The sequence below is a fragment of the Plutella xylostella genome, chromosome 11 (genome assembly GCF_932276165.1).
Source record: "Plutella xylostella chromosome 11, ilPluXylo3.1, whole genome shotgun sequence".
Classification (NCBI taxonomy): domain Eukaryota; kingdom Metazoa; phylum Arthropoda; class Insecta; order Lepidoptera; family Plutellidae; genus Plutella; species Plutella xylostella.
Window position 1 is genome coordinate 2177443 of NC_063991.1, and position 119322 is coordinate 2296764.

The 119322-nt window shown below is 38.2% G+C and overlaps 9 protein-coding genes across 13 annotated transcripts in view; 4 read left to right on the plus strand and 5 right to left on the minus strand.

The window, feature by feature from the left end:
• Positions 1-6447, plus strand: part of LOC105393964 — a 9969-nt gene extending 3522 nt beyond the window's left edge. Inside the window, exons 5-7 of the mRNA XM_048624131.1 lie at positions 3892-4064; positions 4274-5483; positions 5909-6447. Of these exons, the coding sequence (XP_048480088.1) occupies positions 3892-4064; positions 4274-5483; positions 5909-6091 (1566 nt within the window). The 3' untranslated portion in view covers positions 6092-6447. The remainder of the gene's footprint in view (positions 1-3891; positions 4065-4273; positions 5484-5908) is intronic.
• A 1606-nt stretch (positions 6448-8053) lies between these two features.
• On the minus strand, positions 8054-10136 carry LOC105393963 (RNA pseudouridylate synthase domain-containing protein 1). Its single transcript, XM_038116388.2, has 5 exons — positions 10013-10136; positions 9507-9744; positions 9106-9273; positions 8764-8881; positions 8054-8479 (listed from the first exon to the last, which is right to left on the minus strand). The coding sequence occupies exons 1-5, from the start codon at positions 10103-10105 to the stop codon at positions 8269-8271; spliced, it is 828 nt and encodes a 275-aa protein (XP_037972316.2). The 5' UTR covers positions 10106-10136; the 3' UTR covers positions 8054-8268.
• LOC105393962 (titin) lies at positions 9908-15432 on the plus strand. 3 transcript variants are annotated; one of them, XM_048624043.1, is made up of 7 exons: positions 9908-10053; positions 10444-10678; positions 11045-11221; positions 11634-11790; positions 12172-12300; positions 12604-12792; positions 12962-15432. In XM_048624043.1, the coding sequence occupies exons 2-7, from the start codon at positions 10457-10459 to the stop codon at positions 15319-15321; spliced, it is 3234 nt and encodes a 1077-aa protein (XP_048480000.1). In that variant the 5' UTR covers positions 9908-10053; positions 10444-10456; the 3' UTR covers positions 15322-15432. The 3 variants fall into 3 exon arrangements, with proteins under 3 accessions (XP_048480000.1, XP_048480002.1, XP_048479999.1); XM_048624045.1 differs by lacking the exon at positions 9908-10053 and having other exon boundaries at positions 10312-10678; positions 12965-15432; XM_048624042.1 differs by lacking the exon at positions 9908-10053 and having other exon boundaries at positions 10313-10678.
• Positions 15433-15963: 531 nt separating this feature from the next.
• LOC105393961 lies at positions 15964-38709 on the plus strand. The gene is made up of 16 exons (XM_048624288.1): positions 15964-16225; positions 16524-16649; positions 16931-17440; positions 19070-19222; positions 19821-20029; positions 20595-20707; positions 20969-21077; positions 21613-22305; positions 23228-23402; positions 26638-26729; positions 31645-31741; positions 32161-32276; positions 35738-35849; positions 36372-36473; positions 37155-37286; positions 37949-38709. The coding sequence occupies exons 1-16, from the start codon at positions 16100-16102 to the stop codon at positions 38057-38059; spliced, it is 2976 nt and encodes a 991-aa protein (XP_048480245.1). The 5' UTR covers positions 15964-16099; the 3' UTR covers positions 38060-38709.
• Positions 38710-41284: 2575 nt separating this feature from the next.
• On the minus strand, positions 41285-52577 carry LOC105393956 (serine/threonine-protein kinase ULK3). Its single transcript, XM_048624046.1, has 12 exons — positions 52257-52577; positions 51717-51874; positions 51252-51336; positions 50917-51059; positions 50255-50379; positions 49736-49833; positions 48666-48818; positions 47322-47479; positions 46107-46252; positions 43008-43108; positions 42539-42655; positions 41285-41429 (listed from the first exon to the last, which is right to left on the minus strand). The coding sequence occupies exons 1-12, from the start codon at positions 52341-52343 to the stop codon at positions 41352-41354; spliced, it is 1449 nt and encodes a 482-aa protein (XP_048480003.1). The 5' UTR covers positions 52344-52577; the 3' UTR covers positions 41285-41351.
• Positions 52578-52636: 59 nt separating this feature from the next.
• On the plus strand, positions 52637-77148 carry LOC105393960 (GTP-binding protein 2). Its single transcript, XM_048624289.1, has 17 exons — positions 52637-53008; positions 56718-56839; positions 57151-57294; positions 57577-57893; positions 58390-58514; positions 58983-59109; positions 59633-59845; positions 60178-60271; positions 60767-60882; positions 61162-61326; positions 64723-64881; positions 65307-65416; positions 68533-68656; positions 69155-69269; positions 70144-70640; positions 75915-76013; positions 76950-77148. The coding sequence occupies exons 2-17, from the start codon at positions 56728-56730 to the stop codon at positions 77124-77126; spliced, it is 2694 nt and encodes an 897-aa protein (XP_048480246.1). The 5' UTR covers positions 52637-53008; positions 56718-56727; the 3' UTR covers positions 77127-77148.
• Positions 77149-79154: 2006 nt separating this feature from the next.
• LOC105393955 (zinc finger protein 423) lies at positions 79155-84459 on the minus strand. The gene is made up of 3 exons (XM_011565783.3): positions 84071-84459; positions 81977-82541; positions 79155-80566 (listed from the first exon to the last, which is right to left on the minus strand). The coding sequence occupies exons 1-3, from the start codon at positions 84323-84325 to the stop codon at positions 79986-79988; spliced, it is 1401 nt and encodes a 466-aa protein (XP_011564085.3). The 5' UTR covers positions 84326-84459; the 3' UTR covers positions 79155-79985.
• Positions 84460-84866: 407 nt separating this feature from the next.
• LOC105380733 (ras-related protein Rab-24) lies at positions 84867-89785 on the minus strand. Its single transcript, XM_038116680.2, has 5 exons — positions 89429-89785; positions 87987-88075; positions 86929-87055; positions 86105-86252; positions 84867-85696 (listed from the first exon to the last, which is right to left on the minus strand). Exons 1-5 carry the CDS (start codon positions 89540-89542, stop codon positions 85560-85562), a joined length of 615 nt encoding a protein of 204 aa, XP_037972608.2. The 5' UTR covers positions 89543-89785; the 3' UTR covers positions 84867-85559.
• Positions 89786-93383: 3598 nt separating this feature from the next.
• LOC105380732 (uncharacterized protein DDB_G0271670) lies at positions 93384-117038 on the minus strand. 3 transcript variants are annotated; one of them, XM_048623872.1, is made up of 19 exons: positions 116607-117038; positions 115203-115380; positions 114004-114105; positions 113282-113398; positions 112520-112636; positions 111141-111191; positions 109292-109489; positions 107604-107719; positions 106888-106987; positions 106257-106334; positions 105635-105790; positions 104832-104918; positions 100963-101083; positions 98808-99005; positions 98239-98367; positions 97457-97572; positions 96484-96592; positions 96035-96110; positions 93384-95629 (listed from the first exon to the last, which is right to left on the minus strand). In XM_048623872.1, exons 2-19 carry the CDS (start codon positions 115366-115368, stop codon positions 95552-95554), a joined length of 2115 nt encoding a protein of 704 aa, XP_048479829.1. In that variant the 5' UTR covers positions 115369-115380; positions 116607-117038; the 3' UTR covers positions 93384-95551. The 3 variants fall into 3 exon arrangements, with proteins under 3 accessions (XP_048479829.1, XP_048479831.1, XP_048479830.1); XM_048623874.1 differs by lacking the exon at positions 96484-96592 and having other exon boundaries at positions 96035-96219; XM_048623873.1 differs by lacking the exon at positions 109292-109489 and having other exon boundaries at positions 116607-117036.
• Positions 117039-119322: the final 2284 nt, after the last annotated feature.

Sequence of the window (119322 nt, forward strand, 5' to 3'; positions counted from 1 at the left end):
TACATGGCTTAAAAGCGAGATCGGTCTATAGTTCTTCAGAAGGGTTTTGTCACCCTTCTTAAAGAACAATACCACGACGCTCTCAGACCATGCTTCCGGTGTAATGCCATTGTGAAGAACCGAATTGAAGAGCCTCTGGAGCTGTTCGAGGATTGCAATACCTCCAGCTTTCAGAAGCTCTGTAGTAATTCCGTCTTCACCCGGAGCCTTGTTGTTTTTAAGCTGCTCAAGGGCTATCCTAATCTCACCTATGTCGACGTCAGGGATGTCGTCAGTGTAGTGGCGTATTAGTGGCGCTCTGGAATCGGTGAGCTGAGCCACAGGCTTCTGCGCGTGTGAAGCATAAAGTTGTCCGTAAAAACCTTCAATTTCGGCAAGAACCTCCGGCTTAGAGGCAACGATATTACCATCTGCAGACTTCAACTTCGTCAAGTGGCTTCTCCCAAGTTGCTGAACGAAGACTTTTGACCCCCGATTTTGCTCAATTGCTGCTTCTATGGCGCGTGTGTTGGAGCGACGGAGATCTCTTCGTATCAGCTTCTTTATACGCTTGTTGAGTACCCGTAGTTCTGACGAAGTGTCACCTGCCGACGGAAATTCGCGTCTCTGCCTCATAAGCTCGAGTGTCTCGCTTGAAAGTTAAGACTCCTTGCTTTTGCTTCTCATGCTAAAATGTCTGTGGCCCACCTCACGAAGAGCCTTCACTATTTGGATTGTAGTCGCGTCAATATCCGTAGTGGTTTCCAGCGATTCGAATCGGCTCTGTAGTTCTCTCTGGAAGCTGGTGTTGCCAGCTCTAATTTGGTGCAGTGTGGGACGAAGGGTCGACTTCACCAGACGTCTCCTCTCCAGCTTGAAGTTAATATTCAGAGTACCTCGGAGAAGTCGGTGATCACTCCCAGTTTTAAACCTATTGATCACTGAGACATCTCTGAATATGTGCCGCTTGTCAGTCATAATGAAGTCGATTTCGTTTTTCGTCCTACCATCGGGGCTTGCTTGCCCATGTCCACTTCCTCTGGGGCTGTTTCTCAAAGAAAGAATTCATCAAGTACAGCCCCTCCCTTTCGAGGAAGTCAACAAGCATTTGCCCTCTCTGGTTTCTGGTACCAAAGCCATGAGGTCCTACCCTCGATTCGTCGCATTCTTGTACTCCCACTTTGGCGTTGAAGTCCCCCATCACAACGGTGTATTGGGTCTTAGCAGTACACTTGATAGCTCTAGAGATATCTTCGTATACTGCTTCGACTTCTGTGTCAGAGTATGCCGAGGTTGGTGCATATACCTGTACGACCTTCAAGGAATACCTCTCGGTTAGTTTTAGTACTAGGTACGCTACCCGATTCGACACACTGCTGATCTCCACTACGTTGTTGACAAGGGTCTTGTTGACGAGGAATCCTACGCCACCTTGGGACAGTTGGTCGCCCTCGCGATGGTAGAGCATATGGCCGGACTCCAGGGTTATCGTGTCCTCGCCCTCTCTACGGACTTCTGATAGCCCTAAGATGTCCCATTTTATTTTGCTAAGCTCTACCTCGAGTTCTACCATCTTCTCGTCCTCTCTCAGTGTCCGTGCGTTGTATGTCGCCAGTTGTAGTCGTTGATGGCAGCCATTCGTAACCCGGGGATTCTTCGCACCCCCTGCCCTACCGTTACCTAGACCGCTGCCGTAGTCAGGAATAGTAGGGCTGCCGGGAACTGGGGGCCGGGGCTTTGGGTGTGACTCCATGGAGGATTTTGCCATAATCACCACGCTTGGCAATGCGGGTTGGTGATCGCAGGGCTACACTTTTTCGTGCCGGTGACGCTGCTGCCCATCGCCGGCCTATGGGATTTAGTGTAGCTGTTACTGTAAAAGCCCGAACAACGGTAAATCCTAAGATTTACGCGTAAAACCTAAGATTTAGCAACTCTTAATGGTAAAAGCCCGAAAGATTTTGCGATTCGCACTTTTACCACTATTCACTTGGTAAATCTTAGGATTTACATTAAGGCACGGTAAATGTTGAAAAAGCCAGGTTATAACTTACAACCTCCGTAGTCGAACAAAGTGTCCGTAGTCGAGCGAGCTTCAGTGATCGTAACTGATCTGAGGTTTAGCAACAACCAGCATGGTCAGCCATTGTATGGGTGACCGATTTTAAGTGGTTCTTTTCTGGATGCTTTCGTGCTTCGGACGGCACGTTAAGCCGTGGGTCCCGGTTGCTGCTTCGGCAGCAGTCGTTAAGCCTAGTCAGAGGCCTTCGGGCGGCTTGAAAACGTCTGACAGTCGGGTTGCCCACTTACCCGACAACTCGCTCAGCACAAGCTTGCTTGTGTTGGGGTCCACCAACCCGCACTAGGCCAGCGTGGTGGACTAGATCTAAACCCTTCCTTCATTGGAAGGAGACCCGTGCCCCAGCAGTGGGGACGTAACGAGTTGTGTTGATGATGATAACTTATAACTAACCGAACTTAAGAAATATTTATTATTGCTATCTACTTTACTCGACGTCAACAATAATAATACGTGAAAATTATTTTACTTCCGGTTTCCGTGTTTAAATTATCGTTCAGTGAATTAGTGAAAATAAAGTTATTTTCTAATAATCCAGCATTCAATGATAATTCGCATCTATTACTATACACATAAATATCATAATCCGGTGCATTACATCGCCCAAAAGTTGATGAATGACCTTGACCTCCAATTTCTTTTCGACAAGTGGTTATTGGGAAAAACCGTTATAGCCTGAGGTTATAGCCAAATCAAAACGCATAAAAAATAATATAAATTCTGAAAGAAAATAATTTAAGATTTTGATTGAAATTAATGAATAGGTAATAATTAATCTTTGTTTTATTCCCAAAACCAACTTTTACTAGGTGTCAGTGGTAAAACCTAGCATTTACCAAATTCTAATGGTAAAAGCCCGAAAAAAAAGACCCATTTTCAAAAATCCTTACATTTACCAACTCATGTTGGTAAATCCTAAGATTTACTGGTAAATCCTAGGATTTACCGTTGTTCGGGCTTTTACAGTAACATAGCTGTTTTTGGATGGTTATACCGCCATCATCCGGTCGCCAGAGCCTCGTCTGTTATTTAGCAGGGTGCACCACGGGCAGGTGAGGTTGGCAATTGGTTCATTTCGGATGTTTAGAACCCTTACACCCCTTACTTATTTTTATATGCATGCCTAAATAATTTTTATACAAAAATCTTTTATTTTGCGTCCTGCGTGACAAACTGTGTTTTTACGGCTTTTTTTGTGTAAGTTCGAACCTGATCTCTCACGATACAGGTGTTACCTAGTGTGAGGATCACAGTGTGTTGTGATTTAAGTTAAACTTTTAAATTTTAATAAAGATTTTTTCATTTTCATTTTTTCATTTTCAAATCGCCTGTACCTAGGTAGGTACTAAATTATCTAGTTTATGCATAAAAATATTTGATTTACTTTTTACAACCTGTAGTGACACATCACTGTAAGAAATGCTGTTTTTGGGGCCGTCCATTAATCACGTGACGCTCAAAGGGGGGGGGTGGGGGTACTGAAAACCTCACGAAACATCACGAGGGGGAGGGGGGGGGTTCTCGTTAGACATCACGTGTATAAATTTTTTGTCAAAAATTAGGTATTTCTGAATCGATATTTTGGACGGCGCAAAAATTTTAACGATTTGTAGTATGACCTATATTTTTTCTAGTCAAAAATTGCCTTTACATAGACTTCCAAAAAAATACACGTGATCCAGGGGGGGGAGGGGGGGTTGGTCCCAAACCTCACCAAATATCACCAGAGGGGAGGGGGGGGTCAAAAAATGAGAAAAACGACCTCACGTGATTAATGGACGGCCCCTTTGTAAAATAAAGTATTCTATTCTATTGTATTCAACTACCCGCAGACGACCTGGGACTCCCACAAGCAGTTTTCCCCGCCCCCCGCGCCCGCCCCCGCGGCCCCCGCGCCCCCCGCAGCCCCCGCGCCTGTAGCCAGCGAGTGCAACTACGTCATAGAAAACAATATACAGCTGAAAGACGGAAGCATTCAACTGAAGGAGGAGGATGATGATGTTATGTAAGTATATTCTATTCTGACAGGGGCGAAGACTTTTTTGTCCCTGTGCGAACCCAGAATTATTTTATGTCCTTGTACGAATCTAGACTTTAAATTCTATGTAAACCTACTGGGAATTGTCTAGCAATGGATTAAGGATGTATTTCATTTAGTTTACTGCATATTTTGCCGACTGAATATTTTAAAACTAACAACCACTCCGTCCACAGAATAAAACCCGAACCGGAACCGGATGTGTTCGTCATAGACGACGACGAGGAACCGGAAGCGCCGCCATCGCCGGTCCCGGCCGAGCTCTACTCCAGCCGGGACCTGAGCGAGAGACTACGAAACTACCTCTTAAAAAACCAAATCGACCCATCCATGATCACTAAAGAAACCCCCATAATTGACGACCCGCTAAAAACAAACGTTAAAACTGTATCCAATATGCCTAACCTCAAAAACGTGGCAGATTTACTCGTTAACACAACAAACCCTATAATTCTGCCTAGCGAAGTGACGGGCGGTAACCAGATGTTAGCGATCAAAACGCCAGACGGAACCGGGTTTGTGTTGCACCAAATAGTAACTGCTGCGTATGGTGAGCTTTATGTACCCACTGTTCCAGCGAAAATTGTTAACGGAGAGCTAATAATGCTGAACAAAATTATATGCTCGGGCCCTGTCGATCCACCTACTATTATGCCTATAATTATTAACTCACCTACTCCAGCCCAAGTTATACCGCCACCTACGGTAAAACCAACTCAGAGGCAAAAGAAAACTCTGTCAGACGAAGAATTGAAGAGTCTGAGATACAATTTGTACAAAATCGCACCGCCTGGGGATAACCCGTTACCGATATATAAAGGGATCCCCCCAATTAACACTACAAGTTCACCAAATGCTAACACAAGTGGTACAGTTAGACTTAGAGGTTATGTCCAAAGTCAAACTAGTACAGTCAAACAAATGAGTGTAAATACTGGTGGTAATTTTAGAGGTCCAGGGAATATTAGACCGAAAACTCAACCAGTGGGGCCAAGGTCTATAACTATAGCGAATGGAGTCGTAAGTGGCAAAGCTATACCTACAACGCATAGAGGGAAAAGTAATCAAAACCAAGAAAGTGATAAAGCTACCAGTACACAGAGGATACAAGTGAAACCTTCAAAACCGTTCGCCACTCAGAATAAGGTAGTCAGCCATAGAGGCACAGAAACGAGAGAATCTATGGAAATTCCTCAGAAAATTCAAGTTATTCCGTCGAATCCGTTTGCTACACAGAGTGGGAGCCAAGACGTCCATAGAGAAAAGGAAATGGCGTCGAAACGGAAGAATGAGGAGGCAACGCTAGGTGCGGAACCTGCTAAAATGAAAATGGACGATAGCATCGATTGGGAGGCCAAAATTCCCATGGACGTCATCACGTATATGGTAAAGATCTTAATGTACTTTTATTGCTTTCAGTCGGGTTACCATCACTGAACATTAGCAACATTCCAGCAGCGTTGCTCGTCTGTCAAATCTGACGTGACTTGTATGGATCTGACAACTTTTTTACAAGTCTAACGGTTTTAATTGCTTATGTTTGGTGGTGGTACGGTTGGTGAATTTCTTAGTGTTTCGGTGGCAACACTATGTAAAGTAGGCATGGCGAAACTATATCGATATTTTCAGTCGATGTATTATGTATCGATATAAATATTGAATTCATTCCCATGGCTTCATTAACTCATTCATTCATTCCTATTTCTTCATTCAACATTCGTTCTTTCATTCATCTATACTGTTCATTTCGATCAATCATTCCATCCTTTTGCTTCATTTAGTCATTCACTCGTGATTTCATTCATTCGCAGGATGCAACGGACCCGCTAGCTGAACTGCCACAGAATCAAATTTCGAACTCAGGCATCGGAGGCATTGCCAATGTTTATTCTGAGACCGAAGACCGAATAGCTGCAGCCTCCATAGAGAACGAACTAAGGAGGCCACATAACAGTGCGTTCGATATTGTTTCTAAAGTCATAAGCATTGATTGAACTTTTTTCGTTGTTTTTTAATGTGAAGATTTCGTGGTGTCATCTGCATGTTATTTGCATCTTTGACGACGGCAGGGTGTTGTGGTTAGTGTTACCCTGACTGCTATGCCTAAGGTCCCGGGCTCGATTCCAGGCCTGGGCAGATATTTGTACTGGGGTCTTGGATGTTAAACTGTATGCAGACATATCAGCTGTCAGCTAACCATATTACAGGCTCTGCCTAGATTAAGGTCGGATGGCCGTGTGTGAGTTGCCCCTACATATTATTATGTATATGGCTATGAGTGTAAAAAGTGTAAAAGTCAAAATAAATACATCATTATTGATACGCGCCGCGTATTTTGAAACTATACAAGGCCAGAGTCGTGAGCACAAGTTTCGATCCTCCGTTAACGTTGCGTATCGTCAACTGTCACTGTCAAAATGTAAGGCAAAGTTAGTTCCAAAAGTGACATTTGTTTTTTCCATATGTTAGGTGGAATTTCACCAAACGCTAAACGTATTTAGTAGCCTGTCATACGTCTGTCAGTTAGTACAAAATGTATTTAAAATTTGATTTAAATACGTTTAGCGTTTGGTAAAAGTGACCCTTCGTGTAGATTCGAAAATAGTATCGAATCCTATGCTCGCTGCACAGAACGCACCCATAGTTTGCTAGCACTGTATAGTTTCAAGAGAAAAAACTAAATATTTTACTTGAAAATATACGCGATTAGTGCGTAATGGCCTTGTATACTTTCAAGTAAATCATGGCTCCATTTTAATTTGAAACTATACGCGAGTAGTCCCAACCTCAACGTACTAGCCTTGTATACTTTCAAAACACGCATACGCGCCTAGTCCCACCGTGGTCAAAGGATTCGTCAGTTAGCAGGGTCTTATTTATACAGGGTGTACGGCACATAGGTATCAAAAAATTTCCAATAATAAAAAAGTTGCTTAGAATAACCAGTATAGGTATATGTACTACATCACGCGAAAAGATGTAGGTCCATGTGCTGAACACCCTGTATTAACAGGTTTTATAATTCCCAAATAATTTTCAATTTAATTTATGCAAAAATAACCGAAATTGCGTTTATTCCTCATCGCATTATTATGGTAGAAGTGATAGTGTAATGTAAAACATGTCAAAGTTAATTTGCGTAAGCATTGTTATTATACAAAATTATACATTTTATTTTAGTTACATTTATTAAAAATTATGTTATGAACTGCTTTTTAAAAGTCTAAAGCCTGTTTAATTTGTATCTTTATTATGTAACGACCGATGGGAGAATAACTGCAACAATAGTCAATTTTTTAAAGACGAGTACTGAAACGTTTTTACTGCGTTGCTATTGGTCCTGACAATGACCCATCTCACTCTGTCAATATCGAAAATGTGCGATAGACATACTTGTTTGTTATAGAATAGACTATAGGACCAAACATGATGAACCTAACTACCTATATTTGTTATGTAAAGTGCTCATAACGAAAATTCAACATTATTTATTTGTTTACAAGCGAATATTATGTCAGTAAGCACCTTTATGTTAAAGTAAAGTTAAAAACGTTTAGTTATTAACAAATTTGTTTACTTTTTGTGATGTGACCGCTGATTAGGTATCTACAACAAACAGATGTTACAAAAAGGGTCGCGAATTTTGAAATTTTTATTTCATTTTCGGGCTTAGATATACCATGCTGCACATGTAGGTTTCGGCTTAGTATACCCTTTTTGCAACACCCTGTATATTATTTAGCTTCCTGTAGGGACCTGCAGTACTGTTTAGTACAAAAGAGGATTATTTTATATTAATAAGAGGACATGTTTTGTTTTATTAAGTACTTATGAACCCACAAAGTATTGTAAATAGAGATAAATTTTATGAATTAAAACTTTTATTAATATTATTTTGAATTTTAACTTACACATCTTACCAAAGTTCTAACATACTTTGTTGCGTTTTGTTATTGCCACCCTATTAAGTTAGTAAAGTTCATAGTTGATTTTAGGGATGTACTACATTACTAAACTTGTATTGTGCGAAAGGCTAGTCGATCGCTATTATCAACCCACAATGATGTCGATTCGGAAGGCGAATAAATTTATTTTAGCAACGTAAAACTAATGACTTTTTTATTGTGGCTCAAAGGCATTATTTTCTAGAATAAAATAAAATACCAACAGATTACGAAGCTTTAGAATTATATTGGAATACCAAAATATCACTGTCTTCACTTAGTAAATCAATAACAGCACACGTCGATATAAACTCGTCACTTTCCCTGAATCCGTGAAATACAGTTTCTGTTTTCCATTTGTTATTAAAGCTGTCGTCTGAATAAAAAGGCTCTGCAGTTTGAATGTCCAAAGTTTCGTCTTGAAACGGAAGTACTAATCTGTAAAATAAAAATATACTTGGATGAATTTCCTCTGTTTAAATGCGAAAAAAAATGTAAAAACCATTAAGTACTATTTTTACATATCTACGCATTCTCTGCTAATAAAATTTGTGTGTTAAGAGGCGTTTACAATAAAAAAGACAAATGTAAAAAAATAAGATTTAGCAAGCATGTACCTACAATTTTTTTGTTTCATACACATAATGTTAACTAATCGACTTCTGCAATATTTATTGCTTGTGTAAAGATCGCTAAAGTATTTCATTTTACAGTACACTTACCTCATGGCATGTAGAAACATCCTATCGGTACTCGCGTCTTTCCCGTCACTGTACGTGTAATCGCCTAATATCGTGTGACCTATAGTCGAACAATGCACCCTCAGCTGATGCCTGCGACCTGTTACAAATAACAAACTTAAAATATTGTCGATCAGTCAGCAGATTCTCAAGGATAAAATATCCACATAGACTTTTAGTAATGCGAAAGTAAGTAAAAAGGACTATATCGGGCTAGATTACCAAATTACCAAAAGACTCACTGTAAAAAAAAGTTAAAAAAACAGCTCAGTAGGAAAAATGATGGATTTAGCTTTTAGCTCAGGTTTGTATCAAGAATCATACCAGTAGTGGGTTTCATCAGAACAACGGATGCAGGATCTCCCCCATAGAACCCTGTCTCCAGTAGCAGGAGAGTGGTGCGGGCGGAGCGACTGCGGCTGGCGCTTTGAGAAGCCGGATCGGTCACTGCTAGCATTTTGTGATTCGTATCCTGTGTGCTAGGATCGTCTCCTGTGGAAATTGTTTGGTTATACCTGAGTACTGTAGATGGCATTTTTTTTAATGATATGCTAGCACCTCACTTGGCTTTTCGTATTTGCATATTTTGCCTATTTGGTAAATAGGAAATAAGTTTGGCAAATACACTGTTACACATGGAAGTTTTGGCAAATACGCAAATACGAATACCCAAGTGGGGTACCAGCATTATAATTATCTACCCACAAAATAACAAACATAGTTACCAATTTCATACTCAATACGGCAATTAGGAAATTTCACATGTCCTCTTAAAACTGCAAGATAATATTTCTTCGCGAAACGCTTCTCTAAAAGTCTCCCAGCTTTGGCGGCGGCTCGTTTGTTCTTGGCAATACAGAGAACTCCGCTCGTGGCGTAGTCCAGCCGCTGTACAAAATGAAGAGGCTGAGATGATGATGACAAATGAGAGTCTTGACTGGCTATGTGGCATGCGACCGTGTTCTGTAAAATAAGGTTTTATGTTTTTAGCGCCTTGAATGGTTTTTCTGATTTTGTGTATGAAATATTAATCGTGAATAAGACGATGCCATGCCGATCTACTTCCATTATGCCGATGTGTCATTTGTTATCGACTCGATTGTGAAAACTTTCTACCTATGTCCCATCACTACAGTAAATATTTATAACCTCAAAAAGTTACTTATAGGAACAAGAAAACAAAAACAAGAAGTGAAATTGCTACATGGAAAAATGTTGTTGTAAAACGGACCTTTTCGTTTACATCGTCAGAGTTAATGTACATATCGTAAGGTTTGTTTACGATTATAAAATTATCATCGTTATGTAGTATTTTTACAGCCATTTCGATGTTTCACAACTTATTAAACTTATTCACTTAACCAAACTTTATAGAAGTTAGCTAAATTTAGTAGGTAATTCAAAAAATCTTCCTATTTTTTTAATTTTTGTTATTTGATTCGCGTAACCGCGTAAGTACAAAAAAGCGTTTTGTTTATCTTTAAAAACAAATCACAGCTGTCATTTTTGAATCCGTCAAAATGCCGGCCGATTATCCGGCCAAATTACATGGTCTTTCTTCCTTCGCTCTTTACTACAAATCTCCTACTATTCTAATTTAGCATCATATTCCCATCAATTTGCAAAATATTGTAAACAATTTCATTCCATGTTTTTGTGCAGAAAATAATACAAAATGCGTCGAAATAAGCGGCTAAGTATAAAAAAGGAGAAGGAGGACGCTAAAACTCGGGCATCTGCTAACAAGGAGCAAGATTTGGCTTACTACGTCCATGACAGAGTCGAGTTGATGAGACAAGTGTTTAGTACGTTGTCGGCTAAAGAAATCAAAGCTATGGCCCCCGAGTGCATCAGGAAACTCAGCAATGATGAGATAGAAGAGCTATGTTTGGATGAGGTGAGTATTAAAAAAAACAGTAAGAGTTTTCAGTAGGGGGTTTTCTTCCAAGATACTTTTCCTCATAGACCCATAGTTTCTTCCTACCCACTCTCATGGTTTTTCAGCACAATTAATGCACACCATTGCATAAGTAGGCAGGACTATTGATATCATAATAGCATGTCTCTGTACAACATTTCATATTAGTTATTTATCCATTAGCATTTTACCTATATCATTCATGTGACAAACTGAAGTAGTGCATTCAAACACTTGATACAATTTTCATTGATCATTGAAACTGAAATCAAACAGTTAGCCTAAAAATCTCAAAGATAAATCTATAACATATACTCTAAAACAAACTGTCTATTCCAATTCCAGTTACTAGGCATCAGCTCAAAGCGAGTGTGTGCCATCATCGACGGAGCGGAGCCCCCGTCCGACACCAGTTCCAGCGAGTCAGACTCAAGTAAGAGCAGCAAGACGGAGCCAGAGGTCCTGGAGACCATCTCCTTGGACAGTGAGACGGATGCCAGCAGCAGTCGGGCGTCTAAAAAGGTATGTTGGATGAGTACTCAATACCAAATGAAATGAAAGATGACTGTTTATGGTCAAGCAAACAGATTGACCAAATTGCATGTTGCCATAAAGTAAAACATTAGTCAATAAACTAGCAATAAACATTGAACATAGGGAATACCCCAAGAAGCATAACAACTCTTTTTTAACTAATAACAAAAAGAGGGGAGTTATAAGTTTAACGAGTCTGTGGCAGCATAGCTCCCAAAAGGCTGAACCAATTTTCGATTTGCTTTTTTTGGGTCATAGGACTCATAGGTTAAGTTATTCTGAGTGTTCTAAGCTGTTTTTTTTATCAAAATCAGCTGAGCTGTTCAAAAGTTAGTGTTGACAGTCAGGGGTTTTTTAATGCTCGTTACAAATAAAGAATACCCATCTCTTTCTCCTCCAGCGCCACAAGAAGAAACACCACAAGAAGGCCAAGTCCACAGCCCCCGCCCCCGCAGCCCCCGCGGCCCCCGCGCGCCCCGCGGACACCGTGCTAGAGTTACTGGAGCTGCAGGCGAGGGCGCGCGCACTGCGGGCTCATCTCAGTCATAGTGCTGAAGGTATGCTGGTAGAGAGATAGGCCGTGGACAAAAATGTTGCTATGAAGCTAACACTGCTCACAGCAGAGATTGTATCGTGAACATAATCTGCCATATTCTGATTAGTGTGTCTGGCAAACACAAGCAAAAGCGACAGGAGGGTTCGTCACCGCAGTGAAAGTATGTGCCAGTCACTTACTGCCCAGGATACTTGACTGGAGGAGGATTCTTTCGTACACTCCAACATATGATATTCTGGCCAACTACAGAACTTGCTATTATTCCAAAAAAGATTTTCCTCTACTTTAGACAAGTACCTATATCCCTGCCATATACCTTTAAATAAACAGAGTATAAAAATACTACCTTTAACACCCTGTATTGTATACAATTTGTCCTCAGCACCAGCAGCGTCTCCAGAGTCCTCGGACGAGGTGGTGGTGAAGGAGGAGGCGCCCCCCGTGCTGGAGATCAGCTCCGATGAGGACACCAAGCCGAAGGTGGAACAGGAGACGGTGGAGAAACCACCGGGTAAATAACAATAATATTCATTGCAATTTATTTTCGTACAAGCAATTGACTACGAGCTCAGCTGCTCCTTATAAAGTTTTCCCGTGGGAATCAGGATAATAAGTAGCCTATTAATACAACTTGCAGTTTACGACTTGCCAAATTTTATAAAAAAATGTCCATCCGTTTTTCTGTAAAAAAATTATGTTTTTTTTAAAGAAAATCCAAAACGTATTGTACCTTAGTTGATCTGAATGAACACTTCATGCTATCCCTATTGACTATTGTGGACATGCATAATGTTTAATTTCGCATGTTTCTCAGACCCTCCACCGCCGCCGCCACAGCCCGCCGCCGCTGTAGCTACCGGGCACAAGAAAAAAAAGAAAAAGAAACAAAAGACCAAAGAGGTTGAAGTTCCGCCTGCCGTAGAACCACAGACTAATACTGTGACCACAGATAATGATGATGTTGTTGTCATTGATGAAGATGATGCAGAAGAAACTGGTGCTGGTAAGTTTGTTTTAAGAGGATAAGTTAATATAGTGGCTATGCATAGAGTATTAGCTGATACAGATGGAATTATTAGCTAAAGATTTAGTGCCCATCGTGATTAAGGTTACTTCTACATAAATAGCGCCACAGATCTGTACAGTAGTAATGGTTTATTTTTTCATTCCAGTAGCTGAAAAACTACCAGAAAAACCCACAGAAGTAGAGAAAGAAAAACATACGGAAGTAGACACAGAAAGTGAACCAGATTATAGAATAACTGTTCCACAGAATATACCCGCTGCAAGAAAGATCAGTATGAACAAAAACAATGTCGTAATATCAGTACCTAATGTCAAAGGCAATGATGCTAGAGTCGCCAGTATCGTCAAGAATGTAAAGAAATTGAATTCGTCTGTTACTAAAGTCAAGAAGACTCCAAAACTACACTCTAAAGTCGTCATACCTGCAGATAAACATGAAGATAAGAATACTTCCAAATTAAATACAGATAATTTAAATGACAAAGCAGAAAAAATAAACAATGGAAGAGAAAAAGAGAATGCAGAAAAAACTACAAAGAAAACTAAGGACAAAAATAAAGACAAAACTCGGAAGGAATCTACGCAAAAGACTTCTTGCCAAGGCGGTAGTGGCGACCAAGAAGATAACTATGAAATAACACTTCAACTGTCCGATAGTGAGAAAATGGATCTTCTAGAAGATCTAGATCATAAAAATCTAGATAAAGTTTCGAGCTCCAGTGAAGATAGTAGTCCTGATAGTGATACTAGCGATAGCGAGGCGTCTAGCTCAGACACCAGTAAAGAAGATGTTCCAAATGAAGACGAAACTGTAGTTAATACACAGCCCTTCCGAAGTGAAGCTCCCAGCAAGGTAGTAATCCTTAATGTTGAGGTTATTAAACCACGTGATCCAGAGAAAGATCACGTATTGCCAATTGAATCCAATGGTGAAGAAATAAGAAGCGAGACTGTTGCTGAAACATGTGTTCCTGAGGTGCCAAAGGAAAGTACAATAAACAAATCGAGAACTGAATCTCAAATTACACCAGAATTACTGAAAGAATATTCAGATAAAGTGAAAGAGAATAATATAAGTTCAGATAAATCAATTGTGGTAGCATCTATAGATGATATACCAGTAGTTCATGAAGAATTTGGGCCAAAATCTTTTGAAGATACCGTAGCACCAGCCATAGTTGATAATAAAGCAAATAAAACTGAAATGGAAGATTCCGTCACAATGCCAACGGACAGAAATTTAGAAGAAATAAAAACAAACAGCACTAATAATGGGTTGTCAACAACAGCAGTGAGCATTGCTCAAGATGTAAATAATATTGAAAAGGTATCTGAAATAGAAGAACCAAGTGAAAAACACACTGAACTGAGAGACAATGACAGCAATTTTGAAGACAAAGAAAAACTGACGACGGAAGAAGGAGAATTACAAGACCAATCTGATTCGGAGGTAGAAGCTTTCGAGGTGCAAACAGAAATAGTTTGCATATCTGACGAAGACGAAGCACCAGTCAAAAACGTAAAACAGAAAAAGATTAAAAAGAACAAAAAAGAAAAGAAGGCTAAGAAACAGAAGAAAGAAAATTTTCGTGAAGTTGCCGACCAAAACTTTTACACCCAAAAAGACGATGAACCAGAAACAAATAAACCTCCCATGACAGATAATACGGACGATAAAAGCCCCACTATTTCTAAAGTTACTCAAGAACATATTGTTTTTAATCCTGAAAGCCCTGTCGATATCGACGCATATGATGACGATGATGTTTATGAAATTCTAGAACTATCCGACGATTCGTCGTGCTACGAAGTAGACGGTGTCTCGGTTCTATCTAAGGAGCCAACGTCTGAAGAAATAGAAGCGTTAAGTGCCAAAATAGACCAAATAGAAAGAGTGGACATAGTCAGTGGCGAGCGAATAGAAGAAGTTGAAACGTCAAAACCTGTAAATGAAGAAGAAACAAGAACAGAAACTATAGAAAATATTTCATGGAAAGACCGGTATTTAGACAGCACAAAGGTTAAAAAAGTGTTGACAACTGCGAATATTCTGAATGCCATGCGCAAGAAGAATAAGGAATTAAAAAAGAAACTGATTGAGTCAAAGAAGATAGAGGAAGAAGCTCCACAGGAAATAGTAGAAACTCCAGTCGAAGAACCTGTTCAGTTAAATGTTGAGGAAGGTTCCATAGAGCACTTTAACCTTCTAGAAGGTTCTACTAAATATGTAGACCCCGTGAAAGAGCCAGTAGTAGAAAAAGTCACTGAAACTGATCCAGAAACCACAACAGTTGAGGATAAACCACAAGAGGTTCTAACGAAAGAAATGAAAAAAGACGCTAAACAGTTGCTCAAAATGTACAAGCGGCTTCTTAAATATAACGATATGCATAAAGAAAAAGATCCGAATAAGAAAAAGAAAACTAAAAAACAAAAGAAGAAGAAAGATGGCGACCCTGTTACCAGTGTTGCTTCAATAGAAAATGTACCAATGGTCGAGAAATGAGTATTTATTTGTTTAAAAATACATAAGTATAATGTAGCATAAGTACTGTATAATTATTAATCACAAAGGTGGTTTGTCTGATGATTATGATAATAAAGAAATATAACAATGCTTGTTAACTTATTGTCTTACTACTAAAACTAAAACTACTTTTATATCCCTCGTTTATAAATGCATCAGGAGTAAAGTTTTACCTTTTAAAACAGGGGTCACATACAGAAGAACTTATTTTATTATTATTATGTTTGACGACCGAATGGCGTAGTGGTTAGTGACCCTGACTACTGAGCCGATGGTCCCGGGTTCGATTCCCGGCTGGGGCAGATATTTCTTTAAACACAGATATTTGTTCTCGGGTCTTGGATGTGCCCGTAAAATGGCAATAGGCCCGCCCCCTATTACATTGGGACTAACATAACAATCTGGCGAAAAGTGGGTGCAGCAATGCACCTCTCTGCCTACCCCGCAAGGGAGTACATTAGTACAAGGCGTGAGTGCGTGTTTTTTTTTCTTATTATGTTTCTTGAACAGAAGCATTGGTACCATCAGCTCTTGATTTGTAAAATAAAGATGAGTTCTCAGAATAATAACGACAGCATGATCACACAGACTCAAATGTCAATATGACACAATCCACAGACTATCCATTTTATTTACAAAATGCTGAAAGCTGCAAAAGACGCTTTCTGTTTCAAATTGAATTAATGTTTTTGATTATTCCCCCTGAAATTTGTGATTAATTTGCAAAACGTAGTAGATTCTTTACTTGTATTGTGAAATGAATGAAACAATGGCGGTCCAGGAGCTCTGCACGGGCTGTCTCAGCCGTGGACGGGATTTGTTGTGTCTTATTGATGAAACCGACGAATATTTGATTTACAAACAAATATTGTATGAAATCTCGGTAATTATCAATTGGGCATACGAAAACGCAGTTACTTCTACATTATTTATTACTAGACGTAGCCATTTCATTAACACACTTTCGAAATTAACTTGTTTCTAACCTATAAATGTTATTCCCTCTTAAAGAACGCAACCTGCTTGCCTATTTACAATGATATTTATCTACCTATCTACTTTGATGTAGCCGTTGTAGACCAACGCGTACAAAATAAGTTGCAAAGGGCATTGCAATAAATTACTCTAAGCAGTAAATCATATTTTTTTGTAAAAATTTATTTCATTTTCATTTTTTTTAGATCTATGATCCAACATTGATGGAACCAAATTTCTGTTGGGAATGTCGGGCGAGACTCAGGAGCTTTCAGGCTTTCAAGGAAAGGGTACAGAAAGCTTACATGAAGTTATCTGACTATGGTCCAGAGGTAACAAGTTATGCAGTTAGTTAGGTATATTAAGTTTAGAATAAGTCTTTTTTTGTAAATCTGTATTAGTTCTGCTTTTAATTTTAAATTCGGTTATAAATTACATAACTTATGTATATTTGCAACTAGCACTGGGGAACCTCCTACTGTATGAATGTTTACATTACTCTAGCAACACCAGTATTTTGGGTACAAATACAATATTTGTGCATGTATTCAAAATTCAAATCCATAATTAGAATATTTTTCTTAAAGTTTTAGTAACTTATCTTTGTCAACAGGCTATATTACAAGGCACACTGCAACCACCGCAACTGCAAAGCCATGCCGCCTTCAACTTCTCATATCCTGATACATGTGATACAGATGACTTGAAACTAGACGTAAAACGGGAAAACTCACAAGTGCCTTCCGCGGTGGAAACATGTATAGATATCAAACCCGAGCCTGTATGTCCCTTAGACACACATACGGAACCAGAATCATTCGCTTACAACCTGGAAATCACGAATAATGAAATAGAATCTGTGGTGAAAAAAGTAAAAGCTACGAAGAAAAAAGTCAAACCTGTAAAAGGGAAGAACGTAAAGAAAACACCAAAGAAAAAGGTTGTAAAAGTAAAGCAGTCCAAGAAAAAAGTTGATACAAAAGGCAAAGAGAAAAGTAAAATATCTGATGATGAGTCAGTTGTGTCTGCAGATTTTGTGCCTTCGGATGGGAACAGTGATGTGGAGGATCTAGATATGAAGGAAGCTGAAGCTGAGATTGCTAAGGAGACTAGCATTAAAGAGGTAAAAACAAAATCATCATCAATAAGATCAAAGAAAATTCAAAATATTTCTTTTCATGCTATACTTTGATTCCTATGATGTTTGATGGGCAGATCCTTATGCCTGGTAAATTTTTACCTTTTTAGGGTGTAGCAATAGCAATTAAGGACATGCACTTCAAAAACATAATTTAAGTATGTTACTAAAAAATTTAATTTACTTAATACTCTAATTCAATATTAAAATAAATAATTAGAGCGGTGGTAGCTCAGTCCGGTAAGCTCCGGCTTCTCACGCAAGAGATGCGGGTTCGAATCCCGGCGCTGACATGTACCAATGAGTTCTTTTAACTTAATTACAATGTATACCATCGCTCTTACGGTGAAGGAAAACATTGTGAGGAAACCTGCATATCTAGATTTAGCACATCTAGATATGTGAACCCACCAACCCGCAGTGGACCAGCGTGGTCGGAAATGGTCCAAGCTTAGGAAGGCAAATTCAAATTCAAATTCAAATCTTTATTGCATTCCATAATTAGTGTTACTTACATAAGGTGTTAAAATAATAAACAAGCGATCATTATGGACCCGGGAGGGCACAGCAATTTCCTATTAGGAGAAGGAAGGAGGAGGACTTAGCATTTGCATAAATAAATTTAGTTAGATTAAATAATTTTATCTTATTAATATTATTATTATTTTAATTAATTTACTCTTATTAAATTCATTCTATTCGTAAATGTCACTCTAATTTGCATTGGTAAATAGCGTGAAATACTTACATACATAAAATTTACAGCAAATCTTCACAATTTAGTTAAGATCATAATTCCTCATCGCCCAAATACTCGTTAATAGGATAGTAAGATTTCTGTAATAGTAATTTTTTAGTTTGTAAATGATTTTTTTTGTATTATTATTGCTTTTTAATGTTTCGGGTAATTTATTATATACTTTTACTGAAGAAATGTATACACTTGAAGAGTAGAGTTTCATTCGGCTAAGCGGTAAAATTAAATTATTTTTGTTGCGGCGCTGTTCATATTTTCTATTAAGATTGTCTCTTTTAGCATAGTATTCTGGGTAGTTCCGAACAAATTTGCATATTTCTAATATGTAAATACAAGGTAAGGTCAGTAATTCAAGTTTTTGGAAGTATGGTTTACAAGAGTCAGTTACTTTAATATTCATCATAATTCTTACGAGTTAATTTGGCAGTTTAGACATTGGGGATATGCACAAAGGTTCCACTCGAGAGAGCCAGGTGCAGGTACTTACACCGCCACAGAGAATAGAATAGAATAGAATAATACTCTAATTTATTGACTGTCCTTAGATATTTACTTACAAACACATTAAAGAGAAGATAAAACATAAAATTCTCTTTATTCCATACAAACAGGAACATTTTCACAAACATAAAACAGAAAATAAATAGCAAAATCGGTGGTCTAATTACTAAAAGTAATTTCTTCCAGACAACTACACTACTACAGAAAGGTAAAGATCGCATCCAGTGGCGTGCTTTGGGAGAGGCCTACGCGCAGCAGTGGACTGCTATAGGCTGACGATGATGATGATGATGAGACAACTGCATATAATTATAGGAAAAATAAAGGAAAATTAGATAATTAATTTCTTATTCCAGGTAATCCTGACGCCCGAAGAAGTGGCGAGGGAGAGAGAAGACGAGTTGAAGGGAGACAAGTTCCTTCGCAACCAGTTCAAATGTAGCTCTTGTATACTCGGCTTTAGGAGCTGGATTGCAGTGAAGAGCCATAATGAAACGTGCCATCATGAAGTAAGTAATTTGCATTTTCTTACTTTTTGTTTAGAACAGCTTGCACCACAAACAAAATATTACAAAATGACAACTTATAAATAAAATAGTACAAAAAAGCGGCCTTATTGCTTAAAGCAATCTCTCCCCAACCTTTCGATGGAAGAAGTTTAATTTGGTTCAGAAGTGGTTGCAGTTTATTTCACGAAAGAAGACCAAGATGGAGACCATAATGCTAGTGACCAATTGCGTCGCTCTGTCTTGCGTTTAGTTGTTTGCGCCTTAGAATTTAACTGAATCAGGGGCTCAAGAAATCATTCATCATATTAAAAAAAAAACACATTTCCACCAGAAAAATATAATTATAACATTGTGCAACATGTCAACTAAAGTAAAACTAACAGTCTTTTGTTGCAGTAACAGCAAAACTAAACAACCTCCTTCCATCCTTTTAAAGCCGCGTACAGACCGGCCCAACGAACGCCAACGAACGGTTTTCGTTGACCTTCGTTGCTGCAATCTGCGCTGTATTATTTTATGTATGATAAATATCCATCGTTGGGATAACCTTTGGCGTTCGTTGGCCCGGTCTGTACGCAGCTTTACTCCTACTTTACAGAAAGCCGGTTCATCAATATGCAACATATGCAACTGTAGATTTGCCTCGCCCGACGTGTTGCTCGCGCACTCCACATCTCACACGGTGCGGTATCAGTGCGCTAAGTGCGATCGTAGAGAGAAGAGCAGGGAGATACTGGAGGCGCATGTGCAGACACACGTGACCGAGGAGAGGACACACGAGTGCGATGTTTGCGGGCATGTTTCTAAGTGAGTTTGTTTTTATCACCTTCTATTCTTAGGGCTGATTTTTCAATGGTCAGATAAAAGATATGTGAGGAATAAGTGATGCTGTCGCGTCAGAATGTTTGTATAAGAGAGTGCTAGCAACATTTTATTCCTCAGATAACATTTATTTGACTATTGAAAAATTTGCGCTTAGCGTATTGATGACCAACACTCCCTAGTGTTTGCAACATGTTACTGATATTGTAGAACGTCGGTGATAGAAGGCAGTCTTAGGTGTGAACCGAGGTTTATACTAGTTTTAAATATTGCACAAATCGACTTCTGCAAGTGAACATTATAATAATATGTATGAAAAATTTGCAAAAGAATGCTTGTCATACCTGTTTACACCATTTCACATTAAACTGTATAAATATTTGTTCACCTTTCAGGTAGATTAAGGTCTTGTGCTTATATCAAACTTCAAAAACTTTTATGTACCCTTAATCATGCAAATAAATACTTTTCATTTCATTTTTTATGCACCGTATTTTGTATGTGTTTTAAACAAAAAAAAACTACAACTTCTTAACCTTCCCCTTTACAGTTCTCTCTCCCTACACCAGACCCACATGTCGCGCGCGCACGACGCCAAGCCACAGTGCGTGGAGTGCGGGAAGACCTTCAGCTCGCGCAAGACGTACCGGTACCATCTCAAGTGAGTCGGACTGTACCTAACATAGTTAATCAATACAAAGATGTAATAAATGAATATAAAGGGGCAAAATGAGCGAATTATCATACCAAAAGAAGTCAGTTACTACACAAATTTAACGAATTTTGAATAGATTTAGATTTTATCATATCGGGGTCACGAATTTGGCGATTTTGGTACAAATTCGCTTATTTTTAGCATATCGGATGTCATAGTCAGATGCTAGGACTAGACTAGTAAGTCATAGTGCTGACAGCATTGGTCAGTAAGGCTAGTGTCAGTCGCTGACAGACGCACATGTCGCGACGCCAAGCCGCAGTGCGTGGAGTGCGGGAAGACCTTCAGCTCGCGCAAGACGTACCGGTACCATCTCAAGTGAGTCGGACTGTACCATAGTTACACCTACATAGATGCAATAAATGAATATAAGGATGCATAATGAGCGAATTTTCATAGGAAGCAAAGTCAATTACTACAGCGTTTTTGTAAATTTTAAATAGATTTTGATATAATGTCGGGGTCACCACAAATCCGGTACCATCTCAAGTGAGTCGCACTGTATCATAGTTACACCTACATAGATGCAATAAATGAATATAATGATGCAAAATGAGCGAATTTTCATAGAAAGCGAAGTCAATTACTACACAAATTTCGATAGTTTTAAACAGATTCAGTCTACGCAGTGCCACGCACAGCAACGGTCGCGTTCATAACAGCGTTATTGACTCATTATCGCGAACACCTATAGTGGGCGAATGTGTGCTTAATACCACAGTGATAAAGTGTTTAGTTGCTTGCACGCTTATATATACCAGTTTATATTCTAAATGCATCGTACACCAACTAAGTTGTCTTCCTCGGAGTCGGACCTTAACCTAAGCATTTCATCTATGGATTCACGCAAGAGAAAACAACCAGAGCTGGATGACACCCTCGTGACCATGGTGAATAGGTTAGAATCCAACTTAAAACAATCGCTCAGTGATTGGAAGAAGGATTTCGACAGGAATATGTGCGATTTCAATAGCAGTGTTGTTGAAATGAAAAACGAGATCGGATCAATTCGCGCCGAATACACCGACATAAAAAACCAGATCTCAGAGTTGAGCGACAAACATGACGTCACCTCTGCCAAGGTTGTTGACTTAGAAGCGGCGGTCGGTATCATCGAAGAACAACACCGCACGACGGACCACAAAATCTCACACATCGAGCAAGAGCTGAAATCCCGTATCCTGGTCCTGGAAAAGAGGGACCATGACCGCGATCAGTACTCGAGAATGAATAATGTTGAGATAAGTGGCATTCCATCAAAGCCTGGCGAAAATCTTTTCAACATTTTAAAAGATTTGTGCGCCGTGATTGGTTTTAATTTCAACTCCAGTGACATCGACTATATTCATCGGGTCCGTACCTACGCGGCGACTAAGCAGAGCCCGGGAGCTGGTGCAGGCGGTAGCGCGGCGGGTGGTGCCGCCCCGGAGCCAGGGTTGCAGCAGCGCCACCCGCACATCGTGGTGCGCTGGGCGCGCCGCCGCTGCCGTGAGGAGATGGTAGCCGCGGCGCGCCTGCGCCGACACATCAACACGGCGCAGTTAGGGTATCCAGGACCGGCCTCCAATGTCTACGTTAATGAGCATCTTACTCCGGCTAATAAATTGCTACTTAAAGAGGCTCGCGATATTAAAAATAAGAATAACTATGATTATTTATGGGTAAAAAACGGTAAAATCATTATTAGAAAATCCGAAAGGCATCGTTCTATTGTGATCAATAGTGCCAGTGATTTAAATAAAATAAAGTGACTTATCATAACCGCTTTTGCCAGGTACTCTTTCGTAATATTGCTTTTGTTATACGGTATACTTTGTTATCGTCGCTCTAATAATGTACTAACACACGAAATAAATAGATTAGAAGATGTTATCATAAAATACGAATTGAACTTCTACTGCGCAACATTATTTACATTATTACATTGTAATAAATCTCTTAACATTGCTAGTTACTCATTATTAGAATACCTAAAATACTCTAAAATATATTTTGCATTTTTCATATAGCTAACTTTCTAAAACATGTGATAAACATAATGGTAAATAAATATGTATATTTATCAACCTGTTTACTGTTCGGCCTATTTGCTATTATCTGTAAGTTCATTAACGCATACCTGCCAAAACTGCCTAATTATAAGTATCTATTGCTACGCTTCATTGTCTTGCGCTTTCGCAGTTTATTTATTGTTGGACTTCAGTGGTTCTAGCACGGAAAATTACCATAAGTATTACATTATAGTGAGGATTTTGATATCACGCTTTTGCTTATTATGCAATGACTAGTAGGAATATACCGTTAAATGTTTATTTCCAGAATGTTCGGGGGCTAAGAACGAAGTCGCACGAGTTTCTTTACCGGGTACTTCATAGTAAAAACTATCAGCTGATTTGTATTTGTGAAACATGGTTAAATGAAAGTTTTTATAGCAAAGAATACTTTGACGATCGATATACAGTGTTTAGGAGTGATCGCAACGAGGAGGCGACGGGTGCGGAGCGCGGGGGTGGCGTGCTGGTGGCGGTGCGCAGCGAGCTGGGCGCGGAGCGGCGCGCGTGGCCGGGGCCGCGGGCTGCTGTTGCAGACTGTATCTGGGTCGCGATCCCGATGGCGCCGCCGCCGCCTCGCGCCACTTCCGCGGTCTGTGCCCGCGCCTCATATATAAACGTAGCTTGTATTTATGCACCACAGGGGCCAGGACACATGGAAGCATTAACAGATTTCTTTAATTCCAGCAGTGACCTAATTAATGACCATCCCGAAGACACTTTTCTTCTTGTAGGTGATTTCAATGCCAGTGTTGTTGAATGGATATATTTCAACCAAACACACTGTAATATAATAAAACCAGGGATAAATAATCCATACGTTAATCTTATATCAAATTTCATGGCTTTGACGGGTTTAAAACAATGTAATAATATCTTAAATAATAATAATAAACTGCTTGACTTAATATTCAGCAGTGTTCCATGTCAAACTAAATTATGTGATCTGCCTTTAATTTACGAAGATATCCAACATCACAGGGCTATAGAATTCACAATTTTTCTGAATCTTAAGTTATCTTTAAAGCGTAAAACTCAAACATTGACAAATTTTCACGCGGCCAATTACGATATTATAAACTCCGCCCTTGCTAATATTGACTGGAACACAGAATTATTAAATTGTAACACAGATACTGCTGTAGGTATTTTCTACAATAATCTCAACGAAGTAATACACCAATATGTACCTGTAAGGACATTATCATCACCAAATAGATATCCCCTGTAGTATTCTAAACCATTAATTACTGCTATGAAAGAAAAACGAAAAGTTCACAAAAAATATAAAACTTACAACAACCCGAATGACTATATTACATTTTCACTTCTCAGAAAAAGAGTTGAAAAATTGGAACGTGAGTGTTACAAAAACTACATAGAATATGCTGAAAATAAAATAAATTTATTTCCGAAATTTTTCTGGTCCTATGTGAACAATGTTTCGTCGAATCAGGATATACCTAATAACATGTTTCTAAACGACCGTGTAGCTAACAATGGCCAGCAAATATGTGATTTATTCAGTGAACATTTTAACTCGGTTTTCGAACCAAGTTCAACACAATTGCACAACGCTCTTAATCTTCCATCATCATCATCATCATCAGCAATTCTTGACATAAATACAATACATTTAGACGAAAACATTATTCTCACAGCTTTGAAATCCGTGGATACTAATAAAGGTGCAGGGCCAGATGGTATACATCCAGTCTTTATTCGTAAATGTGCCCCGGCTCTTAGCAAAGCACTTTTCTTAATATTTACTAAATCAATTCAAGAAGGAATTTTCCCTTCACTTTGGAAATATGCTCTTATCACACCAATACCGAAAAAAGGTGATGAACGGAACATTGCTGATTATCGGCCAATATCTAAATTAAATATTTTTGCCAAAATTTTTGAAAAAATTGTAACAAACCAGTTGTCAAAATTAACCTCCAATTTTATTTCCGACACTCAACATGGCTTTCGTGTGGGTAAAAGTGTGGACACAAATCTATTAACTTTTACTGAATCTGTTCTTGAGTCTATGGATAAAAACGCACAGGTGGACGCCGTGTATACTGATTTCTCCAAAGCTTTTGATAAAATTAGTCACTTTACGCTACTGTCGAAATTGTGGGAGATCGGTATACACGGCGACCTCTTCCGGTGGTTGCTCTCCTATTTGGAAAATCGCATGCAGGCTGTAGCTCTAAAAGGGTTTGTTTCAGATTACCAAATAGTAAGTTCTGGTGTCCCACAAGGGTCCCACCTGGGCCCCTTGCTTTTTATACTTTACATAAATGATATAGGATCATCCATTAAGTTTTCTAATCATCTATTGTACGCGGATGATGCCAAAATCTTCAAACAAATTAACTCTTCAAATGATTGTCAGCTACTCAAAGCGATTTGAATAGCGTTCAAAACTACTGTAATGAAAATAGCCTATACTTAAATCCAAAAAAATGCTTTTCTATAACATTCTCACGTAAAAGAAAACTTTATGAATTCGATTATTATCTCTTAGACGTCACGCTTGAAAAAGTAACAGAAATCCGTGATCTAGGCGTTACTATTGATTCAAAACTGACCTTTATTCCCCACATAAAATATTAAAAAAGGCGTTTCAAAGATTAGGTTTTATTTTGCGAATGGGTAAACCTTTTCATAACCCCAATACATATTAAACTTTATACTACAGCTTCGTAAGGAGCATCTTGGAATTTGGTAGCTCAGTTTGGTATCCTCTTTACGCTAAACATAACGATCGTATAGAAAACTTACAAAACAAATTCCTCAAGTGCCTAGACTATCGTAATCGAAACCAGTTTGACAATTACAAATCTTGCTTGAAAAGATACAATGTTCAATCTCTTTGCTCAAGACGTCAAGCAATTGACGCATCTGTACTTTTCAAAATAATACAGGGTCATCTTAACTCACCTCCGTTAGTAGAACGTATAAAATATCGAGTTCCTAGTCTCCGACTTCGAAATAAAAAACATGTTTTGTTTCATATCTCCCGTGCTAGAACAAACTACACCCGAAATTCATTTATTAGACGTGCCTGTAATTTATATAATACAAAACTATCGTGTGTCGAAATATTTGGCAATTCTTATGCTGCTTACAAAAGTAAAATCAAACAAATGTTATTTACCCAGGATAGTACATAATAAAAATTTGTTGTGAACATGTTACTTACCTACTATTATACCATGTTAGTATAGTTACCTGCTATAAACCTATAGGTATTTTTGTTGCATAAATTGACATAATAATATGATATGTTTTTTTATGTATTAATTCTCACCTATAACTCCATAAATAAATAAAATAAATAAGGCGTGTGTTCTACATTTACCTATTAATATAATATAAACGCAATTAAACTTAAATAATTATTCTTAAATTTAAATGTAAAGATAAGCACTTCAATTGCCTTTCTATATGTGTGTTCTCTCTTATTACTTATAGTTAAGTAAAATTACTTACGTTTATAATTAATAAGCTGTTCTGTTAACGCATAGTTTATAAATAATTAGTTAATCTATCTGAACTGTAGGCCTTATTATTTGTGTCAAATGTATTTAATCATTGTTTGTTTGGCTGTTTGTTCAGTTATTAAAATAAATAAATAAATAAATTTTGATGTTATCATGTCGGGGTCACCAATATGGCGATTTTGGTGCAAATTCGCTTTTTCTTAGCGTTTAAATAGCCAATAGAGCTAGACTAGTTTATAATGTAAGTGTTGTTGACAAGCCCTAGAGCTACACTAGTTAGTTACAGTGCTGACAGCATTGCCCAGTAAGGCTAGTGTCAGTCGCTGACAGACGCACGTGTCGCGCGCGTACGACGCCAAGCCGCAGTGCGTGGAGTGCGGGAAGACCTTCAGCTCGCGCAAGACGTACCGGTACCATCTCAAGTGAGTCTTACTACTCGTATACCGGTATATTACCTAACATAGGTAGTGGCAGTAAATTAATAAGAATATAATATGAAAATTAGGGAATTATCATACAACTGCGACGTTAGATTAAAGAGCGAAGTCAATAACAAATTCAAATTCAAATGGTTTAATCGACGTAAAATTTTACAATTATTTGTCGATAGTCATCTACCACCATTTCACAAAGGCCCCGTCATTGAGAAGGAAAGAAATGGCGAAAGAAACTCCTCGGGCATCTTTTCAACAATGTGTCTTACGAAAGGCTGACATCTTTAGTAGACCATGGATTACTCCTAATCTTATAAAATGTATAAGACGCAGAGACGCTTTCCATCGTAAGTCTACTAAAAAACCCGTCGACAATAATGTTGTAGCAATGTATAAAAAGTATAGGAACACCTGCAATAACATACTTCAAAACCTAAAAAATAAATATGAGAGTGATCTAATTACTAAAGCGAATGGAGATAGCAAGAAAACTTGGAAAGCCATTAAAACTATATGCAATCTTAACCCAAAAGCTAAGGAACACTCTCAGTTGTTAAATATGACAAATAATACAATTGAATCGCTTAATTTAGTAAATGCGTATTTTACCCAGGTCGGGGAAAATCTTGCCACCGATATTCTAACGAAACTAAATACAACGGAACAACAACTTGCAAATCTGGTCCAGGCAGTCAACCCGCCAACACAATCTTTCTACATGACACCAACAGATGATATAGAAATTGTCAATATAATAAGTCATTTCAAATCTAGCTCTGCATCTGGATGGGATAATATTAGTAATAATATTCTTAAACAAAACAAACAATCATTATCGTCTCCTATTGCTTTTCTGTGCAACTTAAATATATCTACAGCTATAATGCCAGATTCCCTAAAAATTGCCAATATAACTCCTGTACATAAATCCGGTGATCAACTAATGCCCGAAAATTATAGGCCAATATCACTGCTCAGCTGTCTATCAAAAGTAATTGAGAAAGTAGTAAATAAGAGACTTCTAGCATTTTTAGAAAATAACAAACTGCTTTCTGATAATCAATACGGTTTTCGTCACAGGAGATCGACAGAGGATGCCGTTGCTCATCTTGTGGATTTCGTATCCAGCACACTTGATAAAGGTGATAAGTGCATCGGTGTCTTCTTAGATCTTGCGAAGGCGTTTGATACCGTTTCTCGACCAATACTTTTTCGCAAATTAGAGTCAAAAGGCATAAGAGGTGAGCCCTTAAAATGGTTACAGTCCTACCTCTCTGGTCGTACGCAAAGAGTTAAGTCTGAAGAACACCTTAGTAGCTTAAATTCCATTGACTTCGGGGTACCACAAGGTAGTGTACTTGGGCCGACCTTGTTTTTAATTTATATTGACCAACTTTGCTCCCTTGAACTGCTGCAGGCAGAACTTTTTACTTTTGCGGATGACACAGCTGTAATATTCTATGGCAAATCTTGGGATTCAGTACAAATGGCTGCAAACTTAGGTATAAATGATATTGCTAAATGCCTTCAACAAAATTTATTAACTTTAAACGCCACCAAGACAAAATTTGTCAGCTTTAGTATATCCAAGCGTTCTGCTCCGATGAAACCTATTAACATTTGTATACATACATGCCCAAATAAAAATCGATGTTCTGATTGCCCCAGTCTACAAGAAGTAGACCACATTAAATATCTTGGAGTGTTTATCGACAGCAAATTGTCATGGAGAAAACAAATTAATGCACTCACCCAAAGAGTAAGAAAGTTGTTTTACGTATTCAAGAGACTTAGACATGTTAGTAATAACTCCACACTCAATTTGGTGTATTTAGCTCTCTGTCAATCTGTGCTCACTTACTGCATAGTTTCCTGGGGCACAGCATGTAAAACCCATCTGCTGAGCCTTGAGCGAGCACAACGTGCAGTTCTTAAAATTGCATTCTGCAAACCATACAGATATCCGACAGATAATCTGTACAGGGATGTAGAATGTCTCTCTGTAAGACAGCTGTTTATAACTTCCACTACATTAAGGTTTCACAAAAATGCCCTAGCTACAGCCATAATATCACGTGCGGCAAGACGTACCACGTGGCATACAGAGAGAAAGTATACTGTCTTTGGACAGAGGTCCTATTCTTTTCTCGGTCCCTTTATATATACAAAAATTAACAACTTGCTCAATATATTGTATATACCTCGTAAGCCATGCAGGGCAAAAATAAAAAGATGGTTGTTGTCACTCGATTACAATAAAACTGAACAATTTATAACCACATGCAAATAAATTTAATACCTAAATCATAATAATAATTTATCTTAATTAAAATAACTTAAATACTATACATGGGTTAGATACTTAAAATATAATTAATTGGTGTTGTTTGTATGTATTCTATATATTTTCATTGCATAGATGCTAAATGTTATAATTATGTATAACTTATTGAATTGTTAAATTGTTTAATTGTACAACTTAATTTAATTGTTTAATGGTTCAACAATGTAATAACTTCATATTTGCTGAGTTAATTAGTAATTCACGATTTTTAATGATTGTTGGATTTAGTTATAAGTAGTTATATTGCACAATATCGGAAGAGACTAGTACCCACAACACAGGGTATCCTAGTGTGGGGCTAGTGATATTTTTTGAATAACTTATCCTGTATACTTAAATAAATATTTCATATTATTTCATATTTCATTTCATTTCATTTCATTTCATTTCATTTCCTTATAATCTATTACAATTTTTACTTATATCTAGTACCTACAATTTTACTTAAGTACCTATATCCATTTCATTTTTTCAATAGCCTTAGCTGAGGTGGACAAGACCACGCGTTTTTGTCGTTTAAATAATCATTTATACTATAGTAAGCTTTACTACATAATGTAGCTTTAACATAATTCTTAAATTTTTGCTCAGTAAGGTTTATTGCTTCATTTGATAATTTATTATAAAAACGTATACAGTTCCCCATGAATGATGTGTTTGTTTTCGAAAGTCTGAGTGTGGGGAAAAGCAACCTATTTTTGTTTCTGGTCTCAATACCGTGAGTGGCTCCTACTTTACTAAATGAATTTAAGTTTTTACGAACATACATAATATTTTCATAGATATATTGGCATGGAACAGTTAGTATACCTATTTCCTTAAACGTATCTCTTAATGAAATTCTAGACCCTAATACATATATGGCTCGAATTGCTCGTTTTTGCAGAACAAAGATTTGATTAATGTCAGCCGCTCGTCCCCACAATAGAATTCCGTAAGACATAACACTATGAAAATAACTAAAATACACAAGCCTGGCTGTATCTACATCTGTTAACTGTCTAATGGTTCTAACCGCATAAGCTGCAGAACTCAATCTACCGGCTATCCTCTCAATATGGGGTCCCCATTGCAACTTTGAGTCAATTGTAATACCCAGGAATACCGTTTCATTTACTAACTCTAGCTTATCGTTATTCAATGTCAAATATGTCTCTACTTGTCTTACATTAGGCAAAGTGAATTTAATACATTTTGTTTTCTTGGAGTTAAGAGCTAAATTATTTACAGTGAACCAATTAGCAACTATGGAAAGAGTACTGTTTGCATTGTCAAAATTGACTTCTTGTCGCTTCAACTTAAATATAAGTGAAGTATCATCAGCAAACAGTACTATCTCACATAATTTATCTACCAAAAACGGTAAATCGTTAACATATACAAGAAACAAGAATGGTCCTAAAATCGAGCCTTGGGGAACACCCATACTGACAGGACAGCCAGCCGAACGCACTCCATTTATGTCAACTAGTTGAGTTCTGTTGCTCAAGTATGATTCCAATAATGTAAGAGCTTTGCCAGTTAGCCCATAATATTTAAGTTTCATAAGTAGAGTGGCATGATCCACACAATCAAATGCCTTCGATAGATCGCAAAATACACCCACAGCATCAAGACGCTCCTCCCATGCACTAAATATGTGTTTGACCAACGCGACACCAGCGTCAGTTGTAGATCGACCTTTGGTGAAACCGAACTGTTGGTTATGGAGAAGGCCGTGAATACTAAAGTGCGAAAGCATTTGATGTAGCATAATTTTTTCAAATATTTTACTCAGTACTGGCAAAACTGATACAGGCCTAAAATTATTGGGATCATTTTTCTCACCAGATTTAAAATTTAACTGCACAAATTTCGATAGTTTTTAATAGATTTAGATTTTAGACGTACCGGTACCATCTCAAGTGAGTCGCACTGTACCGATGTTACTTGACATAAGTAGGTAGTGCCAGTAAATGAATATGAACATAATATGCGAAATGAGCGAATTATAATATTATGTCGTTAGACTAAGGAGCAAAGACAATTACTGCACCGTTTTGAGAGTTTTGAATAGATTTTCATGTTATCACGTCGGGGTCACCATTATGGAAATGTTAAGATGGTAGTTTAATTTCACTCCAAAGTCAGGGTTCTAAATTAAGCTAAATCTAGGTGGTATGGTTCAACGTTAGAATTGAGAACTTATGATCATTAATGCAGCTATTGATGTCGATTCTGAAGCCAGAAATTCTAATTTTAACGCTGTCAAACTAAAAAAATTGCTAGCATAAAATGACATTTACGGAAACAATCAAAGAGTCGAATTTTAAACAAAGAAATTAAGGTTTTGACAGCTCTAAATTTAGAATTTTTGCCTTCAGAATCGACATCACTGTAGCCACTTCAGCTTGCACATTGTAATAGTTATGACATTTAATAATAATAGATTGTTTTATGCTTAAAAGGCCGCCTTTTTGTAATATTTTATTTTTATTTTATAAGTTATTTTTTGTATTATTTCCTTTGGTGCAAATAAAGAGTATTGTATTGTATTGTAATAGTGATTGTTATTCGCAGCGTGCTGCACAAGGGCCAGAACCGGTTCCCATGCCCGCACTGCGGGAAGGTGTACCAGTGGAAGTCCAACCTGTGGAGGCACATCAAGAACCACAAGGTATGTGTGAGACTCAAGCTTTGATAAACAATACTAATAAGATGGAGTGTCGGCGCAAAAGAAACGTCTCGGGCGAGTTTCCAAGAGAGCTCTTATTTTGAATTTAGTTCGGTTAGAAGATTAAGTGCATCTTGCACAACAAAGTTAATCAAAATTAAATTGTTTCAAGGTCATATATTTAATTTGATTATCTTTGTTGTGCCAACCACGCTTATAAACTTAAAACAATGAGATAGAGTCGCGGTCAGCACTGCCGATTTGCTGTTCCTACGTTTCGGAGCGCTACGCTAACTAAGTCTGTATCCCGTTGCTTGCGTGACATTTCTTGTTCGTTTATTTGTCGATTTAGAGAGTGACCCCTCATGTCATTTACACCCTGTATATTTCATAATTCACATCCTGTATATTGTTTACCCCAGGCGCGCGACAGTGGCGACCTCTTCTGCGCGCCGTGCAACAAGCGTTTCGCGTCCATCGCGACTTACAGACAGCACGTGAAGATATCGCGACGACACGTGTCCGAGAGCGAGTTCAAGTGAGAAAGAGATATGATATATGTAAATGTATATGAAAAAACACTTACCCCCTTATTTATAGACAGTGTATATCCCTCTTTGTCAACAAACAATTTGTTCTTTGACGGGGGATTAATCTATAGAGATTATTTGTACATATGTATCGATGAAATATTATTTGATTCATGCATCTAGAGTCCATGTCTCTTAGAAAGACGGAACGTTGGACGGAAGTTTGCGCGGGGGTGGTATTGTAATTTTGGTTTTATGTTACCTGGTATTAGTCAAAGAGTTTTACTCTTTGACTAATACCAGGTAACATAAAACCAAAATTACAGTTTCGGTTTCCCGTTGTACAAACATCCTACAGAGCCTTTTTATGTTATATTTTGTTCTATGAACTGGGGATTAATTTTGTCTTGCTTGTAGGTAAATCAGAACTGCCTTATCTTAACCCTGAAGTGATCATGTATCTTTGCCCCATATTGTAACCAACCCACCCTAACTGCCAGTATCGATAGTTAATATCATACGCAAATAAATGTCTGTTTGTCTTTGTCTTTACGATTTTGACATAATAAAAAGTTACATTCTATCAAAATCGTATGAAAGTAACTGTCAGCTATCGATAGATAGTTATTTAAGGGCCCGTACAGGGTGACGTGCCGCGCCAATTTTGGGTTTTCAATGCTCTTCACACAGCACACGCAGTGACACGCACACATGTAAGTTTGCACAGTGGGTCAATAAACTTTTACTCGCCAACTTTATTGACAATTATGTTCAAGTACATTTTGGGTGATTTTAGGGTAAGTAAGTATAATTCTTACTTACACTGGTAAGCACCAGGAAAGAGTAGAAATTAATAGGGGTGCCACTTTACTCTATACTCAGAACCCGATTAGCTTTCTCAAACAAATGTGGTATTTACTTGTAGAAAGGTAACTACAAGTATTAAAGTGTAGATAATAAGTTTCGGGCATCCTCCAGCCAACTGAACCCCGACGACAGAGCAAAGTAAATACATAGTGTCGCAAAAGGGCTATACTAAACCAAAAGGGGATGACTCAAGGGGTCATTCTGAACAACTTTTGTTCTACGAGATTTGCAAATTCGCGAAAAAATATATTCGTTTTCCATGGTAAAAAGTCACATGTCCAACAAAGTTTCTATGAAAAAGGTTTTTTTTTGTTAATTTCCAAAACTCGTAGAGCAAAAGTTCAGAATGACCCCCTATCTTACTCCTTTTTACCCGACTGCCGAAGGAGGAGGGTAATGTTTTTTGATTGTATGTATGTATGTTTGTTTGTTCCCTCCTGTAGCCTAAACGGCTTGATAGATTTTGATGTATGAGGTATTGTTAGAAGCGTATTGATGGCGCGATGGTTATAGGCTATGTGACGTTCCATTAAAATGTACATAGCGCCCTCTAGAGGACATAACGTGATGATCGAAAAAATAATAATTCAACTTTGCCGCGTAAGGTATCAAATGAAAGGGCTTGATTTTCACATTACAAAAATATGCATATTGAAGGTATTTAAATAACAACACCAAAATTATTGAAATAAAAAATGATCATGAACTACTGACGTAAAATTTCATAAAATAAAAACAACTAAAAAGTTACAAATAAAAAAATACAATTATAAACAAACGAAAAACCCGACTGTACGCTAAAAACATGAAAACAAGTCCCAATGTTAATGGAAAGTATCGCAGGCGGGGACCAACTTGACCGCCACTCAAGGCCGTTTTCTAAGTAACATTCAGCTAAATGGTGAACCCTCTGCTGGTCCCCGCCTACGATACTTTCCATTAACATTGGGACTTGTTTTCATCTTTTTAGCGTGCAGTCGGGTTTTTTGTTTGTTTATAATTTGTTTAGTACTATATACCGCTTTTTCAATACCTGTAAGTACATTTTTTGGTAGCAGCATAATATTTTTACTTAATTTTAGGGTTTCGAACGTCAAAAGAAAAAAAGCAACCGTTAGGTATAGGATCTCTTTGTTGTCCGTCTGTCTGACTGACTGTCTGTCACCGCCCTTTTTCTCAGAAACGGGTAAAGATATCAAGCTGATATTTCGCATAGATGGGGAGTACCCTAAAAAAAATATTATGGTACTCCCTGTCCCACACAAGTAAATTGGGGCTTATATTTTTTCCAGTTATTTTGATGTGTATCCTTTTTTTTCTTTGTTGTTTTGTATAAGTATGTGTTTCTTTTCTTTAAATCTGTATTTTTTTGTTGTTGCTGTCTATGTGTCGAATAAATGTATCTTTATCTTCAAATCACGCCATCTATCGTTTGTTTTTTTTTGTGGCTACTGTCTATAGAAGAAATTCCGTCATTGACAATTTTACGTTACGAATTTATTTTTATTTATTTTATTTTTATTTTTACATTTTCGTGGAGAACCAACAGCATTTTGTTAATAAATAATTATTACTTATGAACACATAACAACTTGATGCCATTAACAGAATGAACTTAGTAAACTCAGTAAACCTAACACATCCAGAGGAAAAATAAAATATCTTTCTCTCTCTCTGAAAAACATACTTAATAGCCTAAACTCGATGCTTTTAGCTATTAACATCTTTGAAATAAAATTGAGCCACCACCGTGTTATGCCCTCATCAGATCCTCACGAGACCATACCTCAACCAAGAGACTGTATTTTTGATCCCTTACCTAATGTTCGTGCGTATTGTCATCACTTAGATCCATTCGCTATATTCCTGCTCCTCATCAGACCTTTACGAGACTGTAATGTCACGAAAATATTGCACACTATCTAATTTAATTTAATGTATTGAATATACTGGAAGAATTATGCTTCCTCAATTTCAAATCAAATTATGTTAGTGTCATAAAAGTTGAAAAAGTGCAATGACAACCAATGTGCAGTGATTTTGTATCTGTACGCGATAAGATCGCGAGCTGTCAGTGCTGCCTAAACCGACGTGACCCTTCTTTGGAGGCCAGCGGCCAACTGAGTCAAACGTCACTTGTGTTTATGATTTTATAACACAGAAAGCCGCCATAGATATTTGTATGAAGATTTGAGGGAAAAAAATTGCTCAAGTTTGGGATTAATTTACACAAAATAAGTGTGTGTTTATTAAAAAACAAGGTATTTAGCGCCTAGTCCAAGCCTTTAACTTTATAATATGATAAAAATCATATGAAATTTCTTAATAATTACGACACAGTTGTTACAATACGGGAGTGTGATTTTCTGGTTATTCGTCATATTCTGAATTTTATTTACAGTTATCCATAATCATTTACTTGAATTCGAATCGTTCAGCACCTAGCTAGACTCTTCGGCTACCTGTGTGATTTTTTTCAAGGTTGTAGAGCATCGTTTACTACATAATTCTATGACAATCCCAACCCTCGATTCCCCCTTGCAGACCCTTAAACTGTCAGTCCATACCACAACACTCTCACTGATAACCCCCCACTCCACAGCTTCATGTGCACGGACTGCGGCAGCAAGTTCGTCTCCCGCGCCAAGCTGAAGGAGCACGTCGACTGGGAACACCTGCACAGGACCAACTACACGTGCGCGATGTGCGACAAGGTACTCATCTAATTTTCTATAGAGCACATGCTGAGTGAGAGCTATTTTGCTGGCACACAATACACGTCACAATTATTCGATATACAAACATTTGTATTGTAAATGATAAAGACTCAATACAGAATTTGTGGATAAACCAGTGCCGTGAAACTAATTCTATGGCATTAATTTAGTTATGAAAATTCAGCCTAAGGGTCTCAGCACATATTATTATAAGCTAAACGTAAACGGATCGCCTTTTTTTTCATCTGTCAACCATATGCTGGCGCTCGCGAACTCGCGTTCTACTGATTGACAGAAGAACAAGAGGCGATCCGTTTAGAAAGAAAGAAAGAAAGAAAATGTATTTATTTCTAATACACACAGAAACAACACATAGGTACATTTACAAGAAAAGGTTAAAAAGTAATAAAAAAAGTAAATAAAACAATAAGCAGTTTACGTTACTCTTATATTATTATGTGCGGTGACCATTAGGAAATTCAGTCTTGAATGTATCAAAATAAATGCATTCTTTTTCAGGCGTTCAAGAGCAGCACGTCCCTGTACGTGCACTTACAGAATGTACACAAGAACAAGGAGGAGAAGGACAACTTGTGTCACGTGTGCGGGAAGAGCTATCAGGTGAGCAAAATTATAATTGTCACTAGCTGAAAGTGGACCGGACAGAATGGTCTAAGAACCAATAACGATATGACACAAAAGGTCATTAGAAATAAAATAAATAAATAAATAAATATGTGGGGACATCTCACACACGGCCATCCGACCCCAAGCTAGGCAGAACCTGTGTTATGGGTGTCGAACAGCTGATATATCTACACAAATACATAGATAGATAGATACTAATTATAAATATCAACACCTAAGACCCGAGTACAAATATCTGTCTTTAAACAAATATCTGCCCCAGCCGGGAATCGAACCCGAGACCTTCGGCATAGCAGTCAGGGTCACTAACCACTGCGCCATTCGACCGTCGAAAGGTATTTTGTCCCGAATAAGTTTTTTTATATAGCTATAACTTTTTTCTCACAGGGATTTGAAATGAGCTTCCATAGTAACTATTGTAGTACCTACATTAAAATACCTTTCCTTTTAATGATATATTATTATGTCGTGTCGTTATTGGACCAGCCGCCATAGATATTTGCCGGTCTTCCTTTCCATGGGAAATCTTTTAAGCTGAAGCGAAGATCATGGGAAACAGCTGTATAATTTTAAAGGGTTTGACGGTCCTGAAATATATTTAATTTGAGCCTATTATTATTATATTAATTAACTATTCCACTCTTAACTCCACAGAGCACAGCCAAGCTGAAGTACCACATAGTGGCCATGCACACGGGGGCCACTCCCTACACGTGCGCGCAGTGCCCGGCCGCGTTCAGCTGGTACAGTAGTCTGTACCGACACACGCGCGAGGTGCACGGGAAGGTGCGTAGCGTGGGACACCCGCGTGTAGCGTGGGACACCCTCTGTATCTGTATATACACGTTCAGCTGGTACAGTAGTCTGTACCGACACACGCGCGAGGTGCACGGGAAGGTGCGTAGCGTGGGACACCCCGCGTGTAGCGTGGGACACCCTCTGTATCTGTATCTACACGTTCAGCTGGTACAGCTCCCTGTACCGACACACGCGCGAGGTGCACGGCAAGGTGCGTAGCGTGGGACACCCTCGTGTAGCGTGGGACACCCTCTGTATCTGTCGTATCTACACGTTCAGCTGGTACAGCTCCCTGTACCGACACACGCGCGAGGTGCACGGGAAGGTGGGTAGCGTGGGACACCCTCTGTATCTGCAGCTGTAGAGATGCGAAGACTGTAGCGAATACCAACGGCAAAGAAAGGAGAACCTACGTTTAGTTTTTGCAGTTTATTTTTATTGCATTTAGCTCTAAATTTGTTGACTGTCTGTCTACAGTAACTATTGTATTTTTGACTTGCTCAAGAATATGATTGCTTTTTTGTGTGAAATGTGCTGTAAAACTATTGAATCTATTTCTGTACATTTTTCACCACTACCAAGCCACTTCGGCTGCTGAACTTTTCCTCCCAGAATTACTTTTAAATTAACTAAACTTTTTTCTCCAACAGATAAAAGGTGCGAAGAAGTCCAAAAAGCCCAAGAAGCCTGCTCTAGCTCCGATCCTGGGCCCAGCCTCATCACTCGCCGCGTCTCTCGCGCAGCCGCCGCCCGGCCCTTGATACTGATGGCGGTGTAATATGTGATGATGTGGATTTTTGTTACATGTAATATGTGATGATTTGGATTTGATTCTTGCCAGAGTTTTGAGGATGTAGTGTAGACGATTCGCAAGGCACAAATTGAATTTTTTGCTATGTGAAACTTAAATTTTATCATGATGTAATTTTTGTATTTTAAACCTATTATTTTACCGATTTACATAAAAAAATTACTTCCCCTCCCCGGTTCATAGTTTTTCAAATGAAGAAAGTTCGTTATTTAGTCCCCTGAACATAGAGATACCTCTAACCTTTTTACGGGACTAAATACAAGTGGTTTAAAATTTACAATTGCGTTTTATACATTCGTGTTCTCATATTGAAAGAGTTGTATGAATCTCGGGTTTTACTTACATCACAATCTTGTATTCATTGATCTCACAATGTAACTGATTTTTTTTTACTTTTTTAAGCTTTATATATGACATTTTTTAAAGTAAGTTTTAAATGTGGTCTTTTTATGACACAAATTAATTTTAAAATTACTTTACCACGAATAATTGAACTAATAAGAATTCCAGTATTATTTTAAATCATTCAATAAAACTTGACTGATATGTAAATAGTTCACATTTTTTGTAACAAGTTTATGAAGTAGATTAATTAAGTATTTTAAGGAAATAAAAGTAAAGTTTACTACTAACTCGGTGCTTTTTCTTATGCCATTCAAAAATAGTATTCCGACCCATACAATTTTGCATTTTGGTGTCTGAATTTTGCGAGTGGCACTTTTTGTGAGTGTGTGCCCGTGAGTGTGGAATATCTGAGAAGTAAATAATAGGTATATCCAAAATTACACTTATATATTTTATTCAAAACATCACATCGAAGGCACGGGTGCTTATGGCTATAAAACGTCCTTAACATTTATAAAAAAAACATCACTGGCTTTTGAGCATTATAAAATAGTAAAGTTAAACAAAATCACTTATATAAAATAGAAACATAGTATTATAATAACAACAAAAATAAACATTATGTATTAAAATTATGCAAAGTATTAAGTAAGTATGTACTTACTATATTTTTCCAGCAACCATAGGCTGTATACTATACAATTAACGATGTATTTTAATGACACAGCCAAAAAAATAACAATTTACAGCGAAACTGAACGCACCATTTTTAAGTTTAGTTCTGTTAAAACGACAAATCATCAATGGGAGATTTTTTGCAAACTCATTTAAAAGTACTAAATTATAAATGGCGCTAGTAATTCCTTAATACGTCGACCACTCCAATAAGTAAAAAAATGTCGACATTTTCGTCAGAAAGTCTATCATCCATTGTTTAAAATTCAACCTTATGAACGCATAATTTACTATATCTCAAAGTTAAGCTAGTAAAGTGGTAAATTAAAATTTAGTGTCGTTTCAGTCCGCTTTAGTAATAATTAGCTTCAAAATTTCGGCCATCGCAATCTGAGATCAGCCAACAAAGTTAATAAGTTACAACATTTAATTGTAATTCAACTTCAACTCCTAAAGTTAAAAAGTATGGTGGCAATAATTTAGCCTCCTAGGCTGTGAGTGTAGGTAGGTGTAGACAAGTGTAGGTACAGCCATAGACTAATTAGTGTATTAGTCTTTAGTACAGCCAAAAAAGAGATAAATATAATATACTCTCACAGCGCTGACATTTTGATCCTAGAAGTGGCAGCAGATAGACGATAGATAAGTTGAAGAGCTTCTGTGTATCTTTCTTTGACTGTACCAATACAAGAGCAATTTGTCTCACCCACACTCTAAAATCATCAAACTCAAGTTTTCACAGAAATATCGTAGCTTAAATAGCAATATTTACAAACAACTACAACAAATAAAGCAAACATTTTATATTTTTATTGTACATTTTTATTGTACTTTCTGAAAACAGGTGTTTTTTTTTACATTGTAAAGAATTTTGGTTCAAATTATGTATTGTATAACCTAACCATAGGTCTATTTTGTACCAGTCTTTGTTATAAAGTTTATATCAATCAAATTGTCAGCACAATAATGCTGCCATAGCAATAGCAGCCATTTTTTTCTCTAGCTTACCTTAATTATATGAAAAAGGTGACATCTGCTATTTTATTTATCCAGGTATAGTGCCACAAACTTATCTGTTCCGGTGACAGCGAACTAAATTGATCCATATCTCATTACTCACTAATGAATTGTATATTTTAAAACATTAGATGGGTTTATTAACACCGCAAGAGCGAAATAACAATACGAGCAAACTTAAAATCTTATAGAATTAAGAAATATTAGAGATTTATTTGAGCTGTCACCGGAACAGATAAGTTTGTGGCACTATACCTGCTTTACGTAATTTTCTGGTAGACAAATCCAGAATTGACTTGCCATATTCCGAAAATCACACAAAAAATGGTAGGTAATTATGTAATATTGTAGTATAGTAGGTATTATGTTTTATGGTTTTAGCGTCAATTCACACGCACCACATCCACACCACGTCGCAGCGACAAAATGTGGTCAAGCTGTGGTTACGTGTGAATTGTGTGACAGCGGCTTTTTGCAGTTGCGTTGTGGCAGCGACAAAATGTCGATGTGGTTGCGTTGTCGCTGTCATTGCGATGTGGTAACCACGTCGTCGTGTGCAGTTAATATGGAAAACAGGTTGCCGCAGTGCCGCCGCCGCGTGGCGGCGTTGCCGTTGCGATGTGGTTGCGTTGTGGTTGCGATGTGGTTGCGATGTGGTCGTATTACACAGGTGGTCGATAACAACGGCAAAATGTGGCACGTGTGAATTGGATTATTCATTGTCAATACAAAATATACGCCCGACCACATCGCGTGGTTGTGGTGTGGTTGTGGCTGTGGTGTGGTTGTGGTACGTCTGAATTGACCCTTAACGACAAAAACTAGCATGTTATTTCCATGTAAGTGATGGGAGATTTTCAACCATAAACAAAAACCGCACTGCATTTTTTTTAGCCGGCATGGATTCCAGTCCTTTCAGCCAATAAAAAAACCCAATGAATGTGAATTCAACCATTATGCAATAACTAGCTGTATATGTAAACTATATTATGTATAATATTAAGTGTTAACTAATTTAAAACAGCTTTGTACCATTTATGACATCTTCCGTTCCCTCAGAAGAATGCAGCTCATAAAAAACGACAGGCCTGATGTCATATATTGGTCGATTTTGGAACTTTTAAACTAAAGAAAATCACACATTAAAATAAACTATAATAATTTCTAGAATATGGCAGTTTTCGAGGACGTATTGTCTGAAAGCTTCAGGTGATCTTGCAGCCTTCGTTGGCGGGCTCGCCGAGGGGGGTGCAGTCTGGTTTCGTAGCCTCGCCTGTCTCTTCCTGAAACATTAAGAAACCTTCGCAAACTTTTTTTCTTTTTTTTATAAGATTTTTATTTCCATAAGCTTAATCTATTACAGTCATGCAACAATCACAAAAACCCGCAGGCACACTTTATATTTATTTAATACAATGACAAAAGAATAAAGAGAGGACCTGGCATAAAAATCGGTACTTAAAAATATATCGTCGTCTCTTTTTAACTTATTGGTGTTATCGTACGTAAAAAAGGACAACAGTAGTTTTGTCTTTGCCTAAAATTACAACATTGCGACCGGTCGCCATGTTGATTGACATCCAAACACGAGGTACTTCATCTGTCAAACAATTTGTTTGTTTACATTTTTCAAGAAAACCGCCGCCATTTTAATTGAAACCAAAGTTTAGGTAAGCGCATTTTTTTCGTGGATATGCCATGTCCTCTCTTTATTCCTTTGTTATTGATTTAATATCATAATAATACCATAAACAACATGTCGCATAAGATCTTAAAATTGGTTTATGCATTTAAAGTACATTGTTATTTTACCCTTAGGGTGTAGTACAATTTTCACACTCCACTAGCAACTGAGCAGTGAGCACATTTGGGTAAAAATGTTAGCCGGTAAAACGATGCTTCAATAATGTAATGCACAATTATACCAGCTGCCCTTACGGTGAAGGAAAACATCGTAAGGAAACTTGCATGATGTCTCTTCTAGATGTGTACCTTACAAATTGTACTCATTCAAAAACAGCGATACGGCTCGCGACCTATCACGTGAGTGCAAATGTACAGCGAAAAGCACCTGCTTTTCGCTTGCGAGTCACCTCTGTCTACTCCTTCGGGGATTAATGTCGTGAGCATTACGTAGTTATGTACCTACACTCACGGGCAATGAAAAGGTTTCACTGAAAAAAACTCTAAATTATTCGTAAACGGAAAAAGCTAGCTTTATGACGCCTTTTGCAACATTGAAGTACATTTAACAAAGCATCAGGATATTTCCAACAAAAGACGGTAATATTTTGTTAAATTTTTTAGCAAATTGTTTGAAAAAATTGGGGTCGTTTGGTGTCGGCATTTTGTGAGTGGAATATTTTAATTGCCTGTGATTGTATCTACTTACAATAATATTCTCCGGTAAGTACGGCACATCCTTCTTCCTGAACCAGCGCGGCAGCTCGAACCGCTTCGGCTTCGGGGAGCCGCTGCTGTTTGATGAGCTCTTGTCTATTTTGTTTATCTGTGGACAACGTGTGTGTGTTTCTAAATAAATTCATCTATAAGTAGTCTTAAAAAAAAAACTACCGGTGAGCCGATCATAATATTCTAAGCGCTGTAAAAGTGATATATTGATGACGTTTGGATACGTATTCGTGAAAAAATATCTAATTCAGTAAAGGATCTTATGAAAAAAAAAACTATTTTTCCGTCTAAGAACAAAAGTTTTTCAGAAAACCCCCTGAGTCATCTCTTTTTTCGACTTTCCTTTTTAAACACCCTGTAGACTATTTTTACTGACAACTTAAAACTTTATAGGTAACTTATACGCGAATTTTAGTCATAAAAATAATAATAAAGCTGATATCACTTACTCCATTCTTATCCTTCACATTATCAGCCCCGCACTGGCAGGATCCCTCCGCCTCCCCTTGTGATCCACACGAGCACGTGTTGGGTGTTAGCGGTTGTTTGTCTGTAAATAAATATTGGGTAAATTACATAGCCAAAAAATCTTTTAAGGAGTTTAACATCTCTAAATTTAAATTTAGTAGCTTCAGAAGGGCTAGCACGGGGCGCATTTAAGACGTGACAAAAGTTTTGCATCGCGCTCACTCAAATCGCGCAGCCTCAAGAGCGAGCACGACGGAGAACTTTATCACGTCTTAATAGCGACCCGTGCTACAGACCCAGAAATACGTATAAAAATTGCTAATAAAGTAAAATACTTCGAATTGAATTTTGCTGCACAGTGAGCTTAGTGTAGGTTTTTCTTAACCGGTCGAGCAGTGAAAATCAACTCAAATTAAGCTAATTAGCTAGGTGGCGACTCTCCCGAGCCAATTAAATTTTGCGTTTACCTACTCATTACAAATCGAACGGAGTAAAAACTCACACTTGTCATGCTAAGCAGCTCTATTCGATGAATAAGGTATTAACTATATATTTTATCAAACAAAAAATAAGATACATTTTAAAATTGAGCACAGTTCTCCGAACTAGATCAAAATCTGTATTTCGGAAGACATTAGGTCAACTTTATAGCGAGTTCACCATAATAATACGCGTGGCTCTCCACGCCGGCACTACAGCAGCTGGGCACGAGGTCCCGCCGCAGGGGCAGCGGGGTCGACAGCGGCGGGGGCGCGGACTGCTGCTTCAGTAGCTTGGATAAACAATGCGAACTAGATGGAGTGTCGGTGCAAAAGAAACGTCTCGCCAAACACCGCACTATCCAAATGAGCTCTTTCGAAGATTTGTGACTTTGATCATTGGTACAATGGTTGTCATTAGGTTGAACTTAAAATGTATACTTATCTAGGTTTGACAGTTGACAAATCTCGGACAGTATTCAGCCTTGTGTGACATACCATCTTGTTTGTAATGTTTATCCAAGGCTGTTTTTACAACATACTATGCAACTTTTGCAACCCTCTTTATAATGAGTTTACCGTTATCTTATGCAACACCCTGTATATTCACCATAGTGGCAAGCGTGGCTCTCCACGCCGGCACTACAGCAGCTGGGCACGAGGTCCCGCCGCAGGGGTAGCGGGGTCGACAGCGGCGGGGGCGGCGCGGACTGCGCTTCAGTAGCTTTGATAATTGGTAGATTGATACCTACAAACAGCGCACTCATCTTACATTTTCATTTTGTACTTCTCCTTGCTAGCTACATCGATGCCTGCAAACAGCGCACAGGTTCCTTATCGTAGTTCTGCTAATGAATGTATTGTATGTTCCGGACGCGCCATAGTGCAAAAACAAATAGCATTACAGTTCTCCCATATTAATAATGCGCATGCAAATCTTCGCAAACTGTCGTATTCCCGGAAACACCCGAATCATTGAATCGTCGAGCCTTAAACAAAGCACTTGCATTTTGATTCTTGTTCGAAAGAAATAGTAGTCAATATCATGTGACACATAATCGAAAACAATTTGGGCGGTCGGTGGCTGTCACCGATCAGTCAAGGGTCTCAAGGTCAAGATCAATATTACTTTTGTGGAATTATAAAGAGCTGCAATTACACATCGTTCTTGTTATTTTTTTCAAATGTGAATTTAATTTCAACTTTAATTATTTTTGACGACGCCATATTATGAGGCACATTTAAGAATAAAATATACGTCACATTGATAGACTTCACTTTGCCAATAAAGCCACACCCAAAAGACTAACCCCCTTATTCATAGAAAAGTTACAATACGTTTTAACTAATAAACTGTTTTGTCCCTCTCTGTCAAAGAACAAATTGTACTTTGTCGGAGAGGGACAAAACAGTTTATTAGTTAAAACGTTCTGTAACTTCTCTATGAATAAGGGGGTATGTTTGTAATTGTAATATTATTGTGAATGATCAGCGCTGTAAATACTTTTGAACTGAGATTTTAATGTAAACATTTTTATTAATGTGAAATAATCAGTGCTGTAAATACTTTTGAACTGAGATTTAAAATTTTTAATGTAAACCTGTGTTTGAAATCCATTTCTCCTTATAATATAAACCTTGTGTTATCCAAACCTTCTTTCATCCATCTTTACATCAGCTTCAGTAAGACACTTGAAAAGTACCTACTGTAACATTTTCGAAGTAAATTTTAATATTATGGAATATTATGAATTATCGAATCAAATTTCGTTACTGATAAATCAATTATCTCTTTTAGCACCAATTACATAATTCTACTAAAATTTCATGAAGAAAATGCACTTAACCACTCTAAATACATAATAGTTTTCTAACGCACGGGAATACGACCGTTGCCGAACAATGACGAAGATTTCTATGTGCATTATCAATTTTGGGGAACTGTACTTAATATAATTTGTGTCTAGCGTTTCATTAATTCCGAAGGTAGATGTATGTCTGCAAACAGCGCACTCGCCTCACCTTGTCGTATTAACATACTGTAGGTAATGTGCGGAATTTATTGTATTATTATGTGTACTTCAAATTAAATTTCAGTACAACTATAAAATTTACCGTAATAGTAAGCGTGGCTCTCAACCCCAGCACTACAACAACTGGGCACGAGGTCCCGCCGCAGGGGCAGCGGGGTCGACAGCGGCGGGGGCGGTAAGGACTGCTGCTTCAGTAGCTTTGATAAATAATGCGAACTAGATGGAGTGTCAGCCCGACAAATAACACTTCACTTTCCAAGTTAGCTCTCTTATTTTGAATTAGATAGGTAAAAAGATTTGTGACTTTACACGAACTAGATGACGTGTCAGTCCCGATCAATAACACCTCACTTTCCAAGTTAGCTTTCTTATTTTGAATTAGACAGGTAAAAAGATTTTTGACTTTATTCATTGGTACGGTTTGACAGTAAATATAATGAGGACAGTATAGCTATTTAGCTTTGTTTTTGTAGGTTACACTATATTACATCTTGTTCGTAATGTTTATGAGAAGCTGTTTTTACAGCAAACTATGCAACTTTTGCAAAACCCTGTATAGTATATTTACCATAGTAGTAAGCGTGGCTCTCCACGCCGGCACTACAGCAGCTGGGCACGAGGTCCCGCCGCAGGGGTAGCGGGGTCGACAGTGGCGGGGTAGGGGTGGACTGCTGCTTCAGTATAGCCTTGATTTGTTCCGCTCGGTCCATGTAGCTGGGGGTGAAGAGGAAAATAGAGGGTATTTTTATATTACATACATAATGTAATCCCCGAAGCTATTTGCTGTACACTTAATATAATTCGAGGACGGCCTGACCGATTTCGAAAATTCTTATATTAATAGCAAACTACGGAAGTTTTGCGTAATTTAGGGTACTTTTCATCCGGGAAATCCCATGAGAACTCTGGAAATTCTAGGTTCTATAGCAAAAAGGTGAAATAGGGAACAAATTCCAGTAAAAACCCCTAAAAAATGCTAGGGCCTTACCACAATAATTTACACAGTATTTAACAGATGTTTAGCGCTGTCACATGCCTAATACAACTGTCAAATTTAATTTAAACACTTGCTAAACAATGTTTAAAGTTTTTTGTCGTAACACAACTAGTTTTTAAGACTCACGTATTTATTTTAGCAGTAAGAGCTTGCTGCGAGTCTGCTGACCGATATCTCGCCACCTCAGCCACTAGCAACTTCAGTCCCTCGCAGTAGTCTTCAAGCGCCGCTCTCAGACAACAAACTACGTAACTCGACAACGGATGGACCGATTTTGGAAATTCTTTTATTGATAGAAAGCCACGGAATTTGCGCGTGACATAGGGTACTTTTTATCCGGGAAATTCTCATGGGAATTCCGGGATTCTATACTGAAGTTATACGTGCCTTATAATGTAGGAATATCCATGGGACACCTGATAATTTTATATTAGTATATTATGTATATCTCTTACGTGTTTATCTTAGCAGTAAGAGCTTGCTGTGAGTCGGCGGAGCGGTACCTCGCCACCTCAGCCACTAGCAACTTCAGCCCCTCGCAGTAGTCTTCAAGCGCCGCGCTCAGACTACGAGCCACGTAGCGAGAGAACGGATCGACCGATTTTGGAAATTCTTTTATTTATAGAAAGCTGCTTTACTACTGTATAAAATAAGGTACTTTTTATCCAGGAAATCCCATGGGATCTCTGGGAATTCTGTGTTCTATAGCTCAAAGCTAGCTTTGTTCGTCAATTGCAAACTTTAAATGCGAAAATCCTCTAAGAACCTCTGTTTTGTAAGACTTACGTGTTTATCTTAGCAGTAAGAGCTTGCTGGGAATCTGCAGAACGATATCTCGCGACCTCAGCCACTAACAACTTCAGTCCTTCACAATAGTCCTCTAGCGCCGCGCTCAGCCGCCCCGCGCCGTCGTGGTCTACTGCGCGACGGATTAACTGGACCGCCTGGGGGTAAGAAGAAAATCATAGGTAATTGCGTGTAAATTTGAAGCTCTTGATACCTGCAAACAGTCCACGCATACTATTATACAAAACAGTTTCGTTTCAGTGTACCTATATGACACTAGTTTTCACCTTATCATAGTTCTCCTTACTAGGTGGATTTATAACAGCTAACTGCGCACTCTTCTTACTTTCACACAATACATTGTAATTTTGGTTTACCTACATCGAACTTTTAGCACAGTATTCGTTTGGTGTATGCTGCTTTTAGTCACCTTATCATAGTCCTCCTTGGTAGGTAGATCGAGTCAACAAACAGCACACTAATCTTACTCTTACACAATACATTTTCTTTTCTATTTTGTGCTCATCTTATAATATTTCTCGTTGTTATCCATGACTACAAAGAGCGCACTCATGTAACATTTTAATTTTATACTTCTCCTTGCTAGTAATAAGTAATAAGGCCGCCATTTGTACCGTCTATGTTGTACATTTCCTTGTGTAATTTATGTTTGTGTATGCAGTAAAGAATTATCTATCTATCTATCTAGCTACCTTGATGTCTGCAAACAGCGCACTCACCTCACCTTTTCGTAGTCCTGCTTGCTAGATAGATCAATCTAACTCAACGTTTTTAACCGACTTCGAAAAAAGGAGGAGGTTCTAATTTCGTCTGTATGTATGTCCATTGATATCTCCTCCATTTATGGACCGATTTCGATAATTCTTTTTTTAATGTATTGGGTTTACGTCTTTGCATTCTAAGCGCTATCAGAGTTTCACATGTCGGTAGATCTATCACTGCAAACAGCGCACTCACCTTCTCATAGTTCTGCTTGCTGGGCATGCGGTCCAAGTCCAAATAGGGGTGTGCGAACAGCTGCTCGTATGTGATGCGTTGTTGTATATGTTTTTTATTTACAAAATTGCGTGTTATTCCGCTCCGGTATAATTTACCATACTTTAGATAGAAAGATAAATTGTGTGTTTAATCATTGATATTGGAGGGACTTTTACGCTTTTTCCCCCATTTCTTCTTCGGTCCTTTGAGCCGGATATTCGCCTTATAAATCGGTTTATTTACATACCTTCTCATAGTTCTCCTTGTCTACGTAGACCTATGTCTACAAACAGCGCGTTTCACTCATTCCGATGGTAAATGTATGTTTGCAAACAGCACACTCACCTTCTCATAGTTCTGCTTGCTGGGCATCCTGTCCAAGTCCAGGTACGGGTGTGCAAACAGTTCCTCATACGTGATGCGTTGTTCCGGCGAGTGTTGCAACAAGCGCGTGAGCAGGTCCCGGCAGCCTGGTGAGATGGAGGCTTTTGGGGGTATCTGGTGAAGGAATAGTTGTAATTAAATCTGTTTTCTTTTAAATCTCCGATACTAAATTGGCACATTCTGAACGGTTCATCAACAGTCGAATGTCTCGCGATTAAGTGACGTATCGTTTTATTGGCGGGAGAATCGACTGTTGATGAACCGTTCAATCTCTCAATTTAGTATCTGAGATTAAGAAACAGACTTTATAGCTAGATTTAAGATAAGATAATTTTGTAAATGTTAAAAAATATACAGAGTGTTACAAAAAGGGTAAGCCTATCATCACGACCCATTACGTCCCCACTGCTGGGGCACGGGTCTCCTTCCAATGAAGGAAGGGTTTAGGCCTAGTCCACCACGCTGGCCAAGTGCGGGTTGGTGGACCCCAACACAAGCAAGCTTGTGCTGAGAGAGTTGTCAGGTAAGTGGGCAACCCGACTGTCAGATGTTTTCAAGCCGCCCGAAGGCCTCTGACTAGGCTTAACGACTGCTGCCGAAGCAGCAACCGGGACCCACGGCTTAACGTGCCGTCCGAAGCACGGAAGCGTCCAGAAAAGCACCACTTGAAATTGGTCACCCATCCAATGGCTGACCGTGTCAGTTGTTGCTTAACCTCAGCGATCAGTTACGATCACTGAGGCCCGCTCGACTACGGACGCTTCAGCCTAGAAGGTGACTTATTCTCAACAACTTTTGTTGTACGACTCCTATAAAATGGTATTTTTTGCATTTGAAATATCTGTGAGTTTTGACTTCACTGGTCACTGGCCACTGACCACTAAATATTGATGCACTTTATCAATGTAACGTGATTTAATTGAAATAAGAAAAAATACGTGTCTGCATTTTTTTTCTTTAGATTACGGACTAAATAGAACGTAGACGTTCATACAATTCAAACTATCCAATAAACATAAGTGTAAGCTTACCTCTATAGGTGCTTTGCTTTTAATCTTCTCCATGAGTTCTTTGAACGTGCCAGAAGAATATGGTGCCTTCCCGAACAGACACTCGTACATTATTACACCTGGAAATAACAATAAATTAACGTTATCGATATAATGTTGTACCCATATAGTGACAGATATTATAGTATACGACAGTACGACGGTACGACAGTATAGACCATACGACAGTACAGTCAAACTATAAAGTCATGACAATAAAGAGTGCGATTTTGCAAAGACTGTATCATTGCCAGTTATTTACTTACATTTTAAAAATAAAATACCGAATGATGATGGCTTTTTAACGGATTTGTGTTCGTACACATAAAATTGTAGCATAAAATGATTTTTTAGAGATCTTTTTGTATATCAGACGCTCGGCCCTACATTAGATATTTGGAAAACGTGACAAAACGCGTTAGATACGGTTTTTGATAGATAAAATTGTTATTTTAGTGCGCTAACACTCTATTTTCCCTCTATCTAGGTTATCTATAATACCTAGGCTCCACAAATCCACAGCGGCATCGTAGGTGGCGCCCTCCGCCAGCATCTCGGGCGCCATGTACAGCGGGGAGCCGCGGATGCCCGCCTGCAGCGTTTCCGATGCCATGTACTGGGCGAAACTGCGGACAGAATTGTAAATGAGTATGTGAATAGCTTTATCTTCGAGCTTTACTTGTAGCTTATGTGTTAACAAAAGGTGTAACCGTCCTAAATACTATCATAAAAAAATTGTTCAGGCTAGGGTATTTTATGTATAAGCTTCTTTTATTATGCATGTAGGACCGTATGGCTCGCTATTTGGTACACATTAGTACTAACATTGACGCGATTCTAAGCTTACTGACACCACACCTTTTTTTAAAATGTAATATTCTTGTAAGATCATATGCTCCAGCGATCGAATACGCGCCGAAAAATACGCTCGTCTGAAAATGACTCTTTCGCTTTTACCTAGCGCGGTATTTATGCACAATCACCCTACAGCACATGACCTGGGGTTATACAGGGTGTTGCAAAAAGGGTATACTAAGCCGAAACCTACATGTGCAGCATGTTATATTTTGCCCTGAAAATGAGATCAGAATGTCAAAATTTGTGAGAAAAATATCATTTTCCATAGAACTTTTTTTTACGATGAATGAATACAGGATGCTCACCCGAAGTCAGCGACCTTCAGCGTGACCCTCCCCGCGCTCCCCTCGTGCAGCAGCAGGTTGTGCGGCTTCAGGTCCATGTGGACCACGTTGTGGGACCTCAGGAACCTCAGCGCGGAGACGAGTTGTTGCAGGAAGTATAGCACCTAGGATGGTGTAGATGGTGTTATGTTTGAAAGAAAGAAAATACGTTTATTTCACACACACACAGAAACAATAGAAAAGTGTAGTGTTTATTTAATAAAACATAAAAAGGATTAGGTAAAGTTTTCTGTAGTCTGATATATGTGTATTGGGTTAGAATAAAGCAGTGTTACATAAATATTTATTAAAATCACCTGTCTTTCTGGTACTCTGCCATATTTGTGTATGTACTTTGATAAGTCTCCTCCACTGCAGTATTCTGTTATAATGTAGATATTCCTGAAAATTCAGTTCAATATATTAGAATTGTATAGCTATTATACATGGGTAGATATCTAGGTATGAAACTAAAGGTTTAGAGAATTCAAAATAAAACTGTATTTTAAAATCAGTTAGATCAAAAATACAAATCAAAAATTGGTCCAGCCATTTGGCAGCTATGTTACCACAGACACATTAAACTTATAATGCTCCTCTTTTCAGGCAGTTTAGACCTTGGGGATATGCACAAAGGTTCCACTCGAGAGAGCCAGGTGCAGGTACTTACACCCCCACAGAGAATAGAATAGAATAGAATAGCTCCTCTTTTACATGAGAGGTTAAAAACAAAATTTTTCCTTATTATTTAAGAAAAGTATAAGAAAAACAGTCTTTCAAACCTGTCATCCCAGCTGAACTCTTTCATCTGCACGATGTGTGGGTGTTGCAGTGTTTTCAGCAGTCGTATCTCCGTGATGAGGTTGTCCACAGCCGATGATGAGTGCTTCAGACGGGACTTGTCCACACATTTTATAGCCACCACTGATCTCGCACCCACCTGTAGATGATATAAGGGTAGGTTTGGTATTACATTAAAGGTATTGCTATAAATTTATAAATTTTGGCTACCATAAAAAAGTAGGACACAAAAAAAAAATGTATTGCCATTTAAAACAAAAAATCTAGACCCTTATTTTTGTTCCGGACCCTCTAATTCTTTTGTCATGCCCCTATAATAACTAGGGGATTGTGTTGTTTACCAAATAGGTCATGTTAAAAAATCCTTTTATCATGATTTTTGTAAGAGAATTTTGATGACATAACTAAACATTTTCTGAATCTTAGTAATCTTATTAAGTCTGTCTTGATACAAGACCTACAGAATAAATAGTTGTTTAATGTTTGTATAGTAATAAAGATATGAAGAACACTTTACTTACCTTTGTGTAGGCTTTATAAACTGTGGAGTAGCTTCCAGAGCCTAGTTTCTCCGTCACAACGTAGCCTTCAATTTTCGGAAAAGGCATATTGAATTAAAATTAGTTTATACAGGTTCCTGCACATTCATTTCTCGATTAATTTAAACAAATTTCCAAATTTCGTACACAAAAAACACAGCTGACTGAAGTTGACACTTTCTTTGTGTAACTATTCTGTGTATCTGACGTTTACTCGACTGCGAACTTGCGAAAGATTTTTTTGTGGCACTCCCACACTAAACCGAATGTTCATCAATGAATGGCTTATGAAAGGCAATCTAATCTGTGTGCAACCAACACAGAACAGAACCAAAAAAAACAAACATGTCAAATTATAAATAGATTTTCGCGATCTCGCGATAATAATTTACAGGTTTCCCTGCAATTTCTCATTGCAATAGCTACAAAATTTACCATGAGACCAAAGTGAATATGTGCTGCAGATCTGTATAAATAATTTTACCATTACGATAAAATCCCTACACTAATTGTTGTTGTGTAACGCTCAGTAGACGGCTAACATGAAAGTGTATTATTTCAGCTGAAAAAACAGTGTTATCTATTTATTTACGTCATTGTAAATAATTTGGCAGTGTTCTTGTGTTTGTTGTGCGCTTTGTTGACTCACAGACGCTTCGAATCTCGCGCTGGCAACAGGCAAGAGTGTACATTTCTGACCTTGAACTCCCGGGATTCAATCACCAGCTGTTACGGTAAATGTTACAATTTTACTCATTTATTCACTTAATATTCATATTAGATTACAGTTAGATCACTTTCAAGTGGTAAGAATGTGGATTTCACGCGAAAAGGCTCGTTTCCCGCGTTATTATTGTCTGTGGAATCTCAACCAGATTTCGTCATAATTTTACTGCCCTTTCTGTGTAAGTGAATGCCCAGTGTACTACATTTCATTTGTTTGCAATTTCGTTGTAACGGTGCGATATCTTAGCTTCGTTTTGTTATAAAATATCACTTATCTGAAAAAGTATTTTCCATTATAATAGTAAATTATTGGTTTATAATGTTGATTGAAATTATTTAACTGTAACATATGGTTGCATTGTTAATGTTATAATATGTTGTAATTTCGTTTTTTTCCAAGTGAAGTAGTTTTTAACCATAAATAAGTATAGCTATGGGAAATTTTAAGTATACCTTAAAAGTGAATTGATACCATACCATTATGATCATAATAGAATTGGGTGCTACTTACTTACAAATCTGAACTAAACTATTTTCATTATTTTATATAAACTAAACTATTTATTATGTTTGAAAAATATAAAAGAAAAGGTTGTTAGGAAGAGATTACTATAAGCAATAAGACTATCTTTTGTACCCTAAGTAAGTTGTCATATAAAATTGTTAATTATTTCTTGGTGTACAAATGAAGAGTACTCTACCTACCCATCTTTGTATAATTTTCCATTCAAGTTACAGTGTGTCCTTGAAAGCAAAAAGTCTGGCCACGAAACTGAGAAGAACAGTGAAAATTTCATAATCTTGGCACCATGTAAATCCAAATATATCTTATTTTTTGCATAAACATCGTAAGATCCGGCTCGCAGGGTAATGTTAGCCAAATCATGGCTGATGTTGGCAATGCTCTTTGTTGCCAAATAGTATGCATAATTGATGTTTACATGGAAACTTAGGGTATTTTTATTCCTATAAGACAGTTCACCATAGTTTATCCACTGTAATAAGTCCCTCATTTATCCTAATAGTGTAGGATTTGATTCAGAGAGTACCATTCCTTGAATAAAAAGAGAGGTTTTATTTTTTATATGAGATGTGTATCTGTCTGTCTGTCTATCAGACAGAATAGAAATCTTTACCATACAGTTTTAATGTTTGAAATCATTCATGAGGGCTGTTATAATTAATCAAAATCTTTTCACCTGTTAAAATTTTATAAGAATCATAAAATAATTTTAATTCAATTATTTATGGGACATTATCACCAACAAAGGTGTGTTTTTTCTCTGTAAAATTTATTTCAGTAAGTGTGAATGACCTTTATTTATTTTGTATTAATCTGGCTCAGTTCCAATCATAGTATGCAAGGTATATTTGGCTGAAACAAAAGTATTTCTTGCTAATATGGTGTGGATTCTGGAGGCACTTATAATTTAAGTGCTGTCAAAACCTTAAATTCTTTGTTTAAAATTCAATCATTTTCCTCCTGCATTTTTTTTTCTTTGACATTGTTAAAAAATTATTTTGTGAAATCACAATCAATGTCAAGAAATTAGTAAAATTATTATGCAATATATTTATTCCTCCACGTTTGAGAGTAAAGAACTATTAATTAACTGAGACAGCAATATATCTTCAGTAGTGTGTGAAAGAGAAGGAAAACTCATTCATTCAGAAGCAGTATGTTCACATTATTACTGAACACATGAAGATGACCCTTGTGTCATTGTAATAAAAGTCATGGTATTGCCTTGTTGTTTGGTTGCATCTGTATTCAAGTATTTACACAAATTGCATCATTCAAGAGTAATACCTAGGTGCAAGACTACGTTCAGTTAAAAAATAATTAAAAAAATATTTGTTTGAAAATATAATTTATAATATTGTTACAGGTAGAAATTTTATGATTACAGTGTTATTCAGTAATTTATTCTACATTTATTATTATAAAAGGTTTGTAGTTAGTGCTCATTTAGAGTTTTATTTAAAGGTTGTGACTGTTTTACAAAAATCTACTGTGGTGAGACACCTGTTAATGAGTAATTGATAATTAATAGGCCGTGAATATGTAGATTCAACCTATAATAGGGCAGTTACATGCTTGCCTGACTATGTCAACCTAATCAAGATATCAAAACACAAGTTGTTTTTGTGGAAAAAATTAAACAAAAGGGCATTGTACAGCTCTTTTTTATCTTATCTCTTTTAAGATATCAGTAACCATCAATTAATATAAAACAATTAAATTAAGCCTACAATGATTGCATGATAAATGTGTGGTAAAGATTACATCACAGACAATAAACATGCATTACTCACTGTTACTATTATTAACCCACATAGAACAACGCGGACTCGGGTGTACCCTCGGGAAGCGTCATAGGGATCTTTCTTGATACAAAAAAGTCTGCCAATTTTTGCGGGGGGAAATTTTACCGTTTACCTTGATTATGTCTCATGGGACATGTCATTATGAAATTTAATTCCTAGCAATAAGGGTTATGTCAAGAGACATTTAATTATGAACACAGTGTCGTCATTCTTTCTTGCCATTGATGTAACAATTATCGATAAGCGTTATCGATGAATTCGAGATCATGTGTTTGAAATAATAATTTTAAATAAATTAAATTATGAATGATTACCATATGAAGCATTTATTTCTATAACTTATCTTTTAAGTTTTTTCTTAAAATATAGAGTGTAGATAAAATGCTTCCAAAAAGTTAACCATATGTTTTACTTACTTGTCAAACTAAACAATTTTTTGTTAAACGACTAAAATGGTTTTTCTGCTCCATAGAAACTTGGTTGGATTTTTATATAGTGAATTTCCTGAAAGCGATGACCAAAAAAATGTTCAGATTGACCCCCTAGTCAACCCTGCTGTTGGCTTACGTTCACCACTTTTGTAATATCTCGTATATAATAGCAATTTTTGGAAAAATAAATTAAACTAACTAGGTATTTATGTGTAACCTCCTTCAACTGTGACCTTTTTGTCGATAAGCACATATTTACATACGGGTACGTCACTATTGCATTTTTCTGATATTGGTTGCTAGGCAACGGCTAATAACAATAAACCATGACCGAAGGCGATCAAATCGGAGAACAAATCCGGAAATCCGAATATTCTATGCAATGAAGCTGTCATTTAGTATGTAAACTTATCATTTTACACGAAACGAACGCTTTGCCAACTAGATTCAGTCTAGTGAAAATTGAGATTGCAACTAGTTTTTATAAATCGGTGGGCCTTTCTGGCCTACACCCCCGGCAGAGGGGAACGTCTGCCTATTTCGTCTCCAGACCATTCATACTCAATGATTAACCCATCATCATTGATTAATCTCAACAAAGCATATCACACTAATAAATGTTGTCTGGTAGAGATTACTTTAAACAATAAGGCCGCCTTTTTGTACTTTTTTATTTATAAACACTAACAAACTTTCGCTATTATAAAAAGTACTGTCAGTTTCACACCAGAGAACAAGAGTGAATTAATATGATCAGATGAATTCTTGTAGAGTAGGGTTTAATTCACATTTAGAAACTGAAGTAGGACATTTTTAACCTACTTTGGTAAAAGGAGTAGGTTCGCAATTCATCTGTATTATTTTTTTATATGTGGATATCTCAGCCATTTATGGACTGATTTTGATAATTCTTTTTTTGATGTATTAGGTTAGAAAATTGCATTTTCCTTTGTTACAGGGTGTCCGTAATGGATTCTTTCTTCAGCCTGTTCGACCCGTCCGAGGGGCAGGGCAAGAGCAAGAAGAAGCACAAGACAGAAGAGGAGCAGGAGACCGCCAAGGCACCTGATGCTCCTAAAGGTAATCCCTTTCATTAATTTATCGATAAGCAGGCCTATTGTACACAATATGTCCGTCTCTAGATATTTTTATAATGAGTAAAGTATCACATCACACACATTATATGAGGTGAATTCAGGTCTCATGAATACTGCTGAGAAAAATATCAATTGATACTTGTTTTTTTTTGTTCTGCTAAGATAGTTTTAACTCCCCATGATTTCTAGAAACATTCAAAAATAGTTTCTGATTACCACTAAAGAATATCCACCACAACACTTTTCTTCTCTTTTTTCTTTTCCCTTCTTTTCTTAACCCCTCCACTGCCCCAGGTCGCCGCCGCGGGCGCCGGTCGGACGTCAAACACGAGACTCTGCCGGAGGAATCCTCGTTCCTGTGCGAGCCGGTGCTGTCCGCCGACACGCACTGCGCCGACCAGAGCTACTTCGACAACCATTTTGAAGTGGCCACCGAAGGTTAGCCAATGATCAAGATAATTGTCACAGTTACAAAGATATAGTATGTTATATCTGATATCACGTTGGGGTCACCAATTGGCTGTATTTCAGGCAAGATATCTTGAAAAATATCAGTAATCAAGGCAACAGATTCAAATAAAGAAAGGTGTCCCACAAGGTAGCATGCTGAGACCACTTCTTTTTCTATTGCATCTAAACCAATTTAGTAAATCCTAATGTTTCAATGACCTAAACTTGCCAACCCATTTACCCATTAAAATATAACATCGTTCCTCTCAGAATCAAAATCCGAAGCTGACAAAAAGCCCAAACGCCGCACTTCAACCCGCAAAACCCGCCGGAAAAAGTACCGAGTGTCCCCAGCGAAGGAAACGCCATCTAGCGCGTGGACCGACGAACTAGAAGGCCCTCTACTAAACAACCGAACCAGCTTTGTGAAGCCAAAAACGTTTGATGTTGGGAAAAATGTGAATAATTTGAAGGAGGATATTGATATCGATAGCTTTGAGTATGTGAAGAAGAGTAAGAGGAAAGCTGAGCCGTTTGATGCTGATCAAGTTTATCATATGCCCGAGATGACGTTTGATGATGAACAGGTTAGTTAGTTAGGAATAACTATTCATATCTCTCTATCTATCATAGTACAACCCGCACTAGGCCAGCGTGGTGGACTAGGCCTACAACCCTTTCTTCATTGGAAGGATACCCTTGCCCAGAAGTGGGGACGTGTTGGCTTGTGATGGTGATTCATATCTATTGGATAGAATTTTATCAGTGACATAACCCATTTAGCAATGGGACCTAGCGGTCAATCTATCTGACATAGTACCCAAAAACCTTAATTTTGGATATACTCTGAAGCTTTCTACTTAATTATGTGTCCGTGTGTGCAAGTATAGCAAGGACTATGAATAAAAAACAATTATAAAAATGGCTGTCATTATCATTACCTACCTAATTGGACTATGTCGCAGTTTTTACTGACCTAGGAATAGACTCCAATGGAAGTCAATTTGCATAATATTGTTTCTTTATCCACGATATTACATCGTTGGGTATTATGTTAATACAAAATGACCCTTATCCCCTCAGCTATACGGCACTCCGGAGCTGGACAGTTTCGAAGATCTGCCCACTGATCTGGTGTCTGAGGAGTTGAATGACAATGAGGTTTTGTCGTGCAGTGATGATGAAGATGACATTAGTGATATCAGGTAAACCTAAGTATACAATTTTAATTCCTTAGAATGTGTTTCCAGTAGACTATCTAATTCCTTACCGCCACAATGAATAATCCATAATCCTCTACCGCTTATTATCGAACATCTGTCAGATGCTGTGGCTGTTTAATTATTATTGATTGATAATGTTCGGTGGAGGCCCGGTAGCTAACATATCGTTGCAAATAGCGTAGGGTGAGCGCAAAACTAGCAAACTGTGAACATTCGGCATACTAAAGCTGCTAACTTGTAAGCGAAAACCTATTTCCCTACTGGGAATGCAGACTTTATAAAATATGTCTACTTCTATTTCATTAATTTTCGCCCTAAATTCAATAAGATAACGTCAAAATGCGCGCTGTACATAAATATTTCTATTGCCCTATTAAAGGTTCACCCTCTTTCGGCTTGCATGCTCTTTTAGCAACACCCTTTATTTATTTTTAAAATCTTCCCACTCCACAGCGCATCTGAGCTAGAAGAGTGCTCCGCCTACGGCAGCCTCCCGCCCGAGCCGCGCTTTGGCAACGTCGAGTACAAGCTGCAACTCGTCTCCGTCACGGAGAAACGGTTCCAGCACCTCGTCACACAGGTGCGTGTGGGACCTTGTCACAGTTACATATAGTACTAGTACTGCGTGATCACGTAGGGTTTCCAATTTGCTGTATTTTAGGCAAGATATCTGCGATTTTTTTTGAATAATCATAGCAGTACATTAAAATAAACAAAGGTATCCTGCAGGGTAGCATAATATGCTACCCTGCAGGATACCTTTGTTTATTTTGGGTCCTAATAGGACCCATTATATTCTTTTATACATAAACCCTCACATACTTAGTTGCACTGCTACGCTTATTATTAATTAATCTCAAATAATCATGTCCACCAACCCGCACTAGGCCAGCGTGGTGGACCACCAACCCATTCCTTCATTGGAAGGAGACCCGTGCCCCAGCAGTGGGGACGTGATGGGTCGTGATGATGAATCATGTTTACCACAACCTACATAGTATAAGTAGTTTAGCTGTTTCTCTTTTTAAATAAATGTTTCCGTTTTGTGTCTAGTAACAGTAACATCATAATTAGGTATCTAACAATCCATTTTCCTTCAACAGTTAAAATGGCGTCTCCGTTCCGGCGGCGGCGTGGCCATCTACGTGGTCGGCGTCAGAGACAACGGCACGCTACTGGGGCTGAGAGCCCGGGCTCTCCGCGCGTCTCTGCACACTCTGCGCAAGATGGCGGCGGCTCTCCGCGCTTCTGTCACTCACGTTACGGCGAGACGGGTCACCAGTGATAGGGCCACTGTGGAGGTTTATATACGGAAGGTATGCGAGTTACTACAAAAACGAAGACACAAAGTATGGCTTCCAAAATATGTCAGATTATCAAATATCGTTTTTAACACCTCTTGAAAGTATTTTTGCGTTCGTTCTAAAACTCGAAAAATTTATCACTTTTATCTGTGTGATTTATGTTCGATAGATATCAATATTGCCATCTGTGAAATAAACATAATCATAAGTACATGTTTCATCAAAATTAAGTGGTATTAGTGAAATAAGTACCTGTGAACTCTTTGATTGAGAGCCTGGGCTCTCCATTTTACAGTCCGGACTAGTAATGTTTATATTTTATTTGTTCTTTAATTTGTCTTCAGTTGGCGGACACTCAACAGAGCGTGGAGCTAAGACTGGCCGTGATGGGAGCCAACGAGGCGGGCAAGTCCACGCTCATTGGAGTATTGACGCAAGGTGGGTTATTTAATATTTAAAGTATTTACGTATAAGGGATTCGGATACATTTTATTATACACACAATACAAAGGAGTGACTATTGCGCTGCTTGTCATAAAGTGTTATTTACTCCTTCATTAGTCGTTTATTATATTAGCCTTCGCAGACCGCGACGGCATGGAAAAAAAACAAACGTGTTAGCTGATGGATATTCAAAGTTATTGATATAGAAATACTATAAAATTTATTACGATTTACGACTTTGGCATCTAGATGGCTAGTGTACGCTGAGTGACGACAAAAATTGCGTCCCGGTCTGCGTTGGCCTTAGGGCCCATACACAAAACAGCGACGTCACGCTCTCTCCTATGGAACACCTGCGAGTTGAAGAGAGAGGTTTATGCGTGTCGACGCGAATTCGTGGTTATGTGTTCGAGCCCTTATTAGTGCCATGCTGGTCATCTTCCATGAATCTACCTGTACCTACACCAAACCTATTAATTACTATTCCAGGCGAGCTGGACAACGGGCGCGGCTCGGCCCGCCTCAACATGTTCCGGCACGTGCACGAGGTGCGCAGCGGCCGCACGTCGTCGCTCAGCCACGAGATACTCGGGTTCGATGCACAGGTAAGATATGTTTATACAAGGTATAGCTGAAATGGTCTAGTAAGGTAATTCGAAAGATGAAGAAGATCTGTACCGGTATGGTCGGGTTCGATGCTCAGGTGAGAGCTGTGTGTCAGTATATCGCAGGTATGTCCGGATCGGAGGACTAATTAATGAGTAAGTGGACTAAGTGAATAATTGAGGAGTGATTTATCAAAGGACTTATTGCCAAGTATTGTTTTTGGATCTTCGACTAAGGTATTAGGTGAAGCCACAACTAACCATTTTTATTTTTTCCAGGGCAACGTAGTGAACTACGGCTGCTCCCAGCTCATGACGGCCGAACGCATCGGCGAGAGGTCCTCCAAGCTGGTGTCTCTGCTGGACCTGGCGGGGCACAGCAAGTACCAGCGGACCACCGTGCGCGGCCTCACCGGGTACTGCCCGCACTACGCCGCGCTCATAGTGAGTACACAGAGCCTAGGGGGCACCGGTTCTTCGACTGCCTATAGCGAGTTGCTGGATGCGAGCTATAGTTATCCGCATCCAACGTCCTAAAATATATAGAAACGTCCGCATTGATACACTCTAAGCGCTCCTAATAAGTACGTAGGGCTCTCCCAAAACACGCCTTTGGATGCGATCTATAGCTTTCCACATCCAACGTCCTAAAATGTATAGAAACTTTGCATTAATACACTCAAAGCGCTCCTAGTAGTACATAAAGCTCTCTTAAAACACGTCTTTGGATGCGATCTATAGCTTTCCGCATCCAACGTCCTAAAATATCTAAGAATGTTCGCATTGATATACTCAAAGCGGTCCTAGTAAGTACGTAAAGCTCTCCCAAAACACGCCTTTGGATGCGATCTATAGCTTTCTGCATCCAGCCACCTTTCGCAAGTCGTTATCCTACAATAACGTAGGTAAGAGCAACAAGACACTATTCTCTGCGGCACCGGAGGTCGGTCCTCCAAGCTGGTGTCTCTGCTGGACCTGGCGGGGCACAGCAAGTACCAGCGGACCACCGTGCGCGGCCTCACCGGGTACTGCCCGCACTACGCCGCGCTCATAGTGAGTACACAGAGCCTAGGGGGCTCCGGTTCTTCGACTGCCTGTAGTAGGTTACTGGATGCGATCTATAGTTGTGCGCATCCAACATTCGCTTTGGAAGCTAAAAGCTAGTTACTGGATGCGATCTATAGCTTTCCGCATCCAACGTCCTAAAATACAGGATTGTTAATTTGGGAACGTTCGCACTGGAAGCCAAAAGTTACTGGATGCGATCTATAGTGATCCGCATCCAACGCTCTAAAATATTTAGGAACGTTCGCACTGGAAGCTAAAAGTTACTGGATGCGATCCATAGCTATCCGCATCCGCATAATTTGCCTACATTGATGTAGGTAAGATCAACAAGACACTATTCTCTGTGGCACCGGAGGTGGGTCCTCCAAGCTGGTGTCTCTGCTGGACCTGGCGGGGCACAGCAAGTACCAGCGGACCACCGTGCGCGGCCTCACCGGGTACTGCCCGCACTACGCCGCGCTCATAGTGAGTACACAGAGCCTAGGGGGCACCGGTTCTTCGACTGCCTATAGTGGTGGGTTGCTGGATGCGAGCTATGGTTATCCGCATCCAACGTTCGCACTGGAAGCTAAAAGCATGTTTCTGGATGCGATCTATAGTTATCCGCATCCAACGTTCGCACTGGAAGCTAAAAGCTAGTTACTGGATGCGATCTATAGTTATCTGCATCCAACGTTCGCATTTGAAGCTAAAAGTAAGTTGCTGGATGCGATCTATAGTTTTCCGCATCCAACGTCCTCAAATATATAGGAACGTTCGCAATGGAAGCTATAAACAAGTTACTGGATGCGATCTATAGTTATCAGCATCCAACGTTCTAAAAGCAAGTTATTGGATGCGATATATAGTTATCCGCATACAGCGTTCTAAAAGCAAGTTACTGGATGCGATCTATAGATTTCCGCATCCAACGTTCGCACTCGAAGCTAAAAGCAAGTTACTGTATGCGATCTATAGTTAACCGCATCCAATAACGTAGGTAAGAGCAACAAGACACTACTCTCTGTGGCAGCGGAGGTCGGTCCTCCAAGCTGGTGTCTCTGCTGGACCTGGCGGGGCACAGCAAGTACCAGCGGACCACCGTGCGCGGCCTCACCGGGTACTGCCCGCACTACGCCGCGCTCATAGTGAGTACACAGAGCCTAGGGGGCACCGGTTCTTCGACTGCCTGTAGTAGGTTACTGGATGCTAGCTATAGTTATCAGCATCCAACGTTCTAAAAGCAAGTTACTGGATGCGATCTATAGTTATCCGCATCCAACGTTCTAAAAGCAAGTTACTGGATGCGATCTATAGCTTTCCGCATTCAACTAAATAAGATACGTTCGCACTCGAAGCTAAAAGTTACTGGATGCGATCTATAGTTATCCGCATCCTTATAATCTCCCTATAAGGATGTAGGTAAGAGCAACAAGACACTACTCTCTGTGGCAGCGGAGGTCGGTCCTCCAAGCTGGTGTCTCTGCTGGACCTGGCGGGGCACAGCAAGTACCAGCGGACCACCGTGCGCGGCCTCACCGGGTACTGCCCGCACTACGCCGCGCTCATAGTGAGTACACAGAGCCTAGGGGGCACCGGTTCTTCGACTGCCTATAGTAGGTTACTGGATGCGAGCTATAGGTATCCGCATCCAACGCTCTAAAATATTTAGGAACGTTCGCACTGGACGCTAAAAGCAAGTTACTGGATGCGATCTATAGTTATCAGCATCCAACGTTCTTAAAGCAAGTTACTGGATGCGATCTATAGTTATCAGCATCCAACGTTCTAAAAGCAAGTTACTGGATGCTATCTAAAGCTTTCCGCATCCAACGTTCTAAAATTTAAGCAAGTTACTGGATGCGATCTATAGTTATCAGCATCCAACGTTCTAAAAGCAAGTTACTGGATGCGATCTATAGCTTTTCGCATCCAGCCACAGTCGTAATTCTACAACAATGTAGGTAAGAGCAACAAGTCACTATTCTCTGTGGCACCGGAGGTCGGTCCTCCAAGCTGGTGTCTCTGCTGGACCTGGCGGGGCACAGCAAGTACCAGCGGACCACCGTGCGCGGCCTCACCGGGTACTGCCCGCACTACGCCGCGCTCATAGTGAGTACACAGAGCCTAGGGGGCACCGGTTCTTCGACTGCCTATAGTAGGTTACTGGATGCGATCTATAGTTGTTCGCATCCAACGTTCGCATTTAAAGCTAAAAGCAAGTTACTGGATGCGATCTATAGTTAGACGCATCCAACGTTCGCTTTCGAAGCTAAACACAAGTAAGTGGATGCGATCTATAGTTATCAGCATCCAACGTTCTAAAAGCAAGTTACTGGATGCTATCTATAGTTATCAGCATCCAACGTTCTAAAAGCAAGTTACTGGATGCGATCTATAGTTAGCCGCATACAACGTTCGCACTCGAAGCTAAAAGCAAGTTACTGGATGCGATCTATAGCTCTCCGCATCCAATCATTACCGAGGTTTCGCAAGTCACCCCATCTAGGGTATCACCATTGCAACCATATTTGACATTTGGTTCTTTTCAAGGGAGAACCTACATATCTGACAGTTGACCTATGAATATCTAACGTGCGTAATGAAATGCCACTAAATTGACAGCTTCTGAAAGGTTCAGCAACAGTCGATTGTTCCGCGATTAAGTGACGTATAGTTCTGTTGGTGGGACAATCGACGTTGGGACAATCGTTGTTGAACCGTTCAGCATCTCTCAATTTAGTACCTGCCTGAGACAAAAAACAGACTTTAATCTTCCCCCTTTCTCCGCAGGTATCCGCCTCAGCCGGCATAACGCCCGTCACTGAAGAACACACAGCCTTGTTACTAGCGCTGGAGCTGCCGTTCTTCATAGTGGTGAACAAGTGCGACCAGCGGGACCCCGGCCGCCTGCTGCCCGCGCTCCGGGCCGGGCTGAAGCACGCGCACAAGGTAGCCATCATCATCATTCCCTTTTGTTGAGTATTCTCAACAAGTCAGTCAGGCCAGATCTGGCCTCCTCCGGTTTACCTGTACTTATACGTCGTTGGCGTACTTATATACCGTACGTTAGTGTGAACGAATGGAGTCTCCCAGCATACCTTGCACGGGGCGCAACGCAAGATGCGTACGACACGTGTGCCCCGCGCGAAGCATAAATCGTTGAAGTATCTATTACACCTTATACAATACAGGTTCTTGAAAAACTAGTACAGTAAAGCGAAATAGGGTACTCTGGTCACCGGTCCCTCTTACCTAGACCTTACATTTTATATGCTATGGTTTAAAAAAAAAACTATTTCTACTCCATATTTAATTTAAAAAAGGGCGAAATTTTCATGTGTTCCATATTAACAACAGTACTTATTTGTCCGCAGAAACCCCTGCTGATAACTGACGAGAGCATGGCTCGCAACTGCGCCGGGCCGCCGTCGCTCATACTGGATTCATTGGGTAAAGGGAATAATAACGGGGAGAGTGAGGAGGGGTGAGTTTAGTCACTGACTACATCGATTTTGTAACTTTAATTATAAATAAATAAAAAATTGAAGTTACAGGACCATAACTATTGTATGTCCATGAAGCTAATTCAAATTTTTCAGAATCTTTCCTTATATGTACCTAGATCCTAGAATGTAGAGGTCCTTTCCGGCGAAAATACCACTACTCTCTAATTTTTAATTGGAAAGAATTCTGACATTTTATAAGTGATGCTACTAAAAAGTTCTTTACCGAAAAAAGGAAAAATTGCGATCCATTTCTGGGCAATAATTTTTTCTTAATATTTTTATACAAAAAGATAAATCTAAATATTTACTTGCTCTAGTAAACTAATACAAAAATAACAAATATTTCAATATAATAGCTGTTCGCGCGAGCTTCGCTTCACCTTAATAAGTTTTCCCGTGGGAATTCCGCGATAAAAAGTAACATATGTGTTAATCCAGGGTGTCAGCTAACTCCATTCCAAATTTCATTAAAATCGGTTCAGCCGTTTTGACGTGAAGAAATAACAAACATACACACGTACATACATACATACATACACACATACACTTACAAACTTTCGCATTTATAATATGAAGTAGGATCACGACTCACGACCAATGTATCGAATTAATTTTAATTGCTTTATTTTATTCTTTAGCATGGCATCACTTCCTACTAAATTCAGGGATAATAAACCTTTTTAATCAATTTCAAAATAAGATTGTCTATTCGGTAAGTTCATATATGTTCGGTATGTATGTAAGATTATTGGAACTGCACCATATTGACATATGACAATATATTAGGGCTAATAAACAAATATTCAAAATTTTATAAATGTTTATGTACCTATGTATGTTTATATGCTTGTTGGTATGTATGTTTGTCCACGCATATCTCTGAAACGATTGATCCGATTGTCACTATTCTTTTTGAGGGTTCCGTACCTCAAAAGGAAAAAAAGGAACCCTTATAGGATCACACTTTGTTGTCACCACCTTTTTTCTCGGAAACGGGTAAAGATATCAAGCTGATATTTCGTTTAGATAATAATTATGATATATGATGAAATTAAAAGGAAAACTACCTCAGGTAATTAAGTAGACTTGTACGGAACACTCAGTGCGCGAGTCCAACTGGCTCAGTCGGGTAAGCGCCCGCTTCTCAAGCAAGAGATGCGGGTTCGAATCTCGGCGCTGACATGTAGGTAACAATGAGTTCTTTGAATTTAAGTACAATGTATACCATCGCTCTTACGGAGAAGGAAAACATCTAGATATGTGAACCCACCAACACCGCAGTGGACCAGCGTGGTGGGAACTGGTCCAAGCTTAGGAAGGCAGTATGGAGATGCTGGAGGCGCTTCCCCATGGCAAAGGGAGGATCCTCCGACCGTAGGAACCAAGTGTAGGTTTCATCAAAATCGGTTAGTGAGTTTTCAAGATATGGACGTGGAAGTGCTATGATGTGATACTTTATGGTGATAGCTATCACCAAAGAGGTTTATGAGATATATTTTTTCTGAGGTCAATGACTGTCACGATGCATCTGTCACATTGACTGATTTTCATTCGACTTCTTTGAATGCTCGAATGCGCTCATATGTTCTCAGTCTCAGTGTAATTTGCTTATATTTCTTGTCTACATCTTGTTATACTTGTTAAGTTTCTGTTAGGTTTTTCCTTGTTGACTTTTCGTGTTGTGATCGTTTGTTGATTTTTATAAACGTTATGGAGCCACAACCTGGCCCTTCCCGGGAAACAGCCCCAACTGACAGAGCACAAGAGTCAGACTTTCTCTCTCCCAGAAAAAAGCTTCCTCGTGGTTCTTTTTCGCCAAACGAAAAGACCATCATTCTAAATATTTACAAATATAATATAGAAAATTGGCTGGAAACAACTGATTGGAGTGCAAAGGAATGTGCTAAAAAGACTTCCGAGATGATTGGCGTGAGTCTGTCAAGTGTCTATAAAATTATCAAAGAATATAAAGACACAAAAGAGTTTCAGAAACCGAAAAAGAGTGGTCCGCAACTATCTTTCATACATAAATTTGATGACTTTACTTTTACGACAATTCGACGAAAGGTTCACGCGTTTTTCTACAGGAACGAAATTCCGACTATTGCAAATTTTTCACCTCTATTCAAATACGAACGCAACATCGGCCTGACATCGGCGTACTACAGCTACCGTTTCAAAAAGAATTACTACTTGTTTTTAGATATATTTTCTACGACAGCGATAATTATATAAGATAATTGAGATATCTTTAATTGTATTTTTCACTGTTTGTGATATATAACACACCGTAGGTAAATCCCCTTTTAATTTGGAGCGCCGCACTTAATAAAATGGATACAGGGACTAAAAAAAATATATTGTAGTCTCAGATGTCCAGACTCGTATTGAAAAAGTGCCCAGCCCAAAAAGGTTTGTGGTCTCTGATTTGTCTAAAATTGATAACTGTCAGAATTCCGTAAGATTACTAATTACAGTGTAGATCAGTCTATAACATGGTTCTGAAAATTTATATTTTCTCCTGAAACTCTTTGGGTTAACGCAAGGCGTCATTATAATAAATAACCGACGAGAGCATGGCCCGCAACTGCGCCGGGCCGCCGTCGCTCATACTGGACGCGCTGGATAAAGGGAATAACAACGGGGAAAATGAGGAGGGGTTAGTTTGTTATCAACATTATTATTATTAAGGTAATTCTGACAACGCTGTCTTTGTGCAACAGAAACAAGGTGTTAACACAAGAAAAATTTGGGCAACAATAATTGATTATAATTTGTGCCCCTGATGACGTGGCTAATTTTTTGCTCTTTTTCTTCTTCATTGATTTAGGGATACCAGTTAAAGAAAACCGATGCAAAAATAGGTTTGTCCGATTTTTTGCGGAGTGAAGATAATCTTGTTTCGGACCGACACATAAACTTCCTTCATTATAAATTGTAAAAGTTTTCCATCTATGAGTCCTGCCGGCGATGATGTTTGGTATAAAAACGTAGACAGTCCGGTAGTGGCTGGATGAGTAAGGCCAAGGACAGAGTATTATAATTATTGTAATTTTACCATTGACACCAGTTGTTACTTTGTTTCTGTCCGCAGGCCATCAGAAGAGATAGTCCCAGTGTTCCCAGTGAGCTGCGTGACGGGGCGCGGCCTCAACGCACTCCACGCCTACCTGCTGGCCCTCGAGCCGCCTACCGCCGAGCACCGCGAGCCCGAGGAGGTAGGCGCACTTACAATGCAAGGAAATAATAGGCGTTCCTCAAGGACCCGTGCTGGGACCAGTGTTATTTACTATTTTTATTATTGTTTGTTATTATGACAGTTACTTCGTATGTCTTCTTCTTCTTCTTCATTAATTTAGGGATACCACTTTTATCATATTTAAAAGATTGCAAATTCAGCATTGTCTTACTCTAAGGGTGACTTGCACTAAACATTTCAACTAAATTAGTCCTATTTCTCTCATGCTTTGATGGTAACTGTCTGAGCAGGACAGCAATAGATTTAATTTCGTTTAAATGTTTGGTGCATGTCACCCTTAGCTTCAATTTCTCCATAGTCGGTTAGATCGTAACCAGGGAAAGGTTGATCAATTATACCTATACTTCATCTCCATATTAAATTTTCTTGACAGATGTGTCAGAAGTCTAGCAATAAGCCCTGGTTATGCAACTTGCTATGGCGAAATTTCCACTAAATCTTCATTCCCTTTTTCCAGGAATCGTGCGAGTTCCAGATTGACGAGATATTCCACGTGGGCGAGTCGAGCGGGCCGGTGGTGGGCGGGCTGCTCGCCTCCGGCCGGCTCAGCGAGGGGGACACTCTGCTGATAGGTATATATGGAGGCCGCGACTAGGCAAACGTAGTGTGGGACGCCCTCCGGCTCGATGGGGTGACAACTGGCGAAAGGTGGCTGGTTATGATTGGATGCGGAAAACTAAAGATCGCATCCAGTGGCGTGCTTTGGGAGAGGCCTACGTCCAGCAGTGGACTGCTATAGGCTAATGATGATGATGATGTATGGTTAGCTATAGAGATATGTGACCACCGCTAGTGCCAACACGCTGCTGGTGGTAGGCGGGCTGCTCGCCTCCGGGCGCCTGAGCGATGGGGACACACTACTGATAGGTGGGTAATGGGTATGGTTAGCTATAGAGATACGTGACCACCGCTAGTGCCAACACGCTGCTCATAGGTGGGTGTGGTTGGCTATAGAGATATGTTTCCATCCCCAGTACTAAGAGTTTGAGTAAGAATCACTAGTAAAATATAAACTCATCAGCAGAGAAAAAGTTCCACCTGCCATTGAAGTTCCATAATATGTCACTAGAACTTTTTCATTGCTCTTGAGTGTATATTTAATATTTTATCGATACATATACACCCCCGTCGACGTGGAAGCCGCCGCGCGGGATCTGGAGAAGTGGAAATCCTTTCTTCGAGACCTACGTCCCTGATGAGGGATTACAGGATTTTATCGTCATCACATACTCTCCTGTAAGAGCGAGACAATGGACATTAGCCCTCTGTAAATAAGAAACATATAAATGGGAGCTAATTATCTTATTTATGAGCATGCATAATTACGGTCAAAACTGTAAGCCCAGAAGGGATAGTCAGTGGTCACATTCAGTCACTCGAGTCAATTCTCCTATATTTAGTGATTTTGTTTATGACTAATAAATCATCTATCTTTCTCCCCAACAGGCCCCCTGGACAGCGGCGATTTCGTCGAAATATCCGTCAAAACAATCTACAGAAACAGAGTACCATGCGACAGCGTCAAAGCCGGCCAATCAGCTTCTTTAGGCCTCAGCCACAAACCACCCAACTTGAGACAAGGCATGGTCCTACTCACCATACCGGAAAACTACAAAAGCAACACCCACAAGAGACCAACATTCGGTGGTTGCCCTCCCGGCAAATGCAAAAGTCTAAAGGAGATATTAAACAATAGCAAAACGGAGAAAAACCCCAAAAACACTAAACACACGCGTAGGAAAGAGAAGAATCTACTGAAGGATCTGAAAATAGTTGAAGATAGTCTAACGAAAGAGAAGGTGGATGTTGAAGGGAATATCTATAAGAGTTCAGACGAGAGCGACAGTGACAAAGATAGCGGGGCGAGTGCGACGGAATGCGTGTGCGACGATGCAGTTCTGTTGGATGATCCGAATAATCCGAGAGGGTGCTTGTACTTTCAGGTAAATTGATAAATAGTATCTATACTTTCATATACTTTGTTAAATATAGCATGCGTTCTATGACAGCTGAAAAATCCATATATTTTATCTGTCCCTTGTTTGTTTTCAAGGGGAAACGAACTTTATTTATAGAAATCATGCTAAATTTTACAAATTACTAAGTATAGGTATAATTTTATCGCCCTTTAATATAGCCATTAAGGCTGTCACTAAAGCTGGAAGAAAATCAGAATCTGTCAAATCTAGTGAGGGGGGGTTGAGGTATGCGGGGCGTTCTACGGACAATGACATGAAATTTTAACATAGTACTCGAAAACATAAAAGTGAAGACATGCCACTTTGTTAAAAATATACTAAGTAAGTAATATTGTTTTGTCAAATCAAATCAAATCAAATCAAATCATTTATTTGTTTGTTAAACATAGGTATAGTTACATGAAGGATATTAGGTATAATATATAAATTTGTTCCACTATGTTTTACCATAAACTGGCGTACAAAACTATTTTAAAACTTAAAGTGCAAACACAAACATGCACATGCATTTAACAATATCAAAAAAATCAATCCATAAAAGTTGTAAGTACATGTAGTATGTCAAAAAAAATTATATATAATCGTAGTCAATGTCAATAATTTTTTAAAAATATAATTTATAGTCATTATTGAAATATATTTTCTTGTAATTTAATAATCAATTATATAATTCTAGTCTATTATTAAATATTGTCATTTAAGAAATCTGTCAATTTATAATAACATTTGTTTACTAGCAATTGTTTTAATTTACTTTTAAATAATGGTAGTTTATAAGCTTTGAGGTCGCTTGGCAGTTTATTATAAATATTTGGGGCTAGATTTAGGAAGCTCTTGCTTAACAAAGCGGTTTTAAAACTTTGCTGGCACAAGCGATCACCGTGTCGAAGATTTCTGTCACGTTGCTGAGAGAATTTTGTAAAAAAATCTGGGTTGTTCTTCACAAAAATTTTTGATACGAAAATATTTATTTTTATTTGAAAGTATTTTTAATATTTAATAATTAATTATATATAAAGTCGTACCCGTGCCGATATTTATACAGGTTGTTGCAAAAAGGGTTTAATACTATGCCGAAACCTACGTGTGCAGCATGTTATTGATGTTATTTCTAAGCCAGGAAATGAAATCAGAATGTAAAAAAATCGCGAAAATATTATCAGAGTTTAATAGTTCAGGGTGTTGTATTAAACTCTGCCCCCGTGTAATAAAAAAAGTATAGTTAGCCGAAAGGGCGTTACTCAGGCGTCACTCTGAAAAACTTTTATCCTACGTAATTTTTTATATTCATGAAAAAAACGCTTCTTCATATAATTTTTTTTTGGTCACGTGACCTTTTAGTTAGACGACCTGTTTTTTTTTGGTGTTTCAAAAGCAGAACAGTAGTTTGCAGAACTCTGCATATACAGGGTGTCACAAAAGGTTACGTAGCTGGCAAAGGGATATGGGGAGGTCACCAGAAAAATAATAACATGTAAGTACCCCCGCAAGGGAGTACATTAGTACAAGGCGAGAGTGTGTATTTTTTTTTTTAAGTACTTATGTGTATTTGGGATATGATAGAAATAATATTTTTGTTTCTTAAAAACCAAAAAATGTACACCTTGCTGCGCTCTTTTGCTCACTGTAAGTACACCTACAAATATTGCTGTATTAAAAAAAACGGTTTTGTTATAACGATTATAAAAAAAAAGTTATTTTCATGTCAAGGAGTCATTTACCTAATTACGATTTCACTCAACAGCAGGTGAACTGAAAAAATAAGTTCTAGTTCTATCATCACTTTAGATCGCAAACATTGTAACTCCACTTTTCTCGGCGAAAAGTACTCTTTGGTGTCAATAGAAACGTTTTTTGAATTCACATGTTTTCCTCTTTATTCGAAAAAAAAAAACTGTATTCCGCATTTTACCATTTGTTTTCCTCTAAACCCCAAACCGTGATTTTTAAACAAGAAAACTTAGTAATTATACCCTCTATTCTCATATACAACGTGCGATGTAGGCGAACGTGAACGAAAACTATGCAATAAGCCTTTGTTTTTATTACTAGGTACTTTAGTAAATTACAATAACATACTCAACAATGTTAATTTTTTTTTGCAATATTATGTTGTTAAATTAAGATCTAATATTTTATTAACATGAAGTTACTTTCAACTTTTTTTTGCATCTATGCGTCGAATCACAGCATGACGGCTGCTGCAGCTTCCTGCTGTCCTGTCCTCCAACCAATCCCACCAGTACTGCAGGTTGCGTCGAATACGAGCCATTCTCTTCGATTTGACAAGACAGGTGCTCCCGGAAGGATCATAGATCGCACGGAACCCGTACCGTATAGAGGCAACGGACTCCTTTGCAACAGCCCCCCAGATTCGGAAGTATGCCATGCACTGCATGGCGAGCACAGCTGCAGCAATTTTTTCGTACTGAATCATTGGGATGTCATCCCCGAAGGAGGCTCTCAGCCTACCTCACGACCTGTGTGACATTAGAAAAATGCACTGTGCTAACGCCGTTTGCGAGCTTGATTTGCAGGACCGCGTTGTATGCCAAGTTCCACAGCAGAGGGGTCCAAGACCTACCGCTGTGGAACTCCGCAACTGAACTTCTTCAGTGAAAACAAACCCTCTCTTTTCGCATCCTTAATGTACTTGTTAGACACGTATGACCTCTGTCAATTTTCTGCAGATAAGAAGACAAGTGATGGTATACAAGAGCCGCCCTAAAGGTTCGCCCTCTAGGGGATAGAGTTGAACGCGGTTACTATTTTTAAGCAAACAGCCAGCGCAACAACTCGCCCGTGGTTCTTATCCTGCTCCGACAGTGAACGAACGCAAAGTATTGTACCCACTATTCGAATCCGCATTTCGGATGCCAAACTGACTGTCCGAAAGGTCGAAACCGTACCACCACAGAGGTATGACTCGTTCGAAGAGCTTATCAGGCTCTTACAGCAATCAGATGTGTCGGTACACTGAAAGATAATCTACAGGCCTGCTTTATTTATTTAGGAGCACTAATGGCCTCCTTTCAGTCATTGAGTCACTGGCACTCAGGCTGCGGTTGAACAGGAAGATAGACTGTCTAAACAAATCATTTTTAGGCTAGTTAAAAAAAACTTTAGGTGGGTAGTATGCCAACTAGAACTACAAATAAAACAGTATTTTTGTCTCCTCTAAAATTTGGTCACGAGGAGTTACGATGATTACGATCTAAGGTGACGCTGACGATATTTTATACAAGGTATTGAAAAAAGGGTATAAAGCTTAGCCAAAAGTGGATTTAGGTGCCATTCTGATCCACTTTTCTTCTACAATTTTGAAAATTCACGTAACAAAACCTTTTACATAGAAACTTATTCGATCACGTGACTTTTTACTATAGAGACCGAATTTATTTTTCGAGAATTTCCAAAACTTGGAGAACAAAAGTTGTTCAGAATAACCCCTGAGTCAAACCCTTTCGGCACAGTATACCCTTTTTGCAACATCCTGTATAGGTAATATCAAGTTTATAAAAGACCTGGGCCTGTAGAGTGAGACTCGGCATGGGGAGTCATAATTTATAGATCTTTTAGGTTGCAGTGGCGAATGGGCACTGGTAGCCCTGCCCTTTTCTATAACTATAACTATAGGTAATTTTATGGCAATTTAAAAATGGTATAACATTTATCTATTTGAAAAAATCATTAAAAATATACATTACCTATGACCCTAATTTAAAAAAAAAATTCAGCCCTTACTTTAAACTTATAACACCCCTCTATTTCCTTCAGGGGTTAAAAAACCTGTGTATTTAATATTTTCTTATGAGTTTTTTTTAAAAACTAGGCTCTTACATAGTTGTACATAATATTATGCGGTATTTTATTCCACTTGTAACGCATAAAATTCATAGCTACAGTAAACATTTCATTTTTTTCATGGCGAGATACAGTCGCACTTAACCGCTTTTTTGCAAAGCTTGTTAAATAGATTTAAAAAATTATGTAAATTTTAGATCTTCAATTTTTAAAAATACTTACTTATTTTTAACAACCTGTAGTGTACAGACTACCACATCTTAAAATATATATATTTTTAATTAACTACGGTTTTTGGTTTCAAATAAAACAAATTATGAACTTACTTTTCAACACCCTGTATATTGTGTAGCTTACCTACCATACACAACCGTTAAAATAAAATAAATTACCCCTCAGAATATAAACAGGCTCGCGCTTTGGCATACTGCATTGACCGTATAGTTCTTATTCGGAGAATCTAATAAGTGTCATTATGTGCAATGTTTACCTTTATCTATGCATCTGTAACTCTATAGTAAAAAATGTAAACAAATCGAAAAGGCGAAATGTTTTCTAAGAATTTTCGGCTTTTCTGCATCTAAAATGATTAGAAAATTAACTTTCCATAGCAAATGCATATGTATTATAATACTTGTAGTCATAATTTGTTGATTAAATCAGTTTTTGTGAAATATTTGATAAAAAATAAAATGGCGTGGGTATCGCTCCTAACAGGCCGCCACCAGGGCGACGACTGAAGAAATCTGAAATCTGTCACGGTGTCATCATTTTTAAACCGGAATTTATTAGTTTTTTGCAAAAAAAGTTGACTTCTGGTCCATTAAATCCAACTCTTTAAGGTAACTTTGTTAAGAATTTAATTACCTACACATACATATAAGATTCCATGAAAATGGGCCCTCTGATTTCGAGGGTTTTTTCATAATAAGTCAAAAAATGGCAAAAGACATGGTGTGTTTGCAATTTTTTTTAACATACTTATTATAATCCTGCACCAATTTATAAGCAACTAACATGTTCAGTATACCCTCTGCTACAAAATATATTTTTATCAATGTGATAGAAGCCACCGTTTTTCCAATCTAATCAAGTATATCAAGCCGACTTTAGCATTTTAGCTTTAGGGATCCCCTTAAGGAAATCTTTCCGCCATACCTTTGAGTCACAGGAAAGCGCTAGAGGTATCCAGTGCCAGTGGCACGAGTGCTTTTTTCGCAGTCACACTTTTACAAGATTTACATATTATGTATTTATGCGATGTTCGTAAACACAGTTCTTGGAGGATAATTTCAGTGCTAAATACGAGTGCGCTGAACTTTTTACAGGCACATCTATGCGCTATTTGTAGACAACATTTTCAAATTTAACATGTTACATGTGCGCTATTTGTAAACACACTTTTCAAAAGCAACCCCTGTGCGCTGTTCGCAGGCATCAATCCACCTGCTGCGGCACCCGACGGCGTACATCTACCCGGGCTTCCAGTGCACCGTGCACATCGGGAACGTGAGGCAGACTGCTGTTATTGTGGTGAGTAGGCGATTGTATTTTAGTTTATTTTATACTAGCTGTTAGCTTCGCCTTAAACACTTTTCCCGTGGGAATTCCGGGATAAAAAGTAGCCTATGTTCTTTCTCAGGGTCTATACCATATGTATACCAAATTCAATTCAAATCCGTTCAGTAGTTTTAGCGTGAAAGAGTAACAGGCAGACACAGTTACTTTCGCATATTTTATACTAGATGTTCCCGCGAGCTTCGCTTCGCCTTAAAAAGCTTTCCCGTGGGAATTCCGGGATAAAAAGTAGCATATGTTCTTTCTCAGGGTCTAGACCGTATGTATACCAAATTTCATTCAAATCCGTCCAGTAGTTTAGGCGTGAAAGAGTAACAGACAGACAGACACAGTTACTTTCACATAATTTAGTGGTCAAACTGACTTCTGAGATCGGAAATAAAGTTCATTTGCAAGGGTATGTTAGTAAATATGTTGATTTTGATAATGTTTCTTGGGAAAAGTATTTCTGTTTAACGTTAAAATTATCGGTATCTTATTAGCATTATTCGGGTGCAATCAATCGTAAATGTAAGTTCACTAGTCACAGAATAGTTTTTTACACAGATTAGCATTGTCCCAATAAAAAACGCATTTACACGCATGAACATTATGTGTCTTGTATTCAATATAGCTCCACATGTCTCAACAGTCAAAAGCCCGATGTTAAGGCACATTTACACGGGGTCAGTGACTGGCACTGAAATCGAATCAAGTGAGCGCTGATCCGAGTGACTTCAAAACATCCATTTGCGAATTTACAAGTCAGCGCTGACTTGCCGCCACTTTACTGACTTGAAATCAATTTACACGTTGTTTTTTTCGGGTCAGCACTGACTTGCCTCGTTTTCGGCGCCAGTCGCTGACCCTGACTAAATCTGCTTTTAAATTCATTTATTTTTTCTCCCACAGGGCATAATGTCCCCCTCAGGCGTGCTAATGGCGGGGTCTCGAGCCTCCGTAGTGTTCCGCTTCGTGCGCTGGGCGGAGTACGTGCGGCCGGGGCGCCGCGCGCTGTGCCGCGCCGGGCCCGGCAGCCGCGCCGTGGCCGTGGTGCAGCAGGTGTTCCCCACGCACTGGCGCGATTAGGGGGCGCCACTGTCGCAATGGATGAATTAGGGAGAAAGATAAGATTCAATGCGATTTTGTTGAAAATTGTAAAAAGCGACAGCAGGTGTTCCCCACGCACTGGCGCGATTAGGGGGCGCCACTGGCAGTAGGGGGCGCCACTGGCGGTAGGGGGCGCCACTGGCAGTTTGGGGCGCCACTGGCGGTAGGGGGCGCCACTGGCGGTAGGGGGCGCCACTGACTGTAGGGGGCGCCACTGGCGGTAGGGGCGCCACTGGCAATAGGGGGCGCCACCGTCTGTAGGGGGCGCCACCGTCTGTAGGGGGCGCCACCGTCTGTAGGGGGCACCACCGTCTGTAGGGGGCGCCACTGTCTGTAGGGGGCGCCACTGTCTAGATGGATAAATTTGCGGTTTTAGAAGCGAGAAAGAACATAGTAATTATCACACATAATTTACGAGAGTCACATGCATCTATACGCTGTTCGCAGTCACAGTTCTTCAAGAGCAACTCGTGTGTGCTGTTTGTAGGCTTAAATCCACCTATTACATAGCGCTTGTAATAGTGTGGCAAACTGATTGTGGTGATTTGAAACAGTATTACTGTAGCTAAATTTACACATAAGTGCATATGTAGCAGATAACTGCAGGTAAAAGTAGAGAAATAATTGTTTACTTCAACTTGTTTCGCTAAATGAATAAAGAGAAAGAAATACTTAATATAACTTTTAAATTCGTAATAATAATTGTAAGATCACTGAGTAACTTTCCTCTGCATAGAAAACTTCTTAAATAATCATCAAGGTTAATTTTATTTGGTCAAAATTATCATCTTAGACCAGAGAAGTAAACCAAAGATTACATTAATAAACTTGATTTTTGGATCTTCTGTCGCTACAATAATACTTCTGATACATGTAACTAGAGTTAATAAGCAATTAGATTTTTTTATAACTAAACGCTCTGGGGTATAACCATTGACTTGGGTATAACTAATATATTTTATTAGCTGTTTCCTATAGTACATAGTAATTATGATTAAGTGTTAAGATAAAATAAATCCATAGTAAATTTTGAACGATACTGTTGTATTTGTTGCAATGATAAATTGCTTGTAGTTCATAATTTAGCCTTAGATAAATACTATGTATCTTTGTAGTTCCAAAACGCTTCGTTCAAATACTATCTTTGAATACCTATAGGTTTAGGTATATATTTTCTGCAATAAATCTACAACAAACTATATAAATACGATGTTTGCTATAAGCAATTGTATAGTTTCTTGTTTACAATTTGTATACTTACCTAAATAAATAAGGTACTTAACTTAGGTACCTGTACCTAGTTAGTTAGATAAAAATCTTCTTTAGTGTGATTTTTAGAAAAGTGTGATTATGATTACATTCATTAACAAATACCTAATAGGTTTAAGTTTTACCGAGAGGTACAAAAATCGCTTTAATTTTTACATCTGACTTGGTAAGTTTTGTTTCTTTACTAGTCAGTATAGAATTAGAAAACTTTCGAAACTAAAAAAATACTTTATAGTTTAGCTAAAGCCGAAAGCAAAAAAACTAAAATTTATATGCATGAAAAAATGATAAATAGAAGCTATTTAAATTGAAGTTTAATGCTATCGGCTTTAGTCACAATTTAATGTGTAATAAGTAAGCAAAATATATTTGTTTATTGAAATAGGTACATTACATTATCTACCGACCTATTCTTAATTAGGTACCTAACTTTTAAAATTTTATAGAGTTCTAAGTACAATAAAATAAAACATTGAACGAGTGTCCGCTTAGTTTTTCTACTATCATTAGATGACTAAAAATTAGGAAATCTTACTAAAATACTTACATGTTTTCTAGTGTAACTTTGATAAACTAACTAACTTATTATTACTACTGTTCTTAAAGACACACACATGTCAAAAATGTTACTTAAATATAGATTTACTGACAAGTAAATAGTTAAAATGTATATTTCATTATTTATTTTTTGGATTTATTATTTTTCCCGTAATAAGTGGATTGAAAAAAAGGCATAAATGGATGTGTAAAATTCTATTTAATTTTAAGATAATCTCTCATATAACTTTGGGGCGATTCCAAACACAATTTTCTTTAGAATATCTCGTAATTTACGCACATTTGTCAGGAATTAATAAAAAACAGTACATTTCATGATTTTGTCTTTTATTTCACCTTATAAATAATATTTATAATATACACTTTACTATTTATTATGTTTACAGTAAGCATTTTTCCTGAAATAAAAATGCAATTTTATAAAGGCTACTGCAAAAAGGGTAAGCTTGTTTTGATTGGCATAGGCTTAGATAATATAACAGCTGCAGACGTAGGTTTCGCCGTAGGTTTTTTGTAATACTTTATTTTTTATTTCAGGAAAAAAATGGTCTTTTATTTATCTTGAAACCTGTCTAGATAAAGCTATTAAACGAAGGGAGATGATCATCGCATGGTAGAGAAAATCCAACTGTGACCTATGCCATTAAGCTACTAACGAGTATATACGTATAAGAAGATGATTTCATTTCATGTTCTATAGCTAAACAAAATTTTGTAAAAAAAAACTTAATGTTATATTTTACAAGGAGGCACGAACGGTGCTTCCCCAAGTGACGTCTCAACTGTTCTTCATACAGTTGTTGCAAAAGTAGTTTTTGCGAATTTCCTAAACTTGTAGAACAAAATTTGTTCACAGAATTACCCCCTAAACACCTGTACAGGGTGTTGCAAAAAGGGTATTCTAAGCCGAAAGGGTGTGACTCAGAAGGTTCATACCCTTTTTGCAACACCCTTTATAAGACTGACGCTTAGAACATTTACCTAATCATCTAAGTTCAGTTATCCTCTTTGCTATTCTATCAGTTTAATCATATCTTCATCATCCTTTGATTCTATTCCTCCATTCATCTCATCTTCATTCACTTCGTAAGGGTCAATCACAACTTCTTTGAGTGTCTCATCATTGTCATCATCAAATATCTCTATAACCCTGACTACATCTTCTTTGTCCATCTCTGGTAGTTCTTTATCAATTTCTGCATCTTCTTTGTCCATTTCTGCTACTTCTTTGTCCATTTCTGCTACTTCTTTGTCCATCTCTGCTACTTCTTTGTCCATTTCTGGTAGTTCTTGAGACGAATCACTAATCTGATGCACAATCTCTTCATCACTATCATCATTCGCATTAACCGCCACCGTTGTCTCATCACCTTTGCTCTCACTCATCACTTCTCTGACACAGTGTGTGCCTTTAAGCGTAAAAATGTGATGTTTGAGTAAGACGTTGTTGTAGAAGTCTTCTCCGCAAGAGCACCCGTATATCTTCTTAGTGAAGACTCGTGTGGGTTGGAGGTGCATGCGGCTGATGTGCTCGCGTTGCTCGGTCTCGTTTTTGCAGAGCGCTCTGCACAGGACGCACACGTGGATTAAGCCTGGAAATACAAAGGTTTGTTTATTTCTTATATTTATTATATATTGTGTTTTCAATTAAGGAATTTACGTACAATAATACCACATTCTCTTACGGTGATGGAAAACATCGTGAGGAAAGCTGCACATTTACAGATTCTAGATATGTATCCTAAGTGGTTCTACCTTTTTTGGCATAAGATTTTTTTGCCTAATCTCGTATTGCATAGTAACGTTTGGTCAAAGTCTCGTTACGCCGAAAATCGTATGGCATAAATCTCGTTTAGTAAAAAGTTATTTCGCATAACATTGTTTAGCCTAATAATGGTATGGCCAAATCTTGAATAGCCTAATAATGCTATGGCATAGGTTTATTAGGTTTATACAAAGTAATAATATTCGTTTGGCTTTAACTTTGACGGAGCGTCTCCCTACATAGCGCAAACTGGTGCCTTGTATTGTTTCCGCTGTTTGGAAAACGCTCCGCTCCGCTTCGCTGCGCTCCGCTTTGGTTTTGATGAACATGTGCACCTAACACGCTCCTCCTCGCTTTGCTCGTCGTCGCACCTATTTTTTGGTTTCGATCTCATGGGGTTTGTAATAATTATATTGGTCGTTAACTTTCAATTTTTTGATCATACAATATCGTGATTTTCGGGATGTAGGAGAAAAATACCACAATTTGTACATTTACTACATACTTAATATATTATTTATTAAGATAACATTAGGAGAAAAAAGATTATACATAGGTATAGACGAACATAAATTTGAGCAAACGAAACTTAGGTGTTTAAAGATTGTGCCTAAAGAGTTTTAGACGAAACGAGCCTTATGCCACATAAGTCTTGGCAAAGTGATGATTCGGCCAAAAAAGTTTAGACCATACGAGTTATGCGAAATGAGTTTTGGTCAATAAAGATTATGCCAGATGAGCGGAACCCATCCTAAGTGCATTGTACTTATTCCAAAACGGCGATATGGTTCGCATGTGTGCGGCGAAAAGTGGGTGTCTCGCTTGTGAGCCACCTCTGACTACCCCTTCGGGGATTACAGTCGCTAGTCGTGAGTGCATATGTATATGTATATTTATTATGTATTTATTTATTTCTTGTGAATTAGCAGCTCACGACACGTCGCCGTGAACCGATAACTGATCACGTTGATGGAAAGTTGTTATTTATATCTTTCTTTCGCCATTTCTTTTCTCCTTAATGACGGGGCCTTTGGACATGGTGGTAGAGTAATATTATATTATGACAATGGACAAATAATTGTAAAATTTTACGTCTAATAAAAAAAATATTCTATTCTATTCTATGTATAACTGGCAAGAGGTTGAACGAGATGGATGAATGAAAATGATTCATCGTCATCATCAGCCTCACTAGATACAATATGGATATGGATGAATACAGGTATGGACCACCTACCTGCAATATTCAGTCCTTTAGCAGGTGTATAAGGTGTATATAAGAACGGTGTTGATGGCACCGGCGTTGATGTGACAAAACACCTGTTCAACACCTCCTTCGTGACACTCAGATACGAAGCGAAATTGGACGGTTGATTATGATCATTCTCCATATGTCTCGCATAAGGCGACATCTTCTCAAATGCATAATTGCATACAGTACAGTTGTACACCATTTTGTGTGCTTCAAACACATGTGACAACATCGCGTTCCGATCCTGGAACTTATTGAAGCAAATAGGACACGTGCCAACGCTGTTTATGTAGTGCAACTCTAGATGTGTCATGTATGTGTATTGACTCTTTAAGATTCGGAAGCACTTTGGGCACTCCGGATCAGTCTTTACTTTCATGTGTCTCGAGATGTGGATTATCAACATGCGTTTGTTGAAGAAGATACGGCTGCAGTGATCGCAGATGAAGATGTCCCGTTCTACATACTTTGTGGTGCACGTGCTCAGGAAATGCACCGTCTTTATGTGCTTGAAGAGGTCTTCATCAGTTTTCTTTACCTTTCTGCAAACCTGTGGGGAAGTAAAGCTATGTAATTTGTAAACGAAGAATAGTGAAGTTGATGTTGTGGTGGTTATTTAATTTTTTTATTTTTGTAGGGATTAGTCTTGCTTTAACCTAACAATTACTTAAGTTGTTTATTATTTAGTGAAAGTATGTAGTAACTATTACAGGTACTAGTCTCAAAGAGCAAACTTTGGAAGGAAGACTGACAGGAGTGTCTTTCTGGGGTATGAAAGGTGCCTCCTCTCCTCACAAGACATATTAATACCTCTTCTGTCACTCTGGACAGTCAGAGACTTAAGCTAATCTGACTGGCTAAGTGCCAATTTCACCATTCTCTGTTAGAGCATAACCAGGGCGTAGTGGTTAACTTTTGACACATCTGTCATGAATTTTATATGGAGATGACGTTTAATCTATAAATCAATCCCTGTCGGTTAGATAACCGAGAATGGTGAAATTGGCACTAAGTGCCAATTTCGGTCGGTTATCTAACTGACAGAGATTGATTTATCCTAACTAATATTATAAATGTGAAAGTAACTGTGTCTGTCTGTCTGTCTGTTACTCTTTCACGCCAAAACTACTGAACGGATTTGAATGAAATTTGGTATACATATGGTCTAGACCATGGGAAAGAACATAGGCTACTTTTTATCCCGGAATTCCCACGGGAAAACTTTTTAAGGCGAAGCGAAGCGCGCGGGAACAGCTAGTTAATTATACATCATCTTCATATAAAATTCATGACAGATGTGTCAAAGTCAACCACTACTCCCTGGTATGCTCTAACCGACTATGGAGAAATTGGCACTAATCCTTTCACCACAGTGATGAATGTTATATGTAGGATTGTCAATGACATGCTATGAAAGAATGTTTGTTTCTGTTGTAAACACTATATCCATGTGTTTGTAGTTTGTACATGTACGGTGGCCTGCGCCTAAAAGTATACAGGCGGAGTTTTTAAAATAGCGATCCCTGATTACAAGGGACCGCTACATCTGTTATAAATCCGGGGACGTGTGATGTGTGTAGCAGTGGTGTTTATGTGGATGTGCTTGAGCAGCATGTGAGCTTGAGATCGCTATTTTAAAAACTCCGCCTGTATACTTTTAGGTGCAGGCCACCGTACATAGTTGAAGGCTTCAGCATTAAATTTTCGAAAAAACACACTAAAAACAAACTTTTATTTCAATAATACTGTTATAAAAGTTGTTGATAGGAATAAGGTACCTATCCAAGCTACACAGCATCTTCATCAACGTAGATAAATGACTGGCGGGTCTTGTATTTAACAAGTCTACTTACGTCGATAAAGATGCCAGGGTCTCTAGTACGGGTTTTGCATATTAGGAAAACGAAAAGTTTAGGTTTTCTTCTGTCATCTGCATACATTATTTGTCAAAAGTTTCATGATAGTTAGAGGCGCTACTTTGTATGCGAGAAAACGTAAACTTTTATAGTTTTCGCTAAACTATCAAACCTGTACCCCCCTGGTTCATGAACCAAGAGGGCGGAACAAGAAACGACTTACCCTACAAGTGTTCTTATTAATCCGACTTCTTAAATACAAATATCGGCTATGTACTTTAGCCTTGTGGCTCTCCAACTCAGTTTCACTATCGTATTCGTTGGGGCAGATCTTGCAAGAGTATATTTTCTTTTCCTCGCCGCTTTCTCCTTCAATGCTTCTGTTTTTGGATGCTCGCAAAGACTCCATTCTACCAGTAAATAGTTGTAATTCTGGCTTAATGGTGGCAGGCGCACGGTCATACGGGCTGGAGAACATTTTTGTATGGAAGTGGAACTCTAAATAGTTCGGAAAACGAGTAAAATGCTATTTTTGTGAACCAAATCACAAAATCAAAGCGTCAAAAGCGTAAAAGCGATACAAAATTGACAGATGTCAGGTAATGATAAACACAGACCAATTGACATAGCCCACAGAGTAGCAAATGTATTAAATATAATTTTTATTCTGAGGATTTTGATATGGATGGCAAGTTGTGTTGGGTGGTTGGGAGCTTCTCGTGAGAGAAGCACAGAACACATTGGAGAGAAGAGCTTATGTTCCTTGGTTGGAGTATCGTATCTTGGAGTGAAAATCCTGCGTGCGGAGTGCGGGTTTTCACACTGCTCCAGTATCTACTGGTGATGCGAATTTGTATGTGGAGTCGCCACCCATAGAGAAAAGAACACTACGTTTTTAGCAGTTTTTAGAGACGGGAGTACAAGGAAAAAAAAGAGAAAAAAATACTTGTATTTTTTTATACACGCGTACTAACACAGTTCAGTTTGGCAAATCAACTCAGTTTAATAAAACACTCATGTTTACAAATCGTTTATTTTATTATTTAAAGTAAAAACTTTTAAGCTATAAGGTATCTACGAAAAGCGAGATCAAATAAATATTTTGGAAGATTAACCTAAGAATGCAGTAAAAACTCCCAATAATACCTAGTAGGTACAAAAATACAATACGTCTCTACTCTCAACTTACGTATACCTAATTCTTTATAGATTTGTTCATATCCTTATACATAACTTCATTACAAATACAGGTACAAAGCTCATGATAATAAATTAATTTAAGCGATATTAAAAGTTAAATTGTATATTGTGTCATTTTATTAGGTCGCGGGCGAATATGTGGCGACATCTCATACACGGCCATCCGACCCCAAACTAGGCAGAGCCTGTAATATATGGATATCAGACCGCTGATATATCTACACAGCTACATAGACCTACATATTACACCCAACACCCGAGTACAAATACCTGAATTTAAACAAATATAGAACCCGGGACTTTCGGCATTGCAGTCAGGGTCACTAACCAATACACCATTCGGACATCAAAATAATATGTGGTAGGTACTTAGTACACAAGACCATGGCTGTATCATCAAATAGACATCCTTAAAACAGTGACTCCGTATTCTAAGGGCGAGTGTCAACATGTCATAGACAATACTTTGTTTTTGTTCTTAAAACAGTGACTCCGTATTCTAAGGGTGACTGTCAACATAGACAATACTCTTTGTTTTTGCTCTTATACGCTAGTTCTTCCTTCTGCAGCTGTAGTCTCTGGTCTTCTACCGCCCGCATGAGGTGGAGATCCGCTGCGCAGTCGTCCACTATCTTCTGGAAGAGCTCGTCTGTAAGAAAATAATAATAGTTCAGTAATAATGTCCTCCTGACCGAATACCGACCACATCGGCCAATCTTTGAAATCAGCCATCTATGCAGGAGTATATGTATAATAGACCTTTTTACTTTTTAGGTCCTAAAGGGTTAGTCTCTAAATTATTCGTAATAATTTAGAGAGTGACCACCCTATTGCGGCCAGTACCTACGCGTACCTAATTCTTATAATTCGATAATAAATATCGCATAACGATCATAAGTAGTGGCCATCTTGGATTCATTGACCCATCTGTGTAGCTTCCATTCACTTACCATATTTCGTTAACTCATCTATTTTCATTCACTACGTTCAGTTACTCGGCTTCATTTACTCACTCAATTACTTCCTTTCATTCATTCACCTACATTCACACACTCACCCACGCTCTCGCCGGTCTTGCTGGACGTGAGGAAGTGTCCGTGCAGCTCCTGGCAGTACGTCGCCACGATGTCCTCGTCCACCGCGCGAGTGACGGCTCCCGAGTCGAGGAGATCTCGCTTCGTGCCGCACAGGTAGATCTTGCAGTTCTGGGGAAGTTGGGCGTGGAGTTATTGAAAGGGTTCCTCGAAAGATTTGAGTTTGCGGCACCAAAGATTCCAAAAGATTCTGTGCAAGGTAAATACTTCCGCCTTATATACCTTTTATTTATTAGATAAATGCTTTTACTCTATTAAAGAATTTATGAACCACAAAATTGCCGAGAAATATGATGTTCTGATCTAATTTTTAATATTTAGTTATTATATAAGTGAAATAGCCATTTCATTGGTGGATAATGTTAAGCTTGTTTTTGTTATTTTTGAATTAGATTCCTACTAGCTTTAAGTAAATTTGCAGTGCCCACTATGGGTATCAAGTTGTAAGTACTTACTATTTTATTTAAGATCAATGTACACTTGATGGCAATAAAATATTTGATTTGATTTGATTATGCCAATATGAAAAAATGCCATTAAAGTAGTATAATTCATTCAATTCATGAATTTCTAGTAGGTTAAATAAATATGTGGGGACACCTCACACACGGCCATCCGACCCGAAGCAAGGCAGAACCTGTGTTATGGGTGTCGGACAGCTGATATATCTACACAAATACATAGATAGATACTAAATATAAATATCAACACCCAAGACCTGAGTACAAATATCTTTCTTTAAACTAATATCTTACAAATAAGAAGCTATTCCACCGCTTACGCTTACCTCTTCAACAGTCTTGAGCTCCTGCAGCCAGTATCTGGTCCGGGTCCAGGAGGCGAGGCTGCCCGGCTCGTAGCACACGATGGCCGCGTGCGCGCCGCGGTAGTACATGCGCGTCATCGCCTCGTACCTGTTGAATGAATGAGTGAATGAATGGATAAATATAGTCGACTCGTATCTGTTGAACGATTGAGTGAGTGAATGAATGAACATAGTCGGCTCGGCAGCAGTAGTACATGCGCGTCATCGCCTCGTATCTAGAATAACATAGAAAAACAAAGATCCACATACACATACAAACATATACATAAAAATGAATTTAGTTGGTTTGTAGCTGATCGTTACGTATCTGTATATATGTGTATTTATACTTACAATACTGTTGCATTATACTTACAATACTGTTGCACCTACTCTATTAGTTCCAATTTACAGTAACGGAGTAAATACCATATCTGTGTACCTAGTTTACTTTGCGGGATGGCACTGTTGCCTATAATACAGGTTTTACCTAGCTTAGGCATCAGTAATCAAACCAGAATTTTATGTTTTCTTTTGTTCAGTAATCAAACTGTTAATTACTTTTACTGTTTACATGATGTAAAATTCTTTGTTGTAGGTACTTAATTTTTTTATGGCCAATAAATAAATTTAATTTAAATTTATCTGTTCAATGAATGAGTGAATGAATTGGTGAGTGAATGAATGTAAGTACTTTTGAATGAATGATTGAATGGAAGTAGTGAAAGTACTTTCTACTGCTTGATTTCTGCGGATTGCAGAAGGTGTTGGGTCAAAAAGAGCTGTATAATTATGTGGACTTATTGAGTAACATACAGTCCTAGCTGCACTCTGACATACTGAATGGCTTGTCCTCAACCGCTGGCACTTTGAAAGAAATTTTCCCAAGGTTGGTAGAATATAGTTATTGGATAAAAATATCTGAAACTGTTCATCATTGGTTCAGTGGAAGCACAAGTTTTTGGCCTTAATTTCCCACAGGAAACCCATGAGAAAATGTGCAGAGGACCACCTTTAATATTGATTTGATGAATGATTACCTTTCGCTGCCAGCTGTGTCCCATATGCCCACTGTGAAGTCTTTGCCATTGGATTGAAGAGTCTTCGCACAAAAAGCAGCTCCAATTGTCTGTAAAATTATTTATATATTTTAGTAGGTATTCCTGGAGTAGATATTTTGCTAAATATTGTTTATAGCCAAGTGGATTTTATACTTATACCTGTTTGAATCAGGCCTGCCAAAGTGTTATAATATACTTATTAAATATACATTCTAACAAATACCATTAAAAAAAATATTTCATAGTAAAAAGCTGTTGTTAAGGCCTGGGTCTCCTATTTTATGCTATATGCGGCGTCCGACTTTGACGTAAACGTTTCGATCAACGTCCTACGGCCTACCTACGGCGTCTACCGCATCAGTACATTTCTATAGTGAGCATCGTGACGCGGCCTACGGCGTGACGCTGGACGCGACCTATGGCGTAAATAAGAGACCCGGGCCTAAAACTATTTTTTTACAAATTCTAAGGATAGATAGATAGAGTGCTCTTTATTTGTACACCAAGAAATAATAAACAATTTTACATAGACACTTAACTAGGGTACAAAAGGAAGTCTTATCGCTTATAGCAATCTCTTCCAGACAACCTTTGGATGGATGGACTAGAAATATTATTATTGGATATTATGTCCGAGTTCAATGTAAGGTCTAGAATACAATTTAGATAGGCTGTTAATTATACCTCTAGAAGAAGGAAGAAATTACTCGTAATATTAAGGCTGCCATTTGTACCATCTATGTTATACATTTCCTTGTGTAATTTTTGTTTGTGTGTGCAATAAAGAATTATCTATCTATCTCTAGATTTAAACTTGACTCATGAGAACTCCACAACTGATAATCATTTTGGCCTTAAATCTAACAAAGAGCAGCCTTCAATGGAGTCATCATCAAGATGAATCATGAATTATCAATTTATGTGAGTTTTAATTAGGTAAACATGATTATGAGCCTGGGAATAAGAAAGAGCCAAAGCCAATAGAGATAGTTCTGATTTAAAAAAAAAAAAAAAAAAACACGCACTCACGCCTTGTACTAATGTACTCCCTTGCGGGGTAGGCAGAGGTGCATTGCTGCACCCACTTTTCGCCAGAGTGTTATGTTAGTCCCAATGTAATAGGGGGCCATTTTACGGGCACATCCAAGACCCGAGAACAAATATCTGTGTTTTAAACAAATATCTGCCCCGGCCGGGAATCGAACCCGGGACCATTGGCTCAGTAGTCAGGGTCACTAAACACTACGCCATTCGGTCGTCAATTAAACTTGGGTTAAGACTACTGATTTGTATGACATCTCTGAACTATAACCGGATCTAACCCAGAACTATCTTTAATCTATGTTTCACAATAAGGGGGTTAAAGATGCTTGAGGATTTCTCATGGAGAACTCACAAATGGTTATTCATTAGATACTTACGTTTTGATACGGTATCCCATGGTTAAATCGGCAGTTGACGAATCGGAGCACTAAACTGGTTTTACCAACATGTTCACTGCCTAGAAGCACTATTTTAAAATCACACCTGCTCATTTTGAGTTGAGATAAACTTTGTTAGAACTCGATAAAATATCTTAAATTTTTATGTCATAAAAGGAGGTAGTTAGTGGTATGTAATAAATACAAATGTAGGAGGGATTGACACTACAAACTTACTGTAATTAATTACCCTTTACTTAGGCACTAATTCAAACAAAGTATTACAGTTTAATTAATTAAATTGAAAGTATTTTTTTGCGATTTAGATTGAATTCAAGACAATGGGATGAATGAGTCTGTCACGAGACTGTCATAACAACATTCACAGACAACCAATTTAGATATCGCGAGATCGTTATTGTTTTGAGGATAAGCCCCGTTTTTCATTCCTTCGGCGACCATTGGATAGCATCAAGAAGTATTATGTTCCTTGCATAGCATTCATACAACATCGTGGAGTAAGTTTCTCCCTCGACTAATTCATGCTCATAATGGAAAGTTCAATAATAAATAATGTCTTTTATTGGTCTCAGTGAGGCCACACACACAACGCGACGACGCCAGCAAAAGGAACGGGCGATGCGGCTACTAATATTATTTTTTCACGTGCGTTGCTGCTATGTGCAACAAAGTGTAATCCGAGATTCGATCCTCGGACCGACACCACAGCAGAGGGCCTAGTGTAAGTTTTTCTAAACCGATCTAGCAGTGAAAATCAACGCAAACTTGTATGGCGCGGAGCTAGTGCAGCGCGAGTACCGCTAGGTGGCGACTCTCCCGCACCATACTCGCCACTACTCGAACGGTTTAATAACTCGCACGCGGCATGTATGATGGCTAGCTGCACAAAAACACAAGCGAACTTCCGTCACATAATTTGAAACTTCCCTTGTGTTCGTTGCACTTTCAGTATAAGTGGCCGTCACCACAGGCGAGGAAATCGCGACGATACTATCATCGTGCCACGCCTTTCTATACAGGGTGTTGCAAAAAGGGTATACTAAGCCGAAAGGGGGAATTCCCAAAACTCCTAGAACAAAAGTTGTTCAGAATGACCCCTTGAGTCATCCCCTTTCGGCTTAGTATACCCTTTTTGCAACATCCTCTATATACTCTCATAGAAGATGTCCTCCACACGGCGATATTATCGCTGCGATGCGTCGAGTAAGCGTTAAAAGTCAAATCGTGATTCTGTCGCCTGTGGAGACGGCTCTAAAGCTGCGTACAGACCGGCCCAACGAACGCCCAACTATGGATATTTATCATACATAATACCCGGCAGATTGCGGCAACGAAGGTCAACTAAACCCGTTCGTTAACGTTCGTTGGGACGGTCTGTACGCAGCTTAAGAGAATGAGTATAAGGTTGAGGAAATACCAGGGAAGAGTAGAAGTGGAAACACATGACTTTTAAATAAAACTCTATATTAATATAATATAATAAAAATTGTGTGCATGTCTCAATGTTTATAGTTTATTCGCAACGCGTAACTGATTTAATTATTTTTCTTGCACTCTCCCATTATAGGTCCCTTCTCTATACATATTCTAGCTCTATCTTATTTATGCCATGTAGAAGAAACAATGGGTTTAAATTATAATTTTACTACATTCATAAGGAGTAAGGAGTTAAGTTGCAAAAACCAAAAGTAATGAGAAAAGTCATAAACAGAAGTGAACTTATTCTTAGATTAACGATATACGAACAATTTATCTGTAGACACATTTATTACGCATTGACACTCCATCTAGTTCGTATATTGTTATTCTAAGTTACTACAGGTAAGTATTCTGTGCATAGTCTTCGAACACAAAGATTGCATAAAGATTTACATTTTCTGCCGAAAAAATGTGAAATGACGTATAACATGAAATAATGTTTTGTGTTTATTTGTAAAATTATTGACGACACTAACTTTAACATGATAAGGATAGATTCTTAGAACGCTTGAAAGCTAAAATTCTAAGCTAAAGTCAGCTGCATTAGTAGCTGTACACTTTTGTACCTTGTCAAACTCACAAACAGCCTTTTCATTGACGGCTTGTGAGTTTGACAAGGTACAAAAGTGTATAGCTACTAATGCAGCTGACTGTACATCATTATTTACAATAAAACTAGTTATCCATTTTACAATCACGCAAATCTACATTTCTTGGTCGCAATGTTTTTATACTTACATAAAACGTTTATAAAAAGCTAACAAATCATTTCAATGTATGTATTTTATTCTGTTTACATAATACAGGGTGTACCTAAATTACATGCTCCAAAAAATTTTACCACATTATCTATTAAAAACGAAACAGATAACAGGCATTATGTAGATACTGTAACTATTTTTATAATTACATATTTATAATGTGATCTGTAGGTATGTACCTATACATTTTTTTTACAATAAATCGTTAATCACGGTGTATTTAGTGTAAGTTTGATAGTTTACTTTACGCAAACGAAACCATTCCTCTAGTCTGTTTTTTATCTCAGATACAAAATTTAAATTAAGATTCTGAACGGTTCATCAACAGTCGATTGTCCCGAGATTAAGTGACGTATCGTTGTATTGGCGGGACACCGACTGATGATGAACCGTTCAGATTCTGTCAATTTAGTATCTGAGATTAAAAAACAGACTTCAGACGCATGCAGCGTCTCTAGCCACTATGATGAAATAATTGACAGAAGATTATCATTCATTGAAGATTGGATTTAAACGGAAACCTTTTCGTTTGCGCAAATAATAAAACTTACATTTAGCACACTATACTTTGTAAAATATGGCACGAGCCCTTTGACAGCTGTCAAATCCATACATTTCATTTGTCATTTGTTCGTTTTCATAGAAAAACCAACTTTATTTACCTGAATGGCTAGCACGGGGCGCATGACAAAAGTTTTGCATCGCGTTCACTCACATCGCGCATCCACAAGAACGAGCGCGACGGAGAACTTTTGTCACGTCTTAATTGCGCCCCGTGCTAGCAATTCTGGCGTATGGTTCTGTCTGACAATCAAATGTCATAGGGCTCTTGCTATATTTCACAGAGTATAATACAAATACATACAAGCACAATATACAATTGAATAAAAACGTGATTTTATACGTATTTTAGAATATTATGTAAGTCCAGTCTCTTGTATATTATTGATCAGTAAAAGCATAGTTAGCCATTTTACTATGGTAAAAGTATTTTTACCGCCATTTTACATACGAAACAACCCTAGGGCAGTTATTATGTAATAATAATAACATTTAAACCAATTTTTCTTTTAAAGATTTTGACTTAATAATAATACAAATGCTTTAAATTGCGCAAGTCCGCAAAGAAAATCAAAACTTTTCTCTTATAAAGGGTGATGAATGTTTTCACTTCAACCCCGAACACCGGTATAAAGTGAATTCAAGAAATCCCGTGTGTCAATACCATGCTTGTTTACATATTTTTTTTTAACCGTTGATATGCTTATCAAATATAAAATATATTAAATACATATGTTACATACATATTCGTTCTCTATTTAGGTTTAGACACACACAATCATGTTCTATATATACAGGGTGTTTTAAAAACAGTATAGTAGGTCGAAGGTGGGTGACTTAGATACATGACTGACAAAGTTTGTATGCAGAAGTATATTTTCATCACGAATTTTGAAATGTCGTAGAACAGACATAATTGTTCAGAATATTATCACCACTACCTTACTGCGACCAATATCCTTTTTTAAACATCCTGCATATTATTCGATTACATATCAAAACTATAAAAAATAAACTCACATTTTTTACAACACTCTCATACAAAGTAAGATATTATGTACAAATAACATGTCGTATATAAGAAAACAATATATTTAATGTAAAGAAAATAATAACACTCGATTTTCTATTCTTACTTATAATTAGTAAATTTATACATAAAGCTCACAAATCAATCAGTATTCAGAACCCATCATGTTTTTGTGATATAAAGTCTTATTTTATTTAACTCTTTCTATAATTTTCTTAAAAGATCTGCACTATTGATTAACTATACATAAAAATTCATCGCTTACATAATTTATCTTCGATTCTATCCCATTGGTGTTCGTACCTATCTACACTTCATAACACAAGTAACCACGTAACTCTTCCAAATTGGCGGCCATTTTGGATTTATGCACCAATCATAAGACAGGAATCAGAGCGCATAATTCCGAAATGGACCAATAGCGGCAAAACGGCATAACACGCACTAATAGCGTCGCGCGGATTTGACATATTGTTGCTTGCTTTTGACAAGTGTCATCTGTGCATTGGTCTAGTTAAGTTGTCCCTAATTAGGGCATGTTTCACAATGTCTGGATAATGGCTACTTGTAAGATAAAAGATAAATATACGATGTATCTATCTATCTATCTATCTAGATGCTGTCACTGCCTAAAACATAATTACAGAGAGTGCCAGCATGTCTTTTATCCCACAAGTACCCATTATCCACACGTTGTGAAACAGGCCCTTATAATAATAACCTACCCATTCATTCACTTCTTTTCCCTAATCCCTAGAGGGGTAGGCAGACGTAAAGTTGCTAAATGCTATTCTAACACAATCTCCCAATACGCTCATAATTACATCAAATACATAATTTGTTTATCTAGTCTTAGGGTGCTTAAATAGAGAATCGGGTTCCCTGTACCTACCTGTACCGGTAACCTGATTATGCGAAAGCGCTCACTCACGGAGCATTTCCCGGATTTTTTTATGTCATGAGCGCTTTCGCATAATCAGGTTACCGGTACAGATAGATACAGGGAACCCGATTCTCTATAAAAACCCTGGATTATGCAGCAATTTAAGTAGTCATCTAGCTATAAGTATTATTCCAATGTATAAAAATGGTATTTTAATGGCAGTTTCATACGTCATAAGCTGGCATTACTCTATTTTAAGGCTGGGTTTAGTCGGGCCATAAAAGTTGCCAAATTCATGGCATATTCATTGCTAGTCTGAACACCGCATAAACGCAAATATGTATACAATACTATAGGTATACATAACGTTATAGTTTCCAAAGCAACATCACTGTCCTCAGAATAGTAATCACATTTTTTTTAACTTTATGTGACTTCTATTGGAGGCAATTTAGACATCCCCCTTTTTACAGGAGGACTTTTTAAGCCGACATAAAGACGAAACTTAGCTCAGAAATAAATAGTAATTGCACTAGTTACTCACAATGAGAGTTACTAGAAAAGGCTGCAAAATTTCCAACATTAATATCATAACTATTGTACGGCATACCGTTTTCTAAGAACATTAATACCTACAATAGAAAAACAGTATTTATCTAGCTTTATCCATTGCGTCTGTAGCTACGATGAAACAATTAGACAATATTGTCCCAGTACTGAACGTATAACCACCCTCATTTCGGGTCAGACGGTTAAAACCAAATTGTCTCTGTTTCAAAAACATCTCATACTATTTCTTCTACATGGCTCTCTAACTTTAGCTATAAAACCTAGGGACATACGACTTTGAACCTTATAGTCTGTCTTTCAGAACACAATTTGCAGTGGAACGTTATGTATTTGGTCTGGTTTCTATTTATTAACAGTCAGTCTTTCTACATACATTTATCTATCTACTTATAAGCATTGGAGTATCTTGGGCGTATACACTGAAAATATAAAACTTACGAACATCAGATTTTAGGAACTACCATCAAATTCAATGACAAGAAGAAGCTATATTTTTCGTATTGTGTAGGCTATGGTCGTTTTTAATCCTCTACTGAAAAATATTGGTGTTATAATTTTTTCATACAATATCAACTTTTCAAATGCCAACAAACTTCAAAGTTTTCTTAAAACTTCTAAGAATTCACTATAACTCAACTATTTTATATCTTCTCTTTACATACAACCCAATATTCCACAGACAAGAAAGACTGAATGTTTACTTTTAAATTATTATATATAAAAAAGTGTGTCAAAGACAGACCACGGAGGGGCAACGCACGTCGACACGGCTCGCAGCCGCTTCACGCGTGATTATGTCGATACGGCTCGCAACAGGCTTAGGGTTTTAGACGCTTGTAGTTCGCCAGATGGCTGTTGAGATGCTGCGCCAGCTGGTCCGCGCGGGCGAAAGACGCCTGTAAAACAGTAGGGATAACAGTTAGTTTAAAAGTTGATAAAAGTTTTGAATAGGGAATCATGTTCTAGAGTTTAGACCACACGCATAAGACAAGTAGCTAGTAGTTGCTGCCCGTGAATAGTTTTATCATCTTTATGAGGCCGTAATAAAGATCATAATGATATAACTAGCAGTAGTCAATCTGGTCCTACAGAAGATAGTGATGTACTCTGTTAGAGATAAGTCAATTAAAAAAAAAATTAACCCAAAATTTATTTTGACACACATCATACTGCTTCTACTTTATAGAGATATAATTATGTATTTTGAAATATATTATTGCCAACTTGTAAATTGTTCATGTGTCTTGTATTTACCTATTTTAGAAAATCAAAGGGAAAAAAAATACTCTCTTAATCCATACCTTACAAACAACACACTTGTACAGCTGCCGCGCGTGGTTCTGCAGGTGGCGCGTGAGCGAGTGCGCGTGCGAGAACCCCTTCGCGCACTGCGGGCACGAGTGAGTCGCCGGCGAGCCGTGCGTGAGCCGGTGCTTCGCCAGCGCCGAGTGTGACGGGAATTGTGCCCCACAGGTGGAGCAACGACCTAAATGAATAGAAATATATGATTGCGGTTATCACATGAGTGTTGGTTTTTGGTACAGGATTTAGAAGATACACCGAGAGAGAGCGCACGTCTCATTATAGTAACATGTAGGACAATTAGGCGGCTTGTTTAGCGAGTCACTCGGATATTAGATGACTCGCTAGTAACTAAGTAAAACGAACATATCGAGAATCTTCTTCTTCAATGCGTTTAGCTATTTCGATTGATTCTAGAATGTTCGTATTAGTGAGCGAGTGCGAGAACCCCTTCGCGCACTGCGGGCACGAGTGAGTCGCCGGCGAGCCGTGCGTGAGCCGGTGCTTCGCCAGCGCCGAGTGTGACGGGAATTGGGCGCCGCAGGTTGAACAGCGGCCTGGATTAAAAAGTAATTTATTATTGCAGTTATCACACTTGAGCTGGTTTTTGGTACAGGGATAGACAGCCGCCGTGGAGGTTTATTTACTTGGAATTAAAACACACCTATCTTACTATTATTATTAGCCAAAAACCAACTTTAATATTATTAGCTTACAACTTACAACCAACTTTTTACTTTTTTTAAATGAAAATGATCACTTTTGTAACAACATACGATGATTATACTTGTGATGAGTGTAAAAAATGTGAACCTGTATTAGCGTTTCTCTTGTCCACACTAGCCGGTACATAACCCGCCAGCCCTACCTCATCATCAAATCACTCGGATATTTGTAACTTTTAAGACGAGTATAAAAATGGTTTTGCGAAGTAAATCGCGCGGTGTGTTTGCGGCATCTAGCTTTACATCTAGCACACTTTTAAGACGAGTGTAAAAAGTGTAAAAATTTGATTGATTTTCATAGCACTGACCGGCGCGCTCGTCGCATACTTACTATGCGGCACACCTCACAACTTAGTTACACTCCACTTTAAATACGAGTGTAATAAATGTAAACATAAATTTGTGTAGTCATCGTAGCACTCACAAAAATTTGTGTTTCAGTGTGCACTCATCAGCGGTGTGTTTGCGGCACAACTTACAGCTTCACATCTAGCCACGGCGCGCTTTTAATACGAATGTATGTATGTAAAATGTGTAAAAATGGATTTCCATCACATACCAGCTCGTTCGTCGGCCGTGTGCTCGCGGTCGTGTGCGGCTAGTTCCGCTTCATCCTCGAAGCACTTCACAACTTAGTTACACGCCACTTTTAAGACGAATGTAATAAGTGCAACAATGAATTTGAATAGCACTCACCGGCGCGCTCGTCAGCCGTGTGCTCGCGGTCGTGCGCGGCTAGTTCCGCTTCATCCTCGAAGCATTTGCGGCACACTTCACACCGGACTGTCATCTGGCCGCGGTGAGCTTCCGCCCTGGAAGGGAAGAAACGTGTTTAGACAAGTCTTGGGTATAAATAACACGTTAGCTAAGTAGCTATACATGACATATAGAAAGGAAACTAAGTCACGTATGTCCGATATTGAACATACGTTGTAACGATCCCGAAGGGTTACTCCTGTGTGCGATAGATCATGATGACCAGTGCCCCTGTTTTTAAGGTAAGAAACGAATGAAACGCATACAAACTCCAGTAAACCGCCTAAGAGCACTGCTTACAGCGCCATCTAGTAGCAACTAAAGTAACGAACTCTGTAACTCGTACAGCGTCATCTAACGTCAAGCGAAGTAACCATTTAGTGACTAACTTGTGCTCATATAGTATCTCCCGCCGCGTGAACGTCATGGCGCAGCAGTCGCAGTCGTAGCGAGACGATGAGCGGTTGCGCGAGCGCGACGATGACGACGCTAATACGCGCAGTTATAGTTACCAACATTCCATTTGACATCAGCATGCAGCATTATCATTAGATAAATAAATTGGTAACTTCAAACAGCAAGCTAGGTATATATAGGTCGAGCTAAAACACAACCATACCGCGATGTAAAACACTACCAACAGCGCCATCTAGTATCGCCTTCAGTAACTAACTCTTATAGCGCCATCTAACGTCAAGCGAAGTAACCATTTAGTGACTAACTTGTGCTCATATAGTTTCTCCCGCCGCGTGAACGTCATGGCGCAGCAGTCGCAGTCGTAGCGCGACGAGGAACGGTTGCGGGAGCGCGAAGACGAGGCGGAGGTGCGCTGGTGGCTGCGCCGGTGGATCCTGGAAGATGGGGGGGGTGGTTAGTGGGGGGTAGTGTAAGGGATTTTTTTTATATTTTGGTCACTTGACTTTTACTTTGAAGAATTGTAGAAGCTGTATTTTTGGCGAATTTCCAAAAGTGAAAAGTCGTGAAAGAAAGTAGTTCAGAATGACCTCCTAAGTCAGCCTGTTTCGGCCTATACAGGTTGTTGAGAAAAAGGAGGTAGTATTGATGCACCAAATAGTGGCCAAAGTGTTTCGTATTTTAACATACGTTACGAAGTTTTCAACTCTTTTATAACGCAGGTATGCTTACCTACTTGTTCATCTAACTAATTTTATTATTTGTAATTGTAATCGTGTATTTTTATACAATTAAGTGTTTATAAATAAAATATACTTATTAATTTGATCTGTTCCTTTTATGTTACTGCCCATTATGACTCCCGCGATGGACTCACTTGAGCGTGACGCTGGTGGAGTACCACTTGCGGCAGACGTGGCACTGGAAGCTCTTGTCCGGCGACTCGTTCTCCGACTCGGAGAGCGAGCGCGCGGGCGACACGGCCCCCGGCGCGGGCGACACGGCCGCCGCTCGCTCCGGGTCCGAGTCTGAGTCGGAGGTGGGTTGCGAGGCGTGCGACCAGGCGCCTAGCGATCTGATTAGGGAGAAAAGGGGTTGGTTAATATTATTTATATATACATACCCATGCTTACGGCTGTAATCCCCGAAGGGGTAGTCCGAGGTGACTCGCAAGGGACCTCGTATTTTTTATACTTATTGAAGAAAATTATTTTTATTTTAGTATAGTATAACCTTCATGGAGGAGCAACGATTAGGGACAGACGTAAGTTAGGATACCATTCAGTCCTACGCTAAGGGTGGATTCGACCAACGTCGAGTAACTTTTTACTCACGAGTAAACTAGCAGTTACTCGCGAGTAAGCCGATTTTGCATTCTACCAAACCTGAAACCAAGATAACTAGCTTATCCCAAGAATAAAATGTTATACCGCCAAAATTGACCGTGTAACGAGCTTATCCGAGAGTAATTTTGTAATGGCGGCGGCACATCAGCTGATTAGAAAACCGTCATAATGACATATAAGCACATCTGTCAAAACATAAACAAAAGTACGTTAATAGGCAAATTCTCAAAATAACAACAGCAAATAAAATATTAAAACATAAACAATTTCATACTATTATAATCCATTCAAACTAAGTTGGCATGTCATTTCTATTGCATGCTTTGAAACGCAACTATTTTTATTTTAGTTGCATTACAGTTTCGTTCCTCGTTCATTCAATTAATCATGGTATAACTTGGTACGAGGGCGGGTCAATAAGTCCGTGACTTTTTGAACAAAATACTGGTTTTTGGATATTTTTTTTATTTATTTTTCAACGTAGTCTCCTTTGAGCTCTATACACTTTGTGCAAAGTTTCTGCAATTTTTTTATCCCTTCCAAAAAATGAGGTTTCTCGAGGTCATCAAAATACCCACCTTGGCCTTCTTTGGCACCGATTCACCCCGAGAAACCCACCGTTTAGACTGATTTTTGGTCTCTGGTGTGTTGTGGTGCATCCACGTTTCATCCACGGATACAAAACGGCGCAAAAACTCGTCCGAATTTCGGTTTAACAACGCCAAACACTCCTCTGCGAAGTTGTCATTCGATTGCGTTTGTGAGCAAACGCGGCAGCCATCTTGCGGAAAGCTTTTTCATACCCAAGTGATCATTCAAAATTGAAACCACTGAGCCACGTGATATCCTTGTGGCTTCCACTATCCCTTTCACTTTCAATCTCCGATCGGCCAACACCATGTCGTGAATTTTTTCAATCATTTCAGGTGTAGAGACCACAACTGGGTGCCATGGACGTCCGGCATCTTCCGTACTTGTACGGCCACAACGGAATTCATTAAACCACTTTTAACCATAGATATTGATGGTGCAGAGTCCCCATAATCTTTATCAAGCTTAGCCTTGGTTTCAGTGATGGTTTTTTTCCGTAAAAAAATCATGCTTAGTGAGCACACGAAATTCAGTTTTTTCCATTATGTTTTAAATCACGCGGTTGTTGCTAAGAACGGGTGTAAAACACAAACCAAGTGACGTAACTTGTGCAAATTTTGACAGATGTCTACTGACAGATGCTTGTTGACAGGAGCAGTGTTGTTCTTTCAGTTAAGTGGCGGGAAATTATAAAAGTCACGGACTTATTGACCCGCCCTCGTAGAATGCAAATGTACTTATCCTAGATATTTACTCGCGTATAAATTTTATTCCGGTATAATTATTCTCGTGTAAGATGATGTTTGGACGAATTCGCCCTAAAACGTTTAGCCGTTGGCTGGATGATAAAGGCAGGTTGTAGATCTTTTGTCTGATGGTACAGAGCTATATACCTTTTAGCTATGTCACCTTTACATGGTGATTACAGATACATGAGGACATTTTAGGTGGATGTGTACATTACTAGCTGATGATAATGAACATGAAGTGAAGCTATTGTCCTGTAATACTAAATTACCATGTGTACTGTACTTAATTGTTTTAGAAACTGAATTCGTGTTTAATGTGAATAAATTATTGATAATTTTTATATACCTTTCAGCAATATCGTTGATGATGGGCGGCGGCGCGCCGTTGCGCTCGTCATCACTGTCGGATTCAGACCCTGAGCTGGAGCTGCTGGAGCCTGATGAGGAGGAGGAAGAGGATCCGGAGCCTGCGCGTAACATCATTGGAATTAATTAATTATGTTAAACACAATTGTTTAGTACACTCGACCCTTTTTTTTTTAATCTTAGGTCGGAAGATTTTGAATATTCAAATATTCAAATATATTTATTTAACAAAAAACACAATTTACAATCAGAAATACACTGCGACCCTCACACTAGACAAGCCTGTGACGTGAGGATCAGATTACGACATTATAAATACGACTACTACGGTTTACAGTAATTTGTATAGGTTGGTACTAGTAAATATTAAACAATAACAATAATTTTGGTACTTAGGTGAAATCAAAAACTTTTTTTTTTTTTTTTTTTTTATATCATTTATTTATCCCAATTACATGTTTTTACTTAATTCTATCTAGCCACTATCGGAAACCACTAGGTTTATCTGTAGCAGCGAGTGTTACTGGCAGAAAGTTACTAATTACTTAACTAATTTAAACGAAACAGAGTTACATTACCTACTTAAGTATCTAACAATTAACTTATATATTACAGTTCCTAGATGTCTTATTTTTAACAAGAAAATCTTTTATCTTACTTTTATACTTATGAATATTGCTATTTATATATAGATTCTGAAGGTCGTTAGGAAGTTCGTTGACAATATCCGGCAAAAAATACATCCATATCCTAGTTCCATAAGTGTTATTATATCTAGGCAATGTATACATGGGTATATAACTTAGCTTACGTAGTCTAGTAGGACGTTCCTTTTTTTTCAGGAATGTTTTATTACAGTCTTCCTCGATAAGCGTTTGTAATTTTAGTTTGTCGTATATATCTAAGACTTTACAATAATGGAATAGGTTAATTTTGTTTTTCTTATATTCTAACATGATTTTATTAGGAACAATTACTTTTAATATACTTTTTTGGAGCTTATAAATCTTTTCTAAGTGTGTTTTGTATGTTTTTCCGTAGCTACTTAAACCATACCCTATTATTGAATCAGCCATCGCCATATAGATAAGTCTCAATATGTTAAATGGAACTTTATATTTGAGAATAGCCATTTTACCTAACAGTGCTCTGAGCTTGGTACAGACGTGGTTTACATGCGGCTCCCAATTAAAACGCTGGTCTATTATCAATCCTAGGTACTTATGTTGTTGGACCACCTCTAATGAAATGCAATTACAATTAGTATTTTTTGTGTGGAAGCATTGGTGCTCGTGTGCTATGATACTAGGTTGTATGTCATAGGTGTTGTGCGATGAACGTATATGTACCACCTTTGTTTTGCTTGCATTGATAACAAGCCCCGCGTCGTGAGCCCATTTGCATAATAGGTCATAGTTTTTTTGCATGGACCGCTCCGCTATTTTTAGGTCTTTGTGGGCGATGACCAAGCATGTATCGTCCGCAAATTGGTAGACAGAGCCTTCGGTAATTATGTTACACATGTCATTGACATAAAATAAATATTCTAATGGAGCTAATATGGATCCCTGCGCAGTTCCTACAGTGGTAGGTATCATATTACTGAGCTGCTCTGATATTTTTACCGTCGTGAAGCGACCGCAGTGATAATTTTTTATCCATTTTAGAAATGGCCCCTGTATACCGTTTTGTTCTAATTTGTTGTATAAGGTTTCGTATTCTATGGTATCGAAGGCCTTACTAAAATCGATAAAAGTGGTTAAAACATGTTTTTTGTTATTTAAGTGTTCGTTAACTTCGTTAGTAAATTTTGCTAATAATTGAGTTGTACTTTTATTTTTTTGAAAGCCGTGTTGGTTATTATTTATTATATTGTTTTTTCTAATATAGTTATTTATTTGTGTACCAAAGTATTTTTCAATAATCTTATCTATACTGGACAAGATAGTGATAGGTCTATAATTATTAGTGTCGGTTTTTATTCCGTTTTTGAATATTGGTCTTATGATACCGATTTTTATTTTGTCCGGGTATATAGATGTTTCTATACACTGGTTAATCAGGTGAGTAATAGTGGGAACCAGCTCATTAGATATGCTTTGTATATCGCATACTCTGATACCATCTATGCCTGGACTTTTTTTTGTATTTAAGTGTTTAATTATTCTTTCCGTGATCTCATTAGTAGCATTGTATATTTTTATGCATCTATCTGTGATATTTGTGTGATTGTTGTTATCTAACAGTGGTATTTTACAGTTTAGGCAGATTTTTTTAACATTATTACTGAATTCCTTAGCAAACATATTAGTTAAGTTAGTGACATTCGTTTGGAATGCCTTACATATTATGTCATCAACTGAATAAGAAATTTTACCACATAATCTGTTTATTATTTGCCAGATTTGTTTGGTATTTTTAAAGTTATTGCTTATTTCCTGTCGTGTAAAATTATTTTTAATTAAATTAGTGTATGCTATGGTTTTATTCCTGTAATTATTATATATTAATCTATTTTTTGCGTCGCTTTGATCCTTTTTCCATATTTTATAAAGTTCATCTCTTTTTTTACACATATATATTAGTTTTTTATCGATCCACATACATTTTTTTCGTTTACTATCATAATTAAGCTTGACACTGTACTTACATTTCTCATAAGCTAAAGTAAATTTATCAATAATAAAGTTAAGTATGTCGTTGGGGTTTTTCATTTCCAGTGTTGAACTCCAATCGATATTTTTAAGTTCAAGTTTAAGTTTTTGATGATTAAGTTTAGTTACCGTCTTATTCGCTGTAGGTGACGGGGTAAAAAGCGTATTGTCTTTTATCAGGCAACCGGTTATACAATGATCAGCTGGGGCGATGTTGATAACGGCTGTGTGCACGTCGCAGTTACCTACGCTACGCATAAAAATATGGTCAATACAAGATTTCGTTATAATATCACCCTTTTTTTCTATCCGTGTGTACTGAGTGATACCGCATTCCATACCTAATTCACTTAACTTGTTTAAATACTGATTTCGTTGCATATTAATTTTTTTTAAATCGATGTTCATGTCTCCTATAATCATCAAATTATTATTATGCGCATATTTTCTATTCAAAACAGTTAGTTCATCAATAAAACGCGGTATACTTTTCTCCGGTGGTCTATATACGGCACAGATTCCGAGTTTGTAGTTATAAAGTGTTTTTATTTCGCCTGTTATACACTCAAAGTTATATGTACATGAGTTAGACCTGTTAAATTCTAGACTATTATGTATGTATAGAATAATACCACCACCTTTTCGATGATTCCTAAGTTCTGTATACATATTGTAATTTTCTGTTTATTTAACTGATTGGATACAAAATAAAATGAAAGCATGCATTTATGTTATCAAACCAGATTGATAGTAATGTAACTTATAAAAAACATATCAATATAAATTAAATAAATAAAATATAAATAAATATATATATATAATATCGCGGGACGATGGACAGTCAAGATTTGTTGGATAGTATAGATTCAGTTTCGTCGTAGCTTAAACTGAGGAGCCATTTCGAGACTTTGGTTTTTACTTCCAATGGAAGTATACATTGAGTTCTTAGTAAGAACCCCAAAATACATATTATTTATTTATTGGTATACAGTATGTTATTAAAGTAGTTTAGTAAGCAAAAATGTGGTGACTCTAATAATCTTTCTGAACTTCTTTAGATCTAAATTTTCATTGCTAAAAAATACTTTTCATAATTTGTAACACTCTGTATAAAGCATTAATAACTTGCCAATATGGTTCGTATCTATCTACTATACACACATAGCGGATATAATAGTAGTCAGTATTTATTTACCTGAAGCTGAGCTGGAGCTATCCGAGTCAGAGTTGGAGCTGTCCTCAAGTTTCTCAACCCGCGTGTCTAACTCGATCACGGAACGATCTGTGAACAAACGACAATATTGATCAGTCAGTCCCTTGACAACTACTTCAAATATGAAGGGCCTTTTCCAATATCTCCAATAGATGGCGCCACACGCGATCGCTTAGGGAATCTAGTCGTATAGGTCTGTGCCTTTGACTTCGTATAGGTATGTCGATTGGATGAAGATGGCGTTTTGTGGCGCTTTTTTCGAGATTCATAAGACAATTTCTAAGTTTAAGCACTTGCCATTTTGTAACGCAACAAATAAAGCTTCACACTTAAGGCTATCCCGTCATCTATCATTCCCGTTGGGGTTCGCGTTGTAGGCGTCGTCCTTGTCCAAGTTGGCGTACTTCTCGTGCAGATGGCGCCACTCTATATTACCACTAGATGACACTACTATCACATTCCACACCTAATTAGTTAACGCTTACTACAGTAACTACAAAGCTTACCTTCGCTCCCCCGCTCGTTCTTCTTACAGTTAGCAGCTAAAAGCTGAGCGTTGTAGGCGTCGTCCTTGTCCAAGTTGGCGTACTTCTCGTGCAGATGGCGCCACGCTCCCATGCCACTCAATATTACCACTAGATGGCGCTACTATCTCCTTCTACACCTAATTAACTCTTACTACACTAACCTAGGTAAGGCCGCCATTTGTACCGTCTATGTTGTGCATTCCCTATTGTAATTTCTGTGTTTGTGTGTAATAAAGAATTATCTATTTATCTATTTACCTTCGCTCCCCCGCTCATTCTTCTTACAGTTAGCAGCTAAAAGCTGAGCGTTGTAGGCGTCGTCCTTGTCCAAGTTGGCGTACTTCTCGTGCAGATGGCGCAGCGCGCGCAGGTTCTCGTCTAGAGAGAGCGAGTCGGACGCTTGGCTCGGCGAACCTGAGGGAATATAATGATAAGAATAAATACTTTATTGGACCCTAGCTTTTCACTTAAGCTTCGCTTCGCCTTAAAAAGATTTCCCGTGGGAATTCCGCGATAAAAAATTGCCTATATCCATGGTGTTAGCTAACTCCATACCAAATTTAATTAAAATAGGTTCAGCCGTTTTGACGTGGAGAGGTAACAAACATACACACATACTCACAAACTTTCTTAATATTAGTAGGACTGTGACAAACCATTTTTAAAACACATGTAGAATGTCATATAAGAGTTGTCTATCTTTTGGGAAGTAGACTGTTGAGGTCTAAAAAGTTGTTATTATTGCAAACCCGTCATTTTTAACCTATCAGTTTTGGAATTATTTGAGAAATTGTCCTTATTAGGGACTGAAAGTAGGATACTCACTTAGGGTTGAAAATGAGGTGAAGTTAGGTAGGTGGTGAAGTTGTTACGGACTCACCCAAATCCGGTTCATCGTCGCTGTCGAGGCTGATCGGCTCCGAGTTCATCGGCATCAGGTTGCTGCGGACGCGGATTTCTGAAACAAAAAGGTTAAGTAAAAAATATGCTAAGTAGTACCGATAACCGCCAACAGATGACGCCGATAGATGAATAGAACTTCGGTAAAATCTTATATCTTCTAAAAAATATAAAGTTATACAGGGTGTTGCAAAAAGGGTATACTAAGCCGAAACCTACGTGTGCAGCATGTTATATTTAAACCTGGAAATAAACGCAGACGGTAAAAAAACAATCTCCATAATAATAAAATCACGTGACTACCAAAGTTTCTATAGATTTTTTTTTTCGAGTCGAGGCTTAGTATATTCTTTTTGCAACATCCTGTATAAGTCAATGCAATAGTGATTCTGTTATCGTCCATACGAAGTCTATTATTATTATCACCCTGATTCACTAGCCTTTAATAGCTCAGTGACAACTACACAAGAAGTAGTACCGACAACCGACGACAGATGGTGGTAAAGCAGGTTAAGCAAATGTGCGTATGGAAGACGATCCTTATATCTTCTCTTATAATCTATGGCGTCACGTTTACCATTAATGAATTATTTTTATTAATAGTTACTCACTGCCCTGCGTAGAACTATTGGACGCCATCATGCCCCCCGCCATGAGGTCCGTCTTGCGGGGCCTCCCACGCTTGCCCTTCACTCGCTCGCTGCTCGGCGCCTGAGAATGTGAAGCGGTAATTTAGTGTTGACGCGTAGTACGGTAGTAGCTCAGACGGGTAAGCGGCCGGTTCTGACGATATGGAGGTGTGGGTTCGAATCCCACTCGTGACATAATTATTATGTCTAGCTGTAGAGGAGTTCTTTGGAATTTATGTTAGAGGTATTATTATATTTGACATTCGAAATTAAGATTTTCAAAATGGTCAAAACTATGGGGAGGTCGTTTAGTTAGCATTCGAGTGAGTTAGATTCTAAATCATACTACTGCAGAGCAGAAGAGTAGAAGTATGGAAATCAGGATTAGACAAAAGTAACGTGGGGCGCCCTCCGATCCCACTGGACCGACGACCTTTCACAGCCGTTAGTAGGCTGGTTGAGGAAGGTCGCTGTTATTCGAAGTCGCGAAGACAGAATATTTGTGGCTCTAGGAATAGAGAGGCCTATGTCCAGTACTAATCAATTACATGATGATGATTTCCATAATGTTCATAGACATCTAAAACAAAATTTGCATATTAATTCTTGACAGATGTGTCAATAATCCCTTGTTATAATGTAAAAGGGGCGTTCATGATCTAACAGAGTATGGTATAACTAGGCCTAAGTCCACTCACATTAGGATCCTTCCGGGGGCGGCCGGGCCCGTTGCCGCCGGCACTTAGCGCCCGCTTCGTGTACTTGCGCTTCACGCGAGGGGTCGTATCTCCAGTGGACGATGAGGCGGCCGAATCTATAGGCATAGTCTGTGTTAGTCATAGTATAATATTATGATCCTGTAAGTCTGATTCAGCCTTAGTTCAGCTCAAACGTATGTCAATTGGACGATGTGGCGGCCGAATCTATATATAGGCATATTGCGTTTTAGTTATAGTGGCATTGGAATAATGGAAGAATTTCGACCAATGTCAATAAGATTAGCCTATTATTGCGCAGGAGTTGATGATATTTGATGTACCACCATTGACACGGACATTAGTAATTAATTAATTATTCATAATCAGCATTGTCTATCTGATATCTGATAGATCCATAAAAGGTATGTCAGTTTTGAAACATGTATGGATGGACTGGTAATAAAATAATATTGTCCACTAGTGATTAAAGTTTATAAGAATGTTTGGCGCTCCTTTAGTGGGGCTTATGTTAGCAAGGCGATGATGATTGGCTGATGATAATGATACTAATGAAGAAGGATGATCCCGAACCCATACTTACATAATAAGGCACGCACTTAAAGAAACAATAATAAAAATGGCGGACAAACTCATGCTGTTTCTAGACTGGCTATATTTGTAGGTCTTTCCACACTCTTTCCTACTCCCACTAATGAAACGGACGCCATTTTCAAATTGTTTCTTTATCTGTGCGGGTTATACATGCACACACACTGAATTAAATACACATGAAACATGCTTTTAAATTGATCTATTCTACTGATTTATTCGCGGAAGATTTATATTTCATTTTCTATAGCGTCTACCATAAAGATTTACGTCATTTTAAAGAATTTAATATTAAACGAGTTCTATTTTTCTTGTAATTAAATAACTATGGTTTAAGAATCTAAGAAGTACCTATTCTATTTCTAACACGGATACAAGATGTAAAGATCAAAATAGATAATATTTAAAAGCGATTTAATTTAATAAACCAAATAAATACAGTAATTTTAAAGTTATCTTAAAAAAACTATTTTTTTTATTTTATTTAAACGAGCATTAAAATTTAATAATGAAATATCTAGCCGAAAAAAATATCATGCGACCTTTTGTACCCTAACTACAAGAGAGAAACTCCTTACACATCCATAGATAACAAAAGCATACAGTCCGACGCATAGACAATATACAGGGTGTTTTAAAAATGGTACAGTAAGCCAAGAGATCTCAGAGGGTCATTCTGGAAAACTCACGCCCCCTTATTATAAAACAAAGACTAATGATTGTTCTGTATTAAACCCAGCTTTAGACCCGACTTTAGAAGATTTGAAATATCTGGACTATAGTCGGTTTTAAACCAAAACTATCTTTAGTCTTCTTTTTATAATAAGAGGGACAGTCCTTGACTTAGGAAAAATCTTTTTTTGTTATTATTCGTGGCAACTTTCTAAATGACGTGACTTTTTAGTACAAGTACAAGTTTTTTTGCACGAAACTCCAAACATTATAGAACAAAAGTTGTTGAGAATGACCACCTGATTCACCCGCTTTCCACCTACTATACCGCTTCTAAAACCCCTGTACACATCCAATCTAACCTCGTCACTACAATCATGCGTTATGCGACCTAAAACCTCAATTACCTTTCTTAGTCACTTTTCTTTTGACAAACTTTCCGTTTCGTCTCATTACGACCTTTTTGTCGACCACTTTTCTTATTCCACCGTTGTTTGTAGTGACTTTCCTTACGAGTTTAGTTTTCGTAGATCTAGGCGTGGCTGTCGAGGAGCGTCTCAACACTCGAGTTTGGAGAATGGCCGTTTTTGACGATAGCATTTTGGCTAGGGAAACGGTTACATGGTGGGTGTTACGGCGGGCTGTGGTTTGGATGCGTGGGTTTGGTGGGTTGCGACCTTTTTGGAAATCCTTTGACTGTTTTTAAATTTTATTATTCAGGGTTTAAAAGTGTAGCTCTTGACAATTTTAACCCAATGATCTACTGGCCGTCTACTGGTCAACTTTTCCAAAGAAACATACCCTCACGTAATAATATAATAATATGTTTCCAATAATTATGTTTATACGGGAAGTGTTGTAGTTTGATCAGTAGATCACGAGATCATTAGATTACACCCTGTATTTTCATAAGGACTAAATGTATCTCAAAAAGATATAGTAAAGGTAGCAACCCACCAGTTATGTTTAGAAAATCTATTATTTTTTTATATTGTCCATGGAAATTTATTTCTATATTTTTATAAGAAATAATCAACTTTCTTAACATAACATGATTAAATAGCATAAAAATGTTAGTCACACAAGTGATAATGAAACATGAGTGTTAAATGTGCAAAGATTAACTTAGGCCAATTTCCTTCAACTAAACATATTATGAAATCAGCCTTAGTTTTAACACAAACCCCCAAAGATATTTACATAGGTACCCTAGAATTATAGGAGGTTTTACAGAATCAAGTTATAAACTCAACTTAAATTGACTTTGAAACACATGCTGTGCTACCACAAAAAACTTTAAACACTATTTAACAAGTATTTAAAACGAAATTTGACAGATTTTGTAGGCGTTTGACAGCGCTAAACACCTGTTAAATACTGTCGTAAGTTTTTGTGGTAAGGCCCATGACTTTTAACTCTTTACGTCAGTCAATAAGTTGAAATTCGTATTAATGGGTTTAAAATCGTACGTCGATTTTAAACCCATTTAAAGGTGTCAAAAAGCTCTATGTATTCGGGGATCAGACTTTCAATGGCTCATAACAAAAAATCATTTTCACATTTGTAAGGGGGAAAAAACTGTAGGTATATATTGTAAACTATTAAAAGCGCCATCTCTGGGCCGATATGTAAATCCTCCTTCAAGTTTAGTTTGTTATTTTCGACCAAACAGAAAACCACCCAAACTCCTTGCTCTGTGGCTTAGACAAGGGAATCAGACTTTTAAACCCCAACTCCATATTCTACTGTCTATGGTGCTAAACACTTGAACAAATTCTGGAGATTCAATAAATGTTATGAAATTTTATTTTATTCGCCAATTTCACCTTTTGTTTGTTTTATTGCATCTCTCTGTAATCGTTGTCTACATTGCTGTTAAAAGAGATATGTAATTATTATTATAAATTGGCTATATGCTAACAAAACAACTCAAAAATATGTTCCATTTTTCTAACTAACCTAGTAATATATGGTATATGAATGACAGTCTGACAAAGACTACTAGCTTAGTAGTCAACAGACATCTATAGCATGATTTAATTTTGGGAGTGCTTACACAGTGTTGCAAAAGTCTGAAACTTTTGCAACAGCCTGTATATTGCTCTTTCTATATTAGAATATCATTCACATATTCTCTCATCACAGTTTAACGACGCTATCATTTATCAGCAATGTACAAAACGATATGTAAATGTTTTAGTCACAAATTATTATTACAAATATTAATACGTACAACTAAATCACAATATAACTTACCCCCAGTGCCTCGGCGCTTGTATTGTCTCTTCGCCTTTTTCTCCAACGCTTCTGCAAATAACGATGGAATTTATCAGTGACCTTGCCGCTAGCAGCAGTTAGGTAAATGTACATTCCGGGGAAAGAAGCCTGACTCCTCCAGGTAGCATTGACAATCTGAGTGGTGTCAGGTTGCTTGGCCCAGTCTGTACCCGTCAATCTGATCAACTATCACAATGAGAGCAACAACGATGTTTTAATCACTGCGCTCTTATTTTGAATTGAATTAGTTCGGTTAGATGATAATATGACTTTATTCATTGTTTTTCAGTAGGTAGAACTTAAACAGTTTGACAGTAAATAAAATGGGGACAGTTTTTTGGTTTGTTTTTGTATGTGAGACACCATCTTTTTTTCGTATATCGCTCATCTAAGTATTTTGCGATTTCAGATAATTTCGCATGGTGAAAATTGCTCAGTAACTAGGTAAGTTAACCTGCCGACGAGAATCACACCGATAAGATTACACCCTGTATAATTGTAATGGTGATTAGAGAAATTCGAGATAGACGCAAATGTAATTCTCACTATGAATAAGCACTAATAGATTTTTTTAAATTAAACAACTTTTTAAATAAATTAAACGTAGCATAAAGAAAAAAACAACGCTTAGAACTTAACACAAGAGGATATCATGCATGGATTTAAACAGCATACTAGCTGGTCCACCGACCCGCACTAGGCCAGCGTGGTGGACTAGGCCCAAACCCTTCCTTCATTTTAAGGAAACCCGTGCCCCAGCAGTGGGGACGTGATGGGTCGTGATGATACTAGCTGGCCCGGCGAACTTCATACCGCCTCTTACCCTACCCTAACATACCGCACCGCTAGCCCACTCTGCTCTGGTGGACAGGCAGCCTAACCGTTTGTGTACTGTGATATCTCCAATCTGCCTTCCAAACGTGGATATTTTTTTTTTATGCCAGTAAAGTTTTCACAAACTATCATTTGGTACTTTCGTTGTTACAAGGAAAAAGCAATTAATACTTAATACATTTTAACATATGTATTAATCGAACTTAAATATCTCAGTTTTTATTATGTATGTTTCTCTGTGAGGGTGTAAGTACCTGCAACTGGCTCTCTTGAGTGGAACCGTTGTGTATATCCCCAAGGTCTAGACTGCCTTCTTAAGCTTGGACCATTTCATAGATCCTTCACCGTAAGAGCGATGGTATACAATATACATTGTACTTCAATGCAAAGAACTCATTCGCGTCTCTGGCGTGAGAAGCGGATGCTTACCCGACTGAGCTACCACCGTTCTCTATTTCTCGTGGATATAACTACCTTCCAGCCTCCATTTCTCGTGGACATTTCCCCCATTTACCCCCACTCACCCAGCTCCCTGGCGCGCTTCCTGGCCAGGTACTCGGGGCTGGTCTTGTCGACTCGGGGGCGCCCGCGCTTGCGCTTCTCCCCTCCCTCGCTGTTGCCGCTGTTATTGAGCACGGCCGCTAGAGGGGAGAGAGGGGGGGAAATTATAAAAAAAAAAAGAAAAAGAAATAAACGCACAGCAGGGGTAAAGGAATGTAAGAAGCGTTTGGAATGAAATTATAGATAATAAAGCAGTATAGATTAAATAAAATGTTTAAGAATTTTCCGGTGTTTAGAGTAGAAAAATATCTAGGAGCCGAATATACTTGTCTTCATTCTACCTTTTCTCGAAGACCTGTTACTAGTTTACTACCCATAAAAATAAATAACAACTGCTATAACTACATTCTTATTTGAGAAGTCGGTGGAAAACATCAGAGCTGGTCTTTGGTTTGTCACCATGATGAAGTGGTTTAAGCACGCTCCAGAATCTCAACAAAACTACACGTACAGAAATAAGATAGAACACATTTATTTGACACACTGAGAACAGAATACGAGAGTGTGTTGGCGCTATTCGGCATCGGCGGAGCTTGCTGTAGTTTTAAAAGTGGATAGTTTTGTCGAGACCCGAGACAAAACCTACCGTAGAGAGTATGGAGCGGGCTTAGCCAGTATTTTTTGTTTTCTATTAAAGTGCGCCAGACATATGTCAAGAACAGTTATTGATATGCCATGATCGGAGGCCTCTTTCATCCGCTTTGGCTGAAAAAAACATGACTCACCCATCTCCTTAGCCTGTTTCCTGGCAGCACTCTTAGCCAGGTACTCGGGGCTGGTCTTGTCAACGCGGGGGCGCCCGCGCTTGCGCTTCGCAGGCGTCGAGGGTGACTCACTGGCGTCTGTTGAATGAGAATTTGGTTTAGCAAATTGAGGCTAGTTTCCCATTGATTGAATTACAGCAGGTCAGGCCGTGATTTTCGTTGCTTAGAAATCATCTCAACACTTGACATTATCTCTTGTTTTACATATAATACTTTACTTAGAATATGAGATATATGTACATGTATATCATTTGCTATGGAATATCAAGTGAGCGGAAATAGCGCCCCCATCATCGGGATACTTGAATTTTGTCTTTCTGTGTAATACAAAGAATGAAGATGCTGGCAAGCCTCTTATAAACTCACAGTTCATTCTATGTAGTATGTATTTGGAGGTTATATTTGAAAACTGAGGCTGGCTTCCCACATTTCATCTAATCGTGCACATTCATTCTTCTTGCTCATTACAATTAGTGTATCAATCTGTTTATCATCTCCATCAGCCCGTAATCCTCCACTGTTGGACATAAGCATCTTCCAACAAGCACAACACTGTCCTGTTCCTCATCCAGCCATTACCAGCCACTGCAAGACGGACTGATCGAACGATATTCAGAAAGGCTCTCGGTTTTATTATTTTAGAAGACATAAATTTTTGCAACACCCTGTATACAACAACTCACCAGTAGAGATGATCTCGGGCTTGTTAGCGTTGTACATCTCCACGGCTGGCGGTATGAAGTGCGAGACCGGGGAGCGGTAGTCCACGCTGAGGGGTAGGGCTCCTGGAATTGGGAGGTTATTGTCGTTATTATAGGTGGTAGTAGTAGTATAACTTTATTGTACATAAATCACTTAAGATGACATTTAAGACTTAAAAAACTATAATACAATAAGCGCAGCCTTATCGCTAAGCGATTTCTTCCAGGCAACCTTACGAGCTAGGAGAGACAATTTTGAATATAAATGAGGAAGTTGTACAAAAACAAAACAAAAATATTAGCACAAAGAAAAAAAAAATACAAAACAAATACTTGAAAATGAAACAGTACAAAGATGCAGCCTTCTCTGCCAGAAAACTTTTGGATGGAAGTGAATGATTGTCATTATCAATATGAGTATATTATGAGATGAGATTAGGAAATCATTGAGGTACTTATGATGTGGTACCGATTTAAGGGTCATTTTCCTTTTGACGTATGGAGTACAAGCTGACCAAAAGGGGCTGTCTTTATTGTTACCAGATGTGCAAACATAAAACATTAGAATGACCAATGAATTGCTCAAAAGGTCTGAAAGCAATAAATACAACAAAAGATGAAATTATAAAACAATTTAAAATATACCAGCAGAAGAAATAGTTCCTCATTGGGAAACATTGTTTCCAAACATCGTTTTTAACAAAAGTGATGCTTGCGCGTTCTTAACTGTGCCGTGTGGTAGGCTAGTAGATCAGTCCATGGTCAAGTATCAGCACAGACTGTGGTGATACTTGCATGTGTGGTAGGCCTTTAAAGCACCCCATTCACTTCACGCACCGCACCCGAGCCCCGATCCCTACCATTCCATGGACAAATCTGTCATGGACTACACTGTCGATTGTGAACTTTATTGAGCCTTGCACAAGGCACTTAACCTATTTGTCACGCAGCGCTCGCGTACCCAGTCGGCGAGCGCCGCGCCGCGCCGTACCGCGAGCCGCACCCACCTACCCATTCACACGCTGATTTGTCCACAGACTACTATGGCAATTAAATTCCTTGTGCCAATGTGCCATCAGATAAACCAATGTTGCTACTTAAATATCCAAGATATATTTTACATTCTTCAAACCAACCCATCCAAACAATACTTTCTTTCCTTCTTTATACAAAACTCTTACCTGGATTAAGTCCATACAGCGGGTTCGGCTGCAAGTTAGGCTTGTTGTCCTGACTTGAGCTGCCTTCGGGTGAGGCGGTGGCGGACATCTCACCCTCGGGCTCGGACGAGTCGTCTCGCTTGATCTGAGGCATGGCGGAGTCCAGCTGGCTCGAGCACAGGGCCATTGCTGGTCGACGCTGGAAGTGATGGTGTCGGCTTGTGAGTTATGGACATTGACTAGTATATTACTAGAGTAAACTGCTCAAGAAAATGGGACCCGCGATGGACCTAATCATCATCATCATAATCTTACATATTTTATCTGACATAATTTGTTTGAATTAGAGCCAGTGTGTAGATGACATTTTCTTTAAGCTAATTCTTGAAGGGTGCATTCTTCCTTTTGAAATCATTGGTTATGGAGGTTTTCTGCATGTTTCATGTGGGTGCAGCAATGCTCCTCTGCCTACCCAGCAAGGGAGTACATTAATACAAGGTGTGAATGTATTTATTTTTTTTCATTTGAATTTTAAGAAACACAGATGACAGCCCTAATTTTATGCAGTATAGTAAAACAGACCTTTGTGAGATGTGGCCAGCTTATTGTTATTATTATAATGTATATGTGGGGAAATGCATCTAAATAACTCAGTCACTGCCATCCAATCCCAATCTACGCAGAGCCTGTAATAAGGGTATAGGACAGGCGATATATCTACACAAATACATAAAAAGAAACATATTAACACCCAAGACCCGACTACAAATATCAGTCTTTAAACAAATATCTACCCTGGCCGGGAATTGAACCAGGCACCTTCGGCATAGCAGTCAGGGCCACTAACCGCTACATTATTGAATTCTCTTGTCTTTCTAACCACTATGCCATTTGGTTGAGTTACCACTGCTATATCAGTAGTCATTTTCAGGTTTTTCTTTCTTTTGTTAGGTTATTTCAATATCCTATGTAAAAGTATTGATTTATGTCTGAGTGAATGGGTGGGTTTCATCAACTAATAAGTTTTTGGGTCATTAATGGGATAGGCACTGTGTTAAGTGAATTATTTATGTCCCTATATTATGTTGTGTTATGTTATGATGAGTAAGTTGTATAGTCTTTGGTACCAAATAATAACTTTCATTAGGATTATGATTGGACTAATATGAATTGTTTTGTTTACAATACAAGCAACCGAATACTAAGCCACTCTGCAAGGTTGACACAGTATGTGTACTTTTGCTTAGTTTGTATTATAGGTAAAAAATTAATTGTATATTTTAAAACTTATGAATACTGCAATACCACTTGTAATAGTAGTGCACAATTACAAACATTGTTATCGAAATCGAGGCAGTAAAAAGACGTTGCGTCGAGAATATCTGAAAATGTCGTAACAAAATCGTTTAGATGTAAAATACTTACTGATGTATGTGTAGTACGATCCTTACAGGTAGCTACGACTTAAAACTCTAATATAACCACTTTAACGACGTCAAAACACTAATAAAACACTTAATATATGATTGCAAGCTAATGATAAACTTAAAACAACAATAGGATTACGATTTCAAACAATAATGATCACGAAAATTGTAAGTAGAGATAGAAATAAATCAATTGTGAAGACTACAAGTGGTACATGTTAAAAGATAGAGGAAATAACGCGAAACACACAATTCCCCGTTAAATTAAATGCACCAACTACATTCTAGGGCCAAGGGATCACGTTTAAAAGTGATTACAAAAGTTTTTAACGCGTTTTATCGTAGATATAAACAAATTTCGCGAAACCTAAAAACTGAGGCGACGTCCATTACGATAGCAATAGGATGATGCTACTGCCTACGGAACTTCAAGAAACAAAATTATTATTTTGCACTGGCAACATTTTTGACCAAATTGACAAGTAAAGTTGCGCTACGCTACCGCGCGACTTTTGTTCCGATTGATTCAAAGAAATATTTTATCAATGCGCAAAAAAACACTTTTTTCAACAATAAAGTGTTAAATTATATTTAGCTATAATTATCAACATAGTTCTTTAATTCATTACATAAAAACCATCCACTGTTTAAAATTTACGAACCTTATAAAATTATACTTCATATACAAATATTGTCATGCCTGGAACATTAGTAAAAATCGGAATTTTTCATATTTGTTTCAAAATAAGACCGTAGTTACGAACATTTGGTAGCACTTTCATTCCCTAGTAAAAAATATTAAAATAAAAAATTAAATCATAACACACTGTTACAAAATATGTTTGAAAAAATTAAGTAAAAAATTATATTTTTAAAATTATAAAACTATTTGCAAATCATAATATTTTACTCAGTGTTGCAACATTCATATGGGTGTGGGACAAGTACCATTCAGTGTTGAAAAGCAGTAGATATAGGTAGGTCGATTGTCGAGTTGGCATTGTTAAGGCCTTATCTCACGCAAGCTAACACTGTTATCGCTCGCTACCAACTGGTGACATTCAGTTTTTATATCACTTCACCTCATGTAAAACGTTGCTCTCATATTTAATTTTCTTATTCATATAAAGCCGTATTTTTATGGCTTGCATTATAAATTTAATCAGTTTCTTCTTAATATTTTCATTTATCCATTCATAAACCTTTATTAATTTAGTAACGATACAAGGACATGTTATTTCACATAGTTATAATATAATGATAAAGGTAGATAAGTACCTATTTTCTACGCTATTTTCCTATAGCGCAAACTTTGTATTTCTCCAATAAAATTTAAAACGTAAGTTAAGTAAAACTTTTTAATACATAATGATTAAATTATATACAACCTAAACTCTGTTTTATCAGCTGTTATGCAGAATAGCTTATTAATAACAACAATTCCATCACATTAAGTTGAATGACCTTGTGTTCGACAGAAGAAAATGCAGTAACTAGGTAGGTATGGCGATAATCAATACTAAGCTTAACAAAAGGTTTCGCACTGACGTAGGAATAAAACATTGCTCAAGTTGAACGAATCATCCCCCATGTCCAATCAAGGATTCAATAATAAATGCATCTGTCTTTAAATTAACTAGATTTTTATAAACGATCATAAAATTAATCTTAGCCGATAAAACATTAAACTCAAAGCCTTTGATTCGTTGTTTCAGAATCGGTATTCAATTTTAATTTATATACTTAGATAAGTCATGTAGGTGGGGCTCTTTGTTATGAAAGACACAAATCCATTAAAATTTAGAGAGGAGAGAGTAACCCAGAGTCCAGCCCTAAGTACTTATAACATAACAGCACATTCAAGGTGTCACAATAATATGCTATTTTGAATAACTGATGGGCATGAACTTCTTGTAAATACGGTATGGTACCTATAGCAGCAGTATAGAATTACAATAACTAAATTAGGCTTCAATAGATTTTAGTAAGTACCTACTTCCACTGACCATCGCCCCTTCTACCACCACCGCCTACCTACCACTGCCTCTTCGTAGAGTTGTGCAAAAGATACCCGTACACGATACCATTTTTTTTGTATAATATCCATTTGTCAGGTAGAAGACAAATCAATGAGTTATTTAAATAATTATTGATATCTATCTATCTATCTATCTGAATTTCTTATTGTGTCGGCAGCTTGATGTTCGCACAAAATGGCATGATATGGATGCATTAACAGAGCTCCCAAAAATTATCATCCACCAACCACCAATCATCTTGAATTGAGTTAATTGGTTTTCCGATCCATGAGGGCTATTGTGAACTCGTTTTGATAACTTAAAATATACATCATCCTAATCCTAATCCTAATCCTAACTAATATTATAAATGCGAAAGTAACTGTGTCTGTCTGTCTGTCTGTCTGTCTGTCTGTTACTCTTTCACGCCAAAACTACTGAACGGATTTGAATGAAATTTGGTATACATACGGTCTAGACCCTGGGAAAGAACATAGGCTACTTTTTATCCCGGAATTCCCACGGGAAAACTTTTTAAGGCGAAGCGAAGCGCGCGGGAACAGCTAGTAGTTAATAAAAGGATTAAGAATGCAGTTTTACGCTTCCTGAGTTTCTGTGGGACGTACGGTGGCCTGCGCCTAAAAGTATACAGGCGGAGTTTTTAAAATAGCGATCCCCTGATGATGAAGGGACCAG

Excerpts from the sequence above, each read along its gene's own strand:
- LOC105393963 (XM_038116388.2), bottom strand. The coding sequence starts at position 10,105 with ATGGCTGTAAAAATACTACATAACGATGATAATTTTATAATCGTAAAC. Across the intron at positions 9,745-10,012 it reads CTGACGATGTAAACGAAAAG|AACACGGTCGCATGCCACAT; the intron begins GTCCGTTTTACA and ends CTTATTTTACAG. Across the intron at positions 8,882-9,105 it reads TCTGATGAAACCCACTACTG|GTCGCAGGCATCAGCTGAGG; the intron begins GTATGATTCTTG and ends TATTTGTAACAG.
- LOC105393962 (XM_048624043.1), top strand. The coding sequence starts at position 10,457 with ATGCGTCGAAATAAGCGGCTAAGTATAAAAAAGGAGAAGGAGGACGCT. Across the intron at positions 10,679-11,044 it reads AAGAGCTATGTTTGGATGAG|TTACTAGGCATCAGCTCAAA; the intron begins GTGAGTATTAAA and ends TTCCAATTCCAG. Across the intron at positions 11,791-12,171 it reads TCTCAGTCATAGTGCTGAAG|CACCAGCAGCGTCTCCAGAG; the intron begins GTATGCTGGTAG and ends ATTTGTCCTCAG.
- LOC105393961 (XM_048624288.1), top strand. The coding sequence starts at position 16,100 with ATGAATGAAACAATGGCGGTCCAGGAGCTCTGCACGGGCTGTCTCAGC. Across the intron at positions 21,078-21,612 it reads ACGTACCGGTACCATCTCAA|AAAACAACCAGAGCTGGATG; the intron begins GTGAGTCGGACT and ends TTCACGCAAGAG. Across the intron at positions 37,287-37,948 it reads CGCGCGAGGTGCACGGGAAG|ATAAAAGGTGCGAAGAAGTC; the intron begins GTGCGTAGCGTG and ends TTTCTCCAACAG.
- LOC105393956 (XM_048624046.1), bottom strand. The coding sequence starts at position 52,343 with ATGCCTTTTCCGAAAATTGAAGGCTACGTTGTGACGGAGAAACTAGGC. Across the intron at positions 51,060-51,251 it reads GCAGAGTACCAGAAAGACAG|GTGCTATACTTCCTGCAACA; the intron begins GTGATTTTAATA and ends ACACCATCCTAG. Across the intron at positions 49,834-50,254 it reads TGTGGATTTGTGGAGCCTAG|GTGTAATAATGTACGAGTGT; the intron begins GTATTATAGATA and ends TGTTATTTCCAG.
- LOC105393960 (XM_048624289.1), top strand. The coding sequence starts at position 56,728 with ATGGATTCTTTCTTCAGCCTGTTCGACCCGTCCGAGGGGCAGGGCAAG. Across the intron at positions 59,846-60,177 it reads TGGAGGTTTATATACGGAAG|TTGGCGGACACTCAACAGAG; the intron begins GTATGCGAGTTA and ends ATTTGTCTTCAG. Across the intron at positions 70,641-75,914 it reads GAGGGTGCTTGTACTTTCAG|GCATCAATCCACCTGCTGCG; the intron begins GTAAATTGATAA and ends CGCTGTTCGCAG.
- LOC105393955 (XM_011565783.3), bottom strand. The coding sequence starts at position 84,325 with ATGTTCTCCAGCCCGTATGACCGTGCGCCTGCCACCATTAAGCCAGAA. Across the intron at positions 82,542-84,070 it reads TTAATAAGAACACTTGTAGG|GTTTGCAGAAAGGTAAAGAA; the intron begins GTAAGTCGTTTC and ends ACTTCCCCACAG. Across the intron at positions 80,567-81,976 it reads TAAAGGACTGAATATTGCAG|GCTTAATCCACGTGTGCGTC; the intron begins GTAGGTGGTCCA and ends TTGTATTTCCAG.
- LOC105380733 (XM_038116680.2), bottom strand. The coding sequence starts at position 89,542 with ATGAGCAGGTGTGATTTTAAAATAGTGCTTCTAGGCAGTGAACATGTT. Across the intron at positions 86,253-86,928 it reads AGCTCAAGACTGTTGAAGAG|AACTGCAAGATCTACCTGTG; the intron begins GTAAGCGTAAGC and ends CAACTTCCCCAG. Across the intron at positions 85,697-86,104 it reads CAAGACCGGCGAGAGCGTGG|ACGAGCTCTTCCAGAAGATA; the intron begins GTGAGTGTGTGA and ends ATTTTCTTACAG.
- LOC105380732 (XM_048623874.1), bottom strand. The coding sequence starts at position 115,368 with ATGGCCCTGTGCTCGAGCCAGCTGGACTCCGCCATGCCTCAGATCAAG. Across the intron at positions 109,490-111,140 it reads CAAGCGCCGAGGCACTGGGG|CCAAAATGCTATCGTCAAAA; the intron begins GTAAGTTATATT and ends CCGTTTCCCTAG. Across the intron at positions 107,720-109,291 it reads AAGAAAAGTGACTAAGAAAG|ATTCGGCCGCCTCATCGTCC; the intron begins GTAATTGAGGTT and ends CTATGCCTATAG.